The 111,570-nt window shown below is 47.1% G+C and overlaps 2 protein-coding genes across 2 annotated transcripts; one reads left to right on the top strand and one right to left on the bottom strand.

Moving 5' to 3' along the window:
* The first annotated feature begins 3,437 nt into the window (after positions 1-3,437).
* Positions 3,438-9,775, top strand: CMTM5 (CKLF like MARVEL transmembrane domain containing 5). Its single transcript, XM_034406319.3, has 5 exons — positions 3,438-3,672; positions 6,499-6,651; positions 7,035-7,130; positions 8,392-8,470; positions 9,484-9,775. The coding sequence occupies exons 1-5, from the start codon at positions 3,574-3,576 to the stop codon at positions 9,498-9,500; spliced, it is 444 nt and encodes a 147-aa protein (XP_034262210.2). The 5' UTR covers positions 3,438-3,573; the 3' UTR covers positions 9,501-9,775.
* A 5,105-nt stretch (positions 9,776-14,880) lies between these two features.
* Positions 14,881-91,372, bottom strand: LOC117658222 (myosin-6). The gene is made up of 41 exons (XM_087891684.1): positions 91,085-91,372; positions 88,611-88,659; positions 83,284-83,485; positions 80,848-80,991; positions 79,580-79,736; positions 77,223-77,250; positions 76,596-76,704; positions 75,781-75,873; positions 74,014-74,077; positions 71,765-71,863; positions 68,703-68,806; positions 68,465-68,603; positions 67,292-67,410; positions 61,661-61,810; positions 61,383-61,553; positions 59,098-59,407; positions 57,208-57,281; positions 55,463-55,550; positions 50,882-50,999; positions 49,729-49,852; positions 48,176-48,312; positions 45,321-45,447; positions 43,980-44,108; positions 43,066-43,308; positions 42,288-42,464; positions 39,133-39,278; positions 36,321-36,411; positions 33,595-33,984; positions 31,800-31,926; positions 31,033-31,151; positions 30,731-30,927; positions 28,638-28,821; positions 27,304-27,469; positions 26,863-26,987; positions 25,094-25,402; positions 24,795-24,998; positions 23,262-23,387; positions 22,605-22,880; positions 20,129-20,224; positions 16,497-16,631; positions 14,881-15,024 (listed from the first exon to the last, which is right to left on the bottom strand). The coding sequence occupies exons 3-41, from the start codon at positions 83,482-83,484 to the stop codon at positions 15,004-15,006; spliced, it is 5,817 nt and encodes a 1,938-aa protein (XP_087747810.1). The 5' UTR covers position 83,485; positions 88,611-88,659; positions 91,085-91,372; the 3' UTR covers positions 14,881-15,003.
* Between the last annotated feature and the right edge of the window lie 20,198 nt (positions 91,373-111,570).

The raw sequence follows: 111,570 nt of genomic DNA, 5'->3' as shown, positions 1-111,570 counted from the left end.
CCACCGACCCCGACGTCATCAAAACGCTTTTGCGCATACGCAGAAAAGCACTCACACGCGTGAGCAAACCAGTAGTAAAGGTAAGTAGAACCCACCTCTGGCCCGGTCTCAAAAAATGGGCCTAAATAGGATGGCACAGAGTCGGGGCAGTGAGCGGGCTGAATAACGAACCGGCTGAATACCACTCTGCTTCCTTGGCAGCCTTCTTAGAGCAGACCGGATAGGAAACGAGACCAAATGAGCTAATTCTAAATGTATTATATTTATTATATTATTATATTGATAAGGGTACATTAACATTTTTTTTTTTTTTTTTTGCAAATCTCAAAGTCCAAATTGCTTTTATGGCATGAACATGTTTATCCATCCATTAGGCAGCTCTGGGCTAGGCTGTCTCTTATCTTATTGCAAAGAAGGCCAACTAAGAGGATTAAAGACCCCGGGGACTAAAACCATTGGTGGGATTCAGCCGGTTCGGGCCGAGTCAGGCGAACCGGTAATTAAATTGCTGGCTGGTCCCGCCCCGTCCTTCCAGGAGTCCCCACATGCCCCATTTTGGCACCCAGGTAAGTGCAGGGAGGTCTACTAGGCCCAAAACGGCACGCGGGGTGCAGCGTTTCCCCGGTGGCCCAATTTCACTCCGAGGAGGCTTCAGGGAGGCCTCCTAGGCCCAAAATGGGGCACATGAGGGCGTCGTGGCCCCCCTGCAGCCCGTTTTTGCTCCCAGGGTGCAGGAGGCCGAGTGCTGCCTGTCACACACCCCTGGCCACGCCCACCACGCCCACGCCCACCCAGCCGGTCATTAGGGCAGAGAACCGGTTGTTAAATTGTTTGAATCCCACCACTGACTAAAACATATGAGGAACGGTTGCAGGATTAGGGTTTGGCCAGTCTAGAGAAAAGAAGGAATTTAGGGGTGATATGATAGCAGCCTTCCAATATTTGGGGGGCTGCCACAAAGAGGAGGGGGTCAAGCTATTCTCCAAAGCACCTGAGGGCAGGACAAGAAGCAATGGGTGGAAACTCATCAAGAAGAGAAAAACAAAACAAAACTGGAATTAAGGAGAAACCTCCCAATAGGAAGGACAATTAACCAGTGGAACAGCTTGCCACCAGACATTGTAGGAACTCCATCACTGGAGGTTTTTAAGAAGAGATTGGACAGCCATTTGTCTGAAATGGTATAAGGTTTCCTGCTTGAGCAGAAAGTTGGACTAGAAGATCTCCAAGGTCCCTTCCAGATCTATTGAGATTGATTGATTGATTGATTGATTATCTGATGGTTCTCCGAGCAGCATTTCTTAACAACTGTGGCAAAAAAAAAAAAGGTTGTAAAATTGGACGTGTCTCACTTAGCAACAGAAATTCTGGTCCCCATTGCGGTTTTAGGTTAAGGACGTCTCTGAACACGTGCAAAGTTTCCTCTCTCAATTAACGATCCCCCGTCTGCCCAAATCTAGTCTTGAAAAATCACTCCTGTGGAAATATATATGATCGTATTTTGGGAACCTGGTAACCGGTCTGCATTTACGGACTCTTGTATTGTCCCACGATCTTGTGTGACTGAGTTATGACCGTTTCCCCTCCAATGTTTATTTTCAGTTTTTGGGAAAGATAGCCAAAGGAAACATTGGGTTTGTTTAACAACCCCTGCAAAAAAGGTTCTGAAATCAGGACTGGTCATATGACCTGTTTTACAACTCTCATTGCTTACTTCCAGAATAGGCATGTTATGCCATATACACTAAAGATAGATGGATGGATGGATGGATGGATGGATGGATGGATGGACAGACATCTGTCTGATAGAGTAACTGAATAACTGAAGATGATAGATAAATGGATGAAAGATAGATATATAGACATAGATGATAGATGAGATAGATTGATGATCCATCAATCTATCGGACGGACGGACAGACGGACGGATGGGCGGATAGATAGAAGGATGGATGGATGGAAGGATGGAAGGATAGATAGAAGGATGGATGGATTGAAGGATGGATGGATAGGCAGACAGATAGACAGACAGACAGATTGATTGATATAGATAGAAGATAGGTAGATAGATGGTAGGTAGGTAGGAGAGAGAGAGAGATGATAGACAGATAGGTGGATTGATAGATATAGTTAGATAGATAGATAGATAGATAGATAGATAGACAGACAGATGATAGACGATAGATAGATAGATGGATGGATGGATGGATGGATGGACGGATGGACAGACATCTGTCTGACAGAGTAACCGAATAACCGAAGATGATCAATGATAGATAAATGGATGATAGATAGATAGATAGATGATAATGAGATAGATTGATGATAGATAGATAGATAGATAGATAGATAGATAGATAGATAGATAGATAGATAGATAGACAGATGGATGGAGATGATAGAGATAGATAGATTAGATATAGATAAAATAGATGGATGGATGGATGGATGAAGTGGGTGGGTGGGTGGGTGGGTGGATAGATGAAAGTGGTAGATGATATCGACGGATAGATGGATGTATAGATGGATAGATGATAGATGATAGATGCATGGATGCATGGATGGATGCATGGATGGATGGATAGATGGATAGATGGATAGATGGATAGATGGATAGATGGATAGATGATACTGGTAGATGATAGATAGTTAGATGGATAGATGGATGGATAGATGGATAGATGATAGATGATAGATGATAAATGATAGATGATAGATGCATGGGTGGATGGATGGATGGATAGATGGATAGATGATACTGGTAGATGATAGATAGTTAGACAGATAGATGGATGGATAGATGGATAGATGATAGATGATAGATGGATAGATGATAGATGATAGATGATAAATGATAGATGATAGATGCATGGGTGGATGGATGGATGGATAGATGGATAGATGATACTGGTAGATGATAGATAGTTAGACAGATAGATGGATGGATAGATGGATAGATGATAGATGATAGATGATAAATGATAGATGATAGATGCATGGGTGGATGGATGGATGGATAGATGGATAGATGATACTGGTAGATGATAGATGGATAGATGGATGGATAGATGATAGATGATCTATGGACAGGTGGATAGATGGATAGATGAATAGATGGATGATAGATTATAGAAGGAGAGATATAGATATAGATAGATAGATAGATAGATAGATAGATAGATAGATAGATAGATAGATAGATAGATAGATAGATAACAAATAACATTAAAAATAGCAGCGCCCCCTGTTGAAAGCGAGGGGAAAGCGCAGGCGCTGCGGCTTGCTTGCCCTCCCCCCCCCGACTCCCCGTTGCGCTCGGGCGCCCCCTGCCGGCCGAGGGCCGCCTCTCCATCCCGCTCCCCGCGCGTCCTTTTGGCTGCTCCTCGGGTTAGCGGCGGGACAATCGGACGCTTGTTCTCCGGCGCTGGTCGCCTCCTGGCCCGGCCGGACAAATCCTTCTTTGTCCGCTTCGGGATGCCAGGGCGAAAAGGGCGCGGGGAGGCCGACGAGGCTGCTTCGGGGCGGCGGTGTGGAGTCCTCCCCAGCTAGCTCGAAGCTCCCCGAGACGGCAGGATGGGCGAGCGGGAGCCGGCGGGCGGCGAGGCTGGGGGCTTCGCGCTGGACAAGGAGTTTCTCCGCTCCCCCAAAGGGGTGGTGATGGGGGCCGAGCTGGTAATCAATCACCCAAGAGACCCCCCCCCCCAAAAAAACCCCCCACCTCTCCTCTCCTCTTCTTTCCCCAACTTTCTCCACTTTTGCCTTCATCCCTCCGCTTTGCCAAGAGCATCCTTCCCTCCATCCTTTTCCTCCTTTGGATTTTCTTTTTTTCTTTCTCCTTTCTTTTCCTTTCTCTTTTTCCCTTTCTCTTTCGGACTGTTTTATTTGTTTTATCTTGTCCTTCCCCTCCTCCTCCCCTTTCGTGGTCTTTCGGGTTTTTTCTTTTGCGCCTTCTTCTTTGGTTTTCCTTTCTTTCTTTTCTTCGCCTTTCCTTTTCCTTTCTTCCTTCTCCAGTTTTCCTTCGTTCTTTCATCTCCTCGGGATCCTTCCTTCCTTCCTCTCCTTCCTTCCTTCCTCTCCTTCCATTTTCTTCCGTCTTCTTTCCTTTTCCTTTCTTCCTTCTCCTTCAATTTTCCATCCTTTCTTCTCGTCTCTTCCTTCCTTCCTCTCCTTCCATTTTCTTCCTTCTTCTTTCCTTTTCCTTTCTTCCTTCTCCTTCAATTTTCCATTCTTTCTTCTCTTCTCTTCCTTCCTTCCTCTCCTTCCATTTTCTTCCTTCTTCTTTCCTTTTCCTTTCTTCCTTCTCCTTCAATTTTCCATCCTTTCTTCTCTTCTTTCCTTCCTTCCTTCCTCTCCTTTCATTTTCTTCTTTCTTTTTTCCTTTTCCTTTCCAATCTTCCTTCTCCAATTTTCCTTTCTTCTTCTCCTCCCACCCTCCCTTTCCTTCCTTCTTCCCTCTCTCTCCTTACATTTGCTTCCTTCTTCTTTCCTTTTCCTTTCTTCCTTCTCCAATTTTCTTTTCTTCTTCTCCTCCCTCCCTCCCTCCCTCACCTTCCGTTTTCTTCTTCTTTCCTTTTCCTTTCTTCCTTTTCCAATTTTTCTTTCTTCTTCTCCTCCCTTCTTCCCTCCCTCCCTCCCTTTCCTTCCTTCCTCCCTCTCCTTCTATTTTCTTCCTTCTTCTTTCCTTTTCCTTTCTTCCTTCTCCAATTTTCCTTTCTTCTTCTCCTCCCTCCCTCCCTCTCCTTCCTTCCTCCTTCCCTCCATCCTTTCCTCTCCTTCCGTTTTCTTCCTTCTTCCCATTTTCTTCTTCACTTTCTTCCTTTTCTCCTTTTCTCCTTTCTTTTCTCCATTTGTTTCCTTTCTTCCTTTTTCACTTCTTTCATTTCTATTTCTTCCTTCTTTCATTTTCCCTTGTTTTCTTCATTTTCCTTTCCTTTCCCTTTCTTCCTTCTTTCCTTTTCCTTCCGGTTTTCCTTCCTCTCCACCATTCTTTTCTCTCTGCAATGGTTAATTCTGTCTTTTTTTTTTTTTTTTAAAAATTAATCCATCCTTGTTGCCTTTCCCTCCTCCCACCTCCCTTGCCCTCCCCCAATTTGGCCGTTTTCTAACTCCGCTTCCCATCGTTCCCTCCCATGAGGGCCGGGCGGAGGAGCTCGGCCCCAGATAGCTGGGAAGTGGGTAGATCTCTTTTCTTCCAAAATTGTAGCCCCAAATTGGGGGGGTGGCAGGGCACACACACACACACACACACACAAAATGCTTGTGTTGGAACCGACTATTGGGGGAAAATATCCAGAGATCAGTGAATAGTTTTCCATAGTACGGTACTACAATTCCCATCATGTCAAGGTCCGTTCCAACTCTGTTAATCTGATATCCTGATGGGGCTGGTTGCAGTTTGCAGCAGAAAGCTGCAGTTTGAGGGCTGGGGAAGGCGAGGTGGAAAAATCTCTGGATTCAGGCGAATATTTGCAAGTGATAAACCGATATTTCTTAATGCTGGTTGCTGGGAAGAAGTCTGGACTTCTATTCCCAGAATCCCCCATCCAGAACCAAACCAGCTAAATTCAGCTGGAGAAAGCTGCTCCGGTTGAACATCTGCCTGTCCTTGAAGCTCTAAAGCGTGGGTGACTAACCCCGGCGACTTTTATTTATTTAATTAATTTATTTATTATTAGATTTATATACCGCCCTACTCCCGAAGGACTCGGGGCGGTGAACAGCCAAGAGATAAAACACACAGATTATACAAAATTTAAAAACAGTATAAAAACCTAATTAAATAAATTTGGCCCGGAACAGATTAAAACACCCCTAAGGTTTTAGACAAATTTAAAATTTACAATTAAAAAAGGAGGTTAGGCCAGGCCAGCCTGTTGGAATAAAAACGTTTTTAGGGCACGGCGGAAAGTGCGTAAATGCGGGATCCTCCGTATCTCCGGGGGGAGCTCATTCCAGATAGTAGGTGCCCCCACAGAGAAGGCTCTCCCCCTGGGGGCCGCCAGTCGACACTGTTTGGCCGACGGCACCCTGAGGAGCCCCTCTCTATGAGAGCGTACTGGCCGGTGAGAGGCTACTGGTGGTCCCGTAAGTACCCGGGTGGACTTCGATTCCCAGAATTCCTCAGCCAGCCATGAGACTTCCTTGCAGTCGGGCAAGCCATGCTTCCTGGGGAATTCTGGGAGTTGAAGTCCACCAGTCTTAAAATGATTATGATTACGGGGATGCGGTAAAGGTCGTAACTGTGAAAAAACGGCCCTGAGTCATTTTTTCCCCCACGCTGTTGTAACGGTCGCTAAATGAAATGACAGACTTCATTCCGGGCTGAGGAATTCTGGGAATTGAAGTCCACATTCTCTTCAAGCATCCGAGTTTAATAAATAAGTTTTGTGGGGTTTATGGTGGGTTCCCATTGAATCAAAAAAAAAAGATCTGCAAATCCAGACTTTGAGGGAGAAACGTTGCCCCGTTCACACATTACGTTCTACCTCCTTCTTTCAGGGTCTTTGTTTCCTGGTTTTCTTACTGCTCACGGCTTCCGTTTCGGCCTACATGGGCGCTGCCTTGCTGGAGGTGTTGGTAACCCTGACTTTCCTCGGTTTGCGAGCCACGTACTATCATGAACGCCTGACCCGGGTCAACTGGCCCTGCCTGGTGGGTAAACCTGGGTTAGGGTCAGCGGTGGGGTTCAGAAATGCTGACTACCGGTTCGCCGTGCGTGCGCACCTTCCGCGCATGCGTCCGGCCTCGAAAACGTGGCTAAATAGAACGTCTTTATGCCGGGGCAGATGGACAGGACCACCCGCAATCGCCACAGTCGAACCAGTCCGAACCGGCTGGATACCACCTCTGGTTAGGGACAGCGAAATCCCCGCCACGCCTCCTTCCCTGGCAAGTTGCATTGGAGTTAATTGAATGAGGCTGAAGGGCATTGAAGTGCAGGATCCCTAATTCCCTGCCGTTTCTAGCATTTTTAAGAGTTTTCAGGATCTTGGGAATGGACGTTTGGACCGATTCGGTGCATTTTCCATCTGCAGGATTTCCTTCGGTGCGTCAGCGCGGCCATCATCTTCATCGTGGTGGGCTTCGCCGTCATTGCCACCAACCACGAGGGATCGGCCGTGTCGGCCTTTGTGAGTGACCGCCGTCTTTTCTCCCAATCGGCTCCTTGCATCGGGAGTTTGATTCCCAGAAGTCCCCAGTCAGCCTCTGGAGAATTCTGGGAAACCATATTCCAGATCTCTGATTGGCTCTCAGGGAGGGTGGAAAATGTCTATTTGGGGGCTGCACCTGTTGAACCAAAGTTCCTTCCCTTTTTACACATGTCTTTTATTTAATTTTTAATTTTAATTTAATTTTATTATATTTAATTTTATTTTATTAGTTTAGTTTATTTCAGTTTATATTTATGTTATATTAGATTTTTATTTTATTTTTTATTTTACTTTAATTCATTATTTTATTTTGTTTTGATTGATTGTATCAGGTTGTTTTATTTGTTATGTTGTTATTTCGTTAGTTCATTTTATTTTATTATATTTTATTTCAATTTAGTTTATTAGCTTATTTTATTTGTTGTTTTTATTTTATTATTTTATTTCAATTTAGTTTAATTGATGTTTTTACTTTGTTTTATGTTTTATTATTTTATTTTACCAGCATTATTTTCATTTTATTATTTTATTTTATTATTATTTTTTTTAATGTTACGTTTTTATTTTATTATTTTATTATATTTTTTCAATTTAGTTTAATTGATGTTTTTACTTTGTTTTATTTTTTATTATTTTATTTTACCAGTATTATTTTCATTTTATTATGTTATTTATTTTATTTTATTTATTTATTTATTTTATATTATGTTTTTATTTTATCATTTTATTATATTTTATTTCAATTTAGTTTAATTGATGTTTTTTACTTTATTTTATATTTTATTATGTTATTTTATTATTTTCATTTTATTATTTTATTTATTATTTTATTTTATTCTTTATTATTCTTTACAAATAATTCAAAGCAACTCAAAATCCGACATACCAGTCTTCTCTTATTTCCCCCACAACAACAACCCTGTGAGGTAGACTGGGCCGAGAGAGAGTATTTATTTGTTACCAATCCCATTCTCAAGCAAATCTGGGCAGCCTAAAAATTGAATAAGTAAATTTATGAATATTTATTTATTACAATCAACACCTAAAGAGTCAAATGGCCACCATCTTGATTTTTTAACCCCTTCCATTCCAGGCTGCAAATCTCCTGTAATTGTTTTTTTCTGAGGCAAATCTAAGAAAATTCCCATACAAACTAAGTGTCCGTGAAATGCTAATTTTGGGCTTAATTTATCGGAGAGCCCTTCAAACGTTCAAGCTTTGCTTCTCTGTTTCACGGCAGGTTTTCAGTCTTATTCTAATTGGAATTTTCTGCTTGGACGCCTACAAAACCTACCAAGCGGAGATGGGATCGGAAGAAGGTGAGCAGATTACGTAAACGTGTCAAATTTGTGCTCGTTTTGCGATGGCCGCGCTGAGCAGGTGGGACAGAGCTGGCGTGAAAAAAAAGGCGAAACCAGATTGAACGCCTGGATAGGAGACCACCAAGCGATGTCCGGAGTGTGTGAGTGGTGAGGAAGGTGGGGAATATATCCTTGTAATCCCCAAATTGGGAATGAAATCTGAGGACAGATTTTCCTGAAAGGCTGGAACAATGATTTATGAAATTTGATGACAGATTTTCCTGAAAGCTGCAACAACGATTTAAATCCTGGCTTTGCACTGGGGAAAAAATGAGAGGGAAGTGTTTGGAGACTAGGCAGATGTCTTGATCGATATTTAGTAGGCGTAATTATCAATAAAAATGGATATTCGGTCATCTTCACCACCGTTACTCGATCTCTGCAACTTTAAGACGTGTGGACTTCAATTCCCAGAATTCTCCAGCAGCGAATTCAACCAACTGTGCTGGTTGGGGAATTCTGGGAGTTGAAGTCCATCATCATCATCTTTTAACGACCCCATAATCCCTTGCGGGGTGGAATCTGGGGAACTGAATGGAGCTAGCAGAGTGTTTTTTTTACTGGCCGGATACCTTTCCTGTCGCCAATGCAGAGTTTTGTTCAGCAGATATATTCTCATTGTGCCCAGAGAGAGAGAAATATCGGCCTCTACCTAGGATCGAACTCACAGCCCTCTTGATTTGTGAGGCGAGAACTCCACCTCTAGGCCACCGCATCACTAGGAGTTGAAGTCCACACGTCTTAAAATTGCCGAGGACGAGAAATACTGCTCTAACAAACTATCGAGGGACGTATGCTAGAAAGGGGCGCAAAGTAATCAAAGTGCTAGCTCCGCCCCTACGCCGGAAACCACGCCTCTTGTTCACCTGCAGAGTTTGGATTTTGACTTTTCTGACCCTCTTGTGGTTGCTCCGAGGTCAAAGCCCACCCACCTCGTTTCCCACTGAGTTGCTTTTCCTCTTCCGTTACAGACCCGGAACCTCGGTGAATTAGCACGCTCAAGTGCCCCTTCAATGGTGAAAACCCCACCTCAGGTCTCCAGCTTCTGTATCTCCGTGTGGTCTTGGAGCTGACTCCCATCTTTCCTGGAGAATCCGGGTCCACAATATTAGATTATTTCCAGATTTAACTTGCCGGAAAGACAAGATTAAAATTGTTTTGGATGCGATACAATAGGCCTCACGTTCCCAGCAACTGGATACACGTGCATGAAGAAGTAAACGTAGATGTCTTTTACTACTAAACATATCTATACTACTAAAACTCTCGTGTCTGTCGGTTTGTAGCCTTCAATTGAGCGAAACGGTGTGTCATAGGCAGTGGTGAAATTCAATTTTTTTTACTACCGGTTCTGTGGGCGTGGCTTGGTGGGCGTGGTGTGACTTGGTAGGCGTGGCAGGGGAAGGATACAGCAAAATCGCCATTCCCACCCCACTCTGGGACCAGCCAGAGGTGGTATTTGCCGGTTCTCCGAACTACTCAAAATTTCCGCTACCGGTTTTCCGAACTACTCAAAATTTCCGCTACCGGTTCTCCGAACTACTCAAAATTTCTGCTACCGGTTCTCCGAACTGCTCAGCAGAATAATGCTGCTGTCAAAAGGTAGTATTTAGCTTCCAGCTGCCTGCAATTACTGCGAGTTCAATTCTCACCAGGCTCAAGGTTGACTCAGCCTTCCATCCTTTTTAAGGTAGGTAAAATGAGGACCCGGTTTGTGAGGGCAATAAGCTGACTTTGTATAAAATATACAATAGTATGAAGGCTTTTGCTTAACGCATTGTAAGCCGCCCTGAGTCTTCGGAGAAGGGCGGCATATAAATCAAATTTTTTTTTTAAAAAAAATTCCGCTATCGGTTCTCTGAACTACTCAAAATTTCCGCTATCGGTTCTCCGAACTACTCAAAATTTCCGCTGCCAGTTCTCTAAACCATTCAAAATTTCCGCTGCCGGTTCTCCGAACTACTTAAAATTTCCGCTACCGGTTCTCCAGAACCTGTCAGAACCTGCTGGATTTCACCCCTGATCGTAGGGCAACCATTTTTGAATTCACGTGCTTAAGGATTGTGTCCAAAATCTGGGACCCAGGACTCTCGTGGGGTTGAATTCTGGCGAAGCCGGGGCCGCTTCAGGGCCGCTATGCTACCATGCTTGCTGCAGTCATGATTTCCAACAGGCCTCCCAGTTTCCCACAAAAACAGTAACTGGGGAAGCCAGCAGGAAAACACTATCACTCCCAATGATTCCCTCCCCCCCCCAGTTTCTCTGTTTAGGGAAGGAAATCTCTCTGAAACGATGACTCTATCAGTCACGGGTTGTCTAGTAGAGCCCTAAACTCCCGGAATCAGAAGGTTATCTTAGAGGTCATCCAATCCAACCCCTGCAGAGTAGGATAATCGGGAACATCGCTAACAAGGCCTTTCTAGCTTTTGTTTGAAGAACTTCAGTGAAGGAAAGCTCACCACTCCGTGTGGCTACTTGTTCCTCTAGCTCAGGGGGTCTCCAATTAAGACTTGTGGACTTCAACTCCCAGAATTCCCCAGGCAGCCGTGCTGGCTGAGGAATTCTGGGAGCTGCGCCCAGTGGTGAAATCTGAACTGGTTTGCTACCGGTTTTCCTGCTTTCTTGCAAAGCTAAACCGTGCGGCACAGCTGATTGTTGGAAATACCGGTTCTGAGGAACCGGCAGCTTTTTTTAACCAGTGCGAAGCATATTTTTTACTACCGATTCACCCGAACCGGTGTGAACCGTAGCATTTCACCCCTGCTCCTGCCCTAGCTGATGGCTCACAACCTTAGGAAATTCCTCCTGATTTCTGAGGTTTACCTCAGTGTAGTAACATTAAGCTATGCCGACTTCAACTCCCAGAATTCCACCAACCAGCCAGAATTCTGGGAATTGAAGTCCACGCATCTTAAAAGGGGCTACGAGTGAGAAACTTTGCGCTGTCTCCTCGTGTCCAGAAACAATGAGTATGCAACTTTCAAAACTGGGCAAGTAGGCCCAAACTGAAGGTTTCAAGCTGTGGTGAAATGTAAAATTTGTTACTACCGGTTCTGTGGGCCTGGCTTGGTGGTGGTGGGTAATATGACTGAGTGGGTGTGGCCAACTTTTTTTTTTTTTTTTACTTTTAAAACCATTTTTTCTACAACCTCTTCGGGGGAAGAGGTTGAAAAAAAATGCTTTTAAAAGCCTCTGACGATCCCTGCTCACTTGTCTGATCGGCAGAGGCTTTTCTTTTTTTTTTAAAAGCCTCTGACGATCCCAGCTGACTTGCCTGATCGGCAGAGGCTTTTCTTTTTTTTTTAAAGCCTCTGACAATCCCAGCTGACTTGCCTGATCGGCAGAGGCTTTTTTTTTTACTTTTAAAAGCATTTTTTCAGCCGAAGAGGTTGTAGAAAAAAAATGCTTTTAAAAATAAAATAAAAAGCCTCTGATGATTGCACGGCTCAGCTGGGCATGGGGGCGGGGAGGGATTTTTGCTACCGGTTCTCCGAACCACCCGCCTCCATCGCTACCGGATCGGGCGATCCGGTCCGAACCGGGAGCATTTCACCCCTGGTTTCAAGGGACTCTTAACCCTTGTGCAAATCAGACAAAGCGAGAGCGAATTCACCTCTGTGGTTGTATAATATTTTGCATTAATATTGAGAAATTCAAGAGCGTGAGATCGTTCGAAGCTACAGCGGAGCACGGATGCGAATTGCATCGTATATTATTCAGATGGAAAGGCGCGTGATGTAGAGTGAATGGCTTTTGTGTGAAGCAGTGGGTTGCGAGGCCTGGGGCTCGGCCGAACATCGGCCTGCGGAACGAGTTGTGAATTGAGCGTGTGTCCATGTTTGTGTGTGCACAAAAAAGGGGGGAGTTTCAAACTTTTGCGAGCTGTGGAATCTCTTTTTAAAACAAAGAGTCCGAAGAAATTTCCCCCATGATGAAGAGACGAAATTGGATGAGTTGGAGTGAAGTTTCGAATTTCTCCTTCCGCTTTTCCAAGAAATCTCATCAAATCCAAAAGAGTCCAATTCACACAATTGCCAAAGTTGTGAAAAACTGGCCTGGAGAACTAGATCTGATGAGCTGTCCAGGGTGAGGCCAGGCAGGAAAAGTACAGAGAGTCCTTGACTTACAATCGCTCGTTTAGTGACCATTTGAAGTTACAACAGCAGTGAAAGAAGTGACTTATTTTTCACACTACCTATGCATGGTCGTTTAATGATCCCGTAATTCCTTGCGGGTGTGAAGTCTGAGCAACTGAATGGAGCTAGCGGAGTGTTTTTTACTGGCCGGATGCCTTTCCTGTTGCCAATGAGGAGTTTTGTTCGGCAGATATATTCTCATTTGTGACCTTCTGACAAGCAAAGAAACCGGATTAAGTTAACAACCGTGTGATTAACTTAACTGCTGCAGTGATTCACTTAACAACCGTGGCCAGAAAGGTCATAAGAGGGAGCAAAGCTCATTTAACAACTGTCTTGCTTAGCAACGGAAATCTCAGGCTCAATTGCAGTCGTTACGTCGAAGACTAGCTGTAAAAAGGGAAACTCTACAGCTAGTCCTCAAGGTTACGGCTCGAACTGAACCCGGAGATTACGGTCGCATGAATTGTGAGAGTCGTAAAACGGGTTACCCTTGCTAAGTGAGTGCGCCCCATTTTACGACTCTTCTCGCCCCATTGGTTAAGTGAACCACTGCTGTTGTTAAAGGAGTAACACGGTCGTTAAATGAATCCGGTTTCCCCGTTGACTTGGCTCGTCAGAAGATCGCAAATGGCGATCACGTGACCCCGGGACGCTGCAAACTGTCATAAATGTGAGTCGGCGGCCAAGTATCTGAATTTGGTTCACGTGACTGTGGAGATGCAGCGGTCATAAGCGTGAAAAGCGGTCATAAATCACATTTTTTCAGGGCCGTTCTCACTTTGAACGGTCATTAAGCAAACTGTTATAAGTCGAGGACTAGCTGTATCTCTTTTCAGTTGCTACTCTCCCTTAGTTTATTTATTTATTTGTTTGTTTATTTATTTACTATTTTCCACATTTTTTGAACCGCCCGTCTGCCTCAGAAAACAACTTCGGCCGCCGAATCCACTGCGACTTTCTCATCTAAATTGATAATTATCACTAAATTAGACGGCAGCTTGTTTTCACTGTTAAATCATACGTGTCTTTTTCTGCTTCGTTGGAAGGGAATAATTCCACTTTTGATGCTTAATTCCTTCCGGTCCAATTCCTTCCTTCCTTCCTATTTATAAAAATTGACTGTAATACTTTACATTACCACCAGAGGGAGCCATCCTACAAGAAATAATTCCTTGGTGTGGAATCTAATTTCACCTGCAGATGCCGACTCTAAACACCAGGGGGCACCATTGATCCTTGCAACTTCAGAATTAAGACTCTAGAAAACCCGTTTTTAATTTTTAAGTAACTAATAAGATATTAGGAAAATATTCTCGCCTATCACTAATATTGTACTGGGTAACGCCACCCAAAGGCACGCTTGTTTACAAAAGCCGCCACACACGTGTGACCTAAATGCAGGCAGTCCTCAACTTACGACCGCCATTGAGCCCAAAATTTTGGTCGCTAAGTGAGAAATTGGAAAAGTGAGTTTTGCCTCATTTTACGACTTTTCTTGCCACATTTGTTCAGGGAATCCCTGCCCTTGTTAAACGCAGTGGTTCAGCAAATCTGGCCTCCCCGTTGATTTTGCTCGTCAGAAGGTCGTAAAAAGGGGATCCTCACGTGACCCCCCCCGGGACACTGCAACCGTCATAAATGTGAGTCAGCCATCAAGCATCCGAATGTAAATCACGTGGGACCATGGGAATGTGGCAAAGGTCATAAGCGTGAAAAACGATCGTAAGCAGAGGTGGTATTCAGCCGGTTCGTATCGGTTCGTGCGAACCGGTTGTGGAGATCGCAGGAGGACCTGCCCATTCACCCTGGCTCTATGCCGTCCTATTTAGGCACTTTTTCGAGCCTCGGCACATGCATGGAAGACGCGCACATGTGCGAAGCCTGGGCGCATACACAGAAGACATTTTCGAGGCTGGGCGCATGCATGGAAGGCACATGCGTGAAGCGTGCATGTGCCCACACGACGAACCGGCGGTAAGAATATTGGAAACCCACCATTAGTCGTAAGTCACTTTTGTCCATGCTGTTGTAACTTTGAACGGTCACTAAGCGAACTGTCGTAAGTCGAGGACTACCTGTACGAGTCTTGGAAATGGTTTTTCCCATGAATGATGATTCTGACATGATTTTATTTGAACAGAGGGGTGGGAAAATGGTTTGATGCCGCTTGTTGGTGGGCTCGTCACATACATTTCGGGTTTGAGCGATAGAAATGCGTGGGAAACGAGATTTGTGTTGCTCTTGAGATTTATTTCACTGCTCTATATTCACTATTAGGGCCTCTCTCGAGGCAAAGGTTGTCGCTAAATGGCTACTGTGGCTAAAATGAGGTTTTTTTTTTCCCTGGCTTCCTCACTCTTCGTCGAGAAGTTTCTGGAAGAGAGAAGCAGAAAGGAAAAGCATGAACCGAAATGTGGAGCAAACCAGGAAACTAATTTCACAAAAAAAGCTAAAAGCTCTCTCTCTACCTGTCTCTCTCTCTCTGTGTCTCTCTGTCTGTCTGTCTCTCTCTGTCTGTCTTTGTCTGTGTCTGTGTCTCTGTCTGTCTCTATCTCTCGCTGTCTCTCTCTGTCTCTCTCTGTGTCTCTGTGTCTCTGTCTCTCGCTGCCTCTTTCTCCCTCTCTCCCTCTCTGTCTCTCTCTGTCTCTGTCTCTCTCTCTCTGTCTTTCTGTCTGTCTATCTCTCACTGTCTCTCGCTGTCTCCCTCCCTCTCCCTCTCTGTCTCTCTCTCCTTCTCCCTCTGTCTCTCTGTCTCTGTCTCTGTCTCTCTCTGTCTCTGTCTCTCTCTGTCTCTCGCTGTCTCTCTCTGTGTCTCTGTGTCTCTGTCTCTGTCTCTCGCTGCCTCTTTCTCTCTCTCTCCCTCTCTGTCTCTCTCTGTTTCTGTCTCTCTCTCTGTCTTTCTGTCTGTCTATCTCTCGCTGTCTCTCTCCCTCTCCCTCTCTGTCTCTCTCTCCTTCTCCCTCTGTCTCTCTGTCTCTGTCTCTGTCTCTCTCTGTCTCTGTCTCTCTCTGTCTCTCGCTGTCTCTCGCTGTCTCTCTCTGTGTCTCTGTGTCTCTGTCTCTGTCTCTCGCTGCCTCTTTCTCCCTCTCTCCCTCTCTGTCTCTCTCTGTCTCTGTCTCTCTCTCTGTCTTTCTGTCTGTCTATCTCTCGCTGTCTCTCGCTGTCTCTCTCCCTCTCCCTCTCTGTCTCTCTCTCCCTCTCCCTCTCCCTCTGTCTCTCTCTGTCTCTGTCTCTGTCTCTCGGTATCTCTCGCTGTCTCTTTCTCCCTCTCTCCCTCTCTCTCCCTCTCTCTCCCTCTCTGTCTCTCTGTCTCTCTCTGACACTCTGCCTCTCTCTCTATATATATATCATCCCATCTATCTATCTATCTATCTATCTATCTATCTATCTATCTATCTATCTATCTATCTATCTATCTATCTATCTATCTATCTATCATCTCTTCTGTCCTATTTATCATCCATTTGTCCATTCCATCTATCTCTCTCCCAGTGGTGAAATTCAATTTTTTTTTACTACCAGTTCTGTGGATGTGGCTTGGTGGGTGTGGCAGGGGAAGGATACTGCAAAATCTTCATTCCCACCCCACTCTGGGGCCAGCCAGAAGTGACATTCGCCGGTTCTCCGAACTACTCAAAATTTCCACTACCGGTTCTCCAGAACCTATCAGAACCTGCTGGATTTCACCCCTGCTCTCCCCACCACCACCCCACATCTCTATTTACCTGATTAGGCACAAGCAGTGAGTAAGTCAAAAAAACAAAAGAAGGGCAAGAAAGAGGTTCGTTTCCAAGCATTTGCTACTTGTGTCTTTCCCCTTCGGAAGCCCCAAAATAAGAACTCACTTTTCCTCCCACGTCACGACTTTTGGCCTTCAGCTTGTTGATCTGGGACTCGGCGATGTCCGCCCGTTCCTCGGCTTCGTCCAACTCGTGCTGGACCTTCCGGAATTTGGCCAGGTTGGTGTTGGCTTGTTCCTCCTGGGAAAGGAGTAGAAAAAGATGGAGGGACGTTTGCGGAGTGCAAAACCTTCCCTTGCTGTTCCTGTTATGAATGTTGACATGCTTGTGAAGAAGGCACAGAAGAGGCTGTGCTTCCTGAGAACGCTATCAATCTCAGTATCTACTTCTGTCCTACTATCGCAGCGCCATCGAGAGTGTCCTGATATACGGTATTTTTGCATGGTATGGGAGCAGCTCTGCAGCGGACAAAAATGCTCATTAAAACTGCCCAGAATATCATCGGGTTCCAGCTACCAGCCCTGAACAACATCTTCGCATCTCACTGTCCCCTTTTTACGACCTTCCTTGCTATGGTTGTTAAGTGAATTGCTGAAATTGTTAAGTTGGTCACCCGGTTGCAGGGGTGGGCTGCTGGGAGTTCGTAGGGATTCAGGAGGACCTCTAGCTAAGATTCTGTGCAGTTCAGAAAATCCCCCAAATCCCACTCCTGGCTGGCCCCGCCCACCTTGCCCCTCGCTTGAGTCCCCACGTGGCCCGTTTTGGTAAGTGCAGGGCACCCGCAGAGGCTCGGGGAGGGTGAAAAACGGGCCTACCGGAAGTTCAGGAAAAAGGGCCCCGTTTCCGGCCTCCAGAGGGCCTCCGGAGCCTGGGGAGGCCGTTTTCGTCCTCCCGGAGGCTCAAGGAAAGCCTCCGGAGCCTGGGGAGGGCAAAAACATCGCCTTCCACCGTGGTGCAGGAGGCCGACTAGGCCACGCCCACCATGGCCACACGCACCCAGCAACTGGGCAGAGATCCCCTTGCTAAATTTTTTGAAGCCCACCCCTGCCCGGTTGTTAAGTGAACCCGGCTTGCCCATGGGGTTTGCTTGTCAGAAAGTCGCAAAATTGGAATCGCGCAGCCCCGGGACGCTTCAACCGTCGTAAAAACGAGTCAATTGCCAAGCATCTGAATTTTGATCCCGGGACCATGGGGGCTAACGTAACGGTCGTAAGCGTGAAAAAACGGACGTATGTCACTTTTTTCCCCCCAGTGCCGCAGCGACTTCGAACGGTCATTAAACAAACGGTCGTAAGTCAAGGACCGTCTGTAAAAAACAGAATGATTCTTTTCTCGTTTACTTTGCCCAATCCTCCATGGTTTCAATCGAAGGTTATCCGGGGCTTAAAGAGATCATGGCAAGCCGTTTAAAGTCTTGTAAAAGCTTTACGATTGACAAAATCTCCCGGCTAACTGCTGACTTCGAATATCGCCGGCTCGGGCGGATCGAAAGAAAGAAAAAAAAGAAAAATCAAAGCGTCAGGTGAGCTTAAGCAAAGCAGTTTTACTAAGTGGAGAAACTCTTTAGCAAATAGCAAAATCTATCATCTATCATCTGTGTCTGTCTGTCTGTCCTATCTATCATCCATTTGTCCGTTCCATCTCTCCCTTTCTCTCTCCCTTTCTCTACCTCTATCTCTCTCCCCTATCTATCCATTTGTCCATTCCATCTCTCTCTTTTTCTACCTCTCTCCCTTGCTGTATCTCTCTCCTTTTCTCTCTCTCCCTTATCTATCATCCATTTGTCCATTCCATCTCTATCTCTTCCTTTCTCTCTATCTCTCTCCCTTTCTCTCTTTCTCTCTCTTCCCCTTTCTCTATATCTCTTTCCCTTTCTCTATCTCTCTCCTTTTCTCTCCCTTTTTCTCTATCTCTCCCCTTCTCTCTCCCCCTTTCTTTCTCTCTCTCTCCCCCTTTCTCTCTCCCTTTCTCTCTCTCTCCCTTTCTCTATATCTCTCCCTTTCCCTGTCTCCCTTTCTCTATCTCTCTTTCTCTCTGTCTCTCCCTTTCTCTCTCTCCCCCTTTCTCTCTCTTCCTTTCTCTCTATCTCTCCCTTTCTATCTCCCTTTCTCCCTTTTCTCTCTCCCTTTCTCTCTCTCTCTTCCTTTCTCTCTCTCTCCCTTTCTCCCTTTTCTCTCTTCCTTTCTCTCTCTCTCCCTTTCTCCCTTTCTCTCCCTTTCTCTCTCCCTTTCTCTCTCTCTCCCTTTCTCTCTCCCTTTCTCTATATCTCTCCCTTTCCCTGTCTCCCTTTCTCTATCTCTCTTTCTCTCTGTCTCTCCCTTTCTCTCTCTCCCCCTTTCTCTCTCTTCCTTTCTCTCTATCTCTCCCTTTCTATCTCCCTTTCTCCCTTTTCTCTCTCCCTTTCTCCCTCTCTCTTCCTTTCTCTCTCTCTCCCTTTCTCCCTTTTCTCTCTTCCTTTCTCTCTCTCTCCCTTTCTCCCTTTCTCTCCCTTTCTCTCTCCCTTTCTCCCTTTTCTCTCTCCCTTTCTCTCTATCTCTCCCTTTCTCTCTCCCTTTCTCCCTTTTCTCTCTCCCTTTCTCTCTCTCTCTCCCTTTCTCCCTTTTCTCTCTTCCTTTCTCTCTCTCTACCTTTCTCCCTTTCTCTCCCTTTCTCTCTCCCTTTCTCCCTTTTCTCTCTCCCTTTCTCTCTATCTCTCCCTTTCTCTCTCCCTTTCTCCCTTTTCTCTCTCCCTTTCTCTCTCTCTCCCTTTCTCTCTCTCTCCCTTTCTTTCTCTCTCTCCCTTTCTCTCTCCCTTTCTCCCTTTTCTCTCTCCCTTTCTCTCTCTCTCCCTTTCTCTCTCTCTCCCTTTCTTTCTCTCTCTCCCTTTCTCCCCTTTCTCTCCCTTTCTCTCTCTCTCTCTCTCTCTCCCTTTCTCTCTCTCTCTCCCTTTCTCTCTCTCTCCCTTTCTTTCTCTCTCTCCCTTTCTCCCCTTTCTCTCCCTTTCTCTCTCTCTCTCCCTTTCTCTCTCTCTCCCTTTCTCCCTCTCTCCCTTTCTTTCTCTCTCTCCCTTTCTCCCCTTTCTCTCCCTTTCTCTCTCTCTCTCTCTCCCTTTCTCTCTCTCTCCCTTTCTCCCTCTCTCCCTTTCTTTCTCTCTCTCCCTTTCTCCCCTTTCTCTCCCTTTCTCTCTCTATCTCTCCCTTTCTCTCTCCCTTTCTCCCTTTTCTCTCTCCCTTTCTCTCTCTCCCCCTTTCTCTCTCTCTCCCTTTCTTTCTCTCTCTCCCTTTCTCCCCTTTCTCTCCCTTTCTCTCTCTCTCTCTCCCTTTCTCTCTCTCTCTCCCTTTCTCTCCCTTTCTATCTCTGTCCCTTTCTCTCTCTCCCTTTCTCTCTCTCAGTTGTTAAGCAAGTGTTTTCCCATTTCACCACCTTCCTTGCTACCGTTAAGTGAATCTCCAACATGGTGAAGTTAAGCAACACAGTTGTTAAGTGAATCTGGCTTCCCCGTTGATTTTGCTCATCAGAAGGTCTCAAAATGGGATCGCCTGACCCCGGGGACACTGGCGACCGTCGTAAATAGAGTCAGTTGCCCAGGGTCTGAATTCTGATCACAGGACCAGGGAGCCATTGCAAGGGTCTTAAGTGTGAAAAATGGACCTAAGTTGCTTTTTCCCCCAGTGCCGTCGTAACTTCGAACGGTCGCTACTAAACGAATGGTTGTAAGTCGAGGACTAGCCGTCGGGGACCCAGGCTTGGAAACTCACCGCTTCTTCGGCTTGTCTCTTGTAAGCTTTCACCTTCATTTGCAGTTTGTCCACCAGGTCTTGAAGTCTCAGCAAGTTTTTCTTGTCCTCCTCGGTCTGCAGATCATGAAAAAAAGGGAGAGAAAGGGAGAGAGAGAGAAAGAAAGGGAGAGAGAGAGAGAAAGGGAGAGAGAGAAAGGGAGAGATAGAGAGAAAGGGAGAGAGAGAGAAAGAAAGGGAGAGAGAGAGGAAGGGAGAGATAGAAAGGGAGAGAGAGAAAGGGAGAGAGAGAGAAAGAAAGGGAGAGAGAGAAAGAGAGAGAAAGGGAAAGAGAGAAAGAGAAAGGGAGAGATAGAGAGAAAGGGAGAGAGAGAAAGGGAGAGAGAGAGAAAGAAAGGGAGAGAGAGAAAGGGAGAGATAGAGAGAAAGGGAGAGAGAAAGGGAGAGAGAGAAAGGGAGAGAGAGAGAGAGAAAAGAGAGAAAGGGAGAGAGAAAGGGAGAGAGAGAGAAAGGGGGAGAGAGAGAAAGAGAGAAATAGAGAGAAAGGGAAAGAGATAAAGGGAGAGAGAGAAAGAAAGGGAGAGAGAAAGAAAGGGAGAGAGAAAGGGAGAGATAGAGAGAAAGGGAGAGAGAGAAAGGGAGAGAGAGAGAAAGAAAGAGAGAGAGAGAAAGGGAAAGATAGAGAGAAAGGGAGAGAGAGAGAAAGAAAGGGAGAGATAGAGAAAAGGGAGAGAGATAGAAAGGGAGAGAAAGGGAGAGAGAGAAAGGGAGAGATAGAGAGAAAGGGAGAGAGAGAAAGGGAGAGAGAGAGAAAGAAAGGGAGAGAGAGAAAGGGAAAGATAGAGAGAAAGAAAGGGAGAGAGAGAAAGGGAGAGATAGAGAAAAGGGAGAGAGATAGAAAGGGAGAGAAATGGAGAAATAGAGAGAAAGGGAGAGAGATAGAAAGGGAGAGAAAGAAAGGGAGAGAGAGAAAGGGAAAGATAGAGAGAAAGGGAGAGAGAGAGAAAGAAAGGGAGAGATAGAGAAAAGGGAGAGAGATAGAAAGGGAGAGAAAGGGAGAGAGAGAAAGGGAGAGAGAGAAAGGGAGAGATAGAGAGAAAGGGAAAGAGAGAAAGGGAGAGAGAGAAAGAAAGGGAGAGAGAGAAAGGGAGAGATAGAGAAAAGGGAGAGAGATAGAAAGGGAGAGAAATGGAGAAATAGAGAGAAAGGGAGAGAGATAGAAAGGGAGAGAGAGAAAGGGAGAGAGAGAGAAAGAAAGGGAGAGATATAGAGAAAGGGAGAGATATAGAGAAAGGGAGAGATAGAGAAAGGGAGAGAAAGGACAGATAGAGGAGAGAGAGAGAGAAAGGGAGAGAGAGAGAGAGAAAGGGAAAGAGAGAGAGAAGGGGAGAGAGATAGAGAGAAAGGTAGGTTGGGTGGGTAGAGGTTAGAACCAACATTATCCATGCATGTCTCCTTCTCTTTGAGATAATGGTTTCATTGCATGTCTGAATCGTATCATCCAGGAGTGGTATTCGCTTATTCCTTACCGGTTCGCAAATGCGAGCGTGCGCGTCCGCTCATGCGCCCGGCCAATGGTGAAATGTAAAATTTGTTACTACCGGTTCTGTGGGTGTGGCTTGGTGGGGGTGGGGTGTAATATGACTGGGTGGGCGTGGCCCACTTTTTTCTTTTTTACTTTTTACTTTTAAAACCATTTTTTCTACAACCTCTTCGGCCGAAGAGGTTGTAAAAAAAAATGCTTTTAAAAGCCTCTGACAATCCCAGCTGAGTTGCCTGATCGTCAGAGGCTTTTTTTTTTCCTTTAAAAGCCCCTGAAGATCAGGCAACTCAGCTGGGATCGTCAGAGGCTTTTAAAAGCATTTTTTTCCCTATTCTTTTCAGAGGCTTTTTTTTTTTTTTTACTTTTAAAAGCATTTTTTTGGCCGAAAAGGTAGAAAAAATGCTTTTAAAAATAATAAAAAGCCTCTGATGATTGCATGGCTCAGCTGGGCATCGGGGGGGGGGGAGGGGGAGGGGCAGGGATTTTTGCTACCGGTTCTCCGAACCACCTACCGCCATCGCTACCAGATCAGGCGATCCAGTCCAAACCGGGAGCATTTCACCTCTGTTCCCGGCCTCAAAAATGTGCTTAAATAGGATGGCATAGAGCTAAATAGGCGTGAGCCATCTTATTTAGGTGGTAGCACCGGGTAAACTGGTGCAAACCGGCTGAATACCACCTCTGGTATCATCCATGGTGTATTTTGAAAGGCCCATCAAAAAAGGCCGTCTAGCTAGAACTGGTTTGCAAAAAAATAAAATAAAATAAAAATATAAAAATCGGTTTGTGGGGTTTTCTTTCTTGCAGACATCTTGTGACCTGGCTAGGTATCATCATCAGTGCTAGAAGGGAGGAGGGTTTATGGAGTGGAGGAGGAGGAGGGGGAGGGAGGGAGGGAGGGAGGAGCAGGAAGAGGTGGATTATAGGGTCCTTGGTGCTTTCTGAGCGCCTCACCTGGTAGGTGAGCTCCTTGATGCGTCTCTCACACTTGCGCAACCCTTTGACGTTCTCCGCGTTGCGTTTCTGCTCCCCTTCCAGCTCGTTCTCCAGCTCTCGCACTCGGGCCTCCAGTTTCTGAAGCTGCTTCTTGCCGCCCTTGAGGGCCAGCTGCTCCGCCTCGTCCAGGCGCATCTGGAGGTCCTTGATGGTCTGCTCCATGTTCTTCTTCATCCTCTCCAGGTGGGCGCTGGTGTCCTGCTCCTTCTTAAGCTCCTCCGCCATCATGGCCGCCTGCCCCGTTCAAGAGGACGAGAGAAAAAGATGTCCATCAGGTTTCACTCTTTGCATGAATTGAGAAATTAGTCTGAAATTCACAGGGTTCATTCATGTCAACATTACAGGTCCTCTTTGGATGCTCCTGGTGGACCAAAGCAAAGGAGAACCTGGAGATGTGTCTCCTTTTAGAACAGGGGTCTCCAAACTTTAAGACTGGTGGACTTCAACTCCCAGAATTCCCCAGCCAGGCATGGAAGTTCTGGAAGCTGAAGTCTACAAGTCTTAAAAAAGTTGTCAAGTTTGGACACCACCATCCCTGATTTAGGGAGAAAGAATCGAATGGTCATTATGGACCATTCGTGGTCAACCTCCGTCAGTGATCTCACTCTCACGCACATCTGTGATGGCTTTCTTGGCCTTCTCCTCTGCGTTTCTGCACTCCTGCACAGCTTCTTCCACTTCCGACTGAAGTTGCGTCAGGTCAACCTCCATCTTCTTCTTCTGATTGATGAGGCTGGTGTTCTGGAGAAAAGGGGCAATCAAATTAGTGAGTCAAGCCACAACAAGAGAAATGGAAGCAACAGACAGATCTGAACAGTTGGTGTCTTCATGTAGCATGGGACCTATGAAGGTCAAAGATGGCTTGAAACCATCCAGAACCTACATTATTCTCTCAGAACCTACATCCAGACCTAACTTATTCTCTCAATCTACATCCAGAAGCTATTTTATTCCCTCAGAACCTTCATCCAGAAGCTATTTTATCCCCTCAGAATCTACATTCAGAACCTTTATTCCCTCAGAATCTAAATCCAGAACCTACATTATTCCCTCAACCTTTATCCAGAACCTATTTTATTCCCTAACCTACATCTAGAACCTACTTTATTCCCTCAACCTTCATCCAGAACCTATTTTATCCCCTCAGAACCAACACCCAGAACCTATTTTATTCCCTCAAAACCTATATCCAGAATCTACTTTATTCCCTCAACCTTCATCAAGAACCTATTTTATTACCTCAGAACCTATTTTATTCCCTCAGAACCTACATCCAGAACCTATTTTATCCTCTCAGAACCTTCATCCAGAAGCTATTTTATCCCCTTAGAATCTACATTCAGAACCTTTTATTCCCTCAGAATCTAAATCCAGAACCTACATTATTCCCTCAACCTTTATCCAGAACCTATTTTATTCCCTAATCTACATCTAGAACCTACTTTATTCCCTCAACCTTCATCCAGAACCTATTTTATCCCCTCAGAACCAACACCCAGAACCTATTTTATTCCCTCAAAACCTATATCCAGAATCTACTTTATTCCCTCAACCTTCATCAAGAACCTATTTTATTCCCTCAGAACCTACATCCAGAACCTATTTTATTCCCTCAGAACCTACATCCAGAACCTATTTTATTCCCTCAGAAACTGCACCCAAAAGCTACTTTATTCCCTCAGAACTTACTTTATTCCCTCAACCTTCATCCAGAACCTATTTTATTCCCTAACCTACATCCAGAATTTACTTTATTCCCTCAACCTTCATCCAAGAATCTATTTTATTCCCTAACCTACATCCAGAACCTATTTTATTCTCTCAACCTTCATCCAGAACCTATTTATTCCCTCAACCTACATCCAGAACCTACTTTATTCCCTCAGAACCTTCATCCAGAAGCTACTTTGTTCTCTCAATCTTCATCCAGAACCTATTTTTGGAATTCCGGAAGTTGAAGCCCACTCATCTTAAAGTTGCCAAGGTTGAGGAACACAGCCAACCTGAGTCTTTTCCTAAAACGTGCACCCTTCAGGCCCTGTAGTTGTCTGAAGAGGCTCTAGATAGCTTCTCCAAGGTCCATCTCTGTGGTTCCTAGCGAACCGGATTCAAAGAAACATGGAGAAGGATCAGCTGGCTTCGCCTCACCTGAGAATGGAGGAGCTGGACCCTTTCACTAGCCTCCGTCAGCTCCTGTTCTGCCAGTTTCCGCCCACGCTCCGTCTGCTCCAATACACTACGTAGCTCTTCCAGCTCAGCCTGCAGCAGTGTATTCCGCCTTTCCACGATGGCGATGTTCTCCTTCAGGTCCTCGTTGGCTCGAAGGGCATCATCCAGTTGAATCTGATTGTCCTGGGCCATCAAAAACACACAGCTTGGAGCAAACCTATCGGCCCCGAAAACTAGGGATGACCGAGGAAGATCTGAAGGTCTCCATATCTCCTTACCTTGAGATGGGCATGAGCAATCTTGAGGTGCTTCTGAACTTCGGCGGCCACCCGATTCGCTTGGCTGAGCTGGATCTCCATGTCATTGAGGTCGCCCTCCATCTTCTTCTTGATCCTTAAGGCCTCGTTGCGGCTGCGGGTCTCGGCATCCAGGGAAGCTTGGAGTGAGTCCACCGTCCTCAGATGATTCCGCTTGGCCTGCTCCATCTCCTCATCCTTCTCGGTCAACTTGCGTTCAATTTCGGCCTTGATCTGGTTGAACTCCAGCTGAGCTCGAAGGATCTTGCCTTCCTCATGTTCCAGCGAGGCCTGAGGAGTCAAAGAATTATGGGAATCAGTCAATCAATCTTTATTACACTCAATAGACCAGCAAAGAATTATGGGTAAAATGATGAAGGAGGAAGGAGACGAAGAATAGTATTGAGACCTGAAAGCTTTTTTTCTAAAATTACACTTATTTTTTTTAATGGAATCTGGGTTATGGTATCAGTGTGATACTCTTGCAGTGTTTTCATTTTATTTTCTAAAGACAATCCTGATTTGCAGTCCTGTTTTCTTTTACAAGACAATAGAAGCAGAAAACCTCATAGGGAAAGCACCGTAGAAATGCTTAGCTCTCCTGTGCCTTTAATTAAATGCTCCCTGTTCCAGATTCTCTTCTGTTTAGCTCTTTTGTGTCTTTAACTAAACATCTCCTTCTCCATATTCTGCTGTGTTCTGTTTAGCCCTTTTGTGCCTTTAATTAACTACTTCCTGTTCCAGATTCTGTTTTGTTCTGTCTAGCTCTTCTATATCTTTAATTAAATGCTCCTTGTTCCAGATTCTGTTCTGTTCTGTTTAGCCTTTTTGTGCCTTTATTTAAACGTCTCCTGCTCCATATTCTGCTGTGTTCTGTTTAGCCCTTTTAATGTAGGTAAATGTGGGTCCAGCTGGATGATCACTGAAGGGCGCTCTTTATTCATAGTATTGTAAGAAAGGAAATGTGCTTGTTTGAGGGAAGCCAATTATCTCCAGTTGAAAGGCAGAGAATTCCTTTGAAGTAGAAACATTCACAAGAGGGGCCCCTCAGTTGCCAGAGATAGAGATATTTGTTTGAAGGTTAAAACAGATCAAAGGATGGCCGCATGTAATATCAACAAGAGATAATTTGAATCTATGCTTCAGTAATTGGCAAAAAGAATTATGACTGTTGGCAAAGAAAAATGTAAAACTTAGTAATTGGGAAGTGTCAATTAAATATGACAAATGTATATGATCACATAAACTGCTGAGTTAACAGAATCCTTTGTCTTAGAAGGGTATAAAAACCATTGTAACTGATTTCTGTCTTTGTTCAACGCTTCATGTATAAGCTTTGAACCTATTGCGCAATATACAATGTCTCTGGCTAACCCTGAAAAGTTGTGTTGGTCTTATTAATCCACAACACTTTTGTGCCTTTAATTAAATGCTCCCTGTTCCAGATTCTGTTCTGTCTGTCTAGCTCTTTTGTGCCTTTAATTAAATGTCTCCTGCTCCATATTCTGCTGTGCTCTGTTTAGCTGTTTTGTGCCTTTAATTAAGTGCTCCCTGTTCCAGAATATTGCTTCTTGTTGACAGTAGGTGAAATCAGTGAGTAAAGCTGCTTGTCTGTTTCTGTTCCCACCTGGGAAGGGACTCTACAGTCCTGTTTCAGATGCTTTAAATGTCTTTTATAGTGAAATAGGAGAGACATAAGTTAGGGAAAAACCTGGGGAGTTTTAGGGAAGGTAAGCAGGATAATACCTCACCTCTGCCTCTTCCAGAGCTGCCTGTAAGTCCATTTTCTCAGACTCCAGCTGCTTCTTCACTTTTTCCAGCTCATGCATACTTTTGGCCCCTTGGCTCAGCTGTTCGGTGAGATCCGAAATCTCCTCTGTGGATAGAAGAGAAAAAGAAAGAGTTCCGGGCCACGCTCCGGTGAGGAGAGGAGGAGGAGGAGGACATGGAAGGGAAATCAGTGGTTTCTACTGGCTCACCCTGGTTCGGGCGAATCGGTAGTGCCGGTGGCAGGAGGCTCCGCCCACCCGCTTGAACATCATTACGGATGCTCTGCGCAGTTCCGAACCATTAGCGAAGGTAAGTGAAACCCACTATTGGAAGGGATGTCCCTCAACATCTGGCACCCCTAAGCAAGGAGGCTTTGAGGCGTCACCTCTGCCACCCCCTTTCCCCCTCCCAGCTCAACCCACCTTGCAAGTTCTTGTTCTCTCTTCTTAAGGTGTCCAGGAGTTCCAGGGACTCCTCGTAGGCGTTCTTCAGCTTGAAGAGCTCCGTGCTAAGGGAACGGGACTCTTTCTGGGATGCCTCCAGCTCGGCCTGAGATTCTTCGTTCTTCTGCTTCCATTCGGAGAGGATCTGAGGGGGCAGAAGGGGAGGAAAGCAAAGGAGTCGGTTTCTTCTTTTTCTTTTGTCTCATTTCTTTCTCCTTTCCTTTTCTCCTCCTCCTCCTCCTCCTCCTCCTCCTCCTCCTCCTCCTCCTCCATCTCCTTCTTTTACATCTCCTCTTCCTCCTCCTCTTCCTTCTCCCCTTTCCCTTTCATCCTTCTCTTCCCTCTTCTCTTTCCCTCCCCCTCCTCCCCCTCCCCTTCTCCTTCCTTTCCACTTCCCCTCCTGTTTCTCTTTTCTTTTGCCTTCTTCTTCTTTTCCTCTTCTTCGTCTTCCCTCTTCCCTCTTCTCTTTCCCTCCTCGCCCTCCTCCCCTTCCACTTCCCCTCCTCTTTCTTCTTTTTTCCTTCTCCTCCCTCTTCTTTTCCTCCTTCTCCTTTCATCCCACTCCTTCTCTTCCCTTTCTTTTTGTCTTCTCTTCCCCTCCTCCTCCCCTTCCCCTTCCTCTCCTCTTTTCCTTCCCCTCCTTCTTCTCTTCCTCCTTCTCCTCCCCTTCTCCTTTCACCCTACGCCTTCTCTTCTCTTCTCTTTCCTTCCTCATCCTTCCCCTCCTCTTTCTCCTTTTTTCCCTTTTCCTTCTCCTCCTCTTTTCATCTTCCTCCTCTTCAATTTCTTTTTCCCATTTTTTCCCTCTCCTCCTCCCCTTCCACTTCCCCTCCTTTCTCCTCTTTTCCTTCTCTTCCTTCTTCTCTTCCTCCTTCTCCTCTCCTTTTCCTTTCATTCTCCTCTTTCTTTTCTCTTCTCTTTCCCTCTCCCCTTTCATTTCCCCTCCTCTTTTCCTTCTCCTTCTCCTCTGCTTCTCCTTTCATCCTCCCCCTTCCCTTTCCTTTTCCCTTTCCCCTCCCCCCCTCAAATACAGGTAGACTTCAATGTACGACAGTAATTTCTGTTGATAAACACTATAGTCTGAAGTCTGACTGCACTGCTTAGTGACAGCAATCCCTGAAGTCCTGGTTGTCATTGTTAACTACAGACAATAAACAAGGGAATTTTCCGGTGGCTTCTCACAACCAAAGTCACTGGGGAAGCCAGCAGGAAGTACCATATCCCAGACGCGCAGGCAACTGAATGCCTCCAACTGAACTGGAGCAGCAGCCTCCTCCATGGGACCGGAGAGGGATGGTCTCTGTGAACCTCACCTTGTCGAAGTTCCTTTGCTTCTTGTCCAGGGCAGCTGCGGCTGCATTCGAGCGCTCCATGTCCACCATGAGATCTTCAATCTCGTTCTGCAGGCGGTGTTTGGTCTTCTCCAGCGAGGAACACTTGGCGTTCACCGCCTCCACCGCTTCCTCGGCTTCCTGCAGCCGCTGGGCCAGCTTCTTCCTGGCACAGGAGGACAACCGAGAGAAGGTTACTCCTGGAAGAGGCCTTCTCCTTCCCACAGCTGATGGGGAAAGGGCAGAGTGGGTATTCAGCCGGTTCTGACAAACCGGTAGCGGAAATTTTGAGTAGTTCAGAGAACTGGCAAATACCACCTCTTATTGGCAGTATTCACTGCCTCCCGAGTCCCAGCTGATTGAGTCCCAGCTGATTGGCTGGGTCTTCTTTTGTTGCCCTGCACAGGAGAACAGAGCTGGAAAGCAGGTTAGTGGGGTGGGGTGGGAATGGAGATTTTACAGTATCCTTCCCCTGGAGTGGGGTGGGAATGGAGATTTTACAATATCCTTCCCTTCCCCTGGAGTGGGGTGGGAATGGAGATTTTGCAGTATCCTTCCCCTGGAGTGGGGTGGGAATGGAGATTTTACAGTATCCTTCCCTTCCCCTGGAGTGGGGTGGGAATGGAGATTTTGCAGTATCCTTCCCCCTGCCACGTCCACAAAGCCACAGTCACCAAGCCATGCCACAGATAAGCTTCTGGCCCTTAAAACCAGGATGTTCCCCAGCGAAACCGTTCCCTACGCACCTACCTTGGTGTTTTTAAATGGGGAAATCTCCTCCAACCAACAAGCTTTTTGCTCGTCTTATACGCTGCCGAGTTCAAATATAACCCGAGCCAAAAGCTTCTTCATTAGAGGAAGCAACGGTGAAAAGAGACGCCCGGGGTCTTGAGGGGAGGGATGGAGAAGACATAGGAAGGGAGGAGGGAGGAGAAATGTAAATATGGGGTCTGTGTTTATGAGGGACAAAGATATGGAGGCCAGAAGCTCCGAACACGTCCCCAACGAGGGTCAAATGTCCTTCAGATAGCTCAATCTCATCCTGGAGAACGTCATCAAAACACACAGTAGTCCAGGTAGAAAATATTGCCATCTATTAGCCCTTCCAAAATCAATTTTGGCTCCTTGATTTACAAGTGTTAGTTTAAGGACCGCTCGAAGGGATGACTTTGTTGGGAAAAAAAAAGAAAAGACTGAGAACTGGGTCCTCACACTTATGACGGTCAAATTCCCTGAGGTCCCAGGATCAAAATTCGGGCGCTTGGCAACTGGCACGCAGGGGTGGGTTGCTGGGGGTTCGCAGGGGTTTGGGAGAACCTCTAGCTAAGATTCTGTGCAGTTCGGAGACCCCCCCCAAATCCCACTCCTGGTTGGCCTCACTCACCCCACCCTGCCCCTCCTAGGAGTCCCCATGCGGCCCGTTTTGGATGCAGGTAAGTGGATGCACGAGGAGGTTCGGAGAGGGTGAAAAACGGGCCTACCGGAAGTTCGGGAAGGCCGGAAACAGGCCTGTTTCCAGCCCCCAGAGGGGCTCTGGAGCCTGGGGAGGCCGTTTTTGCCCTCTCAGAGGCTCAAGGAAAGCCTCCGGAGCCTGGAGAGGGCCCCAAAATAAGACATCCCCTGATAATAAGCCCAATCGGGCTTTTGAGTGCATGGCAATAAGGCCAAGTGCTTATTTCAGGGTTCAAAAAAATATAAGACAGGATCTTATTTTCGGGGAAACACGGTATATATGACATGTAATGTCTCGACTGATTGTGACCTTCTCAGCTGACTTCGGACATAAGCAAAGTCAACGGGGGAAGCTGGCTTCGCTCAATGACACGATTGACCCAACGACCACAGCAAAAATGCTCCTAAAATTGAGCGTAACTCACTTAACAACCATCTCGATTAGCAACCTGAGTCGTTAAGTGGAGGGCTATCTGTATTTGGTTGACATACTCAAAGGAATGGTATCTTCAAGCATGAACACCACGTCAAAAGTCATGCTTGTTGATGATCCAAGTTGGCCATCTACCTTGTCCATCCTGAAGGTCAAAATGTGACCTCTGGAATTCATCTCCCTCACTTACTTGGCCTCCTCCAGCTCCTCCGTTCTCTGGATGGCATCCGTTTCATACTTCGTTCTCCACTGGGCCACTTCCAAGTTCGCCTTGGAGAGGACACGCTGGAGCTCAGCTTTGGCTTCCATCTCCTCCTCATACTGTTCTCTCAGAAGATCACAATCATGGCGGGAGGACTGGAGAGCGTGCGCTAGAGCATTTTTGGCCTACGTCAACGAGGAACACATGTCAATTTGGAGGGTGTCCATCACACCTCCTTCCTCCATCTCAAAAAAGCCCAGACCCACAATTTCGAAGTGATGTTTCTTCACCTTGGTCTCCTCTTCCAGTTGTCTCTTGAGGTCCTCCATCTGCTGTGTATAGGATTGTTTCCCGCGAGTCAGCTGGGAAACGAGGGCCTCTTTCTCTTCAAGCTGTCGGGCGAGTTCTCCTGAGGGCGGGAAAGGAGGAAAGTTGAGTTCCAGAAGCTATATGGGATAGAAGCTTCTTCTTGGGTGGACCTCATAAAGAGGTGTAGAAAAACAAGAGGGAGGCCCAAAGAGGCAACTGGACTTCGTTTTTCCTTGAAGACCTTTTGCTTCTCATCCAAGAAGCTTTTTCAGTGCTAACTGAATGGTGGAGGATGGAAGGATTTATATTCCTTTGCAGTCATCTGGTCGTTAGTATTCTCTCTGGGAATCATTGAGGCCACTTGGAGGTTTATCTCAGCCCTAAGGGTCACCTGAATAGTGCAAATGGGTTGTAAATGTTACAACACGGTCCCTTCAGTGGTTCCGAGAAGGTTCCCCCATTTGCACTACTCAGGTAACTCCGAGGGCACAGATAAACCTCCAAGTGGCCTTAACGACTCCCAGAGAGAGTACTAACGACCAGATGACTGCAAAGGAATATAAATCCTTCTGTTCTCCACCATTCAGTCAGAACTGAAGAAAGCTTCTTGGATGAGAAGCAAAAAGTCTTCAAGGAAAAACAAAGGAAGTCCAGTTGTCTCTTGAAAAAAGCCCGTTTGGGACAACTATGACCTGGAGAAAGGAGAATCACCATCAACAACAAGAGGGAGAAAAATGGTAGGCGGTACCATTTTCGGTGAGCAGTTTCGCTCGCTGGGTGTTCGCGTCATTGAGCGTCCGCTGTGTCTCCTCCAACTTGGCGCGGTGATCCGTAGATTGGTCCTCGATGGTACGGCACATCTTCTCCAAATTTGCCTGCCAAGAAATAGAAGAATAGAAGGAACCCAAAGAAAACTGGGCACAAGCTGGAGCATGTTCTCCAACGAAATCACGTGGTGATTAACTTCACTTGAAAGGACCTAGGCATGGAAAGTGTCTTCAACCACTTGGACAATATGGTTTTTGGGATGTCAGAGGTGAGCTGTAGAGTTTCCAGGTGCAGGATACCAAATCTATGGATTGTGAGGTGGTCCCACTTGAGGGACATCTTACTGTTGTGACTCCGACCCCCGAGCCCATCTTATCGGAGGGAGAAGACTCCGAAGGTGAAGGAGAGGAGTTGGCCAGGCCTCCCTCTCCAAGACCTTCCTCTCTGGCAATGCCTCAGGTGTCTCCCGAGGCAGAAGAGATTGGCCAGGAGCCAGGTATCTCTGAGCAGTCGCAGTTGGACAGTGACGGAGATAAGTCTTGGCTGGATCCACGCCAGTGTCGGAGAGACAAGCGCACGCAGCAGAAAAGGAGGCGTGCCAGAGATTAAGCTGAGTCACTGGACCACACCCCACAGGGGATAAAAGGGGGTGTGGTTGCCATTCAGGCTCTGTGACGGACAAAACTAAACAACTAGCAAGTCGCATTGTATCTCTGAAACTACGTTATCTGCCTGCCTTGGATTTAATACGGACTGGACTTGACAATTCTTTGACTTTGTGTATTTGTTTTGGTTTATCTGACGGAGGAGGAACACCTCCCTCTGTGAGTAAAGTTCTTGGCAAGCAGCTACTGGGTTGCTGCCAATCCTGTTATTGAAGGAATTTATTGTCTGCAAGTTTTATTTAACTCCTGGCTGACTGTTTGTGTGCGTGTGTGAGACGGGGACAGAACACTTACAAATCCTATATCAGTTGATGGTAGGAACATCTATGATATGTAAGGTCCTGAAGCCAATCCAGGAGAAGGTGCCCAGCTTGGCTTCTAGTAGTTATGTTCCTTACCAATAGAAGAGAATATTTGTAGCTCAGAGATCAACTGTGAGATCCTTCGAGCTGTAGACGTTTCATGACTAAACTAGAGAACATCAGCAGTGGTAGAAGGGGTTTGTGGAGAGGAGGAAGAGGAGGAGGAAGAGGACAACTGTGGGGTCCTTGGTTGCCAATATTTCATGACCCAACTAGAGTGGTGCGGTGGCCTAGAGGTGGCGCTCTCGCCTCACAATCAGGAGGCTGTGAGTTCGATCCTAGGTGGAGGCACATATTTCTCTCTCTCGGCACACTGAGAATATATCTGCTGAAAAAAAACTCCTCACTGGTGACGGGAAGGGCATCTGGCCAGTAAACACTCAGCTCCATTCAGTTGCCCAGATTGCACCCTGCAAGGGATTATGAGGTCGTTAAAAGAGGACGATGATGATTTCATGACCCAACTAGGTAACATCATCAGTGCTAGAAAGGAGTGGGGTTTTTAGAGTGGAGGAGGCAGAGAAGGACAACTGTTCTTGGGATTCTTTGAGCTCAGTTGTTTGCTTGCTGACATTTTGTAATCCAACTAGGGAACATCATCAGTGCTATACTGATGACCCTCGCACTGATGATGTTCCCTAGTTGGGCCATGAAATGTCTGCAAGAAAACAACCCAGCTCAGAGAGCACCAGGGACCCCAGATTCTCCTCGGCTGGTTTTGGAACCCTCCCCATCACTGACACAACACCTTGGCCTTCAGAATCTGCTCCATGTTGGAGGCCACGTCGTCCAGTTCTAGCTTCAGCTCGCTCTTCTCCTTCTCCAGCTTCTGCTTCACCCGCTGAAGGTTGTCGATCTGCTCGGCCAGCTCGGCCACGGAATCCGCGTGCTTCTTCCGCAGGGTGGCCGCCGTGGCCTCGTGCTGCAGCGTGGCCTCTTCCAGGTCGCGTCGCATCTTCTGGAACTCGGCCTCCCGCTTCTTGTTCAGCTCGATCTGCACCGAGTTGGCCCCTCCGGCCTCCTCCAGACGCTCGCTGATCTCTTCCAGTTCTCGTGAAAGCTCAGAGCGCTGTTTCTCCACCTTGGCGCGAGCCGCGCGCTCCGCCTCCATCTCCTCTTCCAGCTCCTCAATTCGTGCCTGAATGGTGGGAAAAAGACGAATCATTAGATTCTTCAATCTTTTGGAGTGGGGGTTCCTAACGCTCCAGGCTGTGGACCAATACCCGTCCGCAGCCTGTTAGGAACCAGTCCGCACAGCTGAAGGTGAGCACCAGGTGAGCAAGCAAAGTTTCATCTGTGCACGCACAGAGTCTAGGTTGCATGTGAAACCATCCACCCCTCCTCCTTGATAACAGACCCTGTGCGTAATCTGGGGGTTCTCCTGGACTCGCGACTCCTACTTGAAGAGCAGGTGGCGGTTGTGGCCAGGAGGGCCTTCGCGTAACTGTGGTTGTGCGCCAGTTATGCTCTTTCTTGAACTGACAATCCCTACCCACGGTAACTCGTGCCCTAGTCCAGGGGTGTCAAACTCGCGTTGTCACATTGTCATGTGACTTTTCCTCCCGTCGCTAAACCGGGGGGTGGTCATGACCAGCGTGTGACGCATCCTGTCTGCGGGCCGCAAGTTTGACACCCCTGCCCTAGTCACTTCCTGTTCTTGACTATTGTAACACGCTCTACATGGGACTGTCCTTGAAGAGCACCCGGAAGCTCCAGCTGGTGCAAAATGCAGCGGCCCGCATGGTCTTGTCAAACCTCAGTGTGTCCACATGTATCACCTCTCCTGCGGGAGCTGAGTTGGTTGCCAATTTGCTTCCAGGCGCAATTCAAGGTGCTGGTTGTCACCTTTAAAGCCCTTCATGGCTTGGGACCGGGTTATCTGAGGGACCGGTCTCTTGCCGGTCACATCTACCTGACCCACCAGAGCGGGGAGGCAAGGAATGTTGCGGGTCCCATCCCCTAGGGCAGTGATGGCTAACCTTTTTGCCATCGCGTGCCAGGAGGGGGGGCGGGGGAGGGTCACGCGCACACATGCCCATGCGCATGCGTGCGCAACCCCCTCCCCCCCGCTCCCAGCACATGATGGCCTGGTAGGTCCATTTTTCTTTCTTACCTGGTTCCAGATCCTCTCTGTGTATCTGGGAAGGACGAAAACAGTCTTTCCCACTCCCTTGGAGGCCCTACGGAGGCTGAAAGGGCCCATTTCCCAACTCTCGGTGGGACAGGAAGTGACATTTTTTGCTGTCCCCAGCCTTCAGAACCTCTCTAGGAGTCTCTAGGAGCCTCTCTAGGAGTCTCTAGGAGCCTCTCTAGGAGTCTCTGGAGGCTGGGGACAGGAAAAAATGTCACTTCCTGTCCCACCGGGAGTCGGGAAATGGGCCCTTTCAGCCTCCGTAGGGCCTCCAAGGGAGTGGGAAAGGCTGTTTTCGCCCTTCCCAGATACACAGAGAGGATCTGGAGCCAGGTAAGAAAGAAAAACGGGCCTTCCCCACCCTGCCCCGAGGCCCTCCAGAGGCAGGAAACAGCCTGTTTCCCTACTTCTGGTGGGCCCAGAAGGCCCGAAAATCAGCTGGCCGGCATGCGCATGCACCCCAGAGCTGAGCTGGCGTGCCCACTAATATGGCTCCATGTGCCACCTGTGGCACGCGTGCCATAGGTTCACCATCACGGCCCTAGGGAGATACACCTGGCAGGACCCAGAAGAAGAGCCTTCTCCATGGTGGCTCCCTCTCTCTGGAACCTCATTCCCCCAGCGATTAAAATGGCCCCCACTCTGACACTCTTCCGGAAGGTGCTGAAGATCTGGTTTTTGCCAACAGGCCCGGGGAACATGGAGCAGGATGGCGCCCATGAAAATTGCCCGTGTGATGTGTTATCACCAGGATGATTATTAATTTATTCTTTGATTACGCTCTTTTCTTAGTTTTATTTTATATACATGAAGTTTTCATGTTGAGATTACATTGAGATGATATCTGCTGAATAGAACTCTGCCCTGGTGACGGGAAGGGCATCCGGCCAGTAATTACTTCAGCTCCATTCAGTTGCCCAGACTCCACACGCGCAAGGAATTTTGGGGTTGTTAAAAGAGGATGATATGATGCGTTTATATCCCTGTAAGCCGCCTTCAGTCGCCACGTGCGAATAGGCGGCAATATAACTTAGGAAGGTTATCAGCACCCACCTATCTCAAGTGGAACGCTGCCAAAGAGCTAATTTCCAGACGCAGGACAAGGCCAAACTTGGCACAGAGTCACAAACAGAAGTATCAACTCTTGAATCGGCCAAATGAACTAATTGCTTCCCGCAAAAGCTCACGTCCCGTTCGCTTCTCTTTTATGTCTTATGAGAGGGGGCCAATCATCTCCAAGCCTTACTCCCAAGTCGACCCTGTTTCCTAAATTGTTCCAGACGGTTCAGATTTTGGGGGATGTCTCCTTTTTCCTGACCGAGCATCAAAGAAGGTTTTTGTACCTGGAGCTCCTTGAGTTTCTTCTGCAGCTGGGAACCCAGAGCTTGTTCGTCTTCAATCTTGCTGTTCTGCTGGTTGATATCAAACTCTTTCCTGCCAAAGAGAATTCTGGGAAGTTAAAAACCCTGGTCCACAAAATACAGGCAGTCCTCGACTTACAACCAACGGTTCATTTAGCGACTAGTACCACGGCAATGAAAAAAGTGATAGTTTCTCAGACTTTACAACTTTTGCAGTATCACATTCAGTCGCGTGGCCACGGACTCATACTTACGATGGTCGTAGCATCCCAGGGGGAGTGTCAGGTGATCCCCGTTTTGTGACCTTCGGACGAGCAGTCAACGGGGAAGCCAGATTCACTTAACAACCGGGTGACCCACTTAACAGCTGCAGGGATTTGCTTAACCAACGTGGCAAGGAAGGTCATAAAATGGGACAAAAAATTTGCTTAAGAAATGTCCCGCACAGCAAGAGAAGATTTGGGCTCAATTGTGGTCATAAGTCGAGGAATGTCTGTATCCAGCTGATCACTTTGCAACTTCTTAAACCCTGTTCTGTTGCTCAGGCATCACGTCCAGCTTCTCAACCCACCTGGCAATCTCCATTATGCAAGTAATCCTCGACTTACGGCCATTCGTTTAGCATCTTTCAAGTTATGACGGCATTGGAAAAAGTGACTTATGACAGGTCCTGGCTCACCATCATTACAGTGTCCCTGAGGTCGCAATTAGCCAGCCACTGGCAAGCAAAGTTAATGGGAAAAAGCTGGATTCGTTTAACAACTGTGTGATTCATTTAACGACCCACCAGCAAAAAGGTACGATTCCCCACAACAAGGAGAAGCAGAGCTGGTGAAATGGACTCTTTTATCCAAAGAAGAGGATAGATTTAATTTTCTTTCTGTTGGGAAATCCCTTCCTAATTTTGTACTTGCAATGGGGAAAAATATATAAATTTACATATATAAAACTTTGATTTTGTTTTTGCTGATTAGATAGGTTTATTGCTATAGAAATGGCTAGTATATACTGTTGTATAAAAGAAAAAGGTTGAAATTGTGACATTGTTATCTTCAATTGTGCTAAAGAGGGTGGGAAGTTGGTGCCTTTTTCTTTCCTTTTCCCTCTTTACACCATATTTTCTCTTTCTTTCTTTCTTTCTTTCTTTCTTTCTTTCTTTCTTTCTTTCTTTCTTTCTTTCTTTCTTTCTTCCTTTCCTTCCTTTTTTCTTACTTTCTTTCCTTCTCTCTCTCTCTTTCCTTCCTCTCTCTTTCTTTCCTTCTCTCTCTCTCTTTTTTCTTTCCTTCCTCTCTCTCTTTCTTTCTTTCCTTTCTTTCTTCTTTCTTTCTTTCTTTCTTTCCTTCTTTCTCTCTTTCTTTCCTTCTTCCCCCTCTCTCTTTTTCTCTCTCTCCCTCCTTCTTTCTTTCTTTCCTTCCTTCTTTCCTTCCTTTCTCTCTCTCTCTTTCTTTCCTTCTCTCTCTTTCTTTTTTCCTTCCTTCCCATCTCTCTTTCCTTTCTTCTTTTTTTCTTTCCTTCCTTCTTTCTCTCTCTCTCTTTCCTTCCCTCTCTCTCTTCCTCCTCCTTTCTTTCTTTCTTTCCTTCTTTCCTTCCTTTCTTGCTCTCTCTCTTTCATTCATTCATTCTTTCTTTTCCTTCCTTCCTTCTCTTTCTTTCTTTTTCTCTCTCTCTTGCTTTCCTTCCTTCATCTCTCTCTCTCTTGCTTTCCTTCCTTCCTTTGTCTCTCTCTGTCTCTCTCTTTCTCTTTCTTTCTCTCTCCCTCTTTCTTTCTTTCCTTTCTCTCTCTCTCTTTCATTCATTCTTTCTTTCTTTTCCTTCTTTCCTTCTCTTTCCTTCTTTCTCTCTCTCTTGCTTTCCTCCTTCCTTCGTCTCTCTCTCTCTTGCTTTCCTTCCTTCCTTTGTCTCTCTCTCTTTCTTTCTCTTTCTCTCTCTCTCTCCCTCTCTTTCTTTCTTTCTTTTCCTTCCTTCCTTGTTTCTTTCTTTCTTTCTCTCTCTCTCTTTCTTTCTGTTCGCTCTCTTTTTCTTTCTTTCTTTCTTCCTTCTCTTTCTTTCTTTCTTTCTCTTTCTGTTCTTTCTTTCTTTCTTTCTTTCTTTCTTTCTTTCTTTCTTTCTTTCTTTCTTTCTTTCTTTCTTTCTTTCTTTCTTTTCCCTCCCTCCCCAGTTTTCAATTACTTTTCAAAATTTCTCTTTGCATTTTATCTTTTGATAAACTGATAAAAATATATATAAAAAAAACAACCAACCACCACAAAAAGTTTGTAAAATCAGGCACAGTCATGGGGATGCCTCACTTAATGACCACATCGCTTAATGATTGAATTTCCGGGCTCTATTGTGATCATAAATCGAGGACTACCTTTAGTTTTTAACTTGTTAGTCTTAATTGCACTTTTAACTGTTAAATTATGAGATTTGGATTTAATTTCTTTTTAACTTTTTCATTAGGTGTTTTTTTATCGCTGTGAGCCGCCCTGAGTCCGGCTGGAGATAGGGCGGCATATAAATCTCATTAAATAAATAAAAGAATAATAAATTTCCCACCCCCTTTAAAACTGGATTACAGAGCCCTATAAACTGGGATTTCTGGATTCCAGGAACAATGAGTCATTCTCCAGGTTGGAGAAGGAACCAGTTGTAGATGACACAACACACACATTCTGGTGGAGGGATCAGTTTGACTTTTGTCCTTATTTTGGAGACAGATACGAAAGCTCTGGCACTTGGCCATTTTTGTGGCGTGACCCCCCGAGACCCCTGACTGGAGAACCCAAAAGCACAGAGCTGGCGCTTCCCTTACTTTTTAATTTTCTCTTCCATCTGTTGTTTGTCGTTCTCCAAGTCCATGATGTTCTCTTGGGCCAACTTTAGGTCTCCTTCCAGTTTCCTTTTGGACCGTTCGAGATCCATCCGGATTTTCCTCTCCTGTTCCAGAGAACCTTCCAGCTGTTGATGGGAAGAGAGGAAGAGAAGAGAGGAAAGGGAGAGAGAGGAAGGAAAGAAAGAAGGGAAAGAAGAAAGGAAGAAATGAGGGAGGTAAGGAAGGAAGGAAAGAAGGAAAGAAAGAAAGAAGGAAGGAGGGAAGGAAGAAAGAAAAGAAAGAAAGAGGGGGGAGGGAGGCAGAAAGGGAAGGAACAAAGAAAGGAAGGAAGGAAGGAAAGACGAGGGAAGTAAGGAAGGAAGAAAGGAAGGAGGGGAAGAAGGGAGGAGAGAAGAAAGGAAGGAGGGAAGGAAGGAAGAAAAAGAAGTGAGAGAGCAAGGAAGGAAGGAAAGGAAGAAAAGGTAAAGAGATGAAGGAAGGAAGGAAGAAAAGAAAGGAAGGAAGAAAGGAAGAAAGGAAGGAAGGATAGGAGGGAGGGAAGAGGGAAGGAGCAAAGAAGGGAAAGAAGAAAGGAAGAAATGAGGGAGGTAAGGAAGGAAGGAAAGGAGGAAAGAAAGGAAGGAGGGAAGGAGGGGGAAAGAAGGGAAGAAGCAAAGAAGGGGAGGAAGAAAAGAAAGGAGGGAAGGAAGGAAGAATGAAAAGTAAGAAAGAGAGAAAGAAAGAAAGGAGGGAAGGAGGCAGAAAGGGAAGGAACAAACAAAGGAAGGAAGGAAGGAAGGAAAGACGAGGGAGGTAAGGAAGGAAGAAAGGAAGGAGGGGAAGGAGGGAGGAGAGAAGGAAGAAAGGAGGGAAGGAAGGAAGGAAGTAAAAGAAGTGAGAGAGCAAGGAAGGAAGGGAAGAAAAGGTAAAGAGATGAAGGAAGGAAGGAAGAAAAGAAAGAAAGGAAGAAAGGAAGGAAGGGTAGGAGGGAGGGAAGAGGGAAGGAGCAAAGAAGGGAAAGAAGAAAGGAAGAAATGAGGGAGGTAAGGAAGGAAAGAAAGAAGGAAAGAAAGGAAGGAGGGAGGGAGGGGGAAAGAAGGGAAGAAGCAAAGAAAGGGAGGAAGAAAAGAAAGGAGGGAAGGAAGGAAGAATGAAAAGTAAGAAAGAGAGAAAGAAAGAAAGAAGGAGGGAGGGAGGCAGAAAGGGAAGGAGCAAAGAAAGGAATGAAGAAAGGAAAAAACGAGGGAGGTAAGGAAGGAAGAAAGGAAGGAAGGGAAGGAGAGAAGGAAAGAAGGAGGGAAGGAAGGAAGAAAAGAAGGTAAAGAGGTGAAGGAAGGAAGGAAGAAAAGATGGGAGGAAGGGAGAGACAACGGAAGGAAGGAAAAGAAAAAGAAAAAGGGAAAGAAAGAAAGGAAAGAGGAAGGAAGGAAGAGAAGAGAGAAGATTTTGAATACAAACTGAATGCCACCAATTGTCCCTTCAAATTATAAGCACGGATGGTGGGCCATGCCATCAACCATGCCACCTTCACCCTCTGACTCTCTCTGGATGCTCCAGGTTTAATACCCCTAGCATCCATCCCCAATTAGCGCGAACCAATATCGAAACATCTGGTAGCTTTTACTTCCTCTCTCTAACTCACCGGGCGCATAAAACGAAGAAGCCAGGCCTATCCCAAACCTCTCTAGAAGTTGTTCTCCAGATGTTGCCGAGGCCAATTAAGGACGAACGGACATCCCACCCCAACCGAGGGCCACCAAGGGTCCTAATCTTTCCACAAGGCTGCCACTGTTGGTGAGCAAAACTCGGTCCAGGAGGACCGAGAACTGTTGTGGCCCGTCAGTGGCCTGTGCAGCTAGTAGCTGATTCCGACAGCGAGGAGGCTGGTGTGGTGCTGCGCCAGCAGCCTGTGCAGCTGGCATTCGAGTCAGACAGTGAGGAGGCTGGAGAAGATGTGGTGCCGGAGGCGGGGATTCAGCCAGGGCCTTCAGAACCTCCAGAAGCTCCCTTAAGTGAAGAAGACGAAGAGGAGGAGCCTCTTCTCGATGCATGTGCGCGCAGAGCTGCCAAAAGGCAGGAGTGGCTCCTCAGGAGGAGGTCTCCTTGAGAGTAAGGCTTGGGGCGAATTGGCCACTCCCTTAGCCTATTTAAGGAAGGACGACGACTGAGGCAATTTGCAGGGAACAACTTCGTTCACTCTCCTTCGCGTCCTGATCTTAGTTCTCTTATCAGTTTCCTGCAAATTGCTTCTGGGCTTTCTGCCAACCATAGTAAGATTATGATTATTTATTCTTTGGATTCTTGTAGGCTAAGAAAGTTAATTAACAGCCTTTGTTTGAAAAAAGACTGATTTAATTTAGTAAACTAAGGTTTGTACAGACTTTGTGTGTGCTGCGTTCTTTGGAGTCCGTAGCTGGGGCAGAACAAGAACCTGGATGGATGGACAGACCAAGGGATGGGCTGCTGGGGGTTTGGGAGAACCTCTAGCTAAGATTCTGTGCAGTTCGGAGAACCCCCCCCAAATCCCACTCCCGGCTGGCCCTGCCCACCTCACCCCACCCCTTCCAGGAGTCCCCAAGCGGCCCATTTTGGATGCAGGTAAGTGGAGGGTGTGCATGGAGGCTCGGGGAGGGTGAAAAACGGTCCTACCACAGGGGTGAAATGCTACCAGTTCGCACGAACCGGTAGTAAAAAAAAATCTATCTGTTTGTCCGAACCGGTATTTCCAACAATCAGCTCTGCCGCGCGATTTATATTCTAAGTCGCGCGGCACAGCTGTTTCCCTCCCCACACTGTTCTTCTTACCTTGCAACGTGCGTTTGATTCATATTGTGCATGCACGCATAGTGTGCTTTCGGAGCGCACCATGCAGTGAACCGGTAGCAATCCGCGGAAGATTTCACCACTGACCTACCGGAAGTTCAGGAAAGGCCTCCGGAGCCTGGGGAGGCCGTTTTCGCTCTCTCGGAAGCTCGAGGAAAGCCTTCGGAGCCCGGGGGAGGGCAAAAACGCCCCCCCCCGCTGTGGTGCAGGAGGCCGACTAGGCCACACCCGCCATGGCCACGCCCACCCACCAACCAGGCAGAGAACGCCTTGCTAAAATTTTTGAAGCCCACCCCTGGACGGACCCCATCCTCCGGCCTCGGTCCACTCACATCGTCCACTTGCTGTTCCAGCTTCATCTTGGCTTTGCTCAGGCTGTTGACTTTGTCTTCTTCAACCTGGAAGTCATCCAAGGCTTGTTGGTGGGCCTCCTGGAGGGATTTCTTCTCCTTGGTCAGCTTGGTGATGATCTCATCCAAACCGGCCATTTCTTCGGTCAGGTTTTTCACCTGAAAAAGAGAACAAATTCCGAAGATACTGTACAATGAATACCTTGCCTTACAGCCATTTGTTTAGGGACAGTTCAGAGCTACGACGGGGGCCGACAAAAAGTGAAATCTTGACCGTGTTTCACACTTACGACGGTAGCAGCATCCTCTTGGTTATGTGACCAAAATTAAGACATTTGGCTACTGGCTCACAGAGGTAGACCTTAACTTACAATAGTTCATTTAATGACCGTTCCAAGTTACGACGGCGCCGACCAAAGTGTAATTGTGACTGTGTTTCACACTTACGATGGTAGCAGCGCTCCCCCCATGATCAGGGGATCCAAATCCAGACGCTTGACAACCGACTCATATTTACGACGGTTTTGCAGTGTCCCGGGAGGTCAAACGATCCCCCTTTTGCGACCAATGTCAACAAGGAAGCCAGATTCATTTAACGACCGTGTTACTAATTTAACAACTGATTGTGATTTACTGAACAACCACGGCAGGAAACATCGTAAAATGGGGGCAAAATGCAACCATTCTCTGGCTAAGCGACGGGAAATGTTGGGCTCGACTGTGGCCATAAGTCGAGGAACTACCTGTGCTTTCAACGTACCTTGTTCTCCGTGGCGTGCTTCTCCTTCTCCACCTTGGCCAAGGTCAGTTCCAGGTCATCAATATCTTTCTTGAGTTCCGAACATTCGTCTTCCAGCTTCCGCTTCTTGGCGGTCAGCTCGGCATTCATCTCTTCTTCATCTTCGATCCGCTCGGTCATCTCTTTCACTTTGGCCTCCAGCTGGATCTTGTTCTTGATCAGCTGGTCGCAGCGTTCCTCGGCGTCATTCAGATTGTCTTGCTCCTGGGCGGGGGACGGTGACGGTGACGGTGACGGTGACGGTAACGGTAACGGGGACGGGGACGGGGACAGGGACAGGGACAGGGACGGGGACAGGGACAGGGACAGGGACGGGGACAGGGATGGGGACAGGGATGGGGGGGGGAGAAGAAGGGAAGGAGAGAAGAAAAGAAGAATGAATAGAAGAGAAGATTTGCAGCTCAGGGTTGAGCAGTGAGGGGGTCCTTGGTGGACTCTGAGCTGGGTGATTTTTCTTGAAGGTGTTTTATGGCCCAACTAGGATACACATCACCAGTGCTCAGAGGAAGGAGGAAGGAGAAGAAGGAGGAGGAGGAGGAAGAGAAGCAGAAGGAAAGCTGTGGAGTCCTTGCCGCTCTCGTGAGTTTGGTGTTTTTCTTGCAGATGTTTCAGGACCCACCTTGGGAACATCATCAGTGCACAAAGGAGGAGGAGGAAGAAGGAGGGGGGAGAGGAGGAGGAGGAGGAGAGGGAGTCTCCCTCCCTTCTAACACTGATGATATTACCTTGTTGGATCACGCAATGTCTGTGAGAAAGCAACCAACCTCAGAGATCTCCCAAGTTCTCCCTGTAAAGGAAGCACTTCGGAACAAGGAGCAAGGATATAAACCTCTGAGTTAAAAAAAAGGAGAATAAAGTGGCCTAAATATACTCACCGCTTGGACTTGCAACTGGAGGTCGTTCTTCTCCTGGAGCAATGAAACCATCTTCTCCTCCAGCTCCTTTCTCCGGGTTTCTGACTTCTCCAAAGCTTCCTTCAGCCTCCCGAATTCCTCTTTCATCGTCTGCGAAGGATACAAAAGAGTCACCTCAATAGAGCTGGAAGCAGAGGTGGCATTCAGCCGATTCGGACTGATTTGGGAGAACTGGTAGTGGAAATTGCGGGTGGCCTTTAATTATCCTACAGGTAGTCCTCGACTTACAGCAGTTCGTTTAGTGACTGTTCAAATTTACAATGCCACTGAAAAAAAGTGACTTATGACCGCTTTTCATTGGTACGACCTTTGCCGCATCCACCTGATCACGGGATCAAAATTCAGATGCTTGGCAACTGGTTCATATTTATGACGGTTGCTGTGTTCCGGGGTCATGTGATCCCCTTTTGGGACCTGCAACCACTGCAAACCAGGTCATAAAAAGGCTCCCATGGTTACCCACTTAACAACCAGCACACGTTCCAACCATATTTCCTGTTAGAAATTCTGTTTATAGATAGCACTACAGAGCAAAACAAGGAGCACAGTCACCATGTGCTTTACTGCTCAATTGTTTTGAACCGTAACAGGAAACAGGACACTCTACTTAAAACGAAAGAGCATAGAGTATATACCATAGATCCAAACTTGTAAATACTGCCATTTACTGGCTGAATACTACGGTAGTTGTTGCATGGAAATACATTCCAACAATGAATTCCAACATTTCTGGATTTAATTACGGTTGTAAGTTGAGGACTGCCTGTGTAAATGCAAATATAAATGTAACTCTTTTATGTTTTTACTGTTTTAATTATGGGAACATTGTTTGCTGCCCAGAGTCAATTCGACTGAGACGGGCAGCTATTAAAATGAACGAATGAATGAATGAATGAATGAATGAATGAATGAATGAATGAATGAATGAATGAATCATCATCTTCTTTTAACGACCCCATAATCCCTTGCGGGGTGGAGTCTGGGCAACTGAATGGAGCTGAGTGTTTACTGGCCGGATGCCCTTCCTGTTGCCAATGCGGAGTTATATTCAGCAGATATATATTCTCAATGTGCCCAGAGTGAGGAATATCTGCCTCTGTCTAGGATTGAACTCACAGCCTCCTGATTGTGAGGCGAGAGCGCCACCTCTACGCCACCGCACCACTCAAATTTATTTTAACAAATTTATTTTATTTATTTTTAAATGACCGAATGACCGAATGACCGAATGACCGAATGACCGAATGAACGAATGAATGAATCAACAAATGAACGAATGAACGAATGAATGAAGGCAGTCACCTGCATTTCTTTCTCGGTTTCCGCGCTCTTCAGCAAAGGTTTGATCTTGAAGAACAGTTTCATCCAAGGCCAATTTTTCACGCCCATGAAAGCCCGGATGTTGTACTGGATAATGAGCAAGGCGTCCCTGGTGAAAGGGATCAAGGAGAGCCACACCGTAACTTTTCAGAAACCCCTTTTCTCCCTTCTCCAACCTCCGTCCCGTGGAAGTCACTCCACAAAAAACACTCGGAATTTCAAAGCATCCGACTATCATTGCAATTCAAAGCAGAATGTGCAAAAAAAGCAACGGTCTCATTTAGTGACCATTCACGATTACGACGGTGACGAAAAAAATAATTTCCTGCCTGACCCTCACATTTACGCCCTTCGCAGGTCTGTAAAGCAAAAAAAAAAAAAAAAGCTGGAGGAAGGTCCTAAAGACAGTGGTCATGTCACTCGGTAGCTGCTTCGCTTAACGACCAAGGTCTTTGTTGCCAAACGAGGACTACTCGAATTGTTCCTTGACTTTATAGGTCTAAGCTGATCAGAGTGGTGGGAAGTTGGGCAGCTTCTAAAATTGAAATCAGCTCAAGAAATAAATCGATCAAGGAATATTCAGGGAAGGTAAACCATTAAACGCAACAAGAAATTAGTGCAATAATAACACACTTTGCACTTTGACTATGCCTTATCCCAGGGGTCTGCAACCTTAAACATTCAAAGAGGCATTTGGATCCACAGAAAAGAAAACACCGGGAGCCACAAAACCCTTCCCGTGCCTGACGATTTCTTGAGAGGTCACAAAACTAGCATATGTAGTTGAATTAAACATTCTTGTTTTCTTCTGAAACTTTTCTTTTCTTGGATTTATCCATGGTTGGCCTACTGGGGTTGAAAAGCTCAATAAATCGTGTGCCGGCGGGTGTTGCACATTGGCGGTTGTGACGCATATTTTGAGTGACAGGGAGCCACAGTAGAGGGGTGAAAGAGCCACACATGGCTCCAGAGCTGCAGATTGCTGACCCCTGCCTTATACAGTAACCTATCAAGGCTGGAGTCACACAGGTTAAGCTTAAAGCCACATAAATTGCACCATGCATGTGGGCCCACCGGCCACTTGTGCGAGTCGAGCTGGGTGCGTAACCATGCGCACCGGCTTGCCACTCATGTGACCTGTTTGTAAATAGGCCACGGCTCGGTGGTAGGCTGTGGCCCAGGGGGGTTGGGGACCCCCAGGCTGCAGCCCACTACTGGGCAATAGTCTGTTCGAAACTGGGCCGTGGGAGAAATGGAGAAGCCCGTGCGGGAAACTCCAGTCGTGCGAGTGGTGTTTTGCACACGTTTGCACAAGTGTCTTCTCACTCGAGTGGAGCTTCACGCGAGCGTGCTTGCCCATTTCTTCCGCAGCCCAGTTTTGAACAGGCCGCAGCTCGTTAGTGGCCCCTGGCCCCGGGGATTGGAGACCTTTGCTGTAGACCAGGGGTGTCAAACTGGATTTCTTCGAGGGCTGGATCAGTATTGTAGTTCTCCTCTGCGGGCTGGCCGAGGGGGGGGAAAGACGGGAAGACGGGATGGATGCCTCCTGCAGCACTCTGCCAGCCAAAAACGGGCCGTGGGTGGGCTGCGTGAGGCCCCCCGTGGCCCGTTTTCAACCTCCACAGCCTCCTGCAGCACTCTGCCGGCCAAAAACAGGCCTCATGAGGGTCGCGTGAGGCCCCCACGCATCCCATTTTTGGCCTCCACTGTTTCCTGCAGCACTCTGCTAGCCAAAAACGGGCCATCGGTGGGTCATGAGAAGTCCCCATGCGGCTCATTTTCGGCCTCCATGGCCTCCTGCAGCACTCTGCCAGCCAAAAACAGGCTACAGGTGGGCCATGAGAAGTCCCCATGTGGCCCGTTTTCAGCCTCCTGCAGCACTCTGCCAGCTAAAAATGGGCTGCGGGCGGGCCCTGTGAGGCCCCCACATGGCCTGTTTTTGGCCTCCACGGCCTCCTGCAGCACTCTGCTGGCCGAAAACGGGTCATGGGGATGGAGAGGAGTGTGCAGCCCTCCCCTGTGCCCCATTTTGGCCAGCAGAGGCATCACGGGTCGGCCCCGTGGGCCAGATCTAAGCACCCCATGGGCCGCATCCGGCCTGCAGGCCTTGAGTTTGACACTCTGCTGTAGACACTCGTTTAGGAATTGTTGTGGCCCCGCCCTCTGAGCCTGTCCCATCGGAGGAAGAAAGCTCCGAACATGAGGAAGAGGAGTCAGCCAGGCCTCCCTCTCCAGGCGCCTCCCCTCTGGCATTGTCTCAAGTGCCGGCCGAGGGAGAGGAGACAGCTGATTCGGATCAGAGTGATAAAGAAACATCATTCCTGGACGCACCCCTCCGAAGGCGTGATAAACGTTTGCAGCAGTTTAGGAGGCGTGCTAGGGATTAGAACTGAGTCACTGGACCACACCCCAGAGACTATATAATAGAGGGTGGTGGTCAAGGATTTTTGTGACGAACAAAGCAAACCTTGGATAGTCACTAAAGCCTCGTCCGGAGCTGCTGAGAGAAAGATTTAAAGTGTCGGACATTTGGACTCTTGAGTATTTGTCTTTCTGTTTTACTTTGAAAATAAAGTCACTTGGCAGACGGTGTGTCTATCGCTGCCAAGTGGGAGATAAGAACTGGGTGCGTTCCAAAGTGTTTCCTTAACCCTCGACTGGCTGTGTGTGTGTGGGTGGGTACGGGGACAGATCAGGAATTCTGCAATCTGGGTAACGAAAGACCTCCGTATTCCGACAGCATCTAAGAAGAGGGTCGTTCCCTTCTGTTGACCCTTCTCCTTCTCCTCCAGTTGGTGTCACCCTCCATAACCTCGGTCTTCTTCTCTAGGGCTCACCTCCGCTCCATGATCTTCCGGAACTCAATGCGCATGAGTTGGCCCCTTGCCCGGGCTTGGATGCGGGTGATAATCCTGGACAACCGTTCATCTCGTAATTCCTCCAGGTGACCTAATAACCCTGCCTTGAAAAACACCTGTGGGAAGGGAAGATGGTTTTGGGTTCGTTTGATTCGCTAAATTAAAAATAAAAAACGAGCAACGTAAAATGAAAAACGTGGTCGTAAGGTCCACTCGTCGAATGGGTTTCTGTTTCAGTTGTCGTTTGCGTGACGGAGACTTTGAAACAGGGTTTTTTTCTAAAGCCGGACCATTTGAAGAGGGGTGGACTTCGACTCCCAGAATTCTCATCCAGGCTGGGGGATTCTGGGAGTCGAAGTCCACAGAGCTTCAAGCTGCCAAGGTTGAGAAACTCTCCTTTGGGCTGAAAGCAAAATGTTTTAGCTTAAAGTCCAAAAAAAGGTAAGTCTCTTTTAAAGTCACTTGCAGATTCCCTTCCTTCCTTCCTTCCTTCCTTCCTTCCTTCCTTCCTTCCTTCCTTCCTTCCTTCCCTCCCTCCCTCCCTCCCTCCTTCATCCCATTATTCCATCCTTCTCCCTCTCTCCCTCTCCTTCCTTCCTTCCCTCCTTCATCCCATTCTCCCCCTCCTTCTCCTTCCTCTCCTTTCTTCCTTCCCTCTCTCCCTCCTTCCTTCATCCCATACTCCCTCTCCTTCTCCTCCCTCTCCTTCCTTCCCTCCTTCATCCCATTCTCCCTCTCCTTCTCCTCCATTCCTCTGCCCTTCCTTCCCTTCCTCCCTCCCTCCTCCCTCCCTCCTTCCCTCGATCATCCCATTCTCCTTTTCCTCCCTCTCCTTCCTCCCTCCCTCCCTCCATCCCTTCCCTCCTTCTTCCCATTCTCTCCCCTTCTACACCCTCCCTCTCCTGCCTTCCCTCCTTCATCCCATTCTCCCTCCTTCTCCTCCATCCCTCTCCGTCCTTCCTTCCTTCCTTTCCTTCCTTCTCTTCCTCCCTCCCTCTCTCCTTCCTTCATCCCATTATTCCACTCCTTCTCCCTCCCACTCCTTCCTTCCTTCCCTCCTTCATCCCATTCTCTCCTCTTCCTTCTATACCTTCCCTCTCCTTCCTTCCCTCCTTCATCCATCCCATTCTCCCCCTCCCTCCCTCTTCTTCCTTCCTTCCCTCCTTTACTTCCTTCCCTCCTTCATCCCATTCTCCCTTCCTTCATCCCATTATTCCACTCCTTCCTCCTTCCCCCTCCTTCCTTCCCTCCTTCATCCCATTCTCCCCCTCCCTCCCTCTCCTTCCTTCCTTCCTTTCTTCCTTCCCTCCTTCTTTACTTCCTTCCCTCCTTCATCCCATTCTCCCCACCTACTTCTCTCTCCCTCCCTCCCTCCCTCCCTTCTCCTTTCTTTCCTCTCCTTCCTTCCTTCCTTCATCCTACTCTCCCCACCTCCTTCTCCTCCCTCTCTTCCTGTTGTAACTCGAGGACTATCTGTATTCTAAAATTCCCTTCCTGGGCTCCTTGTGGGAAAAGGGATTTGCTCGCCTCACCTTGGTGTGTCCAAATTTGTACTGGTTGTGGTCGATGTCCAGGGAGCCTAGAAGTTTCTCCGCTCCCTTCCGGCTGTCGATGAACTGGCCCTCCGGAATGGCCGCCGGGTTCAGGATCCGGTACCTGGCAAGAAAGGAAAAATCCAGCTGTGTTCTTTTGCTAAAGGTTATCTGAGATTTGACCTGGAAAGAGAAACAGCCAGATGCTTGTGGGGTTCGCACCCCAAAACCTGCTGCTTAACCATTTCAGCATCTGATTAAGCTTATGCTTAAGAAGGCCGTTCGCCTGCGTGGGAAGCACGCACTCACATTTTCGGTGTGCGGCAAACTGATGGTAAAATAATGTGACACCCACTTCTGCCCTAATCCTCTTGGTTGCTCTTCTCTGCACTCTTTCTAGTGTCTCCACGTCTTTTTTACATCGTGGCGACCAAAACTGGATGCCGTATTCCAAGCGTGGCCTTATAAAGCGGTATTAACACTTTTAACGTGATCTTGATTCTATCCCTCTATTAGAAGTCTTGTGTTCTGCTCCAGGTACGGACCCCAAAGAACGCAGCACACACAAAGTCTGTACCAAACTTAAATAACTCAGTCTCTTCCAAACAAAGGCTGTTAATAAACTTTCTTAACAGCCTACAAGAAACCAAAGATAAAGTAATCACAATCTTACTAAGGTTGGCAGAAAGCCCAGAAGCAATTTGCAGAGAATCCGGACGCGAAGGAGAATGAACTAAAGTTGTTCCCTACAAATTGCTTCAGTCGGCATTCCTCCTTAAATAGGCTAAGGGAGTGGCCAATTAGCCCCAAGCCTTACTCTCGAGGAGACCTCCTCCTGAGGAGCTACTCCTGCCTTTTGGCAGCTCTGTGCGCCTGTGCATCGAGAAGAGGCTCCTCCTCTTCGTCCTCTTCACTTAAAGGAGCTTCTGGAGGTTCTGAAGGCCGTGGCTGAATCCCCGCCTCTGGCACCACATCTTCTCCAGCCTCCTCATTGTCTGACTCGGGTGCCAGCTGCACAGGCTGCTGGCGCAGCACCACACCAGCCTCCTCGCTGTCGGAATCAGCTACAATCCGCACAGGCCGCTGACGGGCCACAACAGTCTGAGCTGACTCGCCAAAGGCCGCTTTTGAATGCCAGAGGAATGAGATTCACCTTTGCCTGAAATCCCCGTACAGGATCCGATTGGGGAATCCTTTCCGACAGATCCGGATTCCCTCCAGAACGCCGTTGCAACGTAACTGGTGCATGACCAAAGGGTTGTCCATCACACCTGAGAAAGAAAACGAGAGAGAGAGCGAGAGCGAGAGAGAGCGAGAGAGAGGGAGAGAGAGAGAGAGAGAGAGAGAGCGAGAGAGAGCGAGAGAGAGCGAGAGAGAGAGCGAGAGAGAGAGAGAGAGAGAGAGCGAGAGAGAGAGAGAGAGAGAGCGAGCGAGAGAGAGAGAGAGAGAGCGAGAGAGAGAGAGAGAGAGAGAGCGAGAGAGAGAGAGAGAGAGAGCGAGAGAGAGCGAGAGAGAGCGAGAGAGAGAGCGAGAGAGAGAGAGAGAGAGAGCGAGAGCGAGAGAGAGAGCGAGAGAGAACGAGAGAGAGAGAGAGAGAGAGAGAGAGAGAGAGCGAGAGAGAGAGAGAGCGAGAGAGAGAGAGAGAGCGAGAGAGAGCGAGAGAGAGCGAGAGAGAGAGAGAGCGAGAGAGAGCGGGAGAGAGAGAGAGAGAGAGAGAGAGAGAGAGAGAGAGAAAAGAAAAGAAAAGAAAAGAAAAGAAAAGAAAAGAAAAGAAAAGAAAAGAAAAGAAAAGAAAATATTACCTCCCCTTAGCAAGATGCATTCCAGGCCTCCTGTCTCTGGTTCACACAACCACACTAAACCCACATGGCATAACACCCCCCCCACACACACAAATGATGGCTTTGCGTATCAGAAAATGGGTTTACTCAAGAAATGAAAGAATATTCTGGGATTATTCTGGCTTCTTCTCTGGTAATGTTGTGCTACTAACTAGAGCATACAAAACATTTGCTAGACCAATTCTTGAATACAGCTCCTCTGTCTGGAACCCGCACTGCATATCGGACATAAATACAATCAAGAGATATTTTACGAGAAGAGTACCTTAGGCCACCAGACTCCAAATTCTGGGCTTAAGACAATTTAGAACTAGGCCGACTTCAGTCTGACCTAAGCATAGTACATAAAATTATCTGTCCTTCCTGTCAATGACTACTTCAGCTTCGACCACAACAATACACGAGCAAATAATAGATACAAACTCAAGGTAAACCGTTCCAAACTCGATTGTAGAAAATAAGACTTCAGCAACAGAGTTGTCAATGCCTAGAATGCACTACCTAACTCTGTAGTTTCTTCCCCAAACCCCCAAAACTTTAACCATAAACTGTCTACTGTTGACCTCACCCCACTCCTAAGAGGTCTTTAAGGAGCGTGTATAAGTGCACCAGCGTGCCTACCATCCCTGTCCTAATATTCCTTTTTACTTACTCTTTTCTTTCTTTCTTTTTTTTTTTGAAGTTTTTTATTGTAAACACATTCAAACAAGACACAAACATACAACATTTATATACATACACTTTTTTTTTAACAGCTCTTTCGAAGTGGTCCTTTCTTACTATTCACACATATTTTAACTTTATCTTACTCCACATTGTTCTTCCAATTTTGCGCATAGACTATGCGGGCTGCTGTTAGTAATGTTAAATATTGTATTTTTTTTTGTGTGTAATTTTCTATGGGAATCCCTAGTAAGAATTGCTGTGGTTCTTCCTTTATTGATTTCTGTATTATCTCCTCTAGCCACTTTTTGACTTTGGCCCAGAATTTCTTTGCCACCGGGCAAGTCCACCAGATATGGTAGTATGTTCCATAGTTACTCTTACATTTCCAGGATTTCGGTGAATTACTAGGGAACATCTTTGCTATTCTAGCTGGCGGTAGATGCCATCTATGAAACATTTTCATCTGGTTTTCCTTGTATGCCGTTGATACTGACAATTTCATATTTATTCTCCACATCTTTTCCCACTTCTCTAATTCTACTGTGTGGTTGAAATTCCTTGCCCATTTAATCATAGCATCTTTCACTATTTCCTCTTCCATTTTATACCGTAATAAGAATTTATATATTTTGCTAATTAATTTTTGTTCCCTCCCATATACAATTTTATCCAATTCGTTTTGCTCCAATTTACTTATTCTTTTCATGTATTCAAATTATGTTTATACTTTCACCTGTTATCTTATATATGCTTGACAAATAAACTTATCATTATGATTATGCAACCTGTTGTAACGGAGAGGGAGTCCTCTACTTAAGACCACCACTGAGCCCAAGATTTCCGTTGCTAAGCGAGACCGTTGTTAACTGAGTTTGGCTCCATTTTACGACCTTTCTTGTCACCGTTGTAAAGTGAATCACTTCCGTTCTTAACATGGTTGTTAAGTGAATCGGGCTTCCCCATTGGCCTTGCTGGTCGCAGAAGGTCGCAAAAAAGGGATCGCATGACCCCCCCGGGACTCCGCAACCGTCATAAATGTGAGTCAGTTGCCAAGTGGCTGAATTTTGATCGCATGACCACGGCCGTAAGTGTGAAAAATGGTCATAAGTCACTTTTTTCAGTGCCGTTGTAACTTTGAACGGTCACTAAATGAACGGTTGCAATTCGAGGACTACCGATACTCTAACTGGGAGCAATTCTGCAGTTCACCATCTCTAGAGATCTCGTACAGGTAGTCCTCGACTTACAACCATTCATTTAGTGATCGTTCAGAGTTACGACGGCACTGGGAAAAAAATGATTTACGACCGTTTTTTCAAACTTAGGACCGTTGCACCATCTCCCTGGTCACATGATCCGAGTTCATCCACTTGGCAACTGTCTCATATTTACGACGGTTGCACCGTCCCCGGGGTTAGGCGATTCCCCTTTTACGACCTTCTGACAAGCAACGTCAGCGGGGAAGCCAGATTCACTTAACAACCGTGTTACTTGCTTAACATCTGCAGCGATCCACTTAATAACGGCAGTCGCAAGAAAGGTCGCAAAATGGGGCAAAACTCACTTAACAGATGTCTGACTTAGGAACATAAATTGTGGGTTCAATTGGGATCGTACGTTGAGGGCTACCTGTATTTCCCTGCTGGATGCTGCCTTCCACCTCTGTCTCCACAGAGACAGAGACAGAGACAGAGACAGAGACAGGAGGGAGAGAGAGAGAGATAGACAGGAGAGAGAGAGAGAGAGAGAGAGACAGGAGAGAGACAGGGGAGAGAAATAGAGACAGAGAGAGACAAAGACAGAGACAGAGACAGGAAAGAGAGAGACACAGAGAGAGACAGAGACAGAGAGACAAGAGAGGAGAGAGACAGAAGAGAGAGACAGAGACAGGGGAGAGAAATAGAGACAGAGAGAGACAAAGACAGAGACAGAGACAGGAAAGAGAGAGACACAGAGAGAGACAGAGACAGAGAGACTAGAGAGGAGAGAGACAGAAGAGAGAGACAGAGACAGAGACAGAGAGAGACAAAGACAGAGAGACAGAGACAGAGACAGGAGAGACAGAGACAGGAGAGACACACAGAGAGACAGAGACAGGAGGGAGAGAGAGAGAGAGACAGGAGAGAGACAGGGGAGAGAAATAGACAGAGACAGAGACAGGAAAGAGAGAGACACAGAGAGAGAGACAGAGACAGACTAGAGAGGAGAGAGACAGAAGAGAGGGAGAGAGACAGAGACAGAGAGAGACAAAGACAGAGAGACAGAGACAAAGACAGGAGAGACAGAGACAGGAGAGACACAGAGAGAGACAGAGACAGGAGGGAGAGAGAGAGAGAGGAGAGAGACAGAAGAGAGAGACCGAGACAGAGACAGACAAAGACAGAGAGACAGAGAGAAAGACAGGAGAGAGAGAGACAGGAGAGACACAGAGAGAGACAGAGAGAGACAGACACAGACAGAAGCAGAGAGAGAGAGACAGGAGAGAGACAGGGGAGAGAAATAGACAGAGACAGAGACAGGAAAGAGAGAGACACAGAGAGAGAGACAGAGACAGACTAGAGAGGAGAGAGACAGAAGAGAGGGAGAGAGACAGAGACAGAGAGACAGAGACAAAGACAGGAGAGACAGAGACAGGAGAGACACAGAGAGAGACAGAGACAGGAGGGAGAGAGAGAGAGAGAGAGAGAGGAGAGAGACAGAAGAGAGAGACCGAGACCGAGACAGACAAAGACAGAGAGACAGAGAGAAAGACAGGAGAGAGAGAGACAGGAGAGACACAGAGAGAGACAGAGAGAGACAGACACAGACAGAAGCAGAGAGAGAGAGACAGGAGAGAGAGACACACACACACAGAGAGACAGAGACAGGAGAAAGACAGAGACAGAAACAGAGACAGAGACAGAGAGAGAGAGAGAGAGAGACAGAGACACAGAGACAAAAAGACAGAGAGAGAGACAGAAGAGAGAGAGCAATTTGGGTCCATGCCCTGACCCTTGACCCCTTAACTTCCGGGAAGAAAAGGAGGAAGGACTTCCTTTTTCTGTTTCCTTCCTAGTTTTTCAGCCTGCCGTTAAGCAGGAAATGCAGAAGATGAGAAGCAGTGTCATTCCCAGCTGAATCCAGTAAGCCGGCTGAAGGAATCTTGTGTGCGAGAGTTCCCCAGGCTGAATGCCTGGCTGCCCCACCCCCTCAGTTTTGGGATCCCTTTGGTTCCCCCACTGGATTACCGGGGGCCTTTCGCTCGTTGGGGATGAGGCACCGCACGAAATGAGGGTGAGTGGTCTTGAGGTTGGCCATCAATTTGTTGAGGTTCTCCTGCCAGAGGAAAAGAAAAGGAGGAGGGGGAGGGGAAGGGAAGAAGAAAGGGAAGGAGGAAGGGAGAGAGGAAGGAAGGAAGGAGGAAAGGAAAGAGAGGAGGAGACACAGAGGGAGGGAGGCAAGAGAGGAGAGAAGGAGGGAGGAAGGAGGGAAGGAGAGAGGAGAAGGAAGGGAGCAGGAAGGAAGGAAGGGAGAGATTGAGGGAGGGAGGGAGGAAGAAGGGAGGGAAGGAGAGAAGAGGAGAGAGAAAGAACAGGGAGGGAGAGGAGATGAGAGGAGGAAGGAAGGAAGGGATTGAGGGATGAAGGGAGGGAGGAGGGAGGGAAGGAGAGAAGAGGAGAGAGAGAAGAAACAGGGAGGGAGAGGAGAGGAGAGGAGGGAGGGAGGGAAGAAAGAAAGGAAGGAAGGAGAGAGAAAGAGGAGGTGGAGGAAGGTGGGTGGGTAGGTGGAAGGACAGAAGGAAGGAGAGAGGAGGAGAGGGAAGAGGGAAGGAGGAAGGAGAGAGGAAAAGAGGAGAAAGAGAAGGAAAGAAGGAAGGAGAAGGAAGGAAGAAAGGAAGGAAGGAAAGAGGAAAGGAAAGAGAGGAGGAGACATAGAGGGAGGGAGGCAAGAGAGGAGAGAGGGAGGGAGGGAGGAGGGAAGGAGAGAGGAGAGAGAGAAGGAAGGAAGGAAGGAGGAAGGAAGGAAGGAAGGGAGAGATTGAGGGAGGGAGGGAGGAAGGAGGGAGGGAAGGAGAGAAGAGGAGAGAGAAAGAACAGGGAGGGAGAGGAGATGAGAGGAGGAAGGAAGGAAGAGATTGAGGGGGAAGGGAGGGAGGGAGGAGGGAGGGAAGGAGAGAAGAGGAGGGAGAGAAGGAACAGGGAGGGAGAGGAGATGAGAGGAGGGAGGGAGGGAAGGAAGGAAGGAAGGAGAGAAAGAGGAGATGGAGGAAGGTGGGTGGGTAGGTGGAAGGACAGAAGGAAGGAGAGAGGAGGAGAGGGAAGAGGGAAGGAGAAAGGAGAGAGGAAAAGAGGAGAAAGAGAAGGAAAGAAGGAAGGAGAAGGAAGGAAGGAAGGAAGGAAGGAAGGAAGGAAAGAGGAGAGATGAAGAAGAGGAGGGAAGGAGAAAGGAGAAAGAAGAGGAAAGAGTGAGTGAGAGGAGAGGAGAGGGAAGGAAGGAAGGGAGACAAGAAATGGAAGGAGGGAAGGAGGGATAAAGGAAGGAGAGAGGAGAGATGGATGGAGGGAAAGAAGATGGGAGGAAGGAAGGAAGGAGAGAGGAGGAGGAGAAGAAGGACAGGGACAGAGACAGAGAGAAATGTTCATTGTGTTTCTCCTTGCAAACCCCAGTTAACGTAGAAACCAACATTTGGCCAAGAAACTGCGTCGCCCTCAACTCCCGGAATTCCCCAGTCAGCACGCCAAGTTCGGACAACACTGCGACACAACAATGTCCCCAAATTCCAGCTGTGGATTCTAGTCCGCTCCGGAACCCTGGCCCTCTGCCCCCCGGGAGGTCCTGCGTTCCTCAGAAAGGAGATGATGGACCTCTGGGAGCTTCTGGGTTCTCCCCAACTGCTAGGATTGCCCCCAGCCCCACGGTTTCCCCACGGCTCCCCCTCGTAGGCGACCTAGAACCCATTTTTCTTTTCCCCCCAGGGGTTCCCGACTCGTACCCGGTGAAGCGCTGAGACCGTCTGGAAGGAGGAGCCTTTTTTCTTGGATCCTTTGCCCTTCCCGCCTTCTCCGCCTGAGGGAACAAGAGAAGGTTGACGGAAGGAGGCCGTCGCAGGACTCTCTCTCATCTGCCCAAGCGCAGGGAGTCCTCGACTTACCACGATTTGTTTAGCGACCAAAGTTAGGGCAGCCAACTTACAAACTAGCCCTCACCCTTATGATCCTTTCCTTTCCTCCTCTTTCCTTTTTCTATCTCCCTTTCTTTTCCTTTTTTCTATCTTCCTTTCCTCTTCTTTCCTTTTTCTATCTTCCTTCCCTTCCCTTTCATTTCCTTTTTCTATCTTCCTTTCTTTTCCTTTTTTCTATCTTCCTTTCCTTTTCCTTTCTTCCTTTCCTTTTTCTCTTTCCTTTCCTTCTTCTATTTACCTTTCCTTCCCTTCTTCCCTTCCCTTCCCTTTTTCTATCTTCCTTTCTTTTCTCCTTCCCTTCCCTTCGTTTCCCTTTTTCTCTTTCTTTCCTTTTTTCATCTCCCTTTCCTCTTCTTTCCTTTCTATCTTCCTTTCCTTCCCATTCCTTTTTCTGTCTTCCTTTCCTTTCCTTTTTCTATCTTCCTTTCATTTTTTCCTTTTCCTTTCTTCCTTTCCTTTTTCTCTTTCCTTACCTTCTTCTTTCTTCCTTCTCTTTCCTTCCCTTCCCTTTCCTTCCCTTCTTCCCTTCCCTTTTTCTATCTTCCTTTCCTTTCCTTTCCTTTCCTTCCCTTCTTCCCTTCCCTTCCCTTTTTCTATCTTCCTTTTTTTCTCCTTCCCTTCCCTTCCCTTTTTCTATTTTTCTTTCCTTTTTTCCATCTTCCTTTCCTCTTCTTTCCTTTCTATCTTCCTTTCCTTCCCTTCCCTTTTTCTGTCTTTCTTCCCTTCCCTTCCCTTCCCTTCCCTTCCCTTCCCTTCCCTTTTTCTATCTTCCTTTCCTTTCCTTTCCTTTCCTTTCCTTTCCTTTCCTTTCCTTTCCTTTCCTTCCCTTCCCTTCCCTTCCCTCCCCTTCCCTTCCCTTTTTCTATCTTCCTTTCCTTTCCTTTCCTTTCCTTTCCTTTCCTTTCCTTTCCTTTCCTTTCCTTTCCTTTCCTTTCCTTTCCTTTCCTTTCCTTTCCTTTCCTTTCCTTTCCTTTCCTTTCCTTTTCCTTTCCTTCCTTCCTCATCCCTGATTTATAGCTTTCTAAATTAGATTCCACCACATTCTGGTTTGTGTCTCTTCCAATTGTCCCTTTCGCCTTCTCCAGGACATTCCCAGGATGGTGAGGGCCCTCAACAGCAGAAAATAAGGCCCATTGGACCTCAACATTAGAAGCTGGTGAGCAAAGAGCCACCTTCATTAACCCTGAATCCCCGTCACCCAATAATTCCTGAGAGGCATTAATGTCGAATCTCCAAGAGGTCCTCAGATGTTCGTTTTTGGAGCATCTCCAGGTCAAGACCACCTCTGGAGAAGCAGAAGTTTCAAGCCAGTCAATGACAAAATTCTCTCTTTCCTCTTTCCGTCCCCAATCTCACTGTCAGACTTCGATGCTATCTCAAAATTAAATGAATTTCCAAACTGCCAATCTTTAAGGAAATCTTTTCTTTAATTGAGCACAGCCACCGGATCATGACTTGATGCGGACAAGACTGACCTTTTGCCCCCCAATCCCTCCCTTTCCGATCCCCAAATCTCTGCTTCTCATTGGCTATCTTCCAAGTCATTCTTCAGACTTCTTGTCTCGTCATTTCCCAGGAATGTCTCCCCCCTTCATTTCCACGACAACCCGACTTCAAAGGGATTTAGCAAGCAAAAGTTCAGAGCTCATCTCTCTCTTTCTCCTCTGCTCTCTATGCCAGCGTTGAAGCACTGACACTCACCCACTTCGCTGCCAGCGTAGCTGGAGAAGAGCGTGGCCAGGAGCTTCAGGGCCGACTTCTGGAAGAGGCCCACCACGGTCTCGTTGAGAGGGTCCTTGTTCTTCTCCAACCACCCGTTGATGTTGTAGTCCACGGTGCCAGCGTAGTGGACCAGGGCAAAATGCGCCTCCGGTTTCCCCTTGGTGTTCCGGGCTTTGCCGAAGTTGGACGACTTGCCCAGGTGGTTATCGTAGAGTTTGGCCTTGAAGGTCATGTCGCTGGCTTTGGGGAACATGCATTCTTCTTCCAGGATGGACATGATGCCCAGAGGCTGGCTCCAAAAGATGGAGATGAAAGAGACAACAATGAGGATAGAAAAGATGGAAAATATTAACCTTCCCGGAAGTCTAAGCAACCTTTTTACAGGATGTCCTCAAAGGAGCTTTTTTTTTTCAATTGGGCTTTCTGGTTTTTCTTTCGAAGACGTTTCGCTTCTCATCCAAGAAGCTTCTTCAGCTCTTCAAGCTTCTTGGATGAAAAACGAAAAGTCTTCAAAGAAAATCCAGGAAGTCCAGTTGCCTCTTGAAAAAAAAAAAAAGAAAAAAGCATCTTTGGGACAAACCAATGTTTGGGATTCAGCCGGTTTGGGCGAATCTGTTATTAAATTGCTGACTGGAGGTTTTTAAAGAAGAGATTGGACAACCATTTGTCCGAAATGGGATAGGGTATGGGATCTCCTGCTGGAGAAGGGGATTGGACTAGAAGACCTCCAAAATCCCTTCCAACTCTATTATTCCGTTAGAAGAATCGGATCGTCCTAGAATCTGGAACCTCTTTCTTCCGCCCTCAAGTTATCGAGGGGTTGTGTCCAGGGGTGGGATTCAAAAATTTTAGCAACCGGTTCTCTGCCTGGTTGCTGGGTGGGCATGGCCATGGTGGGCGTGGCCTACTCGGCCTCCTGCACCACAGCAGGGGGAGGGGGCATTTTCGCCCTCCCCAAGCTCTGGAGCCTTTCCTTGAGCCTCTGGGAGGGCGAAAACCACCTGCCCCGGACTCCGGAGGCTGGAAATGAGCCTGTTTCCGGATTTCTGGACCTTCTGGGAGGCCCGTTTTTTGCCCTCCCCAGGCTCTGGAGGCTTTCCTTGAGCCTCTGGAAAGGCGAAAATGGCCTGCCCCGGACTCCAGAGGCCAGAAACGGACCCGTTTTCATATTTCCAGAACTTCCAGGAGGCCCGTTTTTTGCCCTCCCAGAGCCTCCGCACAGGCCCTGCACTTACCTGGCATCCAAAATGGGCCATGTGGAGACTCCTGGGAGGGGTGGGGTGGGAGGGGCCAGCCAATCCTTGCAACTATGAATTCGGTGAATCAGATGTAAAATTAGCCGGTCCGAACCGGCTGAATCCCACCTCTGGTTGTGTCCTCCAAATAACCCAACTGTTGTTCAGAGAAGCTCATCTGAGATACGTTTCGGAGAACCAATGATAGAAGGTTTCCCCATTCTCCTAGCTTACCTTCTTTTTTTTGTTTGTTTGTTTTAAAAACAAACTTTATTAGATTTAAAAAAAATTGTATAAAACATTCACAACCTTAAAATACAGTCAACAATATCAACAAACAACAAATAAAGTATATATAATGTATATAAGTACACATATATACAAAAACTTATTTTCCCTTTTTTTCCCCCTTAATGACAGTGTATAATTATTTACTTTTAATTTCTTACTAAATTTTGACTTTACCTTCTTTTCCATTGGTTTATCCACTCATACCAGCTGTCCCATATCTTAAAATACTGAGAGTCTTCCTTATCTTTCAATTTCAACGTTAATCTATCCATTTCTGCACATGTGTAAATTTTTTGAATTATTTGCTGCTCCGTTGGCAATTGATCTGTTTTCCAAACTTGTGCTAGGGCTAATCTAGCTGCCGTACTTATATGTAATATTAGGTACTTTTTTTCCTTTCTAATGTTTTGTTTGAGCATTCCTAACAAAAAAATTTCTGGTTCTAGCTCAATATCCTCCGCAATTATTTCTGAAATCCAAATTTTTATTTTTATCCAATATTTCTTAGTTTTTGGGCAAAGCCACCAGACATGAAAGAAGGTTCCCTGTGCTTGCTTGCATTTCCAATACGTTGGATCAAGATTTGCATACATCCTCGCTAATCTCGCAGGGGCTAGATACCATCTGTACCACATCTTGTAGTGGTTCTCTTTATATGCTACGGAGAGCGCAGAGAAGAGCAACAAAGATGATTAGCGGGCTGGAGGCTAAAACAGTGCCTGGAGAAGAGCGAGGTACCTTCTCAATGAGGTCAATGCAGGCTTGGAGGTCCATGCCGAAGTCAATGAAGACCCATTCGATGCCCTCCTTCTTGTACTCCTCTTGTTCCAGCACGAACATGTGATGGTTGAAGAACTGCTGCAGCTTCTCGTTGGTGAAGTTGATGCAGAGCTGCTCAAAGCTGTTGAACTGGGAGCGGGGAATGGGGGGGAAAACAAAATTATGGACCACCCAAAGTCAACCCACCAATGTGAGTCGCACGCTTCTCCCTGTAGACCCCGTTGTGACAGACTTACGTCAAAGATCTCAAATCCTGCTATGTCCAACACGCCGATGAAATACTGCCGAGGCTGCTTGGTCTCCAAAGTGTTGTTGATTCTGACCACCATCCAGTGGAACATTTTCTCATACACGGACTTGGCCAGGGCCCCGATGGAATAATACACCTGGATGGGTGGACAGGAGAGATCATGGATTTGCATAGCGAAACAAAATAACAGAGTGGGAAAGGAACCTTGGACGTCTTCTAGCCCAACCCCCTGCTTGCTGTGGTCCGCCAGTAGCCCACGGAGCTGGCAGAGGAGTCGGACAGTGAGGAGGCTGGGGAGAAACAGGGGCCAGTCCTGGTGTCTGAGGAAGGCCCGGATGAGGGCTCTGCGTCGGAGGCAGAGATGGGGCCAGGGCCATTTGGGAGTAATGCGTGGACTCCGGAGCTCCCAGAGTCAGAAAGCAGAGAGGGAGAGGAACAGGAGGAGCCTGTTCCTAGTGCACGCATGCGCAGAGCTGTCAGAAGGCAAGAGCAGCTAAAGCAAAAGGGACGACTAGGGAGTAATTGCCACTGGGTTGCTGACAGCCTTATCTTCAAAGACTTTGTCGTGTGTCTTATTAACTCCGGGCCGTCTGTGGGGGTGCGTGTGTGGGACCGGGCCGTCTGTGGGGGTGCGTGTGTGGGACCGGGACAGAACAGAAAGCTGATTGGGTGACTTGGGGCCAATCACCAGAGGTCAGTGACTTCTAGCGCCGTGTTGGGCATGAAAGTCAGCTGGGTGAGCTTGAGCCAATCTGGGAGTTCTAGTTCTGCCATAGAACATGAAAGCTGGTTGGGTGACCTTGGGCCAATCACCAGAGGTCAGTGACTTCTAGCGCCGTGTTGGGCATGAAAGCCAACTGGGTGAGCTTGAGCCAGTCTGGGAGTTCTAGTTCCGCCTTAGACATGAAATCTGGTTGGGTGACCTTGGGCCAATCCCCAGGAGACAGTGAGTTCTAATCCCGCCTTCAGAATGAAAGCAGGCTGGTTGATTTTTCTGCCCATCACCAGGAGATGGTGAGTTCTAGTCCCGCCTTAGCTATGACTAGCTGGCTAGGCGACTTTGGACAAGTCACTCTCTCTTAGCCCAGCCCACCTCACAGGGTTGTTGTTGTTGTGGGGAAAATAGAAGGAGGAAGGTGTCTTAAGTATGTTCACCACCTTGAGTTACGTATAAAATATTAATAAAAGTGGGATTAACAAAATCTAATGTAAAAAAAAAAAATCTAATCCACTCTGGAGCTGAGGAGTTTTCCTGCTCTATAGCTAAGCTGAAAGCTCATCGGTTCACACATGACTCTTAAATTGATCATGGTTTGTTTCTGGCTTAGCCCAAACATACGAGTCTAGACATCCTGTTAGCTCATGGCTAGGAGTTCGATGTGAAACTACCTATCTTGGTTTGTTCCAGAAATCGGGTTTGAAATGAGGGGTCCTTGGTACTCTCTGAGCTTGGTTGTTTTCCTGCAGACATTTCGCGACCCAGCTAGGGAACATCAACAGTGCTAGAAGGGAGTGTGGGAAGAGGAGGAGGAGGAGGAGGAGGGCTGTGGGGTCCTCGGTACTCTCTGAGTTTGATTTTTTTTTTTTTGCAGACATTTCATTACTCAATGGGTAATTTCAATGGGTAATAAAACATCTGCGAACAACAGCCAAGCTCAGAGAGCACCCAGGACCCCTCCCAACTCCTAATTTCCCACAATGCCACAGGATTCTGCTCTGCCAGAGCATTGTGGGACACGGAAAAAAAGGCTACCCCCATTTCTCTTAAAAGCCCTTTCCAGTCCTCAAATGGGCCCGATTTAGAAATCCCTCTGGCGTTTCGATCCCTTTTTTAATCTTCTGAAAGAACACGAGAGCCAGATCGGCTCAAACCAATGTTGGTTTAACTCCGCCGCAGTTGGACCGTCGCCTCCCTAAAGCCAATAATCAGGGTTTAAGAATAGCAAACTTCTCCTAATCCTGCAAGCATCCCTCCATTGATTGATACTTCGATCTAAACCCCTGCAGTGCAACAATAAAATCTATCTGGATTTTAAGATGGGATATAAATAAATAAAAAAAAAGACAGACGTTAGCAAAAATGTTTAAAGATAAATCAGCTAACTGCTGGAAATGTCATCAAACACCAGGATCTTATTACCATACGTGGTGGACTTGTCCCGAAGCAAAAAATTACTGGTACAAGATTAAAATCTGGCTGGAAGAAATGATACAACAACGTATTGAATTTAAATCAGAGTTGTTCCTACTGGGTATCTTTCCAGAAAAAATTAGTAAGGAAAATGTATATTTGATTATACATGTAATAACAGCTGCAACAATTGTGAATGGTCAAAATTGGAGATCAGAGAAAATACCTTTGGAAGAAGAAGTAATACCCTGAAAACCCATCTTTTTCAGCAAGCCGGGTTGGCTTAAGAAGAAATTTTTAAATTCTTTTAATTAGTCTGTGATTCTTAACTTTCGGGCCAAAATTTATATATATTTTTAAATGTTTTAATATTTGTATTCTATGTTTTTTATCTTGGCTGTACACCGCCCTGAGTCCTCAGGGAGAAGGGCGGTATATAAATTGGAAATTAAATTAAAATTAAATTAAAAAATACAAAAAAATTTAGACATGCAGAAATGAATAGATTAACTTTGACGATTAAAGATAAGGAGGAATCAGAATACTTCAAAACATGGAATTATTTTTTATAGTTGGTTGGAAAAGAGATATAAATGACTGATACTATAATTGTGTACAAATGATGATTATAATATTGACTTAGAAATGAAATGGTAGAAGGGTTTGGATGAATATGACGATAGAAGAAACTTGTGGAAGATGGAGAAGAAGCCTAGAAGATAACACCGAGATATCACAGGGAAGGGAGGATTGATATATTAAATGTTTGTCTTAAAAAAAAAAATTACTAAAAAAAAAAAGGAATCATGAAATCGAGGCTAACTTTTTTTTTTTTAAAAAAAATTGCGCCGCTTTGCAAAATTGTTTAACAATAGAGGTAGTCCTCCACTTACGACCACAATGGACCCCAAAATTTCCCGTTGCTAAGCGAGATAGTGGTTCAGTGAGGTTTTGCCCCGGCGGAGGATTTTTCTTGCCAGAGGAGTTGTTGTTAAGGGAATCACTGCTGACTTCCGGTGGGACCGAAAGGCCCATTTTTCACCCTCCCCAGGCACCAGAGCCTTTCTAGGAGTCTGGAAAGAGCGGAAACGGTCTTCCCCATCCCTCACCCCACCCCGAAAGCCCTCCGGAGGCCGGAAACAGCCTGTTTTCCCGACTTCCGTGGGCCCAGAAGGCCCCAAAATCAGCAGTGGCCCACAGAGCTGAGCCATCACGGCCTTAGAAGAAGGAGATAAAGCTATCAGCCAGGATTGGAAAGCTGTTGTGTATTTGTGGCTTGCTTTGTGTTTTCGGTTCCAGCTGTCGCGGACATAGCTTGAAGGCCGTTGGTGGGACAGGTGTTTGATGAGCCTGGCTCCCCACCCCCCAAAACCCCCAGCTTCAGGCCTTCTGCTGAGCCCGTCATTCCAAAGCGAAAGGAAAAATTATAAGGCCTTGGCAAGAGTATCCTTGGGGATTCCTGCATCCAGTTTTGTTTTGGTCACCACGATATTAATAAAAAAAAAAAGATGCGGAGACTCTAGAAAGAGTGCAGAGAAGAGCAACGAAGATGATTAGGGGACTGGAGGCTAAAACATGAAGAACGGTGGCAGGAATTGGATAGGTCTAGTTTAATGAAAAGAAGGACTAGGGGCGACTAGAGTAAATAGAAATAGGAAGAGGAAGAGGAAGAGGAGAAAAGAGAAGAATGAAGGATAGGATAGGATAGGATAGGTTACAGAATAAAATAGGTTACAGGAATAGAATAGAATAGAATAGAATAGAATAGAATAGAATAGAATAGAATAGAATAGAATAGAATAGAATAGAATAGAATAGAAAATATGGAATGGAATGGAATGGAATGGAATGGAATGGAATGGAATGGAATGGAATCGAATCGAATCGAATAGAATAGAATCGAATAGAATAGAAAATATGGAATAGAATAGAATAGAATAGAATAGAATAGAAAATATGGAATGGAATGGAATGGAATGGAATGGAATGGAATGGAATGGAATGGAATGGAATGGAATGGAATCGAATCGAATAGAATAGAATAGAATCGAATAGAATAGAAAATATGGAGTGGAGTGGAGTGGAGTGGAGTGGAATGGAATGGAATGGAATAGAATAGAATAGAATAGAATAGAATAGAATAGAATAGAATAGAATAGAATAGAATAGAAAATATGGAATGGAATGGAATGGAATAGAATAGAATAGAAAATGTGGAATGGAATGGAATGGAATAGAATAGAATAGAAAATATGGAATGGAATGGAATGGAATAGAATAGAATAGAATAGAATAGAATAGAATAGAATAGAATAGAATAGAATAGAATAGAATAGAATAGAATAGAATAGAAAATAAGGAATGGAATGGAAAGGAATAGAATTGAATAGAATAGAAAATATGGAATGGAGTGGAGTGGAGTGGAGTGGAGTGGAGTGGAATGGAATAGAATAGAATAGAATAGAATAGAATAGAATAGAATAGAATAGAAAATATGGAATGGAATGGAATGGAATGGAATAGAATAGAATCGAATAGAATAGAAAATATGGAATGGAATGGAATGGAATGGAATAGAATCGAATAGAATAGAAAATATGGAATAGAATAGAATAGAATAGAATAGAATAGAATAGAATAGAATAGAATAGAATAACAGAGTCGGAAGGGACCTTGGAGGTCTTCTAGTCCAACCCCCTGCTTAGGCAGGAAACTCCACACCACTTCAGACAAATGGTTATCCAACATCTTCTTAAAAACTTCCAGTGTTGGAGCATTCCCAACTTCTGGTGGCAAGCTGTTCCACTGCTTAATTGTTTTCACTGTCAGGAAATTTCTCCTTAGTTCTAAGTTGCTTCTCTCCTTGATTAGTTTCCACCCGTTGCTTCTTGTCCTGCCCTCAGGGGCTTTGACAGTATCTTCCAATACAGGTAGTCCTCAACTTACAACAGTTTGTTTAGCGACCGTTCGAAGTTCCAAGAGCACTGAAAAATAGGACCGTTTTTCATAGGGACGACCTTTGCAGCACCCCCCCTGCTCCTGTGATTAAAACTCAGATGCTTGGGAACTGGTTCATCTTTATGACGGTCTCGGGGGGTCACGAGATCCCCTTTTGGGACCTTCTGATAAGCAAAGTCAGCGGGGAAGCCAGATTCACTTAACGACCATGTTATTCGATTAACGACGGCAGTGATTCCCTTAACAACTGTGGCAAGAAAAGGCATAAAATGGGGCAAAACACGCCTCACTTAACAACAGAAAATTTGGCCTCAATTGCGGTCGTAAGTCGAAGGACCCCCTGTACTAAATTCTCCCCAGTGCTCCTCTTTTGTACTGAGGAAATGCGCCCTTTTAAGAATGGCCAGGCGGAAGTTCAACAGATGCTGTTTTCTCCATTGGGGCAGCCGTGGGGATAAGCTTGGTCAAGTCCAAGGACTCCTCTGTTGGACAACTCTGACTGAGTCTAGGAGAAGGAAGCATCCTTACCTGTTGGACATTTTGCCCTTTGGTGACATATTCATTGCCAACCTTCACTCGGGGGTGACACAGCCCCTTGACCAAGTCGGCCGAGTTGAGACCCATCAAGTAGGCGGATTTATCTGCGTCTGGAGAATGAAAGAAACGGTTCCAGCAAATTTCACGGGAACAGAAAGGTTCTGTTGTGGTCCGCCAAGCAGCCTGCGGAGCTGGCAGCGGAGTTGGACAGTGAGGAGGCTGGGGAGGACCATGGGACAGTCCTGGAGACTGGGGAAGGCTTGGATGAGGGCTCTGCGTCGGAGGCAGAGATGGGCCCAGGGCCATCTGGGAGCGATGCGCGAATTCCGGAGCCTCCAGAGTCAGACAGCAGAGAGGCAGAGGAACAAGAGGAGCCTGTTCCTAGTGCGCGCATGCGCAGAGCTGCCAGAAGGCACGAACAGTTAAAACAAAAGGGACAACTCGGGAGTAAGGCCTGGAGATGATTGGCCCCTCCCATAAGGCTTAAAAGAGGAGCAAAAGCACATGGGCCCTTTGCAGGAAAGCAACGTTGTTAATTCTGTTCCCAGTCGGCATCTCTGTTTGATTCTGGACTCAGTATGGCTTTGCCAAGTAGGTCTTTGGCAGAGTGTCAAGGGAGATAAAGATTGGTGATTATCCCGAAGGACTTCTCCTGAAGGACTTTTTACAACTAATTGGGACTCAGCTGTGAATGAATGTAATTCACAGCTGTTGCAATAAAAGAGATTTTTGGGACTACTTGTGTGTTTTAATGACTCAGGAAGCCTCGGTCACAACAGGTTCTCAACCCTGTGATATATTCCTCTTCTGATGTTTCTCTTCCTTCCATAGAAGTCTTCTTCTTCCAAGACACTCAGAGGAGACCATCTCTATCTGTCTTCCTCCAAAAATGTTTCCCTCTACCCCTGAAATTCCCAACCACCAATGGAGTTCTGCAGATATGATGTTTATATATAGCACTACAGAGCAAACAAAGAGAACAGTCACCATGTGCTTTACTGCTTAACTGTTTAACTGTAACAGGAAACGGGAAACTCTACTTAGAACAAAAGAGCATAGAGGATATACCACAGATCCAAGCTTGTAAACACTGCCATCTACTGGTTGAATACTAATGTAGTTGTTGCATAGAAATACATCCCAACAATGAATTCCAACACTCACCTTCAGTCCCATCAGTCTCAGCCTGTTCTTCACGCTGCTTCTGCTTGAACTTCATGTTCCCGTAATGCATGATGGCGCCCGTCAGCTTGTAGACACCCACTTTTTCCTCAGGGGTGAAGCCCAGGACGTCAAAGGCACTCTGAGTGGAAAAGAGGTGGGTGAGTAGAAAGAGACATTGGTTGAACAGCTTGCTACCCATTCCTGAAAGGTTGATTAGCCTCAACCGAAAGTCACTTACATCGGTAGCCATTAGCTCTTCAGAGTCATCAATGGAGGCCACCGTTACTTCTCCTTGAGAGATGTAGTGGTAGTCGTAAGGGTTGTTGGTGACCAACAGAAGATCTGTTAGGAGAGGATGGGTGGAAAAATAAAGTTATGAGATGACCTTATTCATAATACAGGCAATCCTCGACTTATGACCACAACGGAGGTCAAAATTTCTGTTGTTAAGTGAGACATTTGTTAAGTGAATTTTACAACTTTTTTTGCTGCCATTGTTAAGTGAATCACTGCTGTTGTTAAGTTAATCACAAGGTTGTTAGGTACATCTGGTTTCCCCATGGACTTTACCCCAGCTATGGACCCCAAAGAATGCAGCACACACAAACTCTATACAAAGCTTATTTTACACAAATAACTTAGTCTTTATCAACCAAAGGCTGTTAATAAACTGTCTTAACAGCCTACCAGAATTCTAAGATAAGGTAATCACAGTCTTACTAGAGTTGGCAGAAAGCCCAGAAACAATTTTGCAGAGAATCCAAAAGCGAAGGAGATTGAACTAAAGTTGTTCCCTACAGCTTGCTGCAAGTGGCGTTCCTCCTTAAATAGGCTAAGGGAGTGGCCAATTAGCCCCAAGCCTTACTCTCGAGGAGATCTCCTCCTGAGGAGCTATCCTGCCTTTTGGCAGCTCTGCGCACCCGTGCATTGAGAAGAGGCTCCTCCTCTTCGTCCTTTTCATTTAAAGGAGCTTCTGGAGGTTCTTAAGGCCCTGGCTGAATCCCTGCCTCTGGCACCACATCTTCTCCAGCCTCCTCACTGTCCGACTTGAGTGCCAGCTGCACAGGCCACTGACGGAGCACTACACCAGCCTCCTCGTTGTCGGAATCAGTTACAATCTGCACAGGCCACTGACGGGCCACAACAGCTTGTCAGAAGGTCCCCAAAATGTGATCACACGACCTTGGGACGCAGCAACGGTCATAAATACAAACCAGTTGCCAAACAGCTGAATTTGGATCACACTATTCTGGGGACGCAGTAAAGGTCGTAACTGTGAAAACGGTCATCAGTCACCTTTTTCAGTACTGTTGTCACTTCGCACGGTCACTAAGCGAAAGGTTGTAAATTGCAGACAAATTCTGGGCTGGGGAATTCTGGGAGTTTGAAGTCCATAGGTTTTTAAATTGCCAAACGTGCGCACCCTTGGCGTAGACCCAATCCGAATAATTAAACACAACCATAGCTATCAAACAAATATACAACTGGTCCTTGTTTAATGTCCACTCATTCAATGACTGTTCAAACTTAGGATGGCACTGAACGAGTGGAAGTTACAGCCGGTCCTTGGAGTTCCAACCATTTGCAGTGTCCTCGTAATCGTGCGATTACAATTTCCGACATTTCCTGCTGGCTTGCCACAAGCCAAGTCAATGGGAAAGCCAGCGGGAAGTCGAATACGGTCCTTGCTTTATTTATGAAGCTTTGCTTAACGATAGGAACTCGAACTGCTGTCACTAACCAGCACAGTCAGGCATAATGCCCCATTTTATGACTGCGTTTCCCTAGCGACTTACTTACTTACTCCGGTCTTAATTGCTGTCACAAACCAAGGACCTTTCTGTAGAACGAAACCAAAATGCATGGAGTACATCTGTTTCAAACGGATTTACTCATTGGCAGGACCAGAATCAGCACAGCAATGCGGTAGGACCAAGTTTAATGCAGGCTCTTTTTAAAATAGCCTATATGTTTATGCTTAGTCGTTAAACAAGGAGAAGAAGAAACAACATGAAGAAGAGATGATCCAGTAGATGCAGCCATTTTAATTTTCCCAGAGTGCCTCTGGATCAGGGGTGGTATTCACTTACTTTTGCTATCGGTTCGCAAATGGGAGTGCGTGTGGGGCCTTTCGTGCATGCACAGAGTGTCAAAAATGGGACGTGATGATGTCTGGGGGTGGTGGGGGTAGACAGAGCCTCCCGCCGCCGCTGCTACCGGTTTTCCCAAACCGGATATAACCGGCTGAATACCACCACTGCTGTGGATCCTAACATAGGCCGCATTCTGGGAATATAAGATCCTGGAATGCCAAAATGAAGGGTGCTGGGCTTCTTGCCCCCTCCCCATAGATGTGGTGCTCCCCAAATCTTCTTCATGTCTGGTTCTGTCCCTACCCAATGGGAATTGAACATAGAGGATCGTCTTCGGCTTACAACCACAATTTTGAGCCCAAAACCTACGTTGCTAAATGAGAAAATTGTGAAGTCACAATTTTGCCCCTTCTTTTACGGCCTTCCTTGCCGTGGTTGATAACAAACTGCAGCTGTTAAGTTAGCCACACAGTTGTTAAGTGTGAATCGGTGACTTCCTCCCCCCCCCATTGACTTTGCTCGTCCGAAGGTCGCAAAAAGGGGATCACGTCACCCCAGGGATGCTACTGTAACCGTCATAAATAGGAGTCAGTTGCCAAGCAGCCAAATTTTAATCCCGCAGCCGTCGGGAACGCCGCAACGTTCGTAAGTGTGGAAAACGATCCTGAGTCCCTTTCTTCAGGACCGTTGTAACTTTTGAACAGTCACTAAACGCAGGGGTGGGAACCGTAGCAACCGGTTCTCTGCCTGGTTGCTGGGTGGGCGTGGCCATGGTAGGTATGGCCTACTTGGCCTCCTCCACCATGGGGGGGGGGGCTTTTCACCCTCCCCAAGTTCTGGAGGTTTTTTTTGAGCCTCTGGGAGGGTGAAAATGGCCTCCCCTAGGCTCTGGAGTCTCTCCGGAGGCTGGAAATGGGCCCATTTCTGAACTTCCGGAAGGCTCTGGGAGCCTCTGTGCAGGCCCTGCACTTACCTGGCATCCAAAACGGGCAGTGTGGAGACTCCTGGGAGGGGAGGGGCAGGGCAGGGTGGGCGGAGCCAGCCAATCCTTGCAACTACCAGTTTGACGAACCAGATGTAAAATTAGTATCCGGCTCGCCCGAACTGATCCGAACCGGCTGAATCCCATCCCTGACTAAACAGATGTTTGTAAATCTGTATACACCCTCTTTCTATTCCCCCCCAAAAAAACCCATATAAAACTTGCCGAGAAGTTCTGGCTTCTTGTTGGACAAGATCTGATAGAAGATGTGATAATTTCTCTCAGATTTCAGCTGAAAAATCACCCGAGACTTCTCTAAGAGATCTATTTTAAAAAAAGGAGAGAGAAAAGAGAAATATAACAGAGGCTATGTAAACATGAGGAGAAGAAGAAGAAGAAGAAGAAGAAGAAGAAGAAGAAGAAGAAGAAGAAGAAGAAGAAGGAGGAGGAGGAGGAGGAGGAGGAGGAGGAGGAGGAGGAGGAGGAGGAGGAGGAGGAGGAGGGGGAGGGGGAGGAGGAAACCCCCCCCAAAGACGAATGAGATTGGAATCAGATACAAAGAAGTGGTTCCATTTATTATTATTTTTAAAAAAGGATCTGTCAACAGAAGCGCCCAACCGATGGATGAAAAATTCGGAGAGGGAAGCGAAAGGTTGGATGGAAAGATCGACGGATGAGCAATTAATTAGGGTTTTATTGAGTTCAAGGTGATTCCTGTTGAGCTGGTGCTCCTCATCTTAATCATCTCTGGGGATTATTTATTGCCCTTCCGGTCACCTAGCTGACCTCATCCATCCATTTTCTTTGCTGTCTTTTTGCTTCTTCTGAATCTTTCTGTTTTCTAGTGTATAAATCAGTTTTGCACAGCTAGACCGAAAATATCCCCAAGGTGCTTGCTTTTTTTCTTTTCCAAGAGGCAACTGGACTTTCTGGGTTTTTCTTTGAAGATGTTTCCCTTCTCATCCAAGATGCTTCTTCAGCTCTGACTGGATGGTGCTGGGAGATCAGGATTTAGTTTCAGAGCTGAAGAAGCATAGAATAGAAATAGAAATAATAGAAGTAGAAATAGAAAAAGAAATAGAAAAAGAAATAGAAATAGAAAAAGAAATAGAAATAATAGAAGTAGAAATAATAGAAATAGAAATAGAAATAATAGTAGAAATAGAAATAGAAAAAGAAATAGAAATAGAAATAATAGAAATAGAAATAGAAAAAGAAATAGAAATAATAGAAAAAGAAATAGAAAAAGAAATAGAAATAGAAATAATAGAAATAGAAATAGAAATAGAAAAAGAAATAGAAATAATAGTAGAAGTAGAAATAGAAAAATAAAAAGAAATAGAAATAATAGAAATAGAAATAATAGAAATAGATATAGACATAGAAAAAGAAATAGAAAAAAATAGAAAAAGGAATAGAAATAGAAATAGAAATAATAGAAATAGAAATAGAAATAATAGTAGAAAAAGAAATAGAAAAAAAATAGAAAAAGGAATAGAAATAGAAATAATAGAAATAGAAGTAATAGAAGTAGAAATAATAGAAGTAGAAATAATAGAAATAGAAATAATAGAAGTAGAAATAGAAATAGAAAAAGAAATAGAAATAATAGAAGTAGAAATAATAGAAATAGAAATAGAAATAATAGAAGTAGGAATAGAATAGAATAGAATAGAATAGAATAGAATAGAATAGAATAGAATAGAATAGAATAGAATAGAACAGAACAGAACAGAACAGAACAGAACAGAACAGAACAGAACAGAACAGAATAGCACAAGAATAGAGCTGGGAGGGACCTTGAAGGGTAAGGTAAAGGTAAAGGTTCCCCTCGCACATATATGCTAGTTGTTCCCGACTCTAAGGGGTGGTGCTCATCTCAATTTCAAAGCGCTGTCCGAAGACGTCTCTGTGGTCATGTGGCCGGCATGACTCAACACCAAAGGCTCCCAGAACGCCGTTACCTTCCCACCAAAGGTGGTCCCTATTTTTCTACTTGCATTTTTTTAACGTGCTTTCGAACTGCTAGGTTGGCAGAAGCTGGGACAAGTCATGGGAGCTCACCCCGTTATGCGGCACTAGGGATTCGAACCCCCGAACTGCCGACCTTTCGATCGACAAGCTCAGCGTTTTACCACTGAGCCACCGCGTCCCACCTTTTATAAAGTGGTGCTAATACTTCATGTGATCTTGATTCTTGGATGAGAAGCGAAACGTCTTCAAAAAAAACCAAAACAAAATAGAAAGTCCAGTTGCCTCTTGAAAAAAAGCACTTTTGGGACAACCATGAACTTGGATGACCGAGAATCTCCCTAGATATCTAAACCAGGTTTGTAACTGCTAAAATTCTCAACCAGCATTGGTGGGTTGGTTAGGAGGCCCTATTGGTTAGGAAAGCATTAGACTGGACGTTGGCCAGGGAAAGAAGACGGACAGACGGACAAAGACAAGTTTTATCAACCAGGGTGACTTACACGTCTCGATATCAGCAGACGCCAACTTGCCTGTTGCCCCGAAATGAATTCGGATGAATTTACCCTAGGTAGAAATAGGAGAGTAAATTCAGTGGTGCGGTGGCCTAGAGGTGGAGCTCTCGCCTCGCAATCAGGAGGCTGTGAGTTCGATCCTAGGTAGAGGCAGATATTTCTCTCTCTGGGCTCAATGAGAATATATCTGCTGAACAAAACTCCGCACTGGAGACAGGAAAGGCATCCGGCCAGTAAACACTCAGCTACATTCAGTCGCCCAGACTCCACCCCGCAAGGGATTATTCGGTTGTTAAATGATGATGAGAAATACGAGTGTAAATAGGTAAAAAAGATCTAGATTTCGATATAAAATCTTCGACCATCAACCATTTGTTGAGAGACTGTTCGAAGTTATGACGCTGGAAAAACGTTATTTATGACTAGTTCACACACTTACGACCATTGTTGCAGCTTCCCCGGTCACATGATCAAAATTTGGATGCTTGCAACTGGCTTGTATTTATGACCGTTGCTGAATCCTGCGGGGTCACGCGGTCATCATTTGTGACCTTCCGACAACCAAAGTCCACGGGAGAAGCCGGATTCGCTTAACGATGGTGTGATTCACTTAACAACCGCAGTGATTTGCTTAACACTGGTGGCAAAAAGGTCGTAAAACTGGGCGGGACTCATTTAACAATCGCCTCACCTCGCGATGGGAATCGTGATCTGAATTGAGGTCGTAAGTCGAGGATTACCTGATCACAATTGAGCCCAACATTTCTGTTGCTAAGCGAGACAGTTGTTAAGTGAGATTTTCCCATTTGACAGCCTTTCTTCCCACAGTTGGTAAGTGAATCGCTGCAATTGTTAAATTAGTAACATGGTCGTTAAGTGAATCTGGCTTCCCTGTTGACTTTGCTTGTCGGAAGGTCACAAAAGGGGATCACATGACCTCCTGGGACGTTGCCACTGACAAGCTTCTGAATTCGGGTCACGTGACCATGGGGATGCTGCAGCCGTTATAAATATGAAAAATGGTCGTAAATCACTTTTTTCCGTGCCGTTGTAACTTCGAATGGTCACTAAATGAACAGTTGTAAGTCAAGGACTTACAGATTATGGAATTGACTGATTATTATGGAATTGACTGATGGCTTTTGTAAGATGGCTGCTCTTTCAAGGTCTACCTAACCTTGTAGAGCAGGAAGACAAATGACATGTCTTCCTTCTTAAGGCCCTCCACCGTGATTCTAGACCGGCACCTGGAGATCTTTCTTACTCAAATCCAGTGGTGAGTTTCACATTATCCTACGACTAGTTCATTGAGCACGCACATGCTCACTTCGTGCGTGCGGACGCCCGGTTTGCACATGCACCAGTGGTGGGTTGCTACTGGTTTGCCTCGGTTCGGGAGAACCAGTAATAGCTGTGGCGGGAGGCTCCGCCCACCCATCCGGATGGCATCAAATACACTCTGTGCATGCGCAGAAGCTTCTCGCACGTGCGCGAGCGAACCGGTAGCAAAGGTAAGTGAAACCCACCACTGACATGCGCGTGCTTGCTTTTGACACATGCGCTTTGCTCGTGTGCGTGCCTTCCACGCATGTGCCTGGCCTCAAAAATGTGCCTAAATAGGATGGCATAGTGGCATGGATGGCATAGTGCCGGGGTGGAGTCCCCCACAATTTCTGCTACCAGTTCGGGCGAACCAATCCGAACCGGCTGAATACCACCTCTGCTCAAATCCAACTTTAGATTTGGAACACTCACAAATCGAGAAGAATTGTCGTTCCTCAAAGTTTTGGCGTTGCCGAAGGCTTCTAAGGCAGGGTTAGCCTGGATAATTTGATCTTCCAACGTCCCCTAAAGAGGAACCAAACAGACAAAAAATAAAATAAAATCCAGTTGAGAAGAAAAGTAGTTTGCTTTTTCATCCCATCTCCATAGAAACGGTTCTTAACCCACCATCATGAATGAGACCGTAGAAAAGTGTTTCTCAATCTTGGCAATGTTAAGCCAGGAACATCTTCTCAGGAGCATGCTATAAGAGAAGCTTGGTCCGGTTGCCCCAGCTTAATGATGGCCACAATGGCTGCTGCCCCGCTGCCGAGTTGGAGAGTTTCCTCTGACCTCCAAGGAACTTGCCTGTTCCTCTTGGTGGTCCGAGGTGCCTCTCCTTTTTCTCTGTCCCTACAAGACAGATCCACATCCGAAGACCCGTCGACAGCGGCTTGTCAGCCCGAGATTTCGCGGAGCTCATTAGAGCCCGCTATTCCCCAACTGTCTCGCCACGACGCTTCTGGTCGCAGTTCTCAGGAGCATGCTATAAGAGAAGCTTCCCCAGGTTGATGTTCTCCAGAAAACACCAGGAACATCTCAGGAGCATGCTATAAGAGAAGCTTCCTCAAGTTGATGTTCTCCAAAAAATGCCAGGAACATCTCAGGAGCATGCTATAAGAGAAGCTTCTCCAGGGTTGATATTCTCCAGATGTTAGCCTACTAGCCCCATCACCTGTAGTTAAACATATCTGGAGGGAAGCAGATTGGGTTGGACTATTGAACCCCAAAACCAGAATAAGAACTACCTTGGGGGAATTGGCAGCCTCTTTTTTGCGGTCCCCAATGGCAGCGATACTGGCAAAGTATTGGATGACCCGTTTCGTGTTGACCGTTTTCCCAGCACCGGATTCTCCACTGAAAAGGAGACAGGATAAGGTGGCTCGGAGAGTCACGAACCAATTAAGCAAACTAATTGTCTCCTGCAAACACCTCTCCCTTTTCTCTCCCCTTTTTTTCCCTATGGAAGGGGCCATTCATCATCCATCTCTGGCTTTACTCCTCAGTTGACCCTTGTTCCTTAGCTATTCCCTTCATTCGGCAACTCTGCACATGCGCACACTGGGAGCAGGCTCCAGCTGTTTGTCTGCCTCACAGATGTCTGACTCCGAAGGCAGTTGATAACTATCATGCGGCCCTGGCCCCCTCTCTGCCTCCGATGCAGAGCTCTCATCAGAGCCTTTCCCAGACTCCAGGACTGGCCCATGTTCCTCCCCAACCTCCTCACTGTCCGAATCTGCTACCAGCTCCGCTGGCCGCTGGTGGGCCACAACAGTAGCTTTCATCTACGTCTTCTAAACCATCCCATTTTTTTTAAAAAAAAGACCTCCTACAGCTTTTAAAACTTTAGTGAGAAGATGCATTTTGGTACTCACGTGATGAGGACAGATTGATTTTCTCGATCTGAAAGAAAGTAGCAAATATCAAGAAGGGCTCAGAGTGGAGTCGAATTTAACCCATTCGTTCATCTTTGACCATGGATGGGTAGCTCTGACACCATCCAGAGGCAGTGCTCGACTTACGACCACCACTGGGGAGACAATTTCCATTGATAAAACAAGGCGTTCGTTAAGTCAGCCGTGTCCGATTTTAGGACCGTTTTGGCGACAGTTGCTACTGTAGATTAGGCCGTTGTTTACTCTTAGCTTGTTTGTCTGCGTTGGTGGTTCCTTGATTGGGGTGTTGTTTACTTCTTGACTGTTGATCTTGGTGTTAGTCTCTGCTCATCTGGATGTTAATCAGGGGTGGTATTCAGCCGGTTCGAACTGGTTTGCTCGAACCGGTAGCGGAAATCACGAGTGGGTCTGCCCTGGCTCTATGCCGTCCTATTTAGGTATGTTTTTGAGGCCGGGCGCATGTGCGGAAGGTGCATGTGAGAGCAAAGCACATGCGCGGAAGGCGGGGCACATGTACAGAAGGCAGGCGTACACGCACACACATGAAGTGAGCGTGCATGCACAGGGCGAACCGGTAGCAACATAATGTGCAACCCACCACTGGTGTTAATTGATGGTGAGGAGGTGTCGGGGTCTTTTTGTTTCCTTTTTGGCTTTTTGCTTCCCACTTTTGAATGGTATGTAGTTGTTGCTTATCTCTGTGTGCCCGTTGATGGCTGATTTGCCTGAGTGCCAGGCTTCCTGGAATTCTCTAGCGTTTTTGGACTTAGTTTAGTCTCTAGGATGCTCGTTGCTACCCTACCCTGGTGAAACTATGGTTAGGTCTGTCCACGTGTTGGGAAATTAACAACAGCATAACCAAGGAACCACCAAGAACACTCCCATCGACACTGACAGGGCGAGCCACTAAGAGCCTTGTTAGTACAGTGGTCTAAGGCACCCTGTTATTAAGCTGGTTATTAAGACCAGCTGCCTGCAATTACTGCAGGTTCGAATCTCGCCAAGGCTCAAGGTTGACTCAGCCTTCCATCCTTTCTAAGGTAGGTAAATTGAGGACCCAGTTGTGGGGGCAATAAGCTGACTTTGTATAAATATACAAAAGGATGAAGGCTATTGCTGAGCACATTGTAAGCCGCCCTGAGTCTCCGGAGAAGGGTGGCATATAAATCAAATTTTAAAAAAAAAGTATATAAAAAGAGAGCAAAACCAACTCTCTTCTAGCACTGATGAGGTTACTTAATTGGGTCATGAAATGTCTGCAAGAAAACAAACAAGCTCAGAGAACACCAAGGATCCCACAGCCGCCCTCTCCTCCCCTCCCCTCCCCTCCCCTCCCCTCCCCTCCCCTCCCCTCCCCTCCCCTCTCCTCTCCTCTCCTCTCCTCTCCTCTTTCTCCTTCTCCTCCCTCTCCTCTCCTCTCCTTCACTCCACAAACCCCACTACCTTCTAGCACTGATAATGTTCCCTAGTTTGGTAATGAAACGTCTGCAAGAAAACAGAGCTCAGAGGACTCCACAGCCCTCCTACTCTTCCTCCTCTTTCTCCTCCTCCTCTCTGTAAACCCCCCTCCCTGCTAGCATTGATGATGTTTCCTAATTGGGTAATGAAACATCTGCAAAAAAGCAACCAAACTCAGAGAGTACCAAGGACCCCGCAATCCTCCTCCTTGTTCTGCCCCAGCTCCGGATTCCCGAGGATATTGACACACCCCAACAGTCCTTATCAAATTTATTAAGTAACAAGAATAAACCAAAGTCCGGCAAAGGTTGGCAACCAGCCCAGAAAACAAGATACGATAAGACTTTTCCAAAAATGCTCTGATGATAATTACAAGTTGTTTCCAGCAAGAAACTTACTAACGCCGTGTGGCTTAAATAGGCTAAGGGAGTGGCCAATTATCCTCAAGCCTTACTCTCAAGGAGACCTCCTCCTCCTGAGTAGCCACTCCTGACTTTTGGCAGCCATGCATACTTGAGCATTGAGAAGAGGCTCCTCCACTTCACTCTCTCCACTTGAAGGAGCCTCTGGAGGTTCTGAAGGCCCTGGCTGAGTCTCTGCCTCTGGCACCACATCCTCTTCAGCCTCCTCGCTGTCCGACGCGAGCACCGGCTGCGCAGGCTGCTGGCGGGCCACAAGACTCCTCCCCTTTGTTTCCTCCTCGTCTCTCCAACCCCCCCTCCCTTCTGACCCTGATGAAGTTCCCTAGTTTGGTAATGAGACATCAGCAAGGAAACAACCAAACTCAGAGAGCACCAAGGACCCCTCATTTCGACCCTGAGCTACAGCTCTTCTCTGCTACACAACATCCTGACACCATTTGCTTGAAGGCTTCCTACCTGTCAACATGTATTGATACGCGTTGTCGGAGATCGAGAAAATATGGGGAGGGGCTTCGCTTCTCTTTTTCCCCCTGTAGGCAGACACAACCTCAGCGTTGTAGACGGGGAGCCATTTGTATGGGTTGACCGTCACGCAGAAGAGGCCTGAATAAGTCTGGGATAGAAAAAAAGACCAAAAAACCCACACAAAAAAAAAATCACTCAAAATTACACAATTCGAAGCATTTTTCTTCTGGATGCGATTGCTGAACTTCCTGTAAACCTGATATTCTCCTCATGGAGTGAACTTCATCTCCCAGAATTCTCAGCCATAGCCACGCCCACTGAGGAATTCTGGGAGTTGAAGTCCAAACATTTGGGGAAGTTCGCTTCAACTCATTATTTGGTACGGCAGGAAATTGTAAGAGCAAAATGGAAGTTCCGCTGGAGAACAGTTCCATACAGTAGCCCTCGACGTACGACCACAATTGAGCCCCCATATTTCTGTCGTTCAGTGAGACCTTTGTGAAGCGAGTTTTGCCCCATTTTACGCAGTTGTTAAATGAATCACTGCGATTGCTAAGTGAGTAACCCGGTGTAATTAAAACGACAGGGATATGAATGCATGGTTGTGGCTGCCATCTTGACTTTTTTGACCCCTCTTCCATCTGACCCTCCCTGTAAGAGGACCCAAAGGTGCTTTTTCAAAAGGCAACTGGGCTTTGTTTTTCCTTGAAGACATTTCACTTCTCACCCAAGAAGCTTCTTGAGTTCTGACTGAATGGTGGAGGATGGAAGGATTTATATTCCTTTGCAGTCATCTGGTCGTTAGTATTCTCTCTGAGAGTCTTTGAGGCTACTTGGAGGTTTATCTGTGCCCTCGGGGTCCCCTGAATAGTGCAATTGGATGTGGAACCTTCTCAAAACCGCTGAAGGGACCGTGTTGTAACATTTACAACCTAGTTGCACTATTTAGGTGACCTCCAAGCGGCCTCAATGACTCTCAGAGAGAGTACTAACGACCAGACGACTGCAAGGAATACAAATCCTTCTATCCTCCTCCATTTAGTCAGAACTGAAGAAGCTTCTTGGATGAGGAGCAAAACATCTTCAAGTCCAGTTGCCTTTTGAAAAAGCACTTTTGGGACAACCATGACCTGGATGACAGAGAATCTCCCATAAAACGACATCAACAAAGATCACTGGAAGTGGGAGGGGTGTTTTGGGGGAGAAAATAAACCCTGATTTCCAGTGGGGCCCACAAGGACGGACGTCTCTTTACTCACGTAGATCATCCAGGAGGCGTAGCGCTCCTTCAAATTGTAGAGCACAGCCGGTTCGTGCAGAAAAGTCAGCATGGCCATGTCCTCGATCTTGTCGAATTTGGGCGGGTTCTGCTGGTGGATGTCGGCCTCCCTCACCGTCACCGTCTGAAAAGGGTCAGGAAGAAGGAACAGAGGTTGGCTGAGTGTAAATTGGACTGTGAGAATGACCTTGGCAGACAGGAGGAAGAGCTGCAGACGAGTCAGTGATCAGATAAGAGACATCTCAGCCCACAGAAGAAAAAGGGGTGTGGGAAGGATCCCTATAACAGAGTTGGAAGGGACCTTAATCCAACCCCCTTAATCATTTCAGACCAATGGTTGTCCAATCTCATCGACAAAACCTCCAGTGATGGAGCACCCACAAATTTTAGAGGCAAGTCGTTCCACTGATTAATTCTTCTCACTTTCAGGAAATTTCTCTTTAGTTCTAGGTTGTGTTGTGACCCAGGCTCACTTAGTCGTTACAAGACACAATTAGTCCCAAACAAACCTATTTTATTGTAACAGCTGAGAATTACTTCACTCTCAGCTGAGTCCAAATTAATTGCAAAACAAGACCTTCAGAAGAAGTCCTTCGGGCTTATCACACACCTTTATCTTCTTCAGCACCCTGCCAAAGGCCTTTCTTGGCAAAGCCCCACGAAGTTCAGAAACAAACAAGAGATGCCAACTGGAAACAGATTTAGCAACACTGCTTTCCTACAAAGAGCCTAAGAGCCTTTGCTGCTCTTTTATGGGAGAAGCCAATCATCTCCTGGCCTTACTCCCGAGTTGTCCCTTTTGCTTTAGCTGCTCTTGCCTTCTGGCAGCTCTGTGCATGCGTGCACTATGAACAGGCTCCTCCTATTCCTCTGCCTCTCTGCTGTCTTACTCTGGATGCTCTGGAGTCCACGCATCACTCCCAGATGGCCCTGGCCCCATCTCTGCCTCTGACGCAGAGCCCTCATCCGGGCCTTCCCCAGACTCCAGGAGTGGCCCATGTTCCTTCCCAGCCTCCTCCCTGTCTGACTCCGCTGCCAGCTCCGCAGGCTGCTGGTGGACCACAACAGGTTGCTTCTTTTGTTGTGGCTTGTCGGCCACGTGCCCCTCCATCAGCCAAATCAGAGGAGGAGGAGGAGGTGTGGGAGTCAGGGCCAGCTTCAAGGCAATTTGAGAGCTCCAAGGAGGAAGAGGGAATGGAGCTGTCAGAGTGAGACAGAGACGGAGCCTGGGCTGTCTATCAGCCCTCCGATGGACAGTCAACAGCCCCCAGATCTGGAGGTGGCTGATGAGGAAGAGGAGGAACAGCTGGATCCAGTGCCTGATGCACAGATACCCAGAAGGAAGAAGAGAGAAGAACAGTGGAAATCTATGGGCCGGTCCTTGGGCCAGAAGAGCCAATGCTGCTAGCGAAGCCCCACCCTAGTTCTGGGGATAAAAGGCAGGGGGCAGAGATGAATAGATGTGGCAGACAACTATTCATCTTCCAGACGGATGGACTTGTTAGCCTGCGTTGAGAGAGAAACTTTTTGCCGGGGTTGCCGGCACTCCTAATTAAAGGAATCTTTGCGTTAACTTCAGAGGGTTTGCCGTGTTTGGAGAGCTGGAACAGAACATCTTCTCTCCCTGATACATCAGCTCCTCTCAATTTTTTGAAGGCCGCAATGCCTTGATATCTATCCTTCACTCTCGGTTAAGATTTCACCACAGCATCTCTTTCCTTGTTCTTGACTCCACATTTCTTCAAATGTTTTGGCTCACGATTCTCCACAGCCCACCTTGGACAATTACAAGAAGCAGCTCCGCTCCGTTGCCACCTTCCTTCTGGAACCCATCTTCCCCACATATTCTCACCAGCCCACCTTGGACTTCATCTCAGTCAGGTTCCTCCAGGAACTCACCTTTCCCATAGATTCCCCGCAGTCCATGTTGGACATCACCTCAACTATCTCCCCTCTGTTGCCACTTTCCTTCTGGAACCCATCTTTCCCACAGATTCTCACAGGTCCACCTTGGAGTCCCTTCCAACCATCTCCCCTCCGTGGCCACCTTCCTTCTGGAACCCATCTTTTCCACAAATTCTCCCCAGCCTACCTTGGACACCATCTCAACCAGGTTTCCTTCATTGCCACTTTCCTTCTGGAACCCACTTTCTCCACAAATTCTTACCGGCCCCCCTTGGGGACCATGTCAAACATCTCCCCTCTGTTGCCACCTTCCTTCTGGAACCCATCTTTTCCACAAGTTCTCACCGGTCCACCTTGGAGACCCTTCCAACCAACTCTACTCCATGGCCACCTTCCTTGTGGAACCCATCTATCCCACAAGTTTTCACTGGTCCACCTTGGAGACTATCCTGACCATCTCCTTTCTATGGCCACCTTCCTTCTGGAACCCAGCTTTTTCACGGCCACCCACCTTGCCGTTCTCCGTCTGCACGGTGATCATGCCCCCTTCCCGGCTCATCACTTTGCCCTTGATAAATTCCTCTTTCTCGTCGGGCACGAAACATTCGTTCCGGCTGTCGAAGGGTCGAGTCTGGGCTTCGAGGCGTTCCTTGTCCGACTTGCGAAGGTAAGGAGCCGCTGCCCCGAATTCGGCCATCATTGCATCACCCATTCTGCGCGGCAGGAGGGAAGGAAGGAAAAAAAAAAAGGAGGCAAGAGAAGGAGATTGAAAATGAGGGGGACGCACAAACACACAACCTGAAGTGAGTGTTGAAGACTGGCACGGGCACCTCGGAGGTGGTAAAACATGAAGCAACTTTGACCTAGGCTGAGATTTTTAAAGAGTTATTGTACAGGTAGTCCTCGACTTACAACAGTTCATTTAGTGACCAATCAAAACATGAAGCAACTTTGACCTAGGCCCGTGATGGCAAACTTATGCCATGCGTGCCAGAGGTGGCATGCAGAGCCCTCTCTGTGGGCACGCGTGCCATCACCAGCTGCTCCTCTGGTTTTCAGCACGCACATGCACACCAGACAGCTGGTCTTCGTGGGTGCTAGAAAATTACCTGAAAATGGCCTGAAAAATGGCCAAAAAAGCTTGAAAAATGGCCTGAAAACAATCTGAAAATGGCCTGAAAATGGGCCGAAAAACAGCCTGAAAATGGCCTAAAAACCAGCCTGAAAATGGCCTAAAAACCAGCCTGAAAATGGTCTGAAAACCAGCCTGAAAATGGCCCAAAACCAGCCTGAAAATGGCCTGAAAAATGGCCCAAAACCAGCCTGAAAATGGCCCAAAACCAGCCTGAAAATGGCCTAAAAACCAGCCTCAATATGCCCTAAAAACCAGCCTGAAAATGGCCTGAAAAACAGCCTGAAAATGGCCCGAAAAACAGCCTGAAATGGCCCAAAAACAGCTTGAAAATGGCCCAAAAACAGCCTGAAAATGGCCTAAAAACCAGCCTCAATATGCCCTAAAAACCAGCCTGAAAATGGCCTGAAAAACAGCCTGAAAATGGCCCGAAAAACAGCCTGAAATGGCCCAAAAACAGCTTGAAAATGGCCCCAAAACAGCCTGAAAATGGCCTAAAAATAGCCTGAAAATGGCCTAAAAACCAGCCTGAAAATGGCCTGAAAACCAGCCTCAAAATGGCCTGAAAACCAGCCTCAAAATGGCCTAAAAACCAGCCTGAAAATGGCCTGAAAAACAGCCTGAAAATGGCCTAAAAACCAGCCTCAAAATGGCCTGAAAACCAGCCTGAAAATGCCCCAAAAACAGCCTGAAAATGGCCTAAAAACCAGCCTGAAAATGGCCTAAAAACCAGCCTGAAAATGGCCTAAAAACCAGCCTGAAAATGGCCCAAAACCAGCCTGAAAATGGCCTAAAAACCAGCCTGAAAATGGCCCAAAATCAGCTTGAAAATGGCCTAAAAACAGCCTGAAAATGGCCTAAAAAACAGCCTGAAAATGGCCTGAAAATCAGCCTCAAAATGGCCTGAAAACCAGCCTCAAAATGGCCTAAAAACCAGCCTGAAAATGGCCCAAAAACCAGCCTGAAAATGGCCTAAAAACCAGCCTGAAAATGGCCCAAAATCAGCCTGAAAATGGCCTGAAAACCAGCCTGAAAATGGCCCAAAATCAGCCTGAAAATGGCCTAAAAACCAGCCTGAAAATGGCCTGAAAACCAGCCTCAAAATGGCCCAAAACCAGCCTGAAAATGGCCTGAAAACCAGCCTGAAAATGGCCTAAAAACCAGCCTGAAAATGGCCTGAAAACCAGCCTGAAAATGGCCTGAAAAATGGCCCCAAAAACAGCCTGAAAATGGCTCGAAAAACAGCCCGAAAATGGCCTAATGTCAACCAGCCACCATTCATGACTAAGGTGGGACTAGATGTTGTGGCCCATCAGCGGCCTGTGCGGATTGTAACTGACTCTGACAGCGAGGAGGCTGGTGTGGTGTTACGTCAGCAGCCTGTGCAGCTGGCACTCGAGTTGGACAAGAGAAGATGTGGTGCCAGAGGCAGGGATTCTGCCAGGGCCTTCAGAACCTCCAGAAGCTCCTTTAAGTGAAGAGGACGAAGAGGAGGAACCTTTTCTCGATGCCTGGGCGCGCAAAGCGACCAAAAGGCAGGAGTGGCTCCTCAGGAGGAGGTCTCCTCGAGAGTAAGGCTTGGGGCTAATTGGCCACTCCCTTAGCCTATTTAAGGAGGAACGCCGACTGAAGCAATTTGTAGGGAACAACTTTAGTTCACTCTACTTTGCGTCTGGATTCTCTGCAAATTGCTTCTGGGCTTTCTGCCAACTTTAGTAAGATTGTGATTATCTTTGGTTTCTTGTAGGCTGTTAAAAAAGTTTATTAATAGCTTTTGTTTTGATAAAGACTGAATTATTTTAGTAAATTAAGTTTTGTACAAACTTTGTGTGTGCTGTATTCTTTGGGGTCCGTAGCTGGGCAGAACACTAGAACTCACCGTCTCCTGGTGTTTGGCCCAAAGTCACCCTGACGGTGTTTATGTCTAAGACGGGACTAGAACTCACAGTCACCTAGTAGGTGGCCCAATGTCACCCAGCCGCCATTCATGCCTAAGGCAAGACTCGAACTCACCATCTCCTGGTGATTGGTTCAAAGTCACCCTGATGGCTTTCACGCCTAAGGCGGAACTAGAACTCACAATCATCTGGTGGTTGGCCCAATGTCACCCAGCCACCATTTATGACTCATGTGGAACTAGAACTCACCATCTCCTAGTGTTTGGCCCAAAATCAAACTAATGGCTTTTATGTCTGAGGCAAGACTAGAACTCACCATCTCCTAGTGATTGGTTCAAAGTCACCTCGATGGCTTTCACGCCTAAGACAGAACTAGAACTCACAATCATCTGGTGATTGGCCCAAAGTCACTCAGCTGCTATTCATGCCTAAGGCAGAACTAGAACTCACAGTTACCTGGTCATTGGCCTCAAATCACTGGCCGGCTGGGTGACTTTGGTCCTATCCTTCTTTCTCAACCCAACCTACCTCACAGGACTGTTGTTGTAGGTGAAAATTTATGGGATCGCCTGCTGCCGCAAACGGCCTCCCACCGGCCGGTACGCTCTCACAGAGAGGGACTCCTCCGGATGCCGTCGGCCAAACAATGTTGGCTGGCGGCCCCCAGGGGGAGAGCCTTCTCTGTGGGGGCACCTACTATCTGGAACGAGCTCCACCCGGAGGTATGGAGGATACTGGATCTACGCACCTTCCGCCGCGCTCTCAAGACCTTTTTATTTCACCAGGCTGGTCTGGCCTAACCTCTCCCATTTTCTTTTTAATGTAAATTTTAATGTAAATTTTTAATTTGTTCTTAACCTGGGGTTTTAAATTTGTCTTGGGCTAAATTGATTTAATTCCATTTTACTTCTGCTCTTAAATTTTTGTATTCTATGTGTTTTATCTTGTGCCTGTTCACCGCCCTGAGTCCTTCGGGAGTAGGGCGGTATATAAATCAAATAAAATGAAAATGAAAAAAAAAAATAGTGTTTTACAAATTTGTAAAAAATAATGGAGGCCAGATACAAAACTGAAATAAACGAAATAAGCAAATATTTTAAATATTTTTTTTTAAAAAAGGAAGTTCATCCGGGCTGGTGGCTTAACCAGGACACGTTGCCGAAAAACGCAGCTCCTTTTGCATCACTTCCCTAGAAACCTGCCGAGATGCACCAGGTTTGGTTCCAATCAGAATAGAGTTGGAAGGGACCTTCGAGATCTTCTAGTCCAGCCCCTTCCTCAGGCAGGAGACCCCATACCAATGATGGCTAACCTTTTTGCCATCGCGTGCCAAAAGCGGGGGCAGTGGTGGACCTGGTAGGCCCGTTTTTCACCCTCCCCAGGCTCCAGAGACTTTCTAGGAGCCTGAGGAGGGCCAAAACAGCCTTCTCCACCCTCCACCCCCCTCTGGAGGCCCTCCAGAGGCCGGAAATAGCCCGTTTGCCGACTTCCGGTGGGCCCAGAAGGCCCGAAAATCAGCTGGCCAGCGCGTGCCACTTGCGTGCCCACCAATATGGCTCCGTGTGCCACCTGTGGCATGCCTGCCATAGGTTTGCCATCACGGCCCTATACCATTTCAGACAAGGGACAGTCCAATCTCTTCTTAGAAACCTCCAGTGATGATGAAGCACCTACAACCTCTGGTGGCAGGCAGTTCCACTGGTTAATTGTCCTCACTGTTAGGAAGCTTCTCCTTAATGCCAGGTTGCTTCTCTCCTTGATTAGTTTCCACCCGTTGTTTCTTGTCTTGCCTTCGGGTGCTTCGGAAAATAAATTGACCCCCCCCTCCTCTTTGTGGCAGCCCCCCAAATATTGAAGATTGCTATCATGTCTCCCCTAGTCCTTCTTTTCTCTAGAGTAAGCTAAAGGTAAAGGTTCCCCTCGCACATATGTGCTAGTCGTTCCTGACTCTAGGGGGCGGTGCTCATCTCCGTTTCAAAGCCGATGAGCCAGTGCTGTCCGACGACGTCTCCGTGGTCGTGTGGCCGGCATGACTCAACGCCAAAGGCGCACAGAACGCTGTTCCCTTCCCACCAAAGGTGGTCCCTATTTTTTTCTACTTGAATTTTTTTACGTGCTTTCGAACCGCTAGATTGGCCGAAGCTGGAACAAGGAACGGGAGCTCACCCCGTTACGCGGCACGAGGGATTCGAACCGCCGAACTGCCGACCTTTCGATCGACAAGCTCAGCGTCTTAGCCGTGTCCCTACTTCTCTAGACTGGCCAAACCCAAATCCTGCATCCGTTCTTCATATTTTTGTTGTCTCTAGGCCTTTGATCATCTTAGTAGCTCTTCTCTGCACTTTTTCTCCCCCGAAATCTCAACATCTCAACACCATCCGTGGTGTCTCCCCTTCAGAAGAAAGGAAGATCCTAAGCGGGGTGGTGGTGGTGGCCGAGAATTATCAAGAGATAAGAGCCTTGGTGGCACAGCAGACTAAAGCGCTGTTAACTAGCACCATCTGCCTGCAATTACTGCAAGTTCAAATCTCACCAGGCTCGAGGTTGACTCAGCCTTCCATCCTTTCGAGGTAGGTAAAATGAGGACCCGGATTGTGGGGGGCAATAAGCTGACTTTGTATAAAAAAAGAACACCGCTTAGGGGGGTCCCCGAAAGCCCTACTAAGCAGGTATATACAAAAGTATGAAGGCTATCGCTTAACGCATTGTAAGCCGCCCTGCGTCTCCGGAGAAGGGCGGCATATAAATCGAACCAATAAATAAATAAATAAATAATAAATAATAAAAATAAATAAATAAAAGTCTTACCTTTAAGAAGCTTGCAGGAGGGAACGACGGAACGAAAAAGAAACCGAGGCTGAGGAAAGAAAGAAAACAGAGGGAAAAGTGAAGGGCTCGAAGGAGGTCAAGCTCGAAGCATCGAGGATCGGGATTCGGGCCCATTTGGGAATCGGAGGTCGATATTTCCGGGGTGCAGCTGGACTTGGATATCGGGGGGGGGTGACAGCTGCCCTCGGAAAGCAGCGATATGGGGTGAAAGAAGGGGGGGTGAAAGCGGGGGGTGGGGGCGGAACCCGCCAGAGGAGAAGAAATCACAGAGGAAAAAGGCTACCCTTATTTTGATCGCGATGATTTTGATCGCGTGACAGAATAACAGAACGACGGAAGAAACCGAAGAACAGAATATGGAGGGGCCTCGGAGGCCTTCTAGGCTGACCCCCCCCCTGCTCAAGCGGGAGACCCCGTCCCTCTTTCAGACAAATGACCGTCCAGTCTCTTCTTAAAAACCTACGGTTTTGGGGCACCCACCCGCTTCTGGAGGATTAGTTGTTTCCACTGAGGAATTGTCGTCACTGTTAGGAAATTTCGCCTTAGTTCTAGGTTGCTTCTCTCCTTGAGGAGTTTCCGTCCGTTGCTTCTTGTTCCGTTTGCCGTCTCAGTAGCTAATATTTCTTCTTCAAAATTCATCCCCTCTACAACGCCCCTCTCTCTCCCTCTCTCCCTTCCTCTTCTTCCCTCTCTCTCTTTCTTCCTCCACCCCCTCTCTCTCCCACCCTCCCCTCTCTCTCCCTTTCCCTCCCTCTTCTTCCCTCTCTCTCTCCCACTCCCTCCCTCCTCTCTCTCTCCTTCTCTATTCTTCCCTCTCTCTCTTTCTCCCTCTCTCTTTCTCCCTCCCTCCCCCTTCCTCTCTCCTCTCTGTCTTCTGTTCCTCTCTCCCTTCCTCTCTCTCCCCCTCCCTCTTCTTCCCTCTCCCTCCCTCCTCTCTCTTCCTCTCTTCCTCTCTTCCTCCCTCCTCTCTGTCTCCCTCTCCCTCCCTCTTCTTCCCTCTCTCTCTTTCTCCCTCCCTCTCCCTCCCTCCTCTCTCTCCCTCCCTCTTCTTCCCTCTCCCTCCCTCCTCTCTCTTTCTCTCTTCCTCTCTCCCTCCCTCCTCTCTCTCTCTCCCTCTCTTCTTCCCTCCCTTTCTTTCTCTCTCCCTCCCTCTCCCTCCCTCTTCCTCCCTCTTCTTCTCTCTCTCTTCACCCTCCCTCCCTCTCCTCCTCTCTTCCTCTCTTCCTCTCTTCCTCTCTCTCTCCCTCCCTCCTCTCTCTCTCCCTCTCCCTCCCTCTTCTTCCCTCTCTCTCTTTCTCCCTCCCTCCCTCCCTCTCTCTCCCTCCCTCCTCTCTCTTCCTCTCTCCCTCCCTCCTCCCTCTCCCTCCCTCTCTCTTCTTCCCTCTCTCTTTCTCCCTCCCTTCTCCCTCCTCCCTCTCCCTCCCTCTTCTTCCCTCTCTCTCTTTCACCCTCCCTCCCTCTCCCTCCCTCCTCTCTCTCTCTCTCTCTCTCCAGCTTCTGCCCAGCCACCCATCTGTGAATTTTTTTTTTTTTAACCTCAGCATCTTCAACTAGTCGATATGGTTTCCTTCCGTTCTTCTCCTGCTAGCTTACCGTTAATCTTTCATTTAATCACCTCCGCTTTCTGCCTGGCCGCCGTTGCTCCCACTCGGCCAAACCTTTCTGCTAAATTTGATTTCTCTTCTGCAACCGTCTTTCGTTCAGTGCAAACCTCCAGGGCTAAATCCGTGGATTCGGTACAACCGGGTTGGAAGGGACTTCGGAGGTCTTCTAGTCCAACCCTCTCCAGCTCAAGCAGGAGACCCCATTCGAGACAAATGGTTGCCTGATCTCTTCTTAATTACAGCACGTTTTCTTGCTGTGGTACCTGCTACAGGTTGTCCTGCCCTGATTTCCTTTTACTACCTGAGTGTTTCTCAAGCTTGGATACTTTTTAAGATGTCTGGACAAACTCCCAGAATTCCCCAACCAGCTGTGCTGGTTGGGGAATTCTGGGAGTTGAAGTCCAGACATCTTAAAAGTGTCCAAGCTTGACAAATAAATACTACATAGTCATCTAGATCTTTAATCAATGCTCTCCTTTTGTTTGTGACAAGCCACAGCTTTGTAGGAGCTCCTCAACTATGTTCAACTCAGCTCTTGCAACCATGCTGTGCCCCCCTCCTCATAATCCACGTAGTCCACCCCCTCTCTTTTTATCCGGAACCCAACTCCTCCCTCCATGCCCATCCACAAGACTTTCCACGCTGCTAGGACACGGAAGTTCTCCTTCCACCAAGATAGATGTCCATCACGCAATCACGGTAAGGCTTCCATCCAGTCCTCTGAGGAAGCCATGGGTAAAACCTACCACCTCTTGCTTTGTTCAGTTCGAGTTTCTGGGCCCGTCTGTTCCTTTCCCAGATCTTCCTGGGAAAACTCAACCGTCCGAACGAAAGAGTGGTCCTACTTACTCGGCTGGAGGTATCTCGCTCTGGTGTCCCGGCAAGATCTGTGGCTCTCGATGGTGGCCCCTTTTCTTTATATCCCTCCTTCCAAAATAGCATCAGCTGCTCCCCCACCCCTCCAGCCTCCCCTTCCCTGCAGGCCGGTTCAGCTGTGAGTGACATGTTGACAAGGAAGCAGCGAGATGGTCTCCACCGAAGGGCCATCTCTGACCATGAATGGTGCTGCTTTTCAGCTCCTCATCGGCTGCCTTTCTTCTCCGCCTTCCTGCATCCTTTTGATGCTCCGAGGAGGAATACATTCCAGAGGATGGGGTGAGGGACACACACAAAAACACACACACACAACTCGCAGGGCGCCGATGGTGAAGGTGGCAGCTGATAAGCGAGCAGAAGAAGCGTCTGTTCGGAGAGCCTACACAGATGGCAAACGGGAAGGAAGACGGCAAGGAGGATAATGATAAAATCCCGAAATTTCACTTCCCCTGTATGTTCTTGGATGGATGGATATATTGTGTATTAAAGAATCTTGGGCACAAATCAAGGACTTCGGGACCAAATACACAAGAGGTGTGGACTTCAACTCCCAGAATTCCCCAGTCAGCCTTTTTTTTAAACTTTTGGAAGTTTGAAGTCCACACTTCTTAAATTTGCCCAGTTTGAGAAAACAGTGGTTTGGAAGGATTCAAAAATCACAGGTTTGTGAAAATGCTTGTTTGAGTAGCTACTGAGTTGGTTAACGTGGTTTGAAGGGGGGTCATTTTGACGGCTGTCGCATCCATAATAATGTTGCTGTTTTTGAATCTCATGTATCGCGTGAGGTCTTCCAAGAAAGGAAGGCAGTGAGATAAACAGTCAAAAAATCCAATTAATAAACACAATTTTGGAAGTTTAAGAGGGGTGGACTTCAACTCCCAGAATTCCCCAGGCAGCACAGGTTGGAGTTGAAGTTCCTAAATTCTTAAAGTTCCTAAATTTAACATCAAATTAGAAGGCTATTCCACCCCCACCCTTCCTTTGCTTGTTAGAGGCTGGACTTTCAGAGATAGAACACAGTGGGTGGTAGATAATTATGGTTTTAATTGTCTTTTCATTCGCCTTGTGCCCCCGCAAGAAGATCGGATATTGTTGTCAGTAAATAAGATCTTATAACCTGATGCCTGGATTTAGGAGTCATTTATTTATTGGCTTGTTTGGAAAAAAAAACTATTTTGAAAAGATCCAGCTCTGCAGGCAGAAGCAGAGATCAGGGGATGTCCAACGGGGTGTGCGTGTGTCAAAAAAGTCAAGATGGCGGCAACAAGCATTCCATCTTGCACCACCTTTTTTTAAAAAAACATACTTCTGAGGACATGTCGAGCAAATCTAAATACTAGCACTACTTACTACCAGTAGTAACTACTTACTACCAGTAGTAACTACTACTAGTAGTAACTACTTACTACCAGTAGTAACTACTACTTACTATTACTTGTAGCTTTTTCAGTCAATGGTGGAATTTCCTGAAGCAAATTTCCTTTCTACTCCTTTACTCATGAATAGGAGTGGTTTGACTCTCACAAAAGGGAGAGTTGTTGGAGTGAGGACTTAGGCAGGGCATTTATGATGCATTTTTCCACCTGCGAGTTTTTCCACCCACAAACAAGATGCCAGTGAGAAACTTGGGGCTAGCTGTAGTCAACCAGATGACCCCACCCCAGTGTTTATCTTTTACCTTGAGGCTGGTTGTGCTCAACCGGTTGGCCTCACCCATTTCCCATCTCTGACATTGGGGCTGGCTGTGGCCAACCAGTTGGTCTCATACTCTTCCCCATTTTTCACCTTGGGGCTGGCTAGGGTCAACCAGTTGGCCTCACTCTCTTCCCCGTCTTTGACCTTGGGGATGGCTGTGGTCAACCAGTTGACCTTACCCTCTTCCCCATCTTTGATCTCAGGGCTGGCTGTGGTCTACCTGTTGGCCTCACTCTTCCGCATCTCCAACCTTGAAGTTGGCTGGGGTCAACCAGTTGGCTTCACCCTCTTCCTATCTTTGACTTTGGGGCTGGCTGGGATCGACCAGTTGACCTCACTCTGTTGCCCATCTCTGACCTTGGGTCTGACTGCGGTCAACCAGTTGACTTCACTCCCTTCCTCACCTCTGACCTTGGGTCTGGCTGCAGTCAATCAGATGACATCTCCCTCTTCCCCATCTTTGATCTTGAAGTTGGCTATGGTCAACCTCTTGACTTCACTCTCTTCCCCATCTCCAACCTTGAGGCTGATTGCGGTCCCACCAGATGTGACCTTCCCCTTCCCTATCTTTGACCTTGGGGCCGGCTGTGTGGTCAACCAGTTGGCTTGACCCTTCTTCCCCATCTCCAGATTTGGCGTTGGCTGCGGTCAACCGGTAGGCCTTCCTTCTGACCTTGGGCAGCGCGGCAGGTTGCAGAGAAGCGACGCTAAGCAGGTTGTTTGAGGGGAGAGGGTCTCGGGAGGGCAGGCTGATAACGGGGAAGCTGGAATTAGCTCGGCCTTGAAACTCTGCACCTCACCTCCCGTGGTCTTTGGATCTGGAGCTGATGCTCAGCTGCTTTTGTTGACCTACCGAGGGTGGAATGAAGAACGAGACAGGTGTCGGGAGCTGGGATAAACCCAGGGGTGGAATTAAAATGGCGGTTGGAAGGGCAGGCTGAAGTTTTGGCAACTTTGAGAGATTAACACCTCCTTTGTTTGTTGCCGGTCCTTTCCTCAAATCTTCTCCCTTTTGTGGTAGGGATAACTTGGAAAGAAAACAGGCGGATCGGTGGAGAAAATGAGATGCTGCGATGTTTTTAAGGAGCAAACTCACCCTGCAACAGGGTTTCGCATGTCGTTGAACCTCTGCCGCCGTGAGTCTAGAGAGGACACCGGCTCCCGCTGTGTGCCGAAGGACAAGCTTCTAGTCCTCACTGTCGACGAGAGACCCTGCTTCGCCCTGCACGCTTAAGTAGGTGAGTCCGATTTGCATCCCACGGTTCAAATTTAAGTTAGTTCGGTTAGGATCATTGGGTTGTTGTTGTTTTTTTTTGCATGTCTTCAATTATTTCGCCCGTCGCGTCCTTCGCAAATCTGGTCGGCGGCAACGAGGTTGTGTAAACGCACAACAGGAATGAATTGGGTCATTGTGTGAATCAGTAGTGGGTTTCACTTACCTTCGCTACAGGTTCGGAACTGCGAGCATGCCTGCCCCCCCCCCGCTCACTTCGTTCGTGTGTGGCACTTCTGCCCATGTGCAGAGTGTCCGTGATGACGTCCGGGCGGAAGCCAGTGGGAGCCGATAGAAACCGGTAGAAACTGTGAACCGGTAGAAACCGATCACTGGTGTGAATCCAGATAATAGGTTAACCAAGGAAGGTGAGCAGAAGAGCTGTGTTTGTGGTAAATTGTGTGTTCTTGCTTGTTTTTGCCGTCAAAATGAAGGGAAAAGAAATTGAAAATGTTTGCTACCCAGAATAAGTAAAATAAATAAAATAAATCCCAATCCTGGAATTCTGGGAGTTGAAGTCCACATATCTTAAGGTTGCCAAGATTGAGAAATACTTGTAGAAGTGACGGAAAAGGCCTCACTGGACAATTTTTTTTTGACAGCAAACTCTGGTCCATAAAAAAGGAGGAAAAAGCTCTCGTTAAGGCAGGAGAACATGGACAGTAGCTTTAGGGTCAAGTCCCATGATCGATGGCTCCCATGTTCTCCTGTCTCATGCTCTCAAATGTGTTGCTAGGTTGTAGGTTGTTGCCTGGGTCAATGTGTGGCCCTTCCAAATCTTCAGAAGTCTCTTCTCAAACAAGAAGTCTAGATGTTCTCCAAATGTGCTCCTAAATTCCTCACATCAGAACAATCTTCTCAAACCAGAAGGATGAAGTCTAGATGTTCTCCAAATGTGTTCCTTATATTCTTCATATCACAACCAGAAGGATGAAGTCTAGATGTTCTCCAAGCATGTTCCTAAATTCCTCACATCAGAACAATCTTCTCAAACCAGAAGGATGAAGTCCAGATGTTCTCCAAATGTGTTCCTTATATTCCTCACATCACAACCAGAAGGATGAAGTCTAGATGTTCTCCAAGCATGTTCCTAAATTCCTCACATCAGAACAATCTTCTCAAACCAGAAGGATGAAGTCCAGATGTTCTCCAAATGTGTTCCTTATATTCCTCACATCACAACCAGAAGGATGAAGTCTAGATGTTCTCCAAGCATGTTCCTAAATTCCTCACATCAGAACAATCTTCTCAAACCAGAAGGATGAAGTCTAGATGTTCTCCAAATGTGTTCCTTATATTCTTCATATCACAACCAGAAGGATGAAGTCTAGATGTTCTCCAAGCATGTTTCTAAATTCCTCACATCAGAACAATCTTCTCAAACCAGAAGGATGAAGTCCAGATGTTCTCCAAATGTGTTCCTTATATTCCTCACATCACAACCAGAAGGATGAAGTCTAGATGTTCTCCAAATGTGTTCCTTATATTCTTCACATCACAACCAGAAGGATGAAGTCTAGATGTTCTCCAAGCATGTTCCTAAATTCCTCACATCAGAACAATCTTCTCAAACCAGAAGGATGAAGTCCAGATGTTCTCCAAATGTGTTCCTTATATTCCTCACATCACAACCAGAAGGATGAAGTCTAGATGTTCTCCAAGCATGTTCCTAAATTCCTCACATCAGAACAATCTTCTCAAACCAGAAGGATGAAGTCCAGATGTTCTCCAAATGTGCTCCTAAATTCCTCACGAGAACAATCTTCTCAAACCAGAAGGATGAAGTCTAGATGTTCTCCAAATGTGCTCCTAAATTCCTCACATCAGAAACTCTCTTCTCAAGAAGGACAACGTCTCTAGATGTTCTCTCAAACGTGTTCCTAAAATCCTCACATCAGAAACTTTCTTCTCCAAACAAGAAAGACGAAGGCTTAGATGTTTTCCAAACGTGCTCCCCAAAAAACCTCAAATCAGATGTATCTTCTCAAACCAGAAGGACAACATTTTGGATTTTCTCCAAACATGCCCTTCAAACCTTCAATCAACGGCTGTGAATGATGGACGTTGTGATGGAAGAGGTTGGTCTCCAAAAAAGGAGTTCAGGTCAGATATTCCGTCTCAGCTTTTGTTTAGGAACCATGGATAAATCCAACAAAAGAAAAGTTTCAGAAGAAAACAGAACGTTTAATTCAACTACGTATGCTAGTTGTGTGGCCACTCAAGAAGTAGTCAGGTATGGGAAGGTTTTTGTGGCTCCCGGTGTTTTCTTTTCTGTGGGAAACGGGTCCAAATGGCTCTTTGGGTGTTTAAGGTTGCAGACCCCTGGATTAAACGGACAGAGAAGGGAAAAAAAAAAAAAAGAGAGCAAAATCTGTGTTTCTTTCAGGGAAGGAAATGGCCGCTGGGGAATTCTGGGAATTGAAGTCCACACCTCATAAAGTTGCCCTAGGTTGAGAAATGTGGGTTTAAAGCCTCTTTAAAATCGTCTAAAAATGTTGCAAGTTGGTGTTTTTGTGTGCTGTTCTAGCAAGAAATCAGTTAACAAAGTTGGAAGGGACCTTGGAGGTTATCTAGTCCAATCCCCTGTTCCCGCAGGAGACCTGTACTAGGGATTCGAACCACCGAACTGTTGTAGTCCAACCTCCAGCCCAAGCAGGAGAACATACACCATTTCTGACAGAGGGCAGTCCAGTCTCTTCTTGAAAGCTTCCAGGGATGAAGCTCCCACAACTTCTGAAGGCAACTTCTGTTCCACTGGCTGATGATTTGCTTGATCGTTTGATTATTTCCATTTTGGTTGTTTATTATTTGCGGACAATTCCCAACTCGAATTGTTCAGCCAGGCTCTGTGGACACCCTTGTAAGGTGTAGAAGTAAATTTAGCCCATGCTCTTGTTTTCCTGTAGTAAGACTGTGTCCACTTTTGGTCAACGTATTATAAAAAAGATGTTGAGACTCTGGAAAGAGAAGAGCAGAGAAGAGCAACGAAGACGATTAGGAGACTGGAGGCTGAGACCTATGAAGAACGATTGCAGGAATTCTAGGATGTCTAATGAAGAGAAGGACTAGGGCATGACATGATAGCAGTCTTCCAATATTGGGGGGGCTGCCCCAAAGAAGAGGAGGTCCACCTGTTCTCCAGAACACCTGAAGGCAGGACAAGAAGCAACGGATGGAAACTCATCAAGGAGAGAAGCAACCTAGAATTAAGGAGAAATTTCCGGACAGTGAGAACAATCAACCAATGGAACAACTTGCCTTCAGGAGTTGTGGCTGCTCCATTACAGAAGAGATTGGAGAGCCACTTGTCTGGAATGGTATAGGATCTCCTGCTTGAGGCCTTCAAGTTCTCTTCCAAATCTGAGATTCTGTTTTTCTTTCTGAAGGAGAATTCTGTAAGCAAGAGCTGTGATGGAATATCTGTCCTGAACTCCTTTGTTTGGGGCCAGCCAGCCTCTTCCATCACAACCTCCATCATCCACGGCCGTTGGTTGAGGGTTTGAAGAGCATGTTTGGAGAACATCCAAATTTTGACCTTCTTGTTTGAGAAGATAGTTCTCATGTGAGGAATTTAGGAGCACATTGGGGGAACCTCTAGACGTCAACCTTATTTGAGAAGAGAGTTCTGAGGTGAGGATTTTAGAAATATGTTTGGAGCACATCTAAAGTGTCCTTCTTGAGACGATAGCTCTCATGTGAGGAATTTAGGAGCATGTTTGGAGAACATCTAGACTTCGTCGTTCTGGTTTGAGAAGATAGTTGTGATGTGAGGAATTTAGGAACACACTTGGAGAACATCTAAACTTCATCCTTCTGGTTGTGATGTGAGGAATTTAGGAACACCTTTGGAGAACATCTAGACTTCATCCTTCTTGTTTGAGAAGATAGTTCTCATGTGAGGAATTTAGGAGCATATTGGGAGAACATGTAGACTTCGTCCTTCTGGTTTGAGAAGATAGTTCTGATGTGAGGAATTTAGGAACATGATTGGAGAACATCTAGACTTCATCCTTCTGGTTTGAGAAGATAGTTGTGATGTGAGGAATTTAGGAACACACTTGGAGAACATCTAAACTTCATCCTTCTGGTTGTGATGTGAGGAATTTAGGAACACCTTTGGAGAACATCTAGACTTCATCCTTCTTGTTTGAGAAGATAGTTCTCATGTGAGGAATTTAGGAGCATATTGGGAGAACATGTAGACTTCGTCCTTCTGGTTTGAGAAGATAGTTGTGATGTGAGGAATTTAGGAACACACTTGGAGAACATCTAAACTTCATCCTTCTGGTTGTGATGTGAGGAATTTAGGAACACCTTTGGAGAACATCTAGACTTCATCCTTCTTGTTTGAGAAGATAGTTCTCATGTGAGGAATTTAGGAGCATATTGGGAGAACATGTAGACTTCGTCCTTCTGGTTTGAGAAGATAGTTCTGATGTGAGGAATTTAGGAACATGCTTGGAGAACATCTAGACTTCATCCTTCTGGTTTGAGAAGATAGTTGTGATGTGAGGAATTTAGGAACACACTTGGAGAACATCTAAACTTCATCCTTCTGGTTGTGATGTGAGGAATTTAGGAACACCTTTGGAGAACATCTAGACTTCATCCTTCTTGTTTGAGAAGATAGTTCTCATGTGAGGAATTTAGGAGCATATTGGGAGAACATGTAGACTTCGTCCTTCTGGTTTGAGAAGATAGTTCTGATGTGAGGAATTTAGGAACATGCTTGGAGAACATCTAGACTTCATCCTTCTGGTTTGAGAAGATAGTTGTGATGTGAGGAATTTAGGAACACACTTGGAGAACATCTAAACTTCATCCTTCTGGTTGTGATGTGAGGAATTTAGGAACACTTTTGGAGAACATCTAGACTTCATCCTTCTTGTCTGAGAAGATAGTTCTCATGTGAGGAATTTAGGAGCATATTGGGAGAACATGTAGACTTTGTCCTTCTGGTTTGAGAAGATAGTTGTGATGTGAGGAATTTAGGAGCACATTTGGAGAACATCCGGACTTCATCCTTCTGGTTTGAGAAGATTGTTCTGATGTGAGGAATTTTGGAACATGCTTGGAGAACATCTGGACTTCATCCTTCTGGTTTGAGAAGAGAGTTTCTGATGTGAGGAATTTAGGAACATGCTTGGAGAACATCTGGACTTCATCCTTCTGGTTTGAGAAGATTGTTCTGATGTGAGGAATTTAGGAGCACATTTGGAGAACTCTAGACTTCTTGTTTGAGAAGAGACTTCTGAAGATTCGGAAGGGCCACACATTGAAGAACATCTAATCTTTGTCTTTCTTGTTTGCGAAGAGAGTTCTGAGGTAGTGGGTGCTTCATTGCTGGAAGCTTTCAAGAAAAAACTGGACAGCCGTCTGCCCTGATGGCAGCGATGGCTAACCTTTTTGCTGTCATGTGCCAAAAGCGAGGGTCGCGCGGGGGTCTTGCGCGCATGTGCCCAAGCCCATAATTCAATGTGCCCCACCCCTGCACATGCGTGTGCAACCCCCCCCACACGTGATGGCATAGTGGGCCCGGTAGGCCTGTTTTTCGCCCTCCCCAGGCTCCAGAGCCTTTCTAGGAGCCTAGAGAGTGCGAAAATGACCTTCCCCACCCCCCACCCCCTGGAGGTCCTCTGAAGGCCAAAAATGGCCCGTTTCCCAACTTCTGGTCCCACCGGAAGTCGGCAAACAGGCTTTCTGGCCTCTGGAGGCCTCCAGAGAGGTGGGGAAGGTCGTTTTCGCCCTCCCCAGGCTCCTAGAAAGACTCTGGAGCCTGGAGAGAGCGAAAAACGGTCCTTCCTGTCCCACCGGAAGTCGGCAAATGGGCCGTTTCCTGCCTCTGGAAGGCCTCCGAAAATCAGCCGGCCGGCGCACGCACGCACGCACGCCGAAACTGAGCTCGGGCAACGCTCGCGTGCCCACCGATGTGGCTCCGCGTGCCACACGTGCCACAGGTTTGCCATCACGGGCGTAGGGCCTCCTGCTCGAGCCAGGGGGTTGGACTAGATGACCGACCAGCTCCCTTCCAACTCTTGTTATTATTCTTATTCTTATTCTCGATTTATCCAAACACGGGGAGGATAGCCGTATTTTTGCCGAGCTGTAAAATTCCTCGGGACCATGTCTGTGGTCTCGGATGTGTTTGTGGGACAGGGGTGCGAGGATGGGGGGGTGGGGGCTGGTGTGGACACACACACACACCGCAAACTCGGAATGTGCGAATGTGTCATTCTGTCGCTCTGGGAAATATCTGTCTTGACGCTCAGCTGCCGTTGACAGCTCACCACTTTTGGCTGCCGTCCTGGAATCTCATCCTTTCTATATTGAGACAAAAGGAATTAAGGAATAGCCGGAGCAAGGAGTGGGGGGTTTAGCATTGTGTGTTTGTGTGTGTGTGTGTGTGTTGTGGTGGCAATTAACGATCTGGCAGCCGGGGGTGTCTTTTGTTTCGAGCCGAAACTGGCCGGGTAGGAGATGCTGGTAGGTGGAGAAAAAAATTGGCTCAGTTCCTCGAACATAAAGTCCACTTAGTCATTATAAAGTGGATATTGAAACAACTGTTATCCTGAAAGAGGCGAGACATTCCGGTGGGTTTGGGGAGGGAAACAACGTGTGTGGAGTGTATGGGTTGTGTTGCGTGCGTCCATCAGCCGGCGCCACGTGACAGACGAACAGAAACACGTTTCTGGAAGGGACCTTGGAGGTCTTCTAGTCCAACCCGCTGCTCGAGCGGGAGATTCCCTAGTCTGTAATCATTTCAGACAAATGGTTGTCCGGTTCTCTTCTTTAAAATCTCCACCGTTGGAGCAACCCCGCAACTTCCTTCTGGTGGCAGGCAGTTCCACTGAGGAATCGTTCTCGCTTTTAGGAAGTTTCTCCTTAGTTCTTAGGTTGCTTCTCTCCTTGATGAGTTTCCACCCGTTGCTTCTTCTTCTGTTTGCAATCTCGGTAGCTGATGTTTCTTCTTCAGATTTCATCCCCTCTATAAACTTCTCCCTCCCTCCCTCTCCCTCCCTCCCTCCCTCTCTTTCTCTCCCTCCCTCCCCTCTTCCCTCCCTCTCCTTCTCTCCCCCTCTCTCTGTCTCTTCTTCTCTCTCCCCCCTCTCCCTCTCTCTGTCTCTCTCCGTCTCTCCCTCTTCCTCTCTCTCATTCCCTCCCCCCTCTCCCTCTCCCTCCCTTCCTCCCCCTCTCTCTGTCTCTCTGTCTCTTCTTCTCTCTCTCTCCCTCCCACCCCCTCTCTGTCTCTTTCTGTCCCTCCCTCTTCCTCTCTCTCCCTCCCTGCCCCATCTCTGTCTCTCTCTGTCTCTTCCTCTCCCTCTCCTTCCTCCTCTCTGTCCCTCCCTCTTCCCCTCTCTCATTCCCTCCCCCTCTCCCTCCCTCCCCCTTTCTCTGTCTTTTCTTCTCTCCCTCCCTCCTTCCCCTCTCTCTGTCTCTTTCTGTCCCTCTCTCTTCCTCTCTCTCATTCCCTCCTCCCTTCTCCCTCTCCCTCCCCCTCTCTCTGTCTGTCTCTTCCTCTCTCTCTCTCCTTCCCCCTCTCTCTCCCTCTCCCTCTCTCCCTCCCACTCCCTCCTTCTCTCTGTCTCTCTCTGTCTCCCCCTCTTCCTCTCTCTCTCCCTCCCTCCTCCTCCTTCCCTCCTCCTCTCTGTCTCTCCTTCTCCCTCTCCCTCCCTCCCCTTCTCTCTGTCTCTCTCTGTCCCTCCCTCTTCCTCTCTCTCTCATTCCCTCCCCCTCTCTCTGTCCCTCCCTCCCCCTCTCTCTGTCTCTCTCTGTCTCTTCCTCTGTCTCTCCCTCCCTCCGTCCCCCTCTCTCCTTCTCTCTCTGTGTGTCTCTCTCCCTCCCTCTCCTTCCTTCTCCCCTCTCTCTCTGTCTCTCCCTCTTCCTCTGTCTCCCTCCCTCCCCCTCCCTCCTCCCTCCTCCCTCTCTCCGTCTTTCCCTCCCCCCCCTCTTGTTCTCCCTTGTTCTCACTGTCAGGAAATTTCTTAGTTCTAGGTTGCTTCTCTCCTTGATGAGTTTCCATCCGTCGTTTCTTGTTCTGCTTGTATCTCAATATCTGATATTCTTCAGATTCATATTCTCTCTCTCTCTCTCCTTCCCTCCCTCTGTCCCCCCTCTCTCTGTCTTTCCCTCCCTCCCTCCCTCGTTCTCCCTTGTTCTATCTGTCAGGAAATTTCTCCTTAGTGTCTTAGGTTGCTTCTCTCCTTGATGAGTTTCCATCCGTCGCTTCTTCTCCTGCTTGTATCTCAGTAGCTGATATTTCTTCTTCAGATTCATATTCTCTCTCTCTCTCTCTCTCTCTCTCTCTCTCTCTCTCTCTCTCCCTCCCTCTCTCTCCCTCTGTCCCCCCCTCCCTCTTTCCATCTTTCCCTCCCTCCCTCCCTCCCTCGTTCTCCCTTGTTCTAACTGTCAGGAAATTTCTCCTTAGTTCTTAGGTTGCTTCTCTCCTTGATGAGTTTCCATCCGTCGCTTCTTCTCCTGCTTGTATCTCAGTAGCTGATATTTCTTCTTCAGATTCATATTCTCTCTCTCTCTCTCCCCCCCTCCCTCTCTCTCCCTCTGTCCCTCCCTCCCTCTTTCCATCTTTCCCTCCCTCCCTCCATTGTTCTCCCTTGTTCTCACTGTCAGGAAATTTCTTAATTCTAAGTTGCTTCTCTCCTTGATGAGTTTCCATCCGTCGTTTCTTGTTCTGCTTGTATCTCAGTAGCTGATGTTTCTTCTTCAGATTCACATTCTCTCTCTCTCTCTCTCTCTCTCTCTCTCTCTCTCTCTCCCTCCCTCCCTCCGTCCCCTCTCTCTCTGTCTTTCCCTCCCTCCCTCCCTCGTTCTCCCTTGTTCTAACTGTCAGGAAATTTCTCCTTAGTGTCTTAGGTTGCTTCCGTCGCTTCTTGTCCTGCCTTCTGCTTCAAGAGAAGCAGGACAGTTTGACTTGAACCCCCATTCTACAGGGGTTCCTATCTCCTCCTCCGAATTAAGATCATGGAGAAGGGTTAGTGCCACCTTATAAGGCCTTGGTAAGACCCCCTTTGGAATATCGTCTCCGGTTTCGGTCGCCACCGTCTAGCGAAGATGTTGAGATTCTTGGAAAAGCGCAGAGAAAAAAGCAACAAAAATGATTCGGGGGGTAAAACAGATGAAAAATGGGTTGCTGGAATTGCACACAGCTCCAGAGGATTGTTAACGCTTCTCTGAGTGAGGGGGTCCTGCCGGCCGCTTTGAAAGAAGCGGTGGTGAGGCCCCTCCTCAAGAAGCCCTCTCTGGATCCGGCTGTTGGTGTTGGTGTTGGTGACCACCTTTAAAGCGTTCCATGGCTTAGGCCCGGGGTATCTGCGAGACCGCCTTCTGCCGCCAATAGCCTCCCACCGACCGGTTCGCTCGCACAGAGAGGGCCTTTATCTATTGTCGGGTTGGTTTATTGCTGTGAGCCGCCCCGAGTGCTATGGGAGAAGGGCGGCATATAAATCTGACAAATAAATAAAAATTAAAAATAAATAAATAAAAGGCAGGCGGAAACTCAATCCCCAATGGGCTTTGTCAATGGGCTATTAAGGCCTGGACCAGTCTATTCTACATAACAAAGATCTACCTCCTTTCAGGCAGAGCCATAAAAGCCCTTTCCTTACATCATCACCCAGCACGAGTCAACCAAGCCTGGGACACAGACAACCTACAAAGTTACCCCTGCGTGACCCCCATGGGAGTCAGACCACCGATCAGAAGACAAGCTCAAACTCAAAAAGCCCAGAGAGGGCATAAAACTCAGGCGCTCTCAGCATCTCTTCCTTTTTTTTTTTTTTCCCCTCTTCGACCAAGATCTTCAAGGCCTGTGATCCCGTCCACCATTAAAAAAATTATCTTTCCAAGCAGCCGCCGTGTTTCCAGTGTCTTTCTTCCCCACTTGGAACTGAACTCCAGAAGAGCATTTCTTCCAACAACGCGGAGAAACAACGGAGCATGGTTTGGATGTTATACACGTACATGGCAAGAAAAACGAATCTTGGGAGTCAAACTGGGTTATTTTCCTCTTCCGCCCCCTTGTAAGTTTCCAAAGATTTGGTCCACCTGCTGGACACAAAGCCTCTCATTCCCATCGTGAATTGGACGCTGGCCGGCATGTAGACAGGTGGACGGATAGAGGCTGAGCTTCTGAAAGTGTCCCGTTGAATCTCCACCCATTCGGACCACCCCAACGATGCCCTTGAAGTGATGTCCCGGTGCCTGGAGGCCGTACGGATCTGGATGGGGAGAAACAGGCTCAGGCTCAACCCATCCAAGACCGAGTGGCTGTGGTTTCCGACGTCCCGATATAGTCAGCTGGTGCCATCGCTGACTATTGGGGGCGAATCGTTGGCCCCCACGGAGAGGGCTCGCAACTTGGGTGTCCTCCTGGATTCACGGCTGTCTTTAGAAGAGCACTTGACGGCCGTGACCGGGAGGATTTTTCATCAAGTTCGCCTGATTCGCCAGTTGTGTCCCTTTCTGGATCGGGACTCGTTACGCACGGTCACTCATGCCCTCGTCACCTCCCGTCTGGACTATTGTAACGGTCTCTACATGGGGCTCCCCTTGAGGTGCACTCGGAGGCTCCAACTGGCACAGAGTGCAGCCACGCGGGTGGTTATGGGAGCGACGTGGAGTTCCCATGTAACACCTCTCCTGCGCGAGCTGCACTGGCTCCCGGTGGTCTTCTGGGTGCGCTTCAAGGTTTTGGTTATCACCTTTAGACTGCTCCATGGCTTAGGACCTGGTTATCTACGGGACCGCCTGCTACCACCAATAACCTCCCACTGGCCAGTACATTCCCATAGAGAGGGGCTCCTCCGGGTGCCGTCGGCCAAACAATGTCAACTGGTGGTCCCTAGGGGGAGATCCTTCTCTGTGGGGGCACCTACGATCTGGAACGAGCTCCCCCCAGAGATACGGAGGATTCCAGATCTGCGCACCTTCCGTCGCGCGCTCAAGACTTTCTTATTTCATCAAGCCGGCCTGGCCTAAACCGTCTCCCCTTTTAAATGTAAATTTTAATTTGTTTTTAAATTATTGGGTATTTTAAATTTGCCTCAGCCAAATTATTTAATTCGTTTTTATTCTATTTTAAATTTTGTATCTATGTGTTTTATTTTGTGGCTGTTCACCGCCCTGAGTCCTTCGGGAGTAGGGCGGTATAGAAATCCAATAAAATAAAATAAATAAGTAAATAAATAAAATTTGCTGGGATCCTCGTTGCATGGTCCCCATCTCTCTGTTGCACGGAGGGGCAGATTAACAGATTGTTGGAAGGGACCTTGTAGGTCATCTAGTCCAACCCCCCGCCCAAGCAGGAGACCCTAACCATTTCTGACAAGATGGCCGTCCAGCCTCTTCTTGAAAGCCTCCAGTGATGAAGCTCCCACAACTTCTGAAGGCAACTTCTGTTTTTGGTTGATTTTTCTGTCAGAAAATGTCTCCTTATTTCTAGGTTGAATCTTTTCTTGATCAGTTTCCATCCATTATTCCTTATCTGGCTTTCGGGTGCCTTGAAAAATAGCTTGACACCCCCCTCTTCCTCTCTGGGGCAGCCCCTCAAATATTGGAAGACTGCTCTCCTGTCTCCCCTGGTCCTTCTCTTCACTAGACTAGCCAAGCCCAGTTCCTGCAACCGTTCGTCGTATGTTTTAGCCTCCGGTCCCCTCATCATCTTGGTTGCTCTTCTCTGCACTCTTTCTAGAGTCTCAACCTCTTTTTTATACTGTGGTGACCAAAACTGGATGCAGTACTCTAGGTGTGGTCTTACTAAGGCTTTCTAGAGTGGTGTTAGTACCTCCCTTGATCCTGGATTGTATCCCTCTGTTAATGCAGTTTAGGATTGCGTTGGCTTTTTTGACTGCTACCTCACACTGTTGGCTCATATTTAGCTGGCTGTCCACTAAGATCCCTCGCTTAGTGACTGCTATTAAGCCTGGTTTCCCCCAGTCTATATGTCTATTTTTGGTTTTTTTTTCTTGCCTAAGTGTAAGACTTGACTTTTCTCTACGTTGAATTTCATTTTGTTAGAGAGGGCCCAGGGTTCAAGTCTGTCAAGATCCATCTTGTTCCCCTTCCATTCCTTCATCTTAAGTTATTTATGAAGATATTGAAGAGTCCTGGGCCTAAGACGGAACCTTGGAGTACCCCACTGCTTCCTTCCTTCCATGTAGACGTAGACCCATTAAGGACTACTCGTTGAGTACGGTTTGTCAGCCAGTTGCGAATCCATCTGGTGGTGATTGTATCTATCCCTCTTTTTTCTAGCTTAACCAAGACGTAGGTTGTGGTCTACTCTGTCGAATGCCTTGCTGAAGTCTAAGTATATTATGTCCACGGTATTTCGCTGGTCTACTAATCTAGTCACTATGTTGAAGAATGAAATAAGATTGGTTTGGCACGATCCGTTTTTAACAAACCCGTGCTGACTGCTAGTTATTACTTTTTTTTGTTTTGTTTTGTTTTAATTTATATGCCGCCCTTCTCCGGAGACTCAGGGCGGCTTACAATGCGTTAAGCAATAGCCTTCATACTATTGTATATTTATACAAAGTCAGCTTATTGCCCCCACAATCTGGGTCCTCATTTCACCTACTTTTGAAAGGATGGAAGGCTGAGTCAACCTTGAGCCTGGTGAGATTCGAACTTACAGTAATTGCAGACAGCTGGTGTTAATAACAGTGCTTAGTCCACTGTACTACAGGCTCTTATTACTTTACTTTCTCAGTTATTCAAGTGAGTCCTGAGTTCAAATCCTTTTTTCCATCTCCCCGGGTTTTCAGGAAGTCGGACATCTGTCTTTGAAATTCAATTTAGGGTTGAAATGAGTAACCGAATCACAGAGGTGGAAGGGACCTTGGAGGTCTTCTAGTCCAGCCCCGTGCTCAAGCAGGACACACCATTTCAGACAAACGGTAGAGATCTTAACTTCATCCCATCCTTCCTCCACAGGCAACAGGTAATCCTCAACTTACAACCAGAACTTCCATGACTAAGTCGATGTGGTTGTTCAGGGAGTCATTACACGACAGTCCCAATTTTATAACCCCGAGTGTCCTACAACCCTTCGCCGAGTGCTCCAACGTGGAGGCGGCTGGGTGTACTTTACAATACGTGTGTAGTAGCAGTCTTCCGGCAGAATATGGGAACTTTCGGGGTCTCATGCCAGAATGGTGGGGAGGGGGTCCTTCTCCTTCTCTTCCTTCTCCTCCTCTTTCTCCTCTTCTTCCTCTTCCTCTCCCTCTGCTCCTCCTGCCCTCCACCTCCACCTCCACCTCCTTTTCCTATTCCTTCTTCTCTCCTCCTCCTTTCTCCTCCTCCTGTCCTTCTCTTTTTTTCTTCTCCTCTTCTTTTTCTTCCTCACTCTTCTCCTCCTTCTCTTCTTCCTGCTCCTCCTTCTCTACTTCTCTTTTCTCCTCCTCACTCTCCTCCTCCTGTCCTCCTCCTTCTCCTCTTCTTCCTGTTCCTCCTTCTCTTCTCCTCCTTTCTCCTCCTTGCTCTCTTCCTCCTGTTGTTCTTGTCTTTTTTTCCTCCTCCTCCTCCTTTCCCCTCCTCTTTCTCCTCCTCTTTCTCCTTTCTCCTCCTCCTCTCTCTTCCTCTTTTCTCCTCCTCCTCCTCTCTCTCTCTCTCCTCCTCCTCTTCTTTTTCCTCTTCTTCTTCCTTTTCCTTCTCCTCTTTCTCCTCCTTCTCCTCCCACTTGGTTGTCAGCATGGACAAACAGAAGTGTGGTTGAAAGTGGGGTGACAACTTCACAGGTATTTTTATGACAACTCCTGTGCTGGATAACAGTGGTGGGGGTGGCGAGGGTTTTTTTAGCTGGGCTGACAATCCCATTGGGTTGGAGAAGGGGAGGAATGGCAGGTGTCTGAACACCTGGCTGGTGGACCACAACTGGATCAGAATGAGGAGGTTGTGAGAACGAGGCCACAGGAAATGCACGGTATCGTCTGAAGCCCCCTCTCAACAGCAGGATAAATATTAAAAGGATATTTTTTTTAAAATGTAAAAAAAAAGAGAGAGACAGGTTTGGATTGTAGCATCATCAAGGTGGCCATTTTGGGTTGTGTGTTGTTGTTTTTTTTGACAACGCTGCTGCACACAATTGCCTCATATGCTCAAAAACATCTCCCCCACCCCACCTTATCTCTCCCTGCCTCAGTTTCCCATTTGATATCCGCAGAACATAAAAAAAACTACCCAAAGCATTTTTAGGGCAGTTGTTATAGGGTTTTCGGGAACAAAACCCCGCACTGGTGACAGGAAAGGCATCCGGCCCTTAAAACACTCTGCTAGCTCCATTGTTCAGACTCCACTCGGCGAGGGATTATGGGTTCATTAAAAGATGATGATTTTAGGGGTTTTGGGGAAATTGGATATCTGTCTTGGAAACTCGCTTCGGGGGGGCTTTGAGACCAAGATATCAGTGAGAGGATATGTATCAGTGATGGCTAACCTTTTTGCCGTTGTGTGCCAAAAGTGGGGGGGGAGCGGGGGGGGTCACGCGCATGCATGGCCACACCCATAATTCAATGCACCCCACCCCCACACACATGCGCGTGCGAACCCCCCACACTCCCCCTGCCTTTGGCACGTGATGGCACGGTGGGCCCGGTAGGCCCGTTTTTCGCTCTCCTCAGGCTCGAGAGGCTTTCTAGGAGCCTGGGGAGGGCAAAAACTGCCTTCCCCACCCCTCCGGAGGCTGGAAACAGCCTGTTTGCCGACTTCCGGTGAGCCCGGACGGCCCGAAAATCAGCTGGCCGGCACACGCATGCGTGCTGGAGCTGAGCTAGGGCAATGCTTGCGTGCCCACAGATATGGCTCCACATGCCACCTGTGGCACGCATGCCATAGGTTCACCATCACGGGTATATATATATATAAAAGAAAAGGAAGCGTTATATTTAATTTCCCATGTGGTGGAAGAGACACAGGAGGAAAAAGGGAGGAAGATGAGGGAAATCACAACAGTAAACTACCCTACCGCGGCCTTCTCCCACAGGCTGCAGCTTGACTCACTGACTCGAGCTGCGTATCTCTTAGCTCACTTTCTCCTAACCCAGCATTGCTGGAAATGCCCAGCATTGAGCAAAACTCAAAAAAAGGACTTTTCTAACATGTTTTTTCCCCCGGCTGAATTTCTTGGCTCCGTCAGGGTTTTTTTTTCAGTAGATCCGTTTGGAAAAAGGCTCGTTCGATGTGTATATATATATTTTCATTTAATTAATCAAAAAGATCTATCAATAGCGAGGCGGCCCTGCCCTTCCTAAGCCCGTTTTAATAGTGGCGACCTATTAAATCAGCTTAATCGGGGAAATCCAGCATCAGACAGTCTAATCTGGACCCCGGCATGTGCTTTCATCTCTCCTAATCCCCTGGTGTATCGAGACTTTAATGCTTTGTGATCCCTAATCAGGTTTGTTCTAATCTCATTTGTACATATGCATATTTTAAGCCGCTTTCTGCTTAGCAGGCAACACGCCTGTCTCCATCTGCAAATGCGGCCTGGCAGCCAATTTTCAGGCCTTTCTTTCCCACAACTTGCTGCCCACCCAAAGATGGGCTAAACCAGGCATCGGCAACCTGGGGCTCTGGAGCCGCATGTGGCTCTTTCACCCCTCTGCTGCGGCTCCCTGTCGCTCAAAATATGCGTCACAACCGCCAATGTGCGACACCCAGCGGCACACGATTTATTGAGCTTTTCGACCGCCAGTAGGCCAACCATGAATAAATCCAAGAAAAGAAAAATTTCAGAAGCAAACAGAACATTTAATTCAACTACGTATGCTAGTTTTGTGGCCCTCAAGAAATAGTCAGGGACGGGAAGGGTTTTGTGGCTCCCGGTGTTTTCTTTTCTGTGGGAAACGAGTCCAAATGGCTTTTTGGGTGTTTAAGGTTGCAGACTCCTGAGCTAAACAGACAGAGAAGGAAAAAAAAAACAAGAGAGAGCAAAATCTGTGTTTCTTTCAGGGAAGGAAATGGCTGCTGGGGAATTCTGGGAATTGAAGTCCACACCTCATAAAGTTGCTGTTGTGGCTCTGTTACCTGAGCCTGTGTCATCGGCAGGAGAGGACTCTGAGAGTGAAGGAGAGGAGTTGGCTAGGCCTCCCTCTCCAGGATCCTTCTCTCTGGCAATGCCTTCGGTGTCCGCCGAAGGGCAAGAGATAGGGCTGGGGCCAAGCACGTCCATACAGCCACAGGTGGACAGTGATGAGGGTAATGAGTCTTGGCTGGATCCACGCCAGCGTCACAGAGATAAGCGGGCGCAACAGAGGAAAAGGCATGCCTGAGATTAGGCTGAGTCACTGGACCACACCCCACAGGATATAAAAGGGAGCGTGGTGGCCAGTCAAACCTTGTGACGAACAAAGCTGAAAGCTTCCATGCCATTCTGCATTGCCGGACTTTTTGCTATAGACTTTGCTGGATTATCTCTGGACTTGATTGACTCCGTAATTATTGAACTGTTTCTTTTGATGTACCAGGAGTGGAGAGAAGTTATCTCTCCTCTTCGTAAATAATAAACTCTTGGCAGGCACCCACTAGGTTGTTGGCAAGTTCCGTTATCATAAGGAAAAGGATTTTGCCGGCTGGTTTGGTCTTTAACTCTTGAACGTCTGTTGGTGTGTATGCGTGGGGACAGAACAGTTGCCCCAGGTTGAGAAATGTGGGTTTAAAGCCTCTTTAAAATCGTCTAAAAATGTTGCAAGTTGGTGTTTTTCTGTGTGTGTCTGTTCTAGCAAGAAATCAGTTAACAAAGTTGGAAGGGACCTTGGAGGTTATCTAGTCCAACCCCCTGTTCCCGCAGGAGACCTGTACTAGGGATTCGAACCGCCGAACTGCCCACCTTCCTGATCGACAAGCTCAGTGTCTTAGCCACTTGAGCCGCCTATTTAGTCAGTCGTCAACTTTTATCCAGGCGGTCCTCGACTTACGACCTCGGCCTACGACCAAAATTGTTGTGGCTAACTGAACGCGTTTGTGAAGGGGAGTTCTGCCCCATTTGACGGCTTTTCTTGCGCCGTTGTTAAGTGAATCGCTGCGGTTGTTTAACTTAGTAACATGGGTGTGAAGGGAATCTGGTTTTACCCGGGCGTTTTACTCCCATTTTGTGACCATTCTTGCTGCCGTTGCTAAGTGAATCGCTGCCGTTGTTAAGTCAGTAATCCGGTTGATAAGTGAATCTGGCTTCCGCATTAGAAGGTCGCAAAAGGGGATCGTGACCCCAGGAGATGGGGAGTTCTAGTTCCACCTTAGGCGTGAAAGCCAGCTGGGTAACTTTGGGCCAATCACCAGGAGAAGGTGAATTCTAGTTCTGCTTTAGGCGTGAAAGCCAGCTGGGTGGCTTTGGACCAATCACCAGGAGATGGTGAATTCTAGTTCCACCTTAGGCGTGAAAGCCACTGGGTGACTTTGGGCCAATCACCAGGAGATGGGGAGTTCTAGTTCCACCTTAGGCGTGAAAGCCAGCTGGGTGACTTTGGACCAATCACCA

Source organism: Pantherophis guttatus, chromosome 4 (assembly GCF_059756535.1).
Source record: "Pantherophis guttatus breed Tessera chromosome 4, ASM5975653v1, whole genome shotgun sequence".
Taxonomy (NCBI): domain Eukaryota; kingdom Metazoa; phylum Chordata; class Lepidosauria; order Squamata; family Colubridae; genus Pantherophis; species Pantherophis guttatus.
This window is presented reverse-complemented; position numbering and strand designations above follow the sequence as displayed.

Coding starts and splice junctions, on each gene's coding strand:
- CMTM5 (XM_034406319.3), top strand. CDS start 3,574: ATGGGCGAGCGGGAGCCGGCGGGCGGCGAGGCTGGGGGCTTCGCGCTG. Junction 3,673..6,498: donor TGGTGATGGGGGCCGAGCTG/GTAATCAATCAC, acceptor TCCTTCTTTCAG/GGTCTTTGTTTCCTGGTTTT. Junction 7,131..8,391: donor GATCGGCCGTGTCGGCCTTT/GTGAGTGACCGC, acceptor GTTTCACGGCAG/GTTTTCAGTCTTATTCTAAT.
- LOC117658222 (XM_087891684.1), bottom strand. CDS start 83,484: ATGGGTGATGCAATGATGGCCGAATTCGGGGCAGCGGCTCCTTACCTT. Junction 80,992..83,283: donor TGCAGACGGAGAACGGCAAG/GTGGGTGGCCGT, acceptor GACCCTTTTCAG/ACGGTGACGGTGAGGGAGGC. Junction 55,551..57,207: donor CGGTCTCAGCGCTTCACCGG/GTACGAGTCGGG, acceptor TTCCTCTGGCAG/GAGAACCTCAACAAATTGAT.